This window comes from Pogona vitticeps, chromosome 8, assembly GCF_051106095.1.
Source record: "Pogona vitticeps strain Pit_001003342236 chromosome 8, PviZW2.1, whole genome shotgun sequence".
Taxonomy (NCBI): Eukaryota; Metazoa; Chordata; class Lepidosauria; order Squamata; family Agamidae; genus Pogona; species Pogona vitticeps.
The window spans coordinates 3089438-3211348 of NC_135790.1; the positions used below are offsets into that span (position 1 = coordinate 3089438).

Here is a 121911-nt window from a genome sequence, read left to right on the forward strand (position 1 = left end):
GTGTTATTTGGAAGTTGAGTCCTGGCAACTGGACTTCTTTCTTACTAGGTTTAAACGTTCTGCTCCTCATCCAAGCAGCTTCTTCCGTCTGAGGAGAGTTGGTAGGAGACCCCGTGATATAACCTCCACCTTGGCTTCACTTCCCTCGGGTCTGAATAGATGGACAAAGGACTGGGATAATGAGTGAAAATCCCACCTCTGCAATTCTTCTCCACCCACTGCCATGGGTCCTTAATGGTCGTTAACAGTGGTCTTTCTGGTTTGTGTGGTCTGGATCATTCTGGGGATCGAGAATCTGTCCAGCACCTGCACCCCCAAACTAGCAATATTCAATGCTAACAAATCAAACATCTGTTTTATTTTAATTTATTTTTTGCCTTTCTACAACATTCTAAATCTGGAGTCTGAGGCTGCTTCCTCACTCTGCCAAACAATAGGGCTAAGCTGAGAATTTCTCCCAATTCTCTGCTTCCAAAACAGGATGCCTAAAAGCATGGCTCTTCTGTGTGTGCGCATGCGCACGTGCATGCATGTATTTGCATGTGTGTGTATGTGTGTGTGTGTGTGTGAGAGAGAGAGAGAGAGGGAGAGAAGGAGAGGAAAATAGTTTTTCCAGCTGCATTCATTATCTACAGGGAAATGTTATCGTAGATGTGTGTTGCGCAGATGAAAGGTCTTGATGTCATCCAGTAGCTTTGTGGAACAACGAATACTGGAAATACCACAAAGATTAAACTACAGTATGTGAGTTTTTGATATTCCTTCTAGGTGGAAAGGGGAGAGTGAATATCTGGGAACAACCTTTTAAAGTGGTGAAATTCGGTGGTAGAAACGGATTAGTGTGGATTCGTAAGCCATCTACAAATTTGCTATATTTCTCTTCCCTTTTCTGGTTAGTGAATCAAAACGACAAGTGGCTGTGTGGTTTTGGCTGCCTAGGATCAAAACAGGGTGCATTAGACTAGGCTGCTATGAATAGTCAAGGTCTTAATATTTATCATAATCTAATGTTGGTTATACAAGGCTATCTGTGATGAAAGTTTGTCAGTTTTGTGCTAGATTTCTGTCTCGTAACCATTCTATCTCTCTTGGCTGTTGAATTCTTTATTTTTAAAGTTGTACTTATTCAACTATTTAAAATGAATCAAACAAACATCACACTAAAATTGGTAAACAAATTTAACACCAAAAACACAGTCAGAGCAGTAAGGCACAACAATCAATTTTTTAATAAGTCTCTCAGAAAGCCAAGCACTCCAGTAAAGCCGGCCTGAAGAGAAAGGTCTTTGCTTTTTGGAAAGACAGCAAAGATGGGGCCAGTCCGGCCTCCAGTGGGAGGGAGTTCCACAGTCTGGGGGCAACAGCTGAGGAGGCCCTCTCCTGTGTCCCCATCAGAAGCGCTTGTGAAGGTGGCGATACCAACAGATCATCTCTTGATGATCTCAACATCTGAGCTGGCTCGTAATGGGAGATGCGGTCCTTGAGATAGCTTGGATCCAGGCCGTTTAGGGCTCTTTAGGTTAAAACCAACATTTTGAATTGTGCCTGGAAATGAATTGACAGCCATTGGAGCTGTTGTAACAGGGGATTTATATGTTCCCTGTAGCAAAGGGGGCATGATTAATATAATTATAATGAGCTAATTTAGGATGTTTTCCCCCTGGATGTTCAATTTTCTGAAACTGGTGATGGCTTATGGATACCTCACATTTCAATAACACATTTAATCTACAGTCCATTAAAGCTCCTGCTATAATACCATTTCCTACCCTTCAGGGGTGCCGCATCATTCTTAAATTTTTCCACGAATAGACTAAACTAGTCATCCCTTTAAACTTGATTCCATGTTTCCTACATCATAAAATATTTCTGGATGAGGCACATATTCTGTTTATTGTACACTTCTTTGCCTTTGCGCATGTTCTTGCTTATTCAAAGGCTGACTTCCGGGGTCATCATGTATTTACCTCACCCAATTGCTGCCTCTTATCAAGTTCTCGAGTACTCAATAAACTATTTCATTGTTAACGTTCAAACTTAGTTCCACGGAACTTTATTTGTACTCAGATGTTGACTACGAGTATTATTAAATTCCCCTGAGGTGACCTTACAGGAAATGGAATCTCTTTCCATGTTTACTATCACGGTTTTCTATCAACAACTTTATCCTTTACAAAAACAAGACAGGGTCGCAGTTCCGGTCGACTCCAGCTGGATTCTGCGCCACTTTTCATCAGAATCCGCAACCAAGTTTGGAAACCACATTTTGGGGCAACTTCCCAAAAAGCACTGTTTTGGGACGCATAGCCCAGCCTTGCGAAAAGGCCTGGAACAGTGTGGGCAGAAGCCTGGGCAGGATTTCCTCCTGGCAAAAGTGGATGGGTGACGTCCTCAACTAACGGCGTCCCATCTTTTTCCGGATGACAAGACCCCTTGACTTTCCTGGATGAGCAACCCATGCAGTGATTTTTCTTTTACATTTTTGCATAAAATTGCTGTTCAGATCCGAAATGGGAGTTGAAATGAATCAGGTTTCCTGGTACCACCTAGGTGACTGCAAGGGAGAACTGCCTCATAAAAGCACAAATCTGTGTGGAGAACAATTAATTGGGAAGGTTCTTTTACTGACCATCCTAAGTGCCCTGCAAAATATTGTACCTGCTAAAAAATCACAGATATAAATCATCCCATGTTTGCTTTTCCCTCTGTTGTATCACCCGTATGCTAAGTTGCAGATTTAGCTTTAATCTGAATTCTGTTTGCAGGAGGAAAGAAGTATAAAGTGTGATACAAAGGACTGAGCACACATATATATTGTGCAATCTTCTTCTCTGCAGAAAAATATCCTTAACTAAGGCTCATAAATGTTTGCTAAAACATGTTTGCTGGGGAGTTGGAGCACATATAGGCATGTAGTCTGTGTTCGTCTCTTACTATGTAGCAGTGTTCTGAAGCAGCTTCTAGAGCAAAGTGTGTTGGTAGAAAGAAGGATATTGTTGGCTTTATTTAATGAGAGAAGCAAAGCATATAAGCTTCTTCCTTTGTAAAAAGCAGAGGTTGGGAATGTTATGGGTTAGGGTTGGTGGGGTACAGCCTTCGGAGCAAGCGTTGTGACATCACAGACATGGGCAGAGTTTCAACAATTAAAGACTTCCTCCTTCTGTCCCATGGTATGTCTGACTTGTGAGTCAATCGTTTCATTGCGTGCAAGCCATGAAAGCTGCAGGACAGAAGGAGGAAATCTTTGATTACTGAAAATTGCCTTGTCAGTGTCATCACCATCCTTTTGATAGCTCGAAAATGTTGAGTCCAACTGAAATAGAATTTACGAGGGGAAGGAATTAAAAGTTGAAGAAGGATATGACTGCCTGAAACTCCATGCAGAGGCATGCCCATTAAAAGAAAAACATGCACTGCAAATGTTTTATTGCACTTGTTATGACATAATCATGGGATTCAAATGTATTTTGCTGCCTGGGCCTGTTCTGAAGGCACATGAGACAACCATTGCTACTGAAGCAAAGTTCTCTAATTCTTCAATCTGGGGGCCTCCAGATCTTTTGAACGACAACTCCCAAATGCCTAGTCAACCTGTTGACTAGGGAGGATGGGAGATGTAGGCCACCGTATCTAGAATCCTGCAGGTAAGGGAACCTCCGATGCTGTTCTGTGCCTTGATAAGAAACTGGCCTCTAGATCCACAGGCAAACCATGTTCCAACAGGAATGAAAAACAGAATTTATTAAATTAATGGGTATTTAGAAGCTATAGGCAGGCACATTGTGTCCATGTGAAATGACCTGCATTCATTGCAGTGCATTAAGGTATGAGGAGCCTGCCCTGCACCTCCATTCAGATACAGTATTGAACTTTTAGGCAACTGCAGAGGGGGATGAAGGTTGAGTGATCTTACTGCGTGCTTGTACAGATCGATGCCATTAAAAAAACAACAACAACCAGATATCGCCAAGTACTTTGTTCTAGGAAACTTCCTGATAACAGAGAGCAATTCCAGTGTATGAAACCTGATCTGTTTTTAAACAATAAGTTTAATGTTTACGTGTCATGCTGTGATGTCTTCACCAGTTTGTAAACGGCTTCAAATATACCATACAGGAAAGAGGAATACAAAAATAGAGAAATAAATAATAAGACCAAGCCCTCTCATTTGTCTTTATTCATCTGTTACTTCATAGCAAGTAATCAGTTATTTTTTCTAATGGGACATACCCTTCCCATTGACTTACATGTCTAATAGCGTGTTGTACTTGCATGAGAGCCCACGGCTTGCTGGTATACAGCCCGAGGAGCTAGAATGGATGGATAATTGTCCCGGTTCGTCTCAGTATTGAGAGGAATGAGAGCAAACGTCTTCCTTCCTCCCACCCTCCCCATTTCTTTAGTCTCCGTGCAAATGATTTTCATCATCTGTCTGGTGAAACGCTGTCAAACGAGGGGCTAAAGAATTTGATAAGAAAAGAATCCAGGATGCACAAAGGGACAGAGAAGAGTGTGAAAGCAAGGGTGGAACATCTCGACAGCCAAACAAGGCCAGGACTAGTTATCCTGCCCCCACGGATTCTGCATTTTCTGGGCTTTTATTGGGCTGGTTTGTCACATCGCTTTATTCCTGCTTGAACTTAAGCATCCGCTTCTTCTTTTCCTCCATAAATAGGGGATCAGAGGGAAATGGTCTTTGACTATGAAGGACAAAAAGGACCCTGTAGATCATCAAGTCCAAACCCTGCCAAAGAGGCCCAATGAGGAATCACACTCCCAGCCTTGCACCCAGAGACCTAAACCACCAAGCTATCCAGCAGTGACTTGCATCAGAACGCTAATATGTGACATATTCTTGGCTCCATCAGAATTATATTCCCCAAAGTCACTTTTCCAGGCGTCTACTGGGAAGCTTAGCTGTATATATATATTACCGTGTTCTGGGTGAAACAGCGCCTCCTCCCACAGTCAAGGAGGCCTGCCAAACCTGTGGGTCTCCGGCATGCTTCTTTGTTGCCACTTCCTCGCATTCATTCAATGCGACCTGTGCAAAGTTTCCCACACTTTGTTCCACACATCCTTGGGGGTGCGGTTGGGGAGGGACCTCCGAGGGAACCAGACTCTGTAGAAACAGTACTGGGTGTGTGTGTGTGTTTTTGCACATGGCCCACATGGAGAGCTGCAGGTTTGTGTTCATGTGCTGACTGCATCATCACCATAGTCGATCAGCCTCGAAGCAACTTTTCACTGAGATTCCAAATAAAGCATTTGTAATCATCATCATAATGTGTCGTCAAGTGAATTCTGGGATTTCAGGGTAAAAAAAAATTCAGGGTTTTTCAGGCAGAGAATAATCAGAAGTATTTTACCATTCCCTTCCACTAGGGGCGCCCTGGGACTGTGCAGCTTGCCCAAGGCTACCCAGGCTGGCTCTTCGCCCAGGAGGCACAGTGAGAGAATCAAACTCTTGACCTCTGGCTCTGCAGGCAGATCTCTAAACCACTGAGCTCTCTAGCCATCTCTGGAAATAAAAATGTGATTATTTAGATTACTTAAATCCTACTTTTCTACCACTGCAGGGCCCTCAGGTGGCTTATAAAATGGTTAAAAACAAATTAAAGCTGAATACTACTGTGTGTTTTAGTATTATGGCCACTGTGGACTTAAAACAATTTAAAGACCACAGAAGAAGGGAGGAATATACATCTACCACCATCAAAAGCTGTTTCCTCCATCACCCCTTGAGTTGATTTTAAATAAATAAGGTTAATATAAAGAAAGAAATATAAATAAATAGATAGATAAAGGTAATACCAAGGAACTTAAAGTAAGGTTTATATAAACTTAAATAATAATAAATAAAATTACTACTAAACAAAATAATGGGTTAGACATTGCTAAATAAAACAAGGTATTCTGTAATAATGTTTGGTATGATAAAGTCAATGCAATGCATAGTAAATAAAGTCACTCTTAAATAACACTAAATAAAATGAACATAAACAGTATTTTAAAAACTTAATACTATATTAAAAAAATAAAACCAGTGCAGAAGTTTATAAAATAAATAAATTTAAAATAAAATACATAGTTTTGCAATTCTTGTCATGTCCTGACTTTATCATTACACCATACTGTACATCCCCCCCCCTAAACTTTATCTTTTCTACTAAAATCGTCCCCCGCCGCCGTTCTCTTTACGGGAAAAGTTTCTTGCCAGGAAGCAGCGAGGGAGACCCTGAGCTCCGAGAAGGGTAGCCAAGAAGACACGCAAAGAGGGCCCCAGGGTCGTGGGAATCCCCCAGCAGGGTTGACACCGAGGGCCGAGCCCCGCTCCTTCCGCGGCCCCTTGCCTTGCCTCTCTGCCCCCCCTCCCCCCATTGCACGCGAGCCCATGGCCTGGGGGGTGGAGAGTCTCCCTCCCGGCCCCGACGCGCTCGCTGCCCCGCGTCTCGCCCTGGTCGTCCGAACGCGGCCCGGCGTGACTCCCGGCGCCGCCCCGCCTCCCACTCCGCCTCCCGGCCGGCCGGTGGCTTCTTAAACCGGGGCTGGGAAGGCGCCTGGCATCAGGGAGCGAGCCAAGCGGACCGAGAGGCAGGGATCCCGGGCATCATCCGCAGCTGGCAGCAGGAGGCTGAGACCGGCCGGCCGACCGACCCCAAGGTAGGCGGGCGGGCATGGGAGGCAACGGGTCCTCCAGGGACGCATTCTGCACGCGCAGATCTGGAGACCCGTGCTGGTGCTGAGCGCCGGAGGGAGGGAGGGAGGAAGGAAAGAGCCGGGCTTGCTTTTTCTGACACGCGTTTTTTTGGGGGGAAAGACTACATCACCCAGTATCCCCCAGCCAGCACCTGTGAAACGCGTTACGTCGGGGGAGGCGTGTGAATGCTCGGGATCGCGGGCCGGAGGGAGGGCGCTCCCTTGGTCGGCTTATTCCGGGGCTTGAATCGCTGGCCCCCTAGCAGGTGCGGGGCCGGAGCCCTCCGGGATGCTCCAGGAGATGAGAGGATGATGAGGGCAGCAGGGGTTGTTTCTAACTCACCAACAGAATCAGAATTCCTTTCCATCCCTAGCTGGAAATTGTGTGGCCAGGGAGGGCCGTGGCTCTCAGGTCTGTCCAGAGCTGATCTTGGGGGGCGGGGGGGGGGATCCGGTCTGCCAAGAAGGTGCGCCCCCCCCGGGTCCCGATGACGTCATTGTTTGACGTCCTCTCTTGTCCAGAGGGCAAGGGGAGAAAAGGGCATTTGACCCTAAGAGAGAGAGAGAGAGAGAAACTGAATGTTTTTTTCACAGAGCTTGGGAGAGGTACTATCACGGACTGCAGTTTTCAAAGGTGATGCTGGTGGGGGGATTCTGGTAGCTGTAGTCCATGCTGGCCAAGGATTCTGGGACTTGTAACACCCCCCCAGGACTCTTGTTCTCCCTCTCCCCATGCTTCTCCAAGAGAGAGAGAGAGAGAGAATATGTGGTGGAGCGTCTCAAGCACTGGTTCCCAATCTTGGGTCCCCAGACATCTTTGGATGACAACTCCCATAAATCCTGGCCAGCACAGCTGGTGGCAAAGGCTTCTGGGAGTTTTAGTCCAAGAACATCTGGGGACCCAAGGTTGGGAACCATTGCATTCGAGTATTGGCCTAAGACCAGGTCCACCTAATCCCCCCCCCTTCGTAGAGTTTGTTGAGTGACCTTGAGCCTGCTGTGCTCACTCAACATTATCTACCCTGAAGGGTTTTCGTGATGATAAAAATTGAGGGATGGATCAAAGGACCTCACTGGGGAAATGTTGTTGATGTCCCCTCAAATCACTTCCAACTTATGGCGACCCTCTGAATTAGTGACTCGAAAAAGACTTATCATCACCTGCCCTGCTCAGGTCTTACGAACTCCTGGCTGTATTTTCCTTTATGGAGTAGATCCACCTCATGTTTGGTCTTCCTCTTTTCCTGTGGTCTTCAGCTTCTCCTAGCCTTACAGTCTTTCCCAAGGAGACCTGTCTTCTCACGAGGTGCCCAAAGTAGGATCACCTTGGTTTAGCAATTTTGGGCTTCTAGAGGAAGTTCTGGAGACCTGGTGGGATGGAAAAGGTGGGTGAGGCTAAGAGAAAGGACCGGCCCAAGGTAACTCAGTAAGGAGGGCAACCTGGCATTCCCGAAACCTTGCGAAGACCTTGCGTTGATGTTACTTGTCTTCTGGCCACAAGCTATGGTGTCATAGAGCAAGGCTAAGACAGTCCCAGCGTCTGATTTCTCTCTTGCTTATCCAGGCTGAACCAAAAAGCTTGGTGATGCCCGATTTGCCGCACCGTTCTCTGCTTTATCAGGATTGCCTTATCTCACCAACAGTAACAATTTCAGGATTGTATCCTGCTGTAGAGGGATACCGTTAGGGTTCTCCTTGTTTTGTATTGAAAAGAATACTCCTTGTTTTGTATTGAAAAGAATACTCAGTAATATTAAATGCAGATTCAACTCAAGGGGTAAGAAATCCAGAGTCAGCGCTTTGGAGTGACATGAAATAATGCACTCCTCCTGTTTTTAGACACAGTGCTCAAGTGTTGAAAGAGGTCTGTTTGTGACAGCACAGACTTTTTCTTATCTATGCCTCCACGCATCTTGCATTTACCGTGTTTTGTTTTGTAAACACAGCCTTGTGACAGAGTGATTGCTGAGGCACCTCCCTTTGAGAAAATCCAAAAGGAGAAGGAGTGGATCGGAGGAAAGGGCCCATTCCCTTAAGTGAGTCTTTGGATCTTTCGTTTCTTTCCAGGGAGAATTCCAGAGATAACCGTTGCCCTAGCAAAGCCAGTTTGTACAAAGGGAGCATTCGTGGAAGGATGTTCCTGCAGCAGCGAGCAAGACCACTGCTCGTGCCTCAGAACGACCGCTCTCGGTTGTGCACCATCGCCAGGATGGTCTAGGTTCGGTGGATGTTAGGCTAAAAACCACCTGCATTTCTTGTTTCTCATTCAGTTTCAAAACTGCCTTGGCATATTATACATGGAGTGCAAGAACTGGGGAGGGAGAACTATAATAATAGTGCTCATGTGCCGTCAAGCTGATTCTGACTTATGACAACCTCTTTTCAGGGTTTTCTAGGTAGAAAATACTCAGAAGTGCTTTCCCCTTCCCTTCCTCTAGGGGGAGCCCTGGGACGGTGCAGCTTGCCCAAGGCTACCCAGGCTGGCTCTTCTCCCGGGAGGCACAAGTAGGAAACAGAACTCCAAACCTCTGGTGAAGCCTGAACCACTGAGCTATCCAGCCGGCCCAATAAAACTGGAACCCACGATTATCTAATTAAGCTAAATGCTGGAGATTCAGGGTAGACAAAAGGAAGCAGTCCTTCACAGGGCACATAGTTACTTGCAGAAGATGAGCTGACTTGACAGCCACCCGCTTGAAAACCTTTAAAATGGGATCATGCAATTTCATGAAGGATGAGGCCCCCGTGTTTTGGGCAGCAGCATCAAGGAGCAGCATGACTCCCAAAGGATCCCTGTTGGGGAACTTGAATGTAGGCAAAGAGGGTTTTTTTTTTTTGCCCCAGTGTGCCCTCCTTGTGGGCATCTATCTCTTGGGGAACGGGTTGGCTCCATATCGAACAGAATGTGGCACTGGGTAAGCTCTTGATGTGGTCTGACCGGCAGGCCTGGCTCTGCCATTAGGCATGGTGAAACGGCTCCCTTGGGCAGCAAATTCTCTGAGGTGGCAGTAGAGTTCTACTTTCAGGGACCCTGGAAATTGTAGACTTTTTACTCAAGGAAAATTCAGTTGACCGTCTGGGTGTGACTCAGGCAGCAGAAGGTCTTGGACTCGCTGAGCCAGCCAGACTTCCCTGCTGTTCGTATTTAAAGTCTGCAGGTTTGTCAATGATCAGTTAAAAAACCCCACATCCACTAGGTTTCCAAATTCCCCAGACGATGCTAAGAATGGACTGCCTTAGGCCGACCCCTTGAGGAATACTCGGTTCCTTCTCTCGGTCACTGTATCTGCAGACACGGTCTTCTCCACATGGCTACCTTTGGGTTTTTCTAAATTAGCAATATGATACTGAATACTTGGCATGCATAAGAGGACATAATACAGAAAGAAAACAGCTTCCTATTTAAAAGTGGTTTACTGTTCCCTTCTTTTTTGGGGGGGTGCCCTGAGATTCTGCATCTCGACCAAGGCTACACAGTTTTCTTCTCAGTGGAGAATCGAACTCTCAAACTCTGGCTCTGTAGCCAGATACCTAAGCCACCGAGCTGACTTTGGCCTGCGTCCATCACCAATAGCCGTCTGGCTATAATTCATGACATTGATATCCTGGCTATCTTTGACCCTGCCAGGAGCCAGCCACGATCCACTGCTAAGCTTCAAGTCCAAAGGAGCATTTGAATCTAGATCTTCTTGAGCCTTAGTCCGGCTCTAAGCACCGCACACACACCTTGCGGCCTCTTGACATGTTGTTTTTGCTGTAGCGTCCTCTCAGTAGGAAGTGTCTTTTCTGATCGGCTCTCTGCCTGTACCACACCGTCGTTTGGACAGTGTGTGTAAGAACGGATCGGCACGGGTGACCCAGACATGGAGCTAACTGGCTGTTGGGCTGAAATGGGTCCCCTTTGAATCTCCAGGGGCGTCTTATTGGCTTCTGGCAACGTCTAGGGCTCTTTCCCATCTTTTTACTTGACTTGCGACATGGCTTGCCAGACTAGGCTTCTAGCCATATAAACACTGTTGCATTTCTCACACATCTTTGGCCATCTGGCTCCAGTTAGATAGCTTATCGCTATTGAACATCCTTGGTTTTGGCTGTTGAACACAGGGAAAACAGCCGAGGGCTTCAGCACACAGCTGGCAACCGCAAGGCGCAGGCACCCTGGAGGGCTATTGAAAATGGCCCAGGCACGCCGGACAGAGGGCAGGAGCTGTGCTTCGGTCAGTACAATGGTTGAGATTCGTTCATGCCAACAAAGCACTCACGAGCCCACCAGGAGATTTGCAAAATTTTGAGATGAAGTTCAAGATCACACAGCAGCAGCGATGCGGGGAGAAAGAGAAACCCCAGCTTTAGAAGAGCTGAATACTATCCAGCAGTTTGTGTACTATTGATCCGTTTCCTTCATGGATTTCTGGCCTCTTTTCCAGGCTTACGACGCCCATCCCAACCATGCCTAATTCTATCCTTTCTTTCCCTTAGCAATATTTACTACGTGCATCAACAGACTAGCAAGCAAGGGAGCCGTGGCAGCAGAGAGAATCTCCGTTAAGCGTTTGTGTACATCACAAATTAGCCTCCTGCAGCCTGGAATAAGTCGCTTTGTTGGCTCTTCCTCAAAGTTAGAAGAGGGGGACTCTGTGCGCTTCCTGGTGGAGGGTATTCCAGAAGAGAAACCCCTGGTCCTGCTCTCTTACAAAGTCCTTGGAGTTCCTTTTTAAAAAATTCTGAAGAGCTTGGCTTCCTTTTCTAGGATGCCATTCCCCAGGCTATATAAAAGCAAACAGTCTCTCTGACTGGAGACAGTCCGTTTTGCCCTCGGGAGGTTTGAAGGCCTTCTGTGCTCACAAGGATTTTTTTTTCATGCTTTCTAAAACCTGTTTGCATAGTTCACACTAGGAACAAAAGAAGAACCTGCCCGTCTGTTTGTCTTGCTACCGGAAACGAACACCTTTCAATGCTAGGAAAGCTTCCATCTCCCTAGAGGTTCATTTTAGACGGGTCTGTTTAGCTTCAAAATCCTGCACCAGTGTCTGTCAACCTGATGATGCACTAAAACCTCAATATTATCCCCAACCACAGCTTGGGGGTGGAACCAGAGGCATTACTAGACGTTTCAGCAACCAGGTTAAGGTTTAGGTCTGCAGAGGCTGGGAGTTTGATTCCCCCACTGGTGCCTCCTGGGAGAAGAGCCAGCCTGGGTGGCCTTGGGCCAGCTGCACCGTCCCAAGGTTGCCCCTAGAGGAAGGGAAGGGTAATGCACTTCTGTGTATTCTCAGAATACTTTGGGCTCTGCTGTTTCTGCTCCGGGGCGTTGTGTAAAACTGAAAGGGAGGAAGGGAGAGGGCACCAGAAGGTTCCTGTCAAGAACATTTCCTTCTGACCTTGGGCAGGCTTAGCCTGTGTTGCCTTAGACAGAAGGAGGCTTTTGCCTAAGACAGCAAATGTTGGTTGTTGTGAAGAGGTGCCAAATGGCTAAGCTTTACTTGCACAGCCCATGGGTCAAAGAGGGTTAGGCCTTCCACTAGGGCGTTTCAGGTTCAGACCCTGCTTTTGCTTGATGCCCAGTCCCCTTCCCTCTTTTTCAGCCTAATCGAGGGATGGGGAAGGAAAGTAGAAAGGTCGGTGGCAAATTGAACCTCAGCCAGCGATGCTGATTAGAAAATATACCAAAGGGTATTATTATTATTTTTGGGAATCTTCTGGGACGTGATGGAGGGCCTGAAATAGTTAACTTGGTCTTGTTTTCTCTTCTCCCCCCCCCTCCTAATCCAAATTTTCTCCTCTTACTCCTCTTCTGTTTTGTCTCCCTGTCAAGTGACTCACCCCTCTGCTATTCTCCTTCCCCGCTGGCCATTAAAGTGCTGTCATGGGGTGAAAGATCAAAAAGGGTAAAAGATTAATCGTCTCTTCAGTGGTGATCTGCTGAGAACCCCTGGCAGAGATTAGGCTGGCAAAGCTGCGTTTTATCTGACATTTTGGTTTGCAGACTCTTGGTTCAGAAGTGGGATCTGGAAACATGAAACCCTGGCAGGTTTCAAGTCCTCCATTTATAAGATTGCATTGTCACTTAAACTGCAACTTTCTGCACCATCTTTCTATTACCTTTGGCCCATTAGATGTTTTGGCCTCCATATCCCATCGGTCACAGCTAGCACAGCCAGGGATAGGGAACTGTGGATGTTGCAATCCGAAACCTCTGGAGAGCCAAAGTTCCACATCCCTCCTGTGAACTCTGACTGCAGCAGGTCTTACTTCTGAAGAAACACCTATGGGAGTCATGTTCATTTTTGCTGTTGATAAAAGACTTCCTTTTTTTATTTCAGTGTGTGAACGGCTGGCATGCAATGAGATAAAGTCATGTGCTCTCCTGACACTGAGGAAAGGAAGTCTCTAATCGACACTGACTTCTGAACTGCTGGAAATCAGTTGTTGAAAACTACGCTGTAGGAGTTAGGTGTGCAGACATAAGTAGCAGAATTCTGGCTAGGAAAAATAACCTAGCTTCACCACTCCTGCGGTAAATGTTGAGGCCATAACAAGAGTGAGGAAGAATGCAGTCCATTGTCACTGATGGTGTTGTTTCACTTAGATGAGTTTTTAAAACCCAGGGGGGAGGGGAAATAACTATTTTAGTGACTTTTGAGAAATGTGAAAGCACAGAGTTTTAAAAATATCTGGGTTCATTTTACTACTTCGGCAATGAGAAGCTCTTTCCATGGTCTAGGAGTCGGGGCGAAGGAAATAATTGCCTCAAGATGGCAGGCCAGCCAAAACCTACGGGGCAGGCGGGGGCCTCGCTCTTGGCCCTAAGGCTAGGGGAGGCTTTTACTCGCCTGTGGGGAAGTGAGTCAAGGAGGTTAAAAAAGCCCGAGTGGCCAAGGCAAGAGAGCCGAAGACCACAAACCCCATTCCCAGGCCAAGTAACCTACTTTCAACAGCCAGCCGGCGGGAGGGACCTGCAGTGGAGACAGCCAGCCTGGGGCGATGCGACCAGACAGGGTTAAACTACTTGAACAGATGAGTCCGATTGGCTTTAAATCCACCAGTAAACATTGCCCGGCTGCAGCTGCTGCTCTGAATTCGGCTCACGGAGGGGCAGATCCGTCGCCATCTGCTGCGCTTAATGCTGCTTTTGCCGGAGCCAGTAAAGCCTCTTGGAGAAGCCGGTCCGTTCTTGGCCCCTGCCTTGGCAGGCGTGATCTCCTGCTCCAGCCGGAGGCCTGAGGATGTTGTGTTAGATATTCAAGGCTCTGTCTTTTTCCTCTACTTTCTTTTGCTTTTAGGTGCCTGATTGCTTGAAGACTTCAACATGAGACTCGAGAATTTTTTCTTTCTCCTCTTGCTCTCAGGAGCAATCACGACCCTTCAGAGTTCGGTAAGAGTCCGCCACATCAGGGTGGGTGTTGGGGGGGGGGCTTGTGTTTGATGGTGGCTCTTCTTTCCAGCTGTTGGCACATCAGACGGAAGCTCCTGCTGGCCTCCTGGGTCTGTTTTTTTCTTCCATTACTTATTTACTTGCAGCTTTTATTGCCCCGTTCTTCAGGCAAAAGGAATGAAGCCGTCACTGCCGAAGAATCGGGTAGAGACGCCACATTTATGGTCTGCAGGCCTCAACACAAAAGGGGGAAAGAGGGAAGAAAAGATAGAGGGGCAGAAAAGCAAACTCAGCTCTTTGAATGTTCGTTACAAAGTTCAGCAGGTCACGGAGCACTGGCGTGCCTCAGAGGCTGCTGTTTTGTCGGCTTCTGAGGGCACCAGGAATGGACATGAGCTGTTGTTCCCACCCACCCCCCAACAAAGTTCAGCTTGCAGTAACTAACTGCAAACAGTGAGTTGCTTGTAATTAATTATTTCCTCCAGCAATGAATGTACAGTGGAGGGTCCAAGTAGCTGCATAGTCTCTGTTCTTGGCAAGTTTTTCTTCCATGGACAAAATGTCTTCCATGCCTTGGGGATTAAACTTGCAGATAAATGCTGTGTTTGCTTTCTAGTGGGGCCCGCTGCAAAGGAATGGTGATGAGGAAAAGCATGTGCTAGGATGAACATGATGTGTTCTCATGGCTGAAGGTGCAAAATGCAGGACAGGCATATTGAATTGCTTGACGATTGCACCTTCACTGGGGAAAAAACATCAGCCCTTTTGCCGGGTAACTCTTATAGGAGTACACCTTTGGGGTGTGAATCCTGAACGGCCTCTTAAGGTCAACACGGGTTAGAGCCTCTGGCTCTGAAGCCACCCTGAACCTCTTCGCAACTCGTGGATTTGGTGTCGAGCAGCAACATCTGCAAGGGAGCTCAGCTCGTGCACTTTTAAGCGCGAGTAGAAATCTAGAGCTTGGAAAAGCCACTTTTTGGGACTACAAGTCCCAGAATCCCCCACCCCTCATGGTCACTAGTCGGGTAGGCTGGATGGTGGTGTATAGAAATCTCTGTGCAATCGGGGTCCCTTGTTTTATCAGGAGTGGTCTGTTTATCTGCCCATCACCTTCATGGATCTGCAGTGGTTTCTCATTCATGAAAACACATACGTACTTATAAATATGTTTGTTTGCTGCCTGTCTGTTTGTATGCTGTATCAACAGATCTCAGAGTGGGGTACCGATAAAGGCAATCACTTTGAAACGCTTTCAACAAAACCAGGAAGTGGACAGAAGGAAAACGAAGTCGTGCTTTAACTAGATGCACTATAAACACCTTTGATTTGTCGTCTTCTCTCTTTTTAAAAGAGAAGTGAAATAATAAGCATTAAATAACTAAGAGGTCATTTGAGAACCCCAAAGTCCCTGATACTTTGCGTTGAGCTCAGTTATTCATAAGTAACTTCACTGTCAGCAGCAATTTGTAAAAACAAGGTTTTCTTTGCCCCCCGCAGAACCCTACTGCTCGCTTTAAACGAGGAACACGTGGAATAATACGACCCAGGAAAGGTAAGGAATTGAGGGTAACATCCTAACCGGTCGTGGTGGCCCAGGACTTGCTGAGCTGATACTAGCTAGCTGAAGCTGTGTTGAATCCCTAAGGGATCTTGAAATTTACTTAGGATTCATCTCACCTTGACTTAGCTGCCTTGGGTCCTCTTAAGGAGAAAAGCGGGACAAAAATATTTTAAATAAATAAATTAGCCCTTTGCTGTGTAATAGCTGTGTCCCTGGGCTGGAGGAAGTTCAGATCATCTTTTGTAACTCGGCTACTTTCCTGATTCTATTTATTTGTATGCTTTTTTCCCAATCACACACCAGTTAAACCAACCTGTGTCCAGATACTACATATTAGCAAACACAGAAACCTATTACTGTACCTAATTTGCTGGACGGAACCCTACAAATTTTGGAAATAAGGAAACATGGGGATTTTTTTTTACTGGGGGAAGACTTGGAAAGGGGGAATCATAGGAAAAGTGGAGGTCAAGGGTGGTTGCTCTGATAACAGTACAGTTCCCATCTCATGTTCAAAAGAATCAGATGATTTGAACGTCTTGAGAAGCAATTGGAAGAAAAAACGGGTGCCCCTATGACCTCCAGGTAACTGTCAGTGGAACAATAGTGGTAGGGACTAAGTCCTCCCCCCCCCCCCCGATGGGTGATTGGTGATCAGGAACAAAGGAAAATGTGGTACTTGTGTGAGTGTGTTATGTACTGCCAAGTTGTACCCAATCTATAGCAAACTGGCTGAATAGCTCAGTGATTTAGATCTCTGACTGTGGACCCAGAGGTTGAGCGTTTGATTCCCCCTTTGTGGCTCCTGGGAGAAGAGCCAGCCTGGGTAGCCTTGGGCAAGCTGCACATAGTCCCAGGGCACCCCAGAAGAAGTACTTATTCTCTACCTAGAAAAGCCTGGAAAAGGTCACCCTACGTTGGAACTGACTTGATGGCACACAATTATTATGAATAAAGTTTTGAAGGCATGGGAGATATTAGAGGAGTGGTTCTATCAGTGCCCACCCCCTGGTGAGTGTCTATGCCTGAACAAAGATTTGAACCCAGGTCTCCTGAGTCTTTATCCAACTAAACTACACTGGTACTTAAGAGGGTGAGGAATGGTGCTGTGGGATCTGTCTTCAGAGGAGGGTTTCCCATCTCTTGATTACAGTCGTGTGCAAAGACCAGATAACCCAACAGATCTACCAGCAAAGGGAGATTTGGCTGCGGCAGGCGAACAGACGCATTGAATACTGTCGTTGCGAGAGCCCCGGTGTCTTTTGCCATGCAGTGCCTGTTCAAGGTGGGTCCCGGTTAGGCGTTGGGCGCATTGCGAATGAGGAAACGGGGGCGGATGGGACCAGAACTTTCATGGCTACCTTCAATGAATTCCAGAAGGTTCCCGGGACTCTGGTTCATGGCAGAAGTGGTTTAGTTGTGGTGGTACACGCAACATAACCTTTGCTCTGGAACCGTGGTTCCCAATCTTGGGTCCCCAGATGTTCTTGGACTAAAACGCCCAGAAGCCTCCATCACTCGCTGTGCTGGCCATGATTTCTGGGCAGAGGATGGGCAGCCCAAGGCTCTGGACCTCCACGAATCTCTCGACCTGATTTCAAAAGTCCTGTTGCTCTTCTGTTTCTCCTATGAGGAGCTCAAGGTGGAGAGACATTGAGGCCATTGAGAGCGAGACTCTGGTTCATGTCTTCGTGATCGTCCCTCTAAGTTTGGGGCACGTAGATCTGCTAAGAGATGCCGAACCAAGAGGAACGCAGGCAGGGGGCCAGCCCTACTGTTTGACTGAGCAAGGCAACTGCCTCAATGGCTGAAGGACAGCCGTGTGAGCTCTCTGTGAATTCCTCGTGTCTCCTCTGCCCTCAGCCATTCATTTTGCTGGAAGGCAACAAAGCGTATGTGCAGCCCACGTTGCTGGTCTGGAAAAACCCCCTAACCCTAACCTGTTGCCTTGATACGCAGGTAGAGGATGCTGTCCGCTCTGCCACCAGTCTCTCTTTGCCCACCAGTCCAGTTGGCATGGCATGGGAGTGGAGGGTTCCATGCGGGCACCAAAATGTCTTGAATACAGGCTCACAGTTTTGCCCACTCTGAAGTCCAGCCGGTCTAATTCTCTAAGTGGAGAATTCTCCTTGCTCCTGTCACCCGAGATCCTTCCACTGGGGAGATCCAGACCTAAACCAAGAACCCTCCACAGAAGAGATGCCCTCGAACCTCAGAAACTTAGGACCATGTCATGAGGGTTAAAGGCAGGAAATAGAGTGTCACGAAAGGAGACAAACGAAGATGGTCTTTTACTTTCCATAACAGGCTGCCTGAGGCCGCAGTGTCTCAACCGGGGCCGATGCCAACAAGCCTTATACTCGCCCAGCCTCTTCATCTGCTTGTGCCCACCAGGCTTCTCCGGGAAACACTGTGAAATTGGTGAGTAGGAAGAGCACAAAAGTGTTGGCAACGGACGAACACTAGATGCATAAAAATCCTCTCAGTGCGTGCACCTCAGTGGCAGAAGTCCCAGCAGGAATGGGGTTGTCTCCCACAGTGTTTTCACTGAGGTGGCAGCTAAAAACACCTGAGGCAGATGGCATTGTGAAGCAGGAAAACGTGTGGGGTAGGATTGTCCTGTAACGGTTCCGTTCAAATTCCAGGCAGCCTCCAACAGCCTTATCTTCTTGATCCTGTTGCAGAGCTGCAGTGGTGCACAGCTGCCCCGTGGACTAAGTGCCACCTCCAAGGGCAGATCGTGGCAGTAACCCATTCAGGGAATAATTTTTTTTGGTAGAATGTTCAAACAAAAAAGGGCTTGTAGGAACCAGAAAAGGGGTAACATTTAACTGAGTTTCAGGAGCCGTAGACTCCTCTGACCTAGTTGGGTCCACTGGTGGGTCCCATGTTTGGCTCAAGGGTCTCTTGACTCTTGCCCGTTCCCTTCACCGGGGTGTCTGTCTTCCTCAGCAACCCGGGCTCTTTTCACCAGGGAGGCCAATTGCTGGTCGCTCTTCGATCCAGCCCTGGGGCTCTGTCGGTATCGCAAGCAAGATACCTCTTAGAGCAAAGGCCGGTCTGCCCAATGTGAGGGCCGGGAGGTGAGAGTCCCCTCCCTGGAGGTCCTCCTTTACCCCGACCTGACAGACCAGCCCCCTCCCTCTCATGCTGGCTCTGGCCTTTTTCGCTGGCTTTTCTCTGCCAGGATCCGATCTGGGTGGCTTTCGGTTCCCTGGGTTCAGCCTCTGCCTCTGTTTTTGGCAAGGTGGCTCCTATCTCCCTGTGATGCTGGGGGTAAGCCCTCTCTTCCTCTGCAGCGCCACCTCCATGGGCAGGGCTTCAGTTTGGGGCCGTCCGTCTTGAGAGGGGGGCCCTCTCCTCCCTTCCCAGGTCTGCCCCTCCCCAACCCCTCTGGTGTGAGTTGGGTAGGTGCTTCGGCCCCCTGGGCTGGTGCCCTATCGCCCGCCGACCGGGGTGCTCACCCCACCATCCTCTTTACAGTGATGATCCCTTTTAAAATTTTTGTTGACTCTGCTCACGGACAGGACAAGGGAAGAAGTCGGGGTAGAGACCTATGATGCTTTGCTTCTTTTTTTCATTCAGACACCAAAGCGTCTTGTTACCAGGATGCAGGAGAGACGTACAGAGGGACGTGGAGCGTTACGGAGAGCGGAGCGGAGTGCTTAAACTGGAACAGCAGTGCCTTGATCAATAAGCAGCACAACGCACACCGGCCGGGCGCCATGAGGCTGGGACTGGGCAACCACAACTACTGCCGGTGAGGATTTGGACCTCGTAGAGGCTCAGTCGGTTGGGTCCAACCCCATGGTGTGTCGCCACATCCAGATGCTTTCGATCACGCTGCCTGCCGTGTCAAGCTAGGCCGGCCCCCTCCCTCTTCTGCTTCCAAGTCATAAGGGAGGGTCTCCGGAATGCCACATTTATTGGATTTAGAGATTTTTTAAAAGATATTTTTAAATTCTTTTTAGTTGTGATTTTAATATTGATAAATCTTTTCTTTGCTTTAGTATAGTTTTTTTTTAAATTAAAAAAATCTGTGATTATTGCATAGTTTTAATTGTAAGCTGACCTCGGTTCTCTATGGAGAGAAAGGTGGCCTATAAATCGCACACACACAACACACAAACACACGCACAGAGAGAAAAATAAAATACTTTCTTGTATTTGACTTCTACACGGGCTGGTGACATTTATAAACTGCCGCCGCTGGGAAAGTGTTCCTGTCCTTTCAAGCAAAGGCAAGGCTGCTTACGGTCTAAAGAGAGACGACACAGAAGAAAAGGGTGAATGAGGAAGGAAAAAGAAAAAGAAGAATTTCTCCAAGCTCAGGTTCTTGATCTCACAAGATTTGGCCGCCTAGTAGAAGAAAGCTGGAGGGCCGATGTGGAAGAAGGGAAGCCCGGCCCTGCTTTTCAACCTTCAGATCAATTGTTGACATTCTTAAGGATACTTTATTCAAACATGCCTATGAATTGTTTTACAAACGAGCGCATTTGTTTTGGCTTTGCTGGGGCTGCAGAGTTTGTTTTGATTTCCTGTTAACAAGGAAAGCTTAACCACCACCTTGGCCATGTTTCTGTTCTCTTTAGAAATCCAGACATGGATTCCAAACCGTGGTGCTACGTTTACCAAAAGGGAAAGTATACTTGGGAGTACTGCAGCATTCCTGCTTGTTCCAACAGTAAGTTCAAGGCCCACGATGGCACTGGGGGGGGAAAAACGGGTCAGGGGATGGCGCAGACTAGAAGCTTGTTCCTCGTTGCGGTGGCTTTCACTTCCAAATGCAACTCAGCTCTTGCTTCTGTTCCTGTTATTTTCTGTTATGGTCGGTCCCTCTTTCCCCCTGGAAATGCTCTTTGAGAGGACCAAGAATCATGGAGGAGAAAAAGAAAAGGCAAAAGAGGGATTGAAACTGGTAGACAAACACATCCAAAATTATGTGCAGGGGCACTAGCGTGTGGAAGGGGGAACTTTATTGCTTGGAGGAGAATAAACTTTAACACCCATGCGCTTTTACTCCAAGGATGTGGCAGGAGCGAAACTCCTCCTTTAGGGGCTCGCAAGAATTTTTCTCCAAAGCAGCCAGGGCTGAGCGCAGATGGCTGGCCCTAGACAAATGCGGCCTCTGGCAGGATGCCGCCTTTCTCTATAGTATGATCTGTGGTTTGTTCCTGGGAATTGGGGCTGTGCAAGAACTTCCTGCCAGACATCCAGATGTATCTGCAACATCCTTTCTTGTTCATTCTTTTCATTCTCCCCTCTTTCTCTTCTTTTCTTGCTAAAATTTGTAAGGAATGGGGCAGTTGGCATTGGGAGGGGTGGTCAGAAGAGAGGAGAGGGAGACGTTGGACTCCATGACATGGCTCGGATCTAAATCTCTCATGTGCGCATGCGCAGGCGCACAAAAGACCCAGAGAGAGCTGTGCCTCCTGCTGGACTCTGGCCTGGACCCTTCTTTTTTTAAAAAAGGGCATTACACTAACTCGTGTTGAATCTACTCCTCTGCTTCCCCTATATATGCTTTAATTATCTCTCCAGGGACATCAGTACCCATGGGGCTCCACAGGAGGAGCATGGGATAGCTAGCTCTGGATCTCTTGATAGTTCTCTGGGTGATTGACTGTAGATCAACAAAGCTCTCTTACTCCTGTTTGTCTTCCTACACAGACAGCAAGACTGTGATCCTGTGCACACACTTCCTTGCATGATCCATGGGCACATTGTGTGTTTTGGTACCTTAGGGTTGCCAAGCTGGAAACTGGATCTTTCTGTTTAAGAGTGCTAGTGCAAATGAATGTTTCATGAAAATGTGTGTAGCCATCATTCTGATTGTCTCTCCGTCTCTCTGTCTATCCATCCGTCCATCCATCTCTCTCAGTCTGTGTCCCTCACCTGGCCAGCTCTGTGCAACTCTCCAATGACCACTTTTAAGCGTTTTGTGTCAGTATCTTGTCTGTAGTCTCTTGGCTTGTGCCTAACAGTAAATATATATATATATATGTAGCTTACTTCATCCTAGTTCTTTCCTCCTGCTCTCGGCTCTGATTGGAAGGCCTCGCATTTTAAACTAAAGGACGTAGGACTCTTAAACCTACAATTTGCTTTCTCTTTCTCCGCATGGTTTAGTAAACAAATGCAATGCAGGTTTCTGCGCTAAAGGGGCTTACAATATAAACCCCAGAGGAGGAGGGGAAACGGGGGGGGGGAGCGGTAGGGATAAAGATTGGATCATAAGAGGTGAAGAATTTAGTTTGGGGCTTGTTCAGCACCTCCTCCCGGTGATCGGAATGAACAGCCCACGGACGTGACACGGGAGCAGCTCTTTCTGGATTAAACATGCCCCCCTTTCCCCCCCCCCCACCTTGCCACAGAGCAACACACCTGTTATTCCGGAAGGGGTGCCGACTACCGAGGGAGTGAGAGCCGCACGAGGTCCGGGACCACTTGCCTGAGATGGGATTCCCACCTGATTTCTGGCAAAGTCTACACTGCCGTGAGGACGGATGCTCAGCAGCTGGGCCTGGGGAGTCACAACCACTGCCGGTGAGCAGAGTGCTTGGTTTCTCTTCCGAAGACCCTTTTTTCCCCCCATTTAAAACAACAACTTGTTTGTACAATCACAGAAGTAACCTCTCCTAGAGGTTGCTTGCCTTCCCTGGGACAGCTCCGGAAGCGATGCAGACGGATCCAGACCTAACCAGACAGCACACCCACTATGGCTGGGAGATCAGATGGGACACGTTACCTTTTTGAACGTCTCCTGAGACAGACGTTTGGTCCACCTGGACCGGAATGGCTCTCCATCGCCATGGTTCTCTGCCTTTGCCCCTCCTGTGTTTTGAGTTTCACGTCCCATAAACGCCAGACAAGCCTGGCCAGGGGACATGGATTCGAGGAGCTGCGAGTTCAGAAACATGGAGGGTCCGGAGTGGAGAGAGTGTGTGGAGGGCCTTCAAATGGGAGTCTTTCCCAGTCGGTCGGAGAAAAAGACCACCACGTTTGCTATGATGAGCTAAAATTCAGATGTCTCTTGGAAACAAAGCCAGAGCTTTGAAATAGGGGAGAAATTTGAATAAGGATTGCAGAAGCATCCACAGTGAACCCAGGGTGAGATTTTTGCATAACAAAACATCCGTTGCTGGCGAATATGAGAAGAAACTGCAGGAAGACAGGGTTTTTTGGAGGCTCCTAGAACCCATGCAGTTGTTTTCAGTGTGATGTACTATGTTTTAGCTCAGCCTGGACTTGCTGGGGGATCATGGGGGCTGTAGTTCAACACATCTCAAGCGTGCCAGGGTTTAGGGAAGGCTATTTTAAAGGTAAAGGTAAAGGTTCCCCTTGACAATTTAGTCCAGTCATGTCCGACTCTGGGGTGCGGTGCTCATCCCTGTTTCCAAGCCGTAGAGCCAGCGTTTGTCCGCAGACAATCCTCTGTGGTCACGTGGCCAGCGTGACTATATACGGAACACCATTTACCTTCCCACTGAGGTGGTACCTATTTATCTACTTGCATTTTTGCGTTTTGCATGCTTTCGAACTGCTAGGTTGGCGGGAGCTGGGATGAGCGATGGGGGCTCCCTCCGTCATGTGGATTCGATCTTACGACTGCAGGTCTTCGGACCTTGCAGCACAGAGGCTTCTGTGGTTTAACCCGCAGTGCCACCACATCCCTCTGAAGGCTATTTTAGACATAGACAAACAGTATGGTATTCTGCAGTGCAGCCTCTGGTCATTTATCCCAGGCCACTCTGGAGTTTCACAGCCTCTGGAGAACTTGAGTACTTCCCCGATGTGAGAAGTTCAGCTTCTGAAATAATCCTCTCCTCCTCGTGTCCTGCAGAAATCCTGACAACGACACCCGGCCGTGGTGCCACGTCCTCAAAGCTGGCCAGCCAAAATGGGAATACTGCGACGTCCCAACCTGTTGTAAGTCACACCTCCTGGGTCCTCCTGCCTGGGGCCACAAATACTTAATGGTGACTGCCCAGTCCCTTCTGGCCGTGGCTCCCCAGTAGAGCGTCTGCCTCGTGTGCAGAAGGCCCAGGGTTCAATCCCTGGTTTATCCCTGTAGGGCTCAGAGAGAACCCTGTCTGAAGCCCTAGGAAGCCAGGGCTGCCAGCCCGAGATGGGAGTATTAGGCTAGATGGTCCAACGGCCTGATTTAGCGGAAAGCAGGTTTGTAGGTTGCTTCACACTGGCCACCGGGAAGCCTTGAGGGGGTTCATGGACAGGCCTGCCTTATGAACCTCGAGAACTCCTCTATGCAAACCCAACATCCTGCCCCATCCAGAAGAATCCTGGGGACCCCAAAGTGGGGAAGGGGCTCTGAGGAATCCTTTACAGAGGCAGCAGGATTTGTCTTTGATTGCTTGCATTTTCCCTCAGTCTTGAGGATTGAAGCAGGCGGGGGGAGAGGTGGAAGGAGGACGGTGGCGAGGGAGAAAGTCTGGGTCCTTGGAGAGCATCGTGGCTCAGGGTCCCTGCCCCTTAGAGCTGCTGCGAGTGTCACTGATTACAGCCAGGGCCCTATGCTTTATTTCTCTCTTTTCTCCTCTCCTCTCCCACACGACCCGCTGCCAGCCACCTGTGGGCTGAGGAAGCACAGGGTGGCCCATTTCCGGATCAAAGGAGGCCTTTATTCGTATATCCAGTCCCACCCTTGGCAGGCCGCCATATTCGCCAAATACCCTCGTTCAGAAGGCTTCGTCTGCGGTGGGATCCTGATCGGTTCCTGCTGGGTCCTCTCTGCTGCTCATTGTTTCGAAGACAGGTAAGACGCCAGCCCTTCATTTGTCTGCTGGATTTCCTGCCTCCCGGGGATGTCCTTTGGAAATGGAGGCTCTTTTTGGCTAGATGGGACCCCGTTTATGCAGTGAGCAATTGTATAGATATTGTTTTCTTTCCAAGTAAATGAGAGGTAGGCGCCCCATCCCCTAGCTTGGACAGGAACAGTCGGGCAGGGTGGGTGAAGTCTGGAATCAGAACATGGAAGAGTTACTTTTTAAGGACATAATTCATTGAACTCCCTGCCTGCATGGCTTGTGCTGGACTTACTCTGAAGCCTTGTTTATACCTGGGCTTTTTAAAAAAAAAAAATTATTAAACAAACCTCCGACCTAAACAACATAAAACCAACACCACAATAAAATGCAATTGCGTAATACACCAGTGCCACCCTCACCCTCAGGGCTAGCATTAATAATATTTTAGATTTCATTCAGTCCATTTTCTCTCCAAAACTTCATTGTTTCTTCCCTCGATGTATAGCCCTTCCCTCTCCGAAATATATCTTCCAAGAATACACTCCGTATTTTCTTAAAATCATTATTTTTTGAATAGTGGATGGTGGACTCAGGAGAGTGAATGCGACCCCCTGCCTCCCTGGACGTTGCCTTGTGGTTGTTTCAGTCCAGAGGCTTCTTTTTTAAAAAAGAAAAAAAAAGTTGCACTCAAAAAAGGGAAAGGTCACCCCACATTTTCTCTTCCGCAGGCCTCGTCCCAGTCGCCTCAAAGTGGTGCTGGGCAGGACTTCCCGGGTGACTCGGGAGGAGACCGAGCAGCTGTTCCAGGTGGAGAAATACACCTTGCATAAAAACTTTGACGGGAAAACCTTTGACAACGACATTGGTAGGTCTTCTCCTCCCCGCTTGTGGCCTTGGGTGAGCCACTTCTAGGTGGCCCCCTCCGTCCTCACAGCTCTCTGATTTCCCTTTTGTGTCCCCCCCCCAATTTTTTTCCAGCTCTCCTAAAGCTGAAGTCTGTGTCGGACGAGTGCGCAGTAGAAACGGACTCGGTTCGTCCCGCCTGCCTCCCGGATCCGGGGCTGGAGATGCCGGACTGGACAGAATGTCAAGTGTCCGGCTATGGCAAGCATGAGGAGTGTAAGCAAGCTCCTCTCTCTCTCACCCCAGCTTTGGCCTGAGTTTATTAAGATATTTAGAGCCACAAGGGCCTCAAATCAGTGATGAGTATCTGGGAAAGAGATCGTCTCTTTTTAAAATTAGAATTTACCCACATCCAGACATTCCTTCATATTTAGGATAAAGAAACCCCCAAAGGAATTAAAAATAACAGCTGTGAGAGAATCAGATCTGTCTGGGAGGCTTTGCTCTTAAGTGTGGCCACGTCCTTCTTCCTAAGAGGCTCCTTTTCTTTAACAGGTATACGGCATGCAGGGACCTCGTCGTCCTTTCTATGCCGGAAACAGTTTTAGCATTTTACCTGTTGAATTTGGTTTGTGCAAAGTGGAGGGTGGGTGGGTGAGGTGAAAGAATTTTGTTTCAGTTTAAGAATTCATCAACATCCAGAAATGTCTTCACGGGTGGGTTGGAAAACAACTTGGGCTCCGTAAAATCGGAGAAAATTGCCCCTCGGCCATGTCTTTAGAGTTAGCACCACGAGTAGGGAAGCAATCCAGAAAAGAACAAAAGATTAAGAACAAGTATCAATTACTGTTGATCGCACCTCAGCTTTCAGGATACGGATCCTTCCATAATACAGCTTATAAGGAACATCAACAAGCATCTGTAGACTATAGGTTTTTAAAAAATATATTTATGTATATATCTAAAAATAGGTAATTTGTGTCATTCACGCAGGGAAGGTGTTGATCAGTATGTGTGTTTGTGTGACTCCACTTGATGTGCTGAGAAGCATCTGCCATCTTCACCAGACAAATACACACACAGATACACCTTTATAACATGTTTTGAAAAATAAAAGAGCCAACAGGACCACCAAAATACATTGTGGCCAGACCTGCATGATATAGGAGACAGTCTCTCAGCTACCCTGGACTCCTGCCTTTGGCTGCCAGGTATCCTGGTGCTAAGAGGGGTTTTTTTGCTGCCTGCTAAGCCCTGGAATCTCCAGGCAAAGCTCAGTTCTGTGGTTTAAGCAGGAAAACTTGGGGGGGGGTGTTCATGTGTGTGTGAGAGAGAACATCCTGGGTGTGACAGTGTCTTCCTCAGATGGATGCCCCCTTCTCCTTGCCTTCTAGCAGGCCTGATCTGGTTGCTGCAGGGCAGGGGGGGGTGCTCAATTTTGGGAACGGCTTTTGTTGGTGCTGAGGCCGAGGTGAGTCCGAGTGGAAATGGCCTGCAGTTGGAGAAGTGTCCTTGGGCGATGCTCACTTGCTACACAAACATCTTTTTTTCCTCCTGAGTTTCAAGCAGGAAGAAAGGTCTGTAAGCTGGATTCCTCTCCGATTACTAACTGATCCAGATGACTGGGCTGTGTTTACCGAAAAGCATCTGGCTTTCATTAAAGCAAGCCAGAGCCTCAAAGCGCCCCCTCCCACTCCCATCTCTGGGCCATAGTTCTCAAAACAAAACAAAGATATTCTGATGAGTGGACAGCTCAGGAGACTAGTTCTCATTGAGGTGGCCATCTGGGCTACATCACTGCAGAGGGCAGGGATGGCATGATGGAATACCTATCTGTTTTTACAAAGTGTTCTGTACTCAGAAATTGTAGCTGTTTCCCGACCTCTAGCTTTCTGTGGGCAAGAGCATACTTTTTCCCCCATAGGCTTTACCCTTCTACTTTCAAATCTTTATAATCTTGAGGACTAGGGACATGCTCTTTAAAAGGAGAAAATGGAAGAAGAAGAAAAAGCCACAGCTGAGGTTCTCAACTTCAGGTGTCCACCTGCCTACCCATCTCTCATCACCCACTTTCCTGTTCTATTCACAGTTTCTCCATTTTATTCTGAACGTCTGAAGGAAGGACAAGTGAGGCTGTATCCAGAGAGTCAGTGCACACCGGCCCGGCTTGCAAACAGGACTGTCACCAAGAACATGTTGTGCGCAGGGGACACCAGGCAGATTGATGATGCCTGCAAGGTAAACTCGGTTCTTGAGATGTCACGGAATTCCTTTTTCAGATCAGAGGCAAAGCTTAGCATCTTGCTGTCGATGACGGCTGGTCAGCTGCCTTTTGGGAGCTCAGAAACCAGGCGTAACGATAAGATGCTTCCCTGTTGCAAATTTCCAGGATCTGGTATTTGCAGATACACTGCCTTGGCATTTGGGGGTTCCATTAAGCTCTTAGTTGCTGTCGTTTTTTAGTTATTGATAATTTCAAGATTTTGCCTAACTCTTTCACCACACAGTGCAAGCTCTCCAGCTGCTTTAGGTCAGAATTAAAGCTTTGCCTCCAAATGTTTTTAAAAATTAATCTTGAATTTCTCAACCAGAGCAGTTCCTGCACATACACCTTCGTGTTGTTCCCTTTCTGTCAACAGTTTATCTGTTGCGGGGGGAAGGTTTTTGCTGCTCCTCCCACCTGTTTTAGGCTCTGTGTGTGTGCACGCAAGAGAGGGAGAGAGAGGGAGTGTGTGTTTACTTGTGTACATGCTTTTTTTCAAAACTAGCTTCTTGGGCTCCAGCGCAGGAGGCCTTCAAGAGAAACTTACGCAACCCTCTGCCAGATCTGCTTTGACTTGGATTCCTGCATCGAACAGGGGGTTGGACTGGATGGCCTTAGAGGACCCTTCCAATTCAATTCATCTATGATTCTGGGAGGTCCAATGCAGTAAACTAAGATTTCCAATCTATTGACTGGGTTTGTGATAAAGCATTTAAGTTTCAAAGGGGCCGAGCAGCATCTAGTTTGGATCAGCATTGCAGTGAAGCGTTGATACCCCCGGAGGTCCCATCCAAACCACACTCCATTTCACAGTGAAGTTTTGTTGGTTTTGACAATGCCTTTTAACCTATTTTGGTGCCAAAATATCTAGGTCTCATCTTGCTCAGAACATGAAGCCCTGGATCCCGGTGGGATATGCATGAGAGCCACTCCTCTTATCCTTTGCTTTTCGTTCCTTCGCTGCTGCAGGGCGATTCCGGAGGGCCTCTGGTCTGCCTGAAAGACGGCCACATGACTCTCGTCGGGATCATCAGCTGGGGGGTGGGCTGCGGAAAAAAGGACACCCCGGGCGTTTACACAAAGGTGGTTCACTACTTGGAATGGATCCAGGAGAACATGGCTTCATAAGGCACCCGCCGGATGCTTCCTCCTCGTTCTTCACTCCAGGGTCTCCTTGCATCAGGGAGACACCGTTGGTGCGGACGTGAGAAGCTGACCCCAGGGATGTAGGCTGGCATTCCAGAAGCGATGCACTTGGCAAAGTGCCTTGCTTTGGACTACAGTTCCCATATTCTCTCCCTTTCGCCATGGTGGCCCCTGGGAGACATAGTGTAAAAAAAGATGCTTTCCTAAGCTCTGTACATTTCTCTCCTCTCTTGAAGCAATTGAGTTGTCTTGAGTTGCGGTTCATGCAGGACCCGTCCTCTGTCATGGAGCCCGTGCATCCGAAACTCCTCTTGGGAAGGAGGAGGGATGTGCTCTCTAGCCAGGGAGTCCCACTGAACTGAACAGAGCTGATTTCTGAGTAAACCAACACAGGCTTGCATTGTCAGCGAATTCCCCCAAAGCACTGAAAGTTGGACATCTGTGCATTAAATTTTATTTTAAAAGTGGGTCCGTTAGAGGGTGCACAGAGATGTGGGGCAGTCAAGTTTCATGGGGGTGAACGGCAATTGTTTGGAATTGCTCCTGCTAAATCCCTTCTATTGCTATAAAGCAGTGGTTCCCAACTTTGGGTCCCTGGATATTCTTGGACTACAACTCCCAGAAATCATGGCCAGCATGGCGAGGGATGAAGGCTTCTGGGAGTTTTTGTCCAGGAACATCTGGGGACCCAAGGCTGGGGACCATTGCTGTAAAGGCTTTTGAAATGTGGGGGAAGAGAGACAGTAAAGGGGGAATTCTCTCACTCTGTCTCTTACCTTTTCATGTGCCTGGTGCACAGTAATAAATGGCAGATCCAGCTTTTTTTGGGAGGGGAGGGGAGCATTTGCTGGTTTTGGGTTTCTTGAAACGTAACGGAGCTCCTCCCTCTTTGGACCATGCATGTACAAAGCAAGGAGGGGGTAAAAAAGAAAGAGACCCTTTGGGACAAAAAGTGGCTTCCTTGGCCGGGAAAGTGATTCTGATTTTGTTTTAAAGTAGTAACCAAACTCCAGCCCCAGAAACACACTTCGGCCAAGCTGCCGTTTAAGATTCGCTCCTACCAGCCAGCTGTTTTGTTACTTTCATCTTTCTTCGTAAAACATTTTAAGAATATTATTTTTCTACTGTGTGGGCATTTGACATTATTTCTTGAAGACAAAAAGCATGCTCCGATTTCCTGACGTACGTTTGAATTACGGAGACGTCTTTTGTCGATGCTGCTCGGAAAAGCAAGGATGTAACTTTGTATTGAGTGTATTAAACGAGACACATGGACCGGACCTTCTCTTCGAATCCATGGGTGTGTTTTGCATTTTCGACGGTGAGGAATTTGCTAACCGACAAAAAAGGGGCCAGCGATTCTGGAGGAGGGCTTGGATTCAAATTTAAGGGCACAGTGGCTGCAGCGTGGCCGTGTCTTTGTTATACCTGAAACAGACAAACAAGGCTAGGTCTCTGGAACAAAACGACAGCCAAATCAAAAGGGAAACACATAGAAAAGCCTCCTGCAACCGTTGTAGACCAAAGCACGGTGGATTGTAGTTTTTTGGGGTTTTTTTTTTTTGGAGTAAGCCCTTCCTTCCTCTCCTCCCAGCGTTGACCCTGCATCTTCCTGCCCCCAATCTAAAGGAGCTCTCCTGAATTACATGGGTGGAACTATAGCTCCCATGCTCCTTAGTCAGCTAGGGAGTGTGGAGCATTTGAACCCAAACCTATCTAGAGGATGCCTCGTTGGAGGAGGCTGCCCAAAGCTGAAAGTGGGGTCAGGAAGGGCCCAAACTTTTCAGGGGCTGAGAATGGAGGGCCTCTCCTGCCTCCAAGGGGGCCCGTCTGCTTGTGTCTGTTTTCAGCTTCAGACTAGGATTTTATTTAAAGCTGATGACGAGAAGCCCCAGACTATTGGGTGTGCTGGCGAGAGCATTGAGATGTGTAATCCATGAACATCTGGAAACACACCCGCCCATCCCAGTTTTGCGGCCACAGATCTATAGTCAGGCTAAGCTGGAGGCTTCTCGGGGGGGGGGGGGAGCGTGGAGAGAACGCTGCTGCTCTTCTCTTTGACAGCCACCTCGAGATGTACATCTGCAGGTTGCAAGTTCAAGTCCCGGGCGGGGTCTGACAAACGCCAACTCTCGGAAGGCCAGGATCAAAAGTAGGGTCACAAAGTCAACCAGGAAGAAGTGAGTTGCAGCACGCCATGAAATCCGTCGAGGGCTAGCGGTTGTTGGTAGGAGAGTGCCAGATCAGCCTGCTAAGAGGGATTAAGTGGGGAAGAAACATCAGATTCCAGGCCAGCGAGTAAAACGGAGATACAAATGGACAGCATCCAGGACCAAAGCACTCGTATTGGTTTTCAAGAGGGAAAAAACACTTCCATCAAGTGCTTTGGCACAGACTGGCTGACGGCAGGATTAAAGCCAGTGGGGAATGGTGGCTAAGGCATTCGCTTAGAACTGGGGAGACCAAGGTTCAAATCTCCACTCAGGCACGAACTCATAGGGTAACCTTTAGCTAGTTGCACTGTTGGCACTCACCTACCTCAGAGGGTTGTTGTGAGATCAGGTGGGAAGTGGGGAACACGTGTGTGCACACAGCTTAATGACTCCTTAGATCAAAGGTACAATTAAAATGGAATACATGCATACATGCATGCATAGTGACAGCTTGCAGACAACTGAGCCAGTTGCCTGTTTTACTCTATGAACCATGCCGTCAAATCTATATGTATTTGCTTCTGACTTACCAGCTATTACGGATTCCCACACATCTCTCCACTCTGGCTGAAGTGAACAAAGATGTTGTCCAGAACACATTATCAACATCCCTGTTATACAGATTAGGAAATACTGAGGCAGAGAGACAGGCAATTAACAGATGACCAATCAAGATGGAGATATTTTTTTCCTTGCAATTTTACTCATTCCAATCAAAAATTCTTGGAAATCTACTGCAAATCGTCCTGAGATTCACCAGCGAATCTTGATCTACTTTCTGTGGGATCCTGTGGCTCTCCAGATGAATGGGCCAGAGGACCTGGCGGGATAGAAGAGCACACCAGAGCCCAGGCAGATGCAATTAAAAAGAATAAGAAATAAATTAAAAAAAACTAGGAAGGTGTAAGCCCCTTCAGGTGTTCTGGCCCAGTATACCTGTTCATTTCATGCCAACCCCGTGCAAGCGAAGGGCCTCCTGGTTCATGCAATGCGAGCCCCGTCTGTCGGTTTCCTCTCTTTCATAAAACAGAGATAAGCAACTTGTCACTTTTCGGATGTGCTGGACTACAGGTCCCATCACCTCTCATTCTCTGCTGATGAGGAATGCTGGGTGTTGTAGTCCAACAAGATCCCCTTTTACAAATGGGGCCAAACGTTGCTGCCTGTCAGATGATGGCTTCCCACCTGAGAGGCACCTTTGGCTTGTAGAAAGGATAACTTGCTTCTCCCCCGTTCCTTTCCTACTGGAGGTCAACACCAGGGGGCGCTGTTCACCCAGGTTGGTCCTTTTAGAAGCTCATCACAGCTTTGTGGCAAGAATAGCTCTGTGTATGTGTGTATTTTCTGTGACGTCAAATCAGAACTGACTTATAGTGACCCTAAGAGGGCTTTCAAGGAAAGTGAGATATTTAAGGAGTGGTTTTACCAGTTCCATGCCCCCCCCAATATGGCCAAGTGAGGATTCGAACCCTGTTCTCCAGAGTCATAGTCCATCATGGTTGTTTTGGGTTTCCCGGGTTCAGAAGATGCCGGCCACAGAGACTGGCGGAACGTCAGGAAGAACAACCTGCAGAACACAGTCAAAGAGCCCGAAAAACCCACAACAACCATCAGATCCCGGCCGTGAAAGCCTTTGAGACTCTTAGTCAATCACTTTATCAGCTACACCACAATGAAAATCCAAAAGTAGCATTAAGGAGGGGGGGGATCACTATTTCTTAGGTTGCAACCCCACCTACTGAGCATAAGCAGCAGGTACACCTTTGCATCCTCTAGAAACAGCAGATTTTCTTGTGGGCCAGAGTCTCTGTTTTCCTTGACATGCCCGTGTGCATTTCTAGGGCTCTGGCACGAGATGATGCATGTTCAATTGCACTGTCAAAATGGCTTTCGCCAATAAATAATAGACCGGGATTATCAGGGACTGTCTTCTCCTGCAGGAGTGAAAGGGTGAAATGAAAGCCTGTGGATGAGCTACCCCACTTCTGGGTCCCCCCTCCCCAATCTCAAAAGAATGCACTGACAGCTTTTTCCATCATAACTCTTATGGCCAAGGATAGAAGTGTTTTTTATTGAGATCCTCAGACACAGACAGAATTCTCTCCCCTTGCGCTGAACAGATTCTGTCCAGGCCACGCGGCGGCTGCACTGGGGTTGAACCGACTGCTCGAGAGAGTGCCGTTCTATTCAACGGAACAGTATTCTGAGGCTCAAAGTCAGGCAGCATCAAGTGGGTCACGGGCAACCTGTGGCCCTCCAGAGGCTGACAGACGACAACCCCTACCGTCTCACCCATGGCCATGGTGGCGGGAGGCTGGCAGGAGTTGATTGTTCTAGCAACATTTCGAGGGCTGCCCGCTGCCCAGCTGTGCTCTGAAACAAAGCACTCATTAACGGTAACTCCTAGACATTCTTTATGCTCTCTAAGGAATAGGGTTAGCTTTGCAAGTCAATTTGGGTGGACGGATATAAACCTTATGCTTCAGGAAAGTGTTATGCATGCACCTTTGCTGTCCTGAGAATCACATCAATTTTTCCCTCATGGAGACAAGCCCAGAGAGAATCTTTGACAGATTTCTAGGGAAAACCCAGTATGATTAGCACCAACTGGCCAGTAACCATGCTGTCTCCAGTGTACTTCCTTTTCCCTCCTCAGAGTAGCATTTAAACTGTCTGTGACTTTTCTTGGTTTATAACAATGGGAAGCACTATTGCTTATACACAAGATATATTAACTTTAAAAGTCAAGCAGTTTGCCTAGAGCACACAAAAAGAGACCCAAAACAGAGGAAATCGAGGTGTAGTTTTGTTTTCACTTTTAGAACGCACAAGTTAGTTTACCACAAGGCAAGTTGTAAAGAGGGGCAACTTGGTGTGACTGCCATTAAGAATGGTTACGTCTAAACATGCTTTACTGAAAAATAAGTCCACTGCATTCAAAAGCAAACCTTGGAAGCGACTTTTGGGGACTCCATCGGGAAGCTGTAGTCTCAAAAATAGGCGACATTTCCAAGCTGTGTAAAGGGCTGTGTAAAAAGGGCTGACCCCAAAGGAGTACAACATTCCTGAATTCTCTTGCTACTGACAACGACCCATATCCTCAGAGTTGGGGAAATTCCGTCTGCTTAAAAACTTGACTAGCAGCAGTAGGTGTGGCTCAGTGTCCTTTTCTACATCCTAGGGACCGGAAACAGATACACATCTTCCAAACAAAGGGTGGCACAGCAGCTGATTTCCACCCACTATAGTTCTGCAAAAGCAAAACAATTTGCACCACCATTTTAAAAAGCTGCCAAATCACCATGTGTGGGCTATTTGCACACCGTTACACATCCAGTGGTGCTTCTCCAACGCAGGAGACTCTTTTCCATGTTCCCATGCTCTCTGGCTTCATTTCAAAGAAAGGCAATCATGCCAACAAAGCCAACTTAGATCTACTACGTTTCAATAAGGAAATCAAACCAAACCCTCAGCATGGCAACTGGTACAAGTTCAGATCAGAACATACATAAACACACACACACACAGAGCAACAATCTACTTGTATAGAAGCAACAGGACATAAGAGAGGATATTCAGGAGTGCATGCAGGAGAAAGAAGCTGCAGCCTAACAGTTAAAGCTGCCCTGCCTTTAAGAGCCCAGCATCCTGCCCCACCCCTTTCTTTAGCCAGACCTCACTTCTTACAAATATTAAATACATATTCTGTATGAAGCCTGCCTGGCAAAGAAATCTAAGTAGGTAGCAGCTGTTCAGAGATGACATGATAATGGACTGGCTTGCCAGAGGCCTCTGCACTCATATCTTTTGTCCCACTTTCCTCTCTCGGTTAAACAGGATTTGCAGGCTTTTTGAAAGCATTATCCCAAACCTGCTGAACCTGTTTATCGGAGGCAACAGCTGACATGTACTTATTCCCAATATACAGAAGTGCCTCACTCATACTTTCAGTTCTTCAAGAAAACTATAATCTCTGCTCACCCTCTGCCCTGATTCAAAAATAAGCTAGCTCTTAGCAAGGCCGTATGGGGTGGAGAGGTCTCTTGTTGTCGGTCAACACATCAGGGGTGTTCCAAGATGACATGTAATCCGGACCGCTGCCCTTGACATCTCCTCCTTCTGCCCTCAACCTCTAAAACGTGGATGCTCCAGCAAAGACGCAAGGAAATGCCAGCCGCACAAGAGAGACGTGCGCAGCCTTTGCATGTACTGGAGACTTTGTGAAGTAGAGACTCAGCTGGCAAGCCTGGACGGAGGTCACTCTTTCTCCCACCTGGTCTTGAAGCCCACCCGAGAACTTCCGATGGTAGCAAAGGCGGGTGTGCCACTGTCGCCCAGCTCAGGAAAAATACCTGCCCCAATCAAACTCATAGCAAGGAGCAGTCCAGAGAAAGATGGGAGAAGAGATGGAGCAGGAAGTGAGGGTGCACTCAAGTCTTCTCTCCGGGATAGGCGCTCCTAGGTCCGGACTTGGAACTTCCCGGCCTTGGTCATGTACTTGATCCCCTTGAACGGTTTGTATTTCTCGCCGTACATGTCGAGGCGGTTCACCTTCAAACCTAGGAGGGCGAAAAAGTTGAGAGGCAGGAATGGAGGTCAGCATCTCTGGGAAATGGAGGGGATGATGACTGGCCTACGAGATGCTCATCCAGAGAAAGCACGGCTAGGTCGGTATCCCTATGAAACAGTTCAGCCAGGGTAGTTGAAAGAGAAGGTATGGAAGGGTACGGCTTTCCCCAAACCAACCAAAAAACCCCATTAGCACAGTTGTTATTTTTCAAAGTAATGTTGTTGCCCCCTCGCTCCCTATCATGCGTTCTTTCTAATCTCTTGAACAAAATAATGATGGGGTGGTGGTGAAATTCAACATTAATCCCAATTTGAGTAAATCCATGCTCCAGTAGAGCAGGGCCACTGAATCAGTGGAACTCCCTACATTGCACCGATTCAATGTGCCTGCTCTAGTTCCAACTTACTAACCGGCTTGCTGCCACCGAAATCCATGGTCTTTTTTTTCCTTTGTGATTCGTGAGCCCTATACATCTCAATGGGTCCACTCTAACTAACATGAGGTTTCAACTCTGTATCGGGTCTTCCCGATACATCCCAGCCTGCCAACATCTGCTTTGCCTCCCCCTAATTGGACGGAGACAGGCTTTGTTAAGTGAAAAGATTATAGCAACTGAAGGTTATACCCACGAACCAGAAATGGCCAGCTGCTGGATTTTGAACTGCAGGTTGATGGTGGGGTTCTCGTCGGGCTTGGAAGCTCCGGCCTGGAGGCTCATCGTCCCCTTCAAACTCGGTAGCTTTTGCGGGTTGATCTTTCCAACGTCCCACGTCAGCAGCTTTGCAGGAAAGGATGGGGTTGGGGGAAGAAAAGAGGGGGGAGAGCAACATGAGTATTGGAGCTGTGCAGGTAATTAAGCCCACAATGCCCATGCACTAAAAGGCTGCCAACCTGGAGGCAGGGGGCCAAAGCCCACAAAGGAAAGCTAACCGGACCGCTTTGGCCTGCTCAGAGTAAGCTGTAATGATTGCACTGTGAAGACCGAGAGGGAAAGGGGCTCAGAGGCTGGTAGTTACGGTTTAAATTTAGATGTCACAAGCTCAGGAATGGTGGGGCCTCTGGTGTGTTGTGCATAACACAACACACCAGCGTTGTGCACAATCTCATATTGTGGCTTCTCTAAAATATGGTCCTTCCTGCCTCAAAAAGAAAAATAAACCAAGAACGGAGTCTGGGTTCTTCCTCTCTAGTCCTTTTCCTCGCTCCCCTCTTACCTTGGTGACAGGGTCAAAGGTGTGCGTCCCCTGAGACGGCGTGAGGGTCATGTTCAGGACACCCTTCGGCATCTGGCTGGTAACCATCACCCCCTCCACAGTCTTCCCCATGGTCTGTTTGGGCCCAATGGTGATCTCAAAACGGCCCAGCGAGCTGTCCCGGAAACTGATGTTGTGTTTCACGTAGACAGGGATGGCCACCAAGCTGGAACAGAGGAGACATCTCTGTACCCCTACTCCCCTGTCGCTGCTTTGCGTGCCAGCGCTAAACACAGCGACCCACGGAAAAAATTGAAACCAGAAACAAAAACAGAAACCAAAAACCAGGGGCAGAGGAACTTGAGACCAAATTGCCAACATGCGCTGGATTATGGAGAAAGCCAGAGAGTTCCAGAAAAACATCTACTTCTACTGCATTGACCATGCAAAAGCCTTTGACTGTGTGGACCACAGCAAACTATGGCAAGTCCTTAAAGAAATGGGAGTGCCTGACCACCTTATATGCCTCCTGAGAAATCTATATGCGGGACAGGAAGCAACAGTTAGAACCGGATATGGAACAACTGATTGGTTCAAAACTGGGAAAAGAGTACGACAAGGCTGTATATTGTCCCCCTGCTTATTCAACTTATATGCAGAATACATCATGCGAAAGGGTGGACTGGAGGAATCCCAAGACGGAATTAAGATTGCCAGAAGAACTATCAACAACCTCCGATATGTAGATGATACAACTCTGGTGGCAGAAAGTGAGGAGGAATTAAAGAACCTCTTAATGAGGGTGAAAGAGGAGAGTGCCAAAATGGTCTGATGCTCAACTTAAAAAAAAAAACAAAACTAAGATCGTGGCCACTGGTCCCATCACCTCCTGGCAAACAGAAGGGGAAGATATGGAGGCAGTGACAGATTTTACATTCTTGGGCTCCATGATCACTGCAGATGGTGACAGCAGCCATGAAATTAAAAGACGCCTGCTTCTTGGAAGGAAAGTGATGACAAACCTTGACAGCATCTGAAAAAGCAGAGACATCACCTTGCCGACAAAGTATCTCCTCCCCTTCCTCAGGCTGAAGAAATACCCAAGGGAGAAATGACGGGGCAGATTATTTAAGGGTTCGTATAGCTGGAACAGTTCATTGTTGCTTCCTTGAGTTGCAAAAGGAACCGGGACTCTAACTCTTATGTATGGAGCAGTAGACCCCTTTGGAGCCCCCCTCCCCACAGAAGATCCTGGGGGGGGGGGCGTACAGGAAAAGATCCAGGACACCAACAGATTCAGCCACAGCTCCTGATCCCAAGCCTTACTTCTGAGCACTGACGTGATACGAGAGCAAGCGGAAGTTCCCATCGGGAGGAATGAAGGAGAGAATCCGCTCCGACTCCCAGCGCTTGAAGCGGACGCAGGGGTGGAAGCTGACGTCATCCAGCAACCTGGGGTTCTGAAACAAGCAAGGGACAGAAGTGGAGATTTCTTGGCCCACAGCACCTCTTCTGCCCCCACCCGGTGGAATGTTTGTTCTGCTGCCCTGCAGTCTCCTGCATTGGTTCAGGCATCTGGCTGCGGAGCCAGAGGCTGGGAATTCGATTCCCCACTGAGCCTCCTGGGAGAAGAGCCAGCCTGGGTGGCCTTGGGCCAGCTGCACAGTCCCAGGGTGCCCCCTAGAGGAAGGGAAGGGTCTGTTTAAATGTTTAACACTTTACTGCAGCATCTCAACATTCATCAAGAGAGGAAGGGCCACCTTCTGCCAGATCAGGATTGCTGGGCAGCCGAGGTGCTGCTCAAGGTCTCCCTCAATCTGAGGCTAGGCCAGCAGCAAACAGGGAAAAAAATCCTCCTTGGTGGAGGCACCCTACATCTTGCAAGCTGGCAAAGTGGGCTCCATGGGGCTCTCCTGGACCCACAGGGCAGCTCACCATGGGGATGAAGACTGTTCCGGTTTTGGAAAAAAGCACACACTTCCAGCCTAAATGTGGGCAGGGGGGAGGGGATGTAAGGAAATTGTTAACGCCAGGATAGCACCAGGTGACTCGTACAAATTTGCCTAGGGGGTAAACGATGCTGTATATACCTGCTGAATTTTCCTGCATTGTCTTTATGTTGCATGTATTTTTAAAAAACATATTAATTGTGATGCATCCTTTTAGCATATAACAAAAAAGCGCAAAAATACATTTTCTTGCTAAAATGCCCCCAAACTCTTATTTTTCCTGTCGAGACAGACGGACAGAACCTTCTCTCTGGAAATGCCTAATTCTTCCACATTACTCTGAAACTTTTTATATGAAAGGGTTGCAGAGACATTTTCTTTAATAAACAACAACAACACACAAGCAAGCAAGAGATTTTCTTCCTCTCTAACTTTACCATAAAGGAGAGAGTAAGATCCGGCATCCCCGTCAGTTTCACACAGGCATCAATCACTCCTTGGATTTCGGCCGTGATTGTAGAACCTGGCGACACAGCAAATAAATCCCAGGTGGGATCACAAAAAAATAACAACATGCATTCTATTATTTGTTGTTGCTCACTGCTTTAAAATTGATAAGCTGCTTTGCTTGTTTCATTTCCAAGGTAATAGATAAACACAGGAACTAACTAAATGGGATGAGGTGAGCAAAGAAAAAAAGAGAGGGGCTCTTAAATAGGGCAAAGAACTGCTAGTAAACTTTGTGGTGTGTGTGAATTACCGGATTTTTTGCACCATAAGGCACACTTTTTCCCCACAAAGCAGGGGGGTGGAAAGTCTGTGCGTCTTATGGAGCGAAGAAAACAGATTATATTTTCCTGTTTTCTTCTCCTAAAAAATTGGTGCGTCTTATGGAAAGGTGCGTCTTATGGAGCGAAAAATACGGTAATATCTTGTGGTTTCCGTCTCAATTATCCCAGCGTATTGCCACTTAGAGGAGATGACACCGAAATACATGTCTCACCTCCCCATCCCGTACCTGATTTCTCGATGATGGCGTCTATTTCCTCGATCACATCAAAATAGGCCTCGTTGTTGGTGTACTTCACGCCTGTCCGGCGCCAGGGAACCACCGAGAGCTGCCCTGTAGGGAGCTGTTCACCCACATTAGTGCTTCCTGAAACGAGGAAGAGGGCCGGGAGCACAATGCCAACCAGACCGGTTTCGCAAAGCAAGGCACCCACTCCACCGCCAGGCCGTGCGAGAGCCCTCTGGATCTGCACGGAACGGAAGAGCTTCACACCAGGAAAGCATTTGGCCTTTCACGTCTTGCTCTCAGTTCCCTGGGTGGAAGTTGTATGCATATAGGAATGAGCAAATCGCCTTCTCTCACACAGCCGGAAGATTAACCACATTAGCTTAAGACAGTGGTTCCGCAACTTTTTTTTGACTTATGGCTCCCTCGGCTTGGCGGTCACAGGCCACTGCTCCTCAGTACGACACGTTGGGTGAGGAGAGCCACAGCCAGTGGCCACAAAATGCACCACCAACAAAGGCCTATGAGGGATGAGAGGATTCTGCAGCACCCCAAGATGCTGAGGTGCACAGTTTGGGAACCCCTAATGTAAGATCTCTAGTCACTCACCCAAAAGAACACGAGAACACATGGAAGCCTTTGAGGTGTTCTGATCTCTTCACAGGTTAAGCTGTCACAAAACATCCTATGTAGGTTTGCTCAGGAGTAAACACCCTTTAGTTCAGTGGGATACCCTCTCAAATTAAGTGTGTGTAAGGCTGAAGGTGAGCCAAACTGGCATCATCACCCCGCTTACAGAATGGACTTGGGTTTTTTGGGGGGGGGGTTGTCTGTGGATGTGCTGGTTGATAAATCCTGGGTGTTGCGATAAAAATGTAAGTTTTCCAAGCTCTCATTTTTATCATCATAAAAATATATGGCAAGAACTGAAGAAGTCAGGCCTCGAACACATGTTTGAGTCCAGGATGAATCCCAGATCTGAAAAATGACAAAGGTCATTGCAAAACTCTTCTGCCTTTCTGTCTGTCTGTCCTTCTCTCTCCGTCTCACACCACACCTTTTCTGACCTTCTGACACCAAGATTACTCTGAACAACTGTGATCTTCTCTGAATATAGAAGCTAAGTAGGGTCGGGCGACTGGCTCTCCAACTGGGAAACGTCCAGGGCCCACCAGAGAACTTCACATAGGCCATGGGAGAAATCATGGCTGGAAGCCTGGAGAGCTGCTGCCAGAGAGAGCCAGTGAAACTGGGTTAGACGGACGACAAGCCAGACCCCAGTATGAAGCCAGTTTCTACATTCCTACCTGTGATGGTATTGACGACTGTCCGGAGGATGGTAGGTGGCTTGATCAGCTCCTTCAGAATGTTAGATTCAGTGGCCAGCGGGAAGCCATTGTCCAGCATTTCCTCGAGTACCTCGTAGACAACCACCACGTTGTCCTTGATGACAACTTCTGAACAGACCCCAAAATAATCCTGCGGGGAGGGAAATAAGATTAACGAGACCCCTGCAAAAGGAGCTGAAGCAGACGGAGGAAGGGGACGTTGCCCCAGTCGCCCTGAAAACACGGAAAAACAAAACACAAGGAGTGAATTTGCTATGGAGTCACTGTGTGCCAGTTTGTGTTTCTGGACTACAACTCCCATAATTCCCCAGGCCGCTGGAAAAAAACAGCACACCTCTGCCATGGAGCCAGGTGAAGGAGCTGGTTCAGAGGGAAGAATAGACATATGGCAAAAGGCAGTGGCAGGCGGCCAGTCCTGGACCGTCTCCTCATTTTACAATTATCAGGAAGCCCCAATGGCATCTGAAGGAGAAACCCAGCACCTCTATAATAAAACTCTAATGCAGCTCCACTATCAGGTTACAAACTCCAAGGCTTCTTATGTGTCAGCAGGGCTGGAGTTGGAAATTTCTAGGCTGGAGGAATCTGGTTACGATGTTAGGAGAGGAGGTGGGGAAAGGCTTATAAATCATGGCACAAAAAATTCTAATATTTCAAGCAATGTCCAGAATCCTGCTGGCATTCACATGAGGTTTTAATAACCTGTTATAGCTAATTAGCAAGGCATTGGTCAAGTTGCGCTCCTAGTCATGCATCGGCTTGCACAGCCAAGAAGCACCCTGTCAATTAGTCACAATTAGCTGCAGTAACTTTCTATGAACACTAAAAGGATCCCAAACAAAGCTTCAAGAAGATGGTCACAATGGAATTAAGCCTTAATATTGTTTCAGAAACAAAAGCATCTGGTGTCCACAAGTCTGCTCAACGCCAATGAAGCCGTCAGCCAAAACGACGGACAAAAGCCATCACTCTGTGCAAGGAAGGCTCCTCGTGTGTATTCACGATGCACCAGTTCTATGATGCCCAAATCTTTGGGGGCACCAGCCAGCTTCACTGGGGCATCAGGTGAAGCGGGCTGCATTCTGCTGAAGTTTATGACAAATAAAACCGGTTAGCCTTGATGCTGCCAGAAGGCTCCGTGTTCTTATTCTACCCAGAAAATAAAGATGTTAGTGGTTCTCCTGCTGCCCACTTTGTTCCCACAACAAGCTTCTAAGGTAGGTCAGGCTCAAAAACGGTGGTGGTGGGGACTGAAGCTGAGGTCATCCAAGCTGTTTTGTGGCTGACGTGGGGCTAGAAGCCATATTGACCAAGTTCCCATGCAAAACCTTACAGCTGCAATAAGAGAATACTTGTGGTTTAAATAATGAAAGTATTTCTGCATTCCCATGGCCAAAGGAAAAGGCATTTGTAGAGAACATAACTCTGGACAGCAGCTGATGCGAGAGATGTCTCTGAATCCCACAGCTGGCGTTCTTTCTTAAAATAAACAGCAGGCTCATAGAAGCTCCAGGAAGACAAGGCGGATTAATCCTATAATCCAGGAGTGGCATGTAACGCTCCTTCCTTGTTATCCTGCTCAAAAACTCATCCTCCCCAAAGCTGTGACTGCCACATTCAGAGGATGAGGGTGTGTTTTTTTTCCAGAGGGGAACTGAGCTCCCCCTTGCCCTAGGTTATCCATCTGCCCTGTCAACTGCAGCTCGGTTAAAAAAAAGAGAGAGGAAGAGGCAGAATAGCAACCACAACCTTCAAAGACATACTTAGCATCACATGAAGCCTGACCCTTAACCATAAAGGGATTTTTCAGTCCCATGATTAGCTGAGCCCTTTGAAGCCCATCAGAGGCCGGCATTGTCTCCCTCGCCGGGATGGCCAAAGCTGGCTTACAGCCCCAGAAAGAAACTTCTGCTGCCGTTCATTCTGCGTGCCAAGTAGGGATGGCTTCTGGACTGGGGTGGTGGGGGGCACAGCATCCTGAAATTCCAGGGGGAGGGCCCCCTGCCCTAGTCATAAGCAGCCTCTGGGGAGCAAATACAATCATACATGCAATGAGTGAACATTTGGCTGCCTTTTCCGGGCGGCCAAGCTTAGCTAGCTAAAATGGCCGCCTCCTTGCTGCATGCCATCGAACCCTGTTGCCCATGTCTGCTCCTGTTACGACGGCTCCACTGGCTAGCGATTCACTTCTGGGAGCAATGCAAAGCGCTGATACTTACTTGCCTGTAAAATCCGAACCATTTTTGGATTCAGGCTACCTAAAAGACCAAGTTCTGCCATAAAAACCTGCCTGGGCTTTGAGAAATGGAGGAGCAGCCCTTCGCTCAGGCCTGCCACCCTTGGGAGGGGGGGCTCGCCTGATGAGGGCATGAGAGAAGGCCTTCTTGGTGGTGGCTCCCAGCCTTTGGAATTCATCTCTCAGGGAAACTAAACTGGCCACCTGCTAAGGAGAGGGAATTTAAATGGTTGCTCTCATTTCTTTTACACTGTAATGCAAATGATCATTATTATTTTCAGAGAGACATTTTGGAAGTATTCACAATTTAGCCGCATCTTATTATAACTGATCTAATTATATCCCAGTACTTAAAACACAATGTTTTGGGTGGATCTTATTTTTCAAGATCTACTGTTGGTTTACACATGCGTAAGGGAAACAGCTTAAGTCTTGAGAGCACATTGCTGCTCATTGAGAAAAGTGCAGGTTGTGTTCCTGGATGTGCCCCCCCAACCCTGGTCAGTTGTTCAAATACCTAGTTAATCACGGAAGATACTTGGGTGAAGTTCAGAAGAGTAACTTTTGGGGAGGAGAAATCCCATCATCCCCGTCAGCCAACGGGGGCCATTCTGGGTGGGAGATTCTCAGAGCTATTCCAAAAAAAATGGTCTCACTTTTTCTAAGACCAGTAGCTGAGTTCAGAAGGTTGAATCAAAGAGGAAAAGCACACATAACTACACTGAACAACTTGGAAAAAAGGTGAAAGATGACTTGACCGCCAAGGAAATGCTTATGGGCTTCCCTGGAGCATCAGAAGGATTTGGGAACAAAGTGCTGGGTTAGACCAGGCTGTGGTTCCCCTCATGTTGTTATGACCCAGAGTTTAATATGAAAAGAGACTATCAAACCAAAATAACAGGGAGTGCAAACAGACCATGAGTTGTGGCAACTTCACATTGATCTTGCTGCCAGTGGGTCACAACGGCTGCTTCTCCCAAGCAGGAGAACAGGGGAAACGGGAGGAACTCTGCATGCTGCGGTAGATGCTAACTAACTGATAAAAGCTCAATGCCAGAGTGGAGAAACTGGCTGAATGCCCTTGAGGTAAAATAGGAAGGGTGCTCTAATCAATAACATCAGGATGGAACTGAGCAGACACGGGTGGGGTGCACCGCCCAAGGATACAGCTCTTGCTTTGCAAGCAGAAAAATAAATAAATCACAAAATCATTTCCCAGGACCTCCCATTAATAGCTCTCAGGAAAGAAAATCCTTGCCTGCAATCCGGGAGAAATGACCACATACATTGTATGGGAGTTGGCTCCACGGAACTATCATGTGATTCCGTATATGGCACCTTGTTACAGATGTACAGATCATGAAGAGGTTTTATTGGGATACAGACAAACCAAAGCTTGGGAAAAGTTACAATTTTCGGAATGTTAAGGGAGCGATAGTCCAAACAATTTCCATCAGCTCTAACAGGAACCAAATGTACAGTACTTTGTAACGGGTTGTGCAAAGTGAAACCGTAGAACCACACGTGACCCTCCCAGCATTCTGCCACTTTCCCCTTTTTTTGGGGTGGGGTGGGGAGAGTGAATTGCAGTTCCTGGACGTTTCCAGAAATAGCGACTCACTTTTCAAACAAGGCCCAAGGCTTCCTGTGTGATCTGGCATGACGAAGTGCCCACATTTTAGAACTGGCATTGCACTTTCAACCATCGCGGATGTCATGTTTTTGCTTTTCTGACAGTTTGTGGGGGCCCTGGAGGATCTCAAGGGGCAGAAACCTGACTCCTGGATCCGGCAGGGTTGCCCACTCTGGATCTGTAACACGTAATCCTCTCATTTTCTCTCCCTCTGAAATCGTCAGCAGACAGCGGGGACCGGAGGGTCCGAAACCGCCACAGCGCTTGGCCTACCTGAAAAGTGTCCACAACCCGGTGAAGAAATTCAATGACGAAAAGCGGGGGCACTTCCGTCTGGATCACCGCCACGAAGAAGATCTTGTGTCGGTAAACGCTTAGGAGATAGTGGTGAGGGGTGGGGATCACAGGGGGCACGTTTTCCGCCTCCGAAGCCCGCTCCTGAGCCTCAAAGAAATAGTCGCAAACCGAGCGGCTGACCACGCTTTTCCAGTGTTTCTCCAAGAAGATGTCTCCGGAGGAGTTTATGAGGAAGAGGCTGTGAATCATGGCTGGTCCCGGGAGAGGTCAAATGCTGAAGGTGCTTTGCCCAACGGATGAGCTGCTCCAGTCTAAAAATAACCATAGATAGTACACATAGATACATATACATATATTTATATGAAAATTGCAGAAAGGATCTGCCCTCTTATTGTACTCCAGATCACACTGTCCCTACAGCTGAGTCAGGAAACGTTACTTTTTTGGACTTTATTTCCCAGAATACCCCTGGTAGCATGGGACCTGCAGTTGAGAAAAGTGATTTCTCTCATCTCTGCTCAATGCCTCCCAAACCCCACCTAGACCTTTCGACTGCAATGACCACTCTATCCATTCGCATTTTAGGTCCCACATCTTTCGAATCCAATCCCCTCACCTCCCCGCCCCATCCCTGAGGCAACAATCATGGGCCATTCCATCTTCTTCTACCTTCAGCCTTCCCCTTAACAAGTGCAATTCCTTCTGTGGCCTTCACAGACTTCGTCCTGTCAGCCAAGCCTGTCTTATGCTATAAGGACTTCAGTGAAACTGGAAGCTGTTTAACACTTGCAGTGAGGATCACAGAGAAAGTGTGTGACTTGCAGGTGCAATGAGTAGGTGAAGAACTGTTAACCTGAGTAGATAACAGCTAGAATCACATCTGAGGAGAAAAACAGACATCGGCCATTGCAGAAGAGGTTGTCGATTTTCTCCAGATATTTGCTCTTATTAATATTCCTGCATCAAGTCACGTACAGTGGTGTCTCGCTTGATGAGGATCATTTGTTCCGTTGAAATCGCTGTTAAGCGAAATCCTCGTCAAGCAAAACGAAAAAGCCCATTGAAATGCATTGAAACCGGTTCAATGCGTTCCAATGGGTTAAATACCTCAGTGTCCAGCGAAGATCCTCCATAGGGGCAGCCATTTTCAGTGCCTGTAAAGTGAGGAATCCGTCCTAAAACACATTGGGGAGCCATTTTGCACATCGGGTGGCCATTTTAGATCCGCCGATCAGCTGATTAAAAATCGTCGTCTAGTGAAAAATTGGTTCCCGAAGCAGGGAACCGATCATCATCAAGCGAAATTTCCCTATCTAAACATTGTTTTGCAATCGCAAAAGTGATCACAAAAACTTCATCGTAAAGTGGATTCATTGTTTAACAAGGTAATCGTTAAGCGAGGCACCACTGTACTTAGGAAAAAGCAAACTTCCATTCCAGTGAGATAGCCATGTTGGGTTGCTGCTGCAAAAACAAGTCTGTGGTTTTTAACTGGCATGAGCTTTCATGTGCATGGTTTACTTCTTCAGGTGCCCAGAGCACTATATTCTAGCCACAGGCTTATATGCACACTGGATCTAGCTATAGGGTTAGGAAAGAATGAAATGAGATTCAGAAAATGCCAAGTGTGTCAGTTACCCAAGTCAATTACAGTGATCTTTACCGCCAAGGGTAATTGACTTGAATACCTGACTTTGCTTCAAAGTCTGTGACCAGTACTCCTGCCTCTCCTCCTATTCCAGCGAAGATGTATGGGCACTTGAAAGAAAGAGGCGGAGAAGGTGATGGTTGTTGTTGTTGTTTAGTCGTTAAGTCTTCATGACCCTATGGACCAGAGCATGCCAGGCCCTCCTGTCTTCCACTGCCTCCTGGAGCTGCATCTAATTCATGTTGGTTGCTTTGGTGACCCTGTCTAACCATCTCATCCTTCTCTTCTCATGAGATGGCCAAAGTATTGGAGCCTCAGCTTCAGGATCTGTCCTTCCAGTGAGCACTTGGGGTTGATTTCCTTCACAATGGATAGGTTTGTTCTCCTTGCAGTCTGGGGGGTTCAGCTCTAAACCCCACTCTTCATTAGTATGTACCCACTGGCAGCTCATCCACAAGTGAACAGAGGTCAGGTTGCTCACCCAAGCTATAAAGATACCCTAACCCTTCCTGTGGCTACCAACCACCACGTGGCTCAGGAGTTCAACAGCAGGGACTAGTGACTCCAGCCCCCTTCTCGGCTCTATATAGGAAGAACTGCCAGCCCCATCTGGTCATGTCATCCTCAATGTATCCATAGGGGGTCTTTTCGGTCCGAGTTTCATTTCCTCTGTGTTGCTACCTCCATGTCTCCGGAATCCAGAGCATGAATCTCCCCTTGTCATTTTAAAGAATGACCAGGGCAGGAAATCCTCCATGTTGCTAGAACCACTGCTCAAACCGGATCCTGCCACGATGACCTCAGCTCTCCATCACATCGGTCTTCCCATCCTGGAGAGTCATTCTCCATCCATATTTACACCTGGAGCCCCCTTTCATGCCATCATCTCCAGTTCTCTCACCCAGAGCCCTAGGAAGCAATGCATTTTTCCCCCTACAATCCCCCCATACTATCCTTGCATGTCCCTATTACAACCTCATTCACCCCAAAGATTCCCACCAGGTTTCAAACACGGATCCGAGTCTCTGGTTGTTCACACCATGCAACTCCACACGTTGTCGTCTTAATCCAAAGGGTGCCCATTGTTGGCAACCTCGCTCACCCCGGCCATTGCTGATGTTTGAACCCCCCCCTCGCAAACCCACAAACCCACTCCAGGACCCTCATCCACAAGAATACATTTGCCTACACAACACCCCTCAAGGAAAAACCTCCTTATTATATTTATTATGATTTAACAGGGTTAGGGTGTCCTTTTGGCCGTTTCAAAGATTTTAGTCTCCCAGACCCCCACCCCCACCCCCGTTATTCCCCTCCCACCCTAGAATCTGGGGGTCCCCGCCAAGGACCCTCATCGAGCTCAAGGGGCTGGGCTGCCCCACAGCTTGCCTCCCCCCCTTGCCCCCCCAATTCCAGCCACCTGCTCAGGACCCCCCCCCCCGCCGCCCAGCTTCCAGCCTCCGACTCCGCACAGTCCCCCCCCCGCCCCCATTCTCACCTCCTGGGTTTTTCAGCCCCTCCGCCTTCCCCGATGATCCCTTCCCGAGATGAAGTCCGAGGCTGAAGTGGGGCGGAGAGGGGAGGGAAAGGGGCAGAGAGAAGAGGATGCCACTTAGACCCGCCCACTGAACCCTCGCTCTCCCCGCTGATTGGCGGGCGGCGGAGCTACCGCTTGTCCATCTATCCCCCGCCGCTCCGAAGGATAAGCCTGGTGGGGGGGCCCGCGGGGCGGGGCTTAAGCATCCCCGGCTTCCAACGGCTCGCAGCCGGGCAGGAAGGCGGGCCGGAGCGCGAGGACGTCGCTGAGTGGCAGCCTCCGCCTCCAACGACCATCGAGCAGAGGCGAAAGCGGAACGGTGGTTGGTCGAGGGACAGGTTTCCCCCCCCCTTCCCTCTCTTTTAACATGGCTCTCTCTAGGGAAGGGGGGGAGGAGGAGGGACTCGCGGTCGCCCCGGCAACGGGATTATCCCCCGCCGTCGAAAAGCCGCTCGCTCCCTTCGCCGCCCACGGGCGCCGCCGGGCGCGTGACGGTCAGCTGCCGCTTCGCCTCAGGGCGGCCCGGCGGCCCCTCAGGCGGCTCAGTCGCCTCGTTCGCCCCCTCATGAAGCCCCATGGCTCGCCTGACAGGAGCGAAACCTGATCAGGTTTCACGTGGACAGTTAATAAAAACGTTGTCAGGGCAGAAACAACGAGTTCCTCCTGGGTTTCTAACGCTACCGTTACAGTAACGCCACGTTACAGCACCACAATTAGAACAAAAGGGGAACGTTTCGGACCTGGAAGCCCCCCCCCCGGTTCCCCAAATGTGTCAAGACGACCTGGAGTGGCCAGTGTGTCTTATTTGAGGCCCAAGAACTTTCTACCTGCAAGTTTTTTGAATGTCTATTTTGAGGGCTTTCCAGTCCTCATGTACTGTAATTTAACGAGGGAAAAAAACCCCACACATAAGGAGGGAGATTAAGGACTTTGAAGTAGCCCATCCATAGCTGGTACTTGGAGGGCATCGCCAGCGGGCACAATAGCTGCCTGGCCCCACTGGCTTCCCCACCTTTCCAGACTGGAGTTTTCTACTTGCAAGGGCCCTTTCGATTGCTCCTGTGCCCCTGAATAGCTCAGAAATTTGCAGAATCCCTTTAAGCACATCCTCCCAACTAATAGTTGCAGTATCTATTCTGCCAAATCCCATCTTGGTCTGATTATTCAAACCTTCTATAAAAAGAGCTACGTCATAATTGGAGTTAGCAAGGCCTTTGATTGCCTTCAAAGACATTGTTCCATTCACATCTGGAAACTTTTTCCTGCCTACATAAGGCTTTAGGAAGCTTCCCTGTAGCCTGTGTCTCCATATTATTATTATTATTATTTATTTGATTTATACCCTGCCTATCTGGACCGATGGACCACTCTAGGCGGCTTGCAATAATGTTAGGATCATGAGGAGGAATAGGATTTTAGAGACCATGGGCCCTGGGATTTGAATATCCACATAATCTTGGTGGGTAGAGAGTGTTCAGACTGTTGGGTGAATACGGAAGAGATATAGTGTCACCTGGGCCAGAAATCCAGGAATGCCCACAAGGAGGGTGAAGGAATGTTTATTTATTTTATATAAAATATTTTAATCCCACCTTTCTCCTTAAAAAGGACCCAAGGTGCCGTACATTATAAAAAGACAGCGTTTAAAGCTAAAAACAAGACATGTCTAAATACTAAAAAGGATTAGACAGACACCATGGTAAAAGATGGTAATAAAACCAGCAACAAATGTATATTCAAAAGCAACAATCCTTTAAAAAATCCCACTCAGCCACCCCCCCCCCCAAGAGAAAGCTATCAAAAGAGAAAGGTCTTGGCCTGCTTGTGGAAGGACCGCAAAGATGAGGCCAGTCTGGCCTCCAGTGGGAGGGAGTTCCAGAGTCTGGGAAGAATCACAGAGAAGGCACTCTCTTGTGCCCTCATCAAACACATCTGTGAAGGTGGTGAGGGTTGAGAAAAGCCTCTCCTCGTGATCTTTAAACTTGGGTGGGCTCATAAAGAAAGAGATGTGGTCCTTGAGATAGCTTGGATCCAAGCAGTTTAGGACCAGGGATGTTGGCAAGCCTTTGGGTCCGAGTCTTTGGTACCAAGTCCTGAATCCCAAGTCCCAAATCTGGATCCCTGGAGCCTCAAATAGAGCACCTTGCCTTAATCCAGCTGGGATGTAACTAAGGCCTGTGTCACCATGAGCAGAACAAACCTCTCCAGGAACAGGTGCAGCCAGTGTGCTAGTTTAAATGGTGCAAAATCACTCTTGGCCACTACTGAAATCTGGGCATCCAGGGTCATAGGTGAATCCAGGCACACCCCAAAGTTGTGTACCTGCTGTTTTTAGAGGCAGTGCAACCCCATCCAGCATAGGCTGTATCTCCTCCTATTCCTGCCTTTTGACTGACCAGGAGCCCCTCTGTCTTGCTGGGAGGATCAGAGGGGAAAATTTAGCTGCCTCCTCCCTTGCATGGCATCATGCACCAAAACGAGTGCAAACACTCCCATCTTGTGGTAGAGGTAAGGCTGAGCATGATCCATAGGTTTTCTTCCAGTTATGCAGTTCTAAGAAAGGAGAAAGCTTCCTTTGAGGGCAACCGACACAGATGGAGTGGGGGAGAAAAGCCTGCCTCTCCTCTTTGTCATCCACTGGGTGGAAACCTCGAGGAAGGAGTTTGTTGGGGTTCATTTGTTAAAATTCTTAACGGGAAAAGGGGAAGAAGAGGTTGTGGGGGATTCTCCTCCAATCAATTTTTGCTACCCTGCATGTTGTACGTTTGTTATTTTCATGTTTTGGGTTATGGTTTTGATTGTTGTCCAGAGTGACCATGGGTCAGATGGGTGCTCTAGAAGTTTTAAATAAATAAAAAAATACATAAATAAAATTGGCTGTCTCCTTGGAAGAGGGTGCCCATTGCACCTCCCCGTGATGGCTAGTTCTGCTGGACTGCCTACAACTGGGCTGCTCCCTCACCTCCTCTCTTCTGCAGAGAAGCCACAGATGGATGGAAAGCACGGCTCCCGTCCTACATGCTGGTCTCAGGACAAGGGAAGCTGGATTAATTTTACGGTCGGGCCGTACCTAGAGCTCAGTGGATTTGAGAACACAAGGAGTAAAGGCCCTCTTCTGGAAATGAACCACCCTTTGTGGAGGGACATGCCAGGGCAGAGTCTTTGCGGGTGGAGAGTTGGAGAACTTTGTCCATTCCAAAGTGTCGTGTGACCGCTGGTAACGGGGATCAGCAACAATTGGGATCTACCTATGAATCCACTTGCATGGGGATCCAGTTTTTAGAGTGTCTCCATTAAAAATGTACATCTTAAGGGAAAGCGTGCATCAAAACACCTTTGTGGGCGAGGGCCTGAGGAGACTCACAGCAGAGGGAAAACGCTAGCCACAATGTACACACCTTAAGGAAAGTGCCCACAAAAATGAAAAACGGGGAAGGGACAGTGCACTGGAATGTCTCCTGATGCCTCCTGCTCAGAGCGCATCACAGTGGCTTCGAGTCAACCCTCGCCTGTGCGATTTCTTTCTTACCAAAGGAGCCAGGAAAATGGACTGGCTGGAGTCGGGGGCATTGCTCTTCTCGGCTGGAGGCCAGAGCCCCGGATGGAGCAAGGAAAGCCGAAGCCAAAAGGGATTCGAACCAAACGGGAGACCCTGGAAGAAGAGCAGAGAGGGCTTGCCGATGGCAAGCGGGAGGTCCAGAGCAGAGCTGGACGTTCCCTTGCCATGCGACTGGGGGGGGGGAGCCCCATCGCCTTCCACTCCCTTCTCTGCAGGCTCCTGCACCCACCAGACCGGCTGCTTTGTGGACCTGCAAGCCAGTCTTAAGGGAAGCTAACCACCAGATTTCTGTCTCATTTATTATCTTTTGAGCAAGGTTCTATTAATCCACACCCACACCCCCTGCTGTATCTGAAGCTCAGATGTGGACCGTTGCTTATGTCGAGAGCCTTCTTTGCTGGCCACCGTTTTCTCCCTTCCACCCACCCAGGGTCAGGGCACCTCTTTGCAACAAACAACACACCCAACCTCACATCAGCACCTTGAGGACTAGTCACTTTTGTTGCACTGGCAGCATTTGCTGGCTGGATAGCTCGGTGGGAAAGGCAGAGGTCAGGAGTTCGATTCCCCACCTCTTGGGCTTCCTGGCTGAAGAGCCAGCCTGGGTGGCCCTGGGCCAGCTGCACACAGTCCCAAGGTTGCCCCTAGAGGAAAGGAAGGGTAATGCACTTCTGATTCTACCTGGAAACCCCTGGAAAGGATCACCATAAGTTGGAATCGACTTGATGGTGTGTGCACATGCAAACACACTGACACACACAATGTATGTATGAACCGGAACGGAACTAGATCCACCACAACTGCAGATATAAATCTCTGTTTATATGAACTTTGTTCCCTAGTGGGGTTATTGCTTTTTTAAAAAGCATAATTCATTTACATATAATACTAGATAGAAATACCATCCACAGTTCAACAGTTTTCTTTTCTTTTTCTTTTTAAAAAAAGATTGTATGGTCCTGATTGTGACGTCCTGCTGCTTTCCTGCAGAAAGGAGCCCAAAAGTGGCAGGCGGTTCAAGTGCTGAAGTGCAGTGCAGCTGCCGTTCACAAGTCCGTGGCACACCTCCTCGTCCCAAGCGAGATGCTTCTCAGGTGGCCGGTGCAGGAGGGCAGCTACAGCTTGGCGTTCTGGTGGAAGGCTGGAATGTGAGCGGCGGCGTAGGCGGGCTGGCTGTGCCATGGCAAAAGGGGATACAGCCCGTGGTGTAGCGTGCTGTCGTAAGAGGTGGGATAATAATAATAATAATAATAATAATAATAATAATAATAATAATAATAATAATAATAATAATAATAATAATAATAATTTATTGTCATTGTAAGTATATACACATACAACGAAATTCTGCCGTGGGCAGAGGTCCGAGGGCTGCACAGAAGCCGTTAACAACGGGGTCGGGAAGGCCGGGATAATGAAGAGACTATGGAGAGCCTCATTCTCAGCTTTTCAGGTGCAAAAGAAAACACTGCCAGTCATTTAAATGGAACATTTTTGGTGTCTGATTGACCGTTGGTGGATGGTAAGGAACAAGCATCCTTGAATGACTATTTAAGAAAGAAGTGCTGAAATGTTTTGAGCCAAAGCAGCTCTCTTACAATGTTTTGGGTTGGGAAACAAGGTCCGTCTGTTGCATCTTTAATGGTAGGGGTGGGGGTGAGGACAGTGAATTAACGACTGGCTTCCCATGCCTATAAATCAGCCAACTTGTACCAGCCAGAACGGGTGGGTTAAGATGCCTGGATGAAAGCGACGGTTGTTGTTGTTTAGTCATTTAGTCATGTCCGACTCTTCATGACCCCATGGACCAGAACACGCCAGGCCTTCTTGTCTTTCACTGCCTCCCGGAACTGGGTCAAATTCATGTTGATCTCTTCGATGATACCGCCCAGCCATCTCGTCTTCTGTCGTCCCCTTCTCCTCTTGCCCTCACTCTTTCCCAACATCAAGGTCTTTTCCAGGGAGTCTTCTCTTCTCATGTGATGGCCAAAGTTATTGCAGCCTCAGCTTCAGGATCTGTCCTTCCAGGGAGCACTTAGGGTTGATTTCCTTCAGAACGGATAGTTTTGTTCTCCTTGCAGTCCAGGGGACATTTTTTGCCCCCGTCTTTAAGAGTAATAAAAAAGGGATAGAACACAATGATATAGGTGTCTCTCTTTTTCAATTTAGTTCTGAATGTATGAGAACTTTAATCAGAATCAATTTAATTCTGAATGGGGAGCTGCTCTTTGCACCCTGCCATGAAACTCATTCCCCACCACCGAGCAGATCAGCTGTTATTCCTTAACATCCATTTAAACAGTCAGATCCACTCCGTGGCTTTAGCAGGACATTGCCTTTTGCTGAATATTTATGCAATAACTTCTTAGCAATACAAACCAGAGGTGCTGATTATTCACACAGCGGTTAGCTCCTGAAATTAAAAGCAAGCGGAAACCCTGTCAGGAAAACAAAACCCAGCAGCTCTCTTTCCTGGGATTTGAAGCAGTGGGATGGGTGGGTGGCGGGAAGAACAGCCAGTGTTAACCTGTGGCAGCAAAGACGTCTAAGAGACTTGTGGCACCTTAAAGCTGAACACATTTGATACTGCACAAGCTTGAGATCCTGAGAAGCTTATGCCAAACAGATCTTGCCTTTGAGCTCTTACAGGGCCCTTTGTTGCCTTTGGCTGAGTGTGAGATTTGGTTTTTGTTATAATCAGTGGGAAAAGAAAGAAAGAAAGAAAGAAAGAAAGAAAGAAAGAAAGAAAGAAAGAAAGAAAGAAAGAAAGAAAGAAAGAAAGAAAGAGAAAAGCGCTTTGTATGTGCTTCGGTGATAATTTTATTATAAATCACCTTTAGTTTTTTGTAACTGCAGAACTCCTTGGAGGAAAGCGCTGGAAATTTTGATTTAATTACTCAAGATCCCAAAGGACATGATCCAGCCCTGCAGTTGTACAGTGTTTCCTTGAGGCTGAAATGCTATGCATGCCTATTTCGGAGAAAGCTCAATTAAACAGGTGCATGTCTGCTGCATGTTTTACTCGAGAGTAAATGCCCCTAGGAATGGACAGCAGCACCTATAAGACTCAATCAAAGCTGATGCACACTTACTCACGAACAAGCCCAGTAGGAGCTGAATGGAGAATGAGTCCGGACTAGAACCGCCTATGTACAGGCTTAGGAGGAAGTCGAAACGGGAGGCGTATTAACTTGCTCGCGAGTCGGGCTCCCGCGACGAACGGAATGGGATTCTTACTCCCGAGTAAACAAATTAGGTTCGGGACGAGGCACCTCCACTCCCTAGTTTGGGAATAAGCCCTATGGAAGGACAGCCACTGACTCCCAATTTTTTTTTAAAAAAGTGTGCAAGATTGAAACACCAGCAACGTCGGCCAGGAACGCTTTCCCGCGATTCCGCCCCACGGAAAGCATCCTATGGGGGGCTTCCTCCGGAGTAAAAGAGAGAGAGAAAAAAACCCCAATGGGACCCAATCCCCTTCCCTAGCGTAGAAAATGGCACCAGAGTAAAATTCCTCCCCCCCCACCGAACCAGCGGGGATTTGGCGAGTCCACTCGGATGGCCAATCAATCCCACGGATCCCAAAGGGGTCTACTCTAGACTGCAACTTCCTTTGGCCTCCTCCGCCCCCGAGAGGAGAGACACCCCCCCCCCCCACACACACACACACGTGGATCGCGCAGAGGAACTTACCGAGCCGTTGGCTCACTCGCTCACTCACTCACCCAACCCCGCGGGCCGCCTCTATAGGGCTGAAGCTTGCTCGCGAGGAAGCCCGCCAGAGGCGAGGTGCACCGCCCGGCTTTCTCAGCGTCCGCGTCTCCTTCCCTCCTTCCTTCCCGCGGGGCGCGGGGGGGGGGGAAGAGCGAGAGCGAGAGCGAGAGAAGAGAAAGGACGCGCCGCGCGTGCGCGCGCCCTCCCCACCCTCACGACATTGCCCCCCCCTTGTTGCCTCCCTCCCCGCCATCCATCCATCCATCCATCCGCGCACGCGCGGGCAGACAGAGCCCGGCTGTTCCCTCCCCGGCGGCGGCCCTCCCTCCGCCGCCTGGTCTCGGCCTCTCCGTCGCTCAGAGGCTGTTCCCACACCCCTCCCCCCTCCTCCTCCTCCGACAGGCGGCGGCTCCTCCCTCCCTCCCTCCCCAGCGCGGGCTGTTCCGCTGCCAGGCGCCTCTCCGCCCTCCGGAGCGCTGGGGACCCAAGATGGCCGCCGTGTCAGTTTGGGTCTTCGCCGCCGTCCGGCCTCTGCCTCCCGGGCTCCGCCTCGCGTAGGCCCCGGTAAGTGCCGCCGTCCCCCGCCGCCGCCGCCTCCCTTTCCCCGCGCCCCGGCCCGGCGGGAAAGCCTCCGCGGGGGCCCCCCGGGCCGGCTCCGAACCCACCGACGGGGGCGGAAAAAAAATATATAAAGGCCCCTGCGCGGGCTTCTCTCTCGCGTCAGGCCCCGCGGCCTGGTCGGGTCCGGCCCGTGAGGCGCTCGCCCGCTCCGGCTACGCCAGGCCCCAGGCCCGGCCGGGCCCTCGCCGCGGCAGGTGCAGGCCGCCCGCCCGCCTGGCCCACCGACCCCGCGGGCCTCAGCCCGGAGGGCCGCGCCGCCCGGGCCCAGGCCGCCTCCGTCTCCTCCTCGGGGCCTCTCGGCGAAGCCTCGGGCTAGGCCTCCTCACGGTCGCTTCGGGAACCCCGGCCCAGCCGAGCCGCCGCCACCACCTCAGGCTACGGGGGGGAGGGCGGAGCGGAGGCGCTTTCGGGCCGCCTGCCTGCCTGCCTGCCTGGCTCGCCCGCCTTCGGCCCTCAAAGGGCAGCCGAGGCGAGCCACGGAGGGAAGGGGCGGCGGCGGCTTGGGCTCGGGCGGCCCGCCTGCCTGCCTGCCTTCGGACCCGAGTGGTTGTCTTGCTGCCGCCTCGCCTTACATAACCCGGGACTCTCTCCCTCTCTCTCTGCTCGCCTTCGCTGGTCCGACCCACTTCGGACAGGCATCTCCGGCGGGGCCCTTGCCTGACTTTTGCAAACCTCCCCTTTCCCCCTTTGCTTGCCAGGCCGCTTACCCTTTCTTATTTTTTTATTTTGAGAACTGGGTCCAGAAACTATGAAGTCAGCCTTGAACATCCCCTTACAAGCAGAGCAGGGGCTTCCAACTTTTCCTCGGGTCCCATTAAGATCTTCCTGCTGACATGTTTTGGTTGTCAGGGCTATCCCAGGAAGGCTTGAAATGTGTCCCTCCCGTATAACTGAAATGTTTTGGTTTTTTAAAAAGTTCTTCAGGTCCTCGGCTTTCACCTTTCCAAGCTATATTCGTTATAGAACTATTGAGGGGGGGGTGTAGATTGGTCCCCATCTGTTTTCTTGTTATAACTGTCTTCACCTCTTTTTTCTCAAGTAGAGAGAATGGGAGACGTTGCTTTTTCTCTGGTTTCCTCTGCTTGTTTTAAGACGAGTTTGCCCTAGTTTTGCAAATGGCTCGCAGCCTGATGGATGGGTTCCTGCTGCCACAAGTTCATTGTTGTTGAAAAATGGACCAGACACAGTGCCGTTTTTGAGCACCACTTCTGTAATTGCTTTTGGTTTCAGTTGTGGCCAAATATTCTTGGATATATTGCATGCTTCTAAGTTTCTGGCTGGCTACTGTGGGAACTACACTGCGCTAAATAGACCTTTTCTCTGATCTTGGTCCAGGGCTTTTTTAAATGTTCTGTTACATAAAATCTACTACAAAAATCACTTGTGGAGATTGTTAAGTGATATAACTTGTGTTTTCATTTTTCCTGTAGGACTACAGTTCTGTTTGCTTGTGGATTCGTTTGAAACGTAAAGACTTGGAGTGAGATGTGCTGAATTCTTCTCACCTGTGTGCTACACTTGTTCAGCAGCTGTTTGAGGGATTTATTGGAAAACATGAATCAGCCAATAGCAGGAAATGTCCTTTTTTAGAACTAAAAGTGCTAAATATTGATGTCTGAAAAACAAACAGCAACTTGGGGCAGAAAACGTGTATGCTATGGTTAGCTGGTCCCCTTTCTCCGATCATCTGTTTTTCCATTGTGTGGAACTCCTTCAGCATAGGGATAAGGGATAACGACTCTATGGATATACAGAATTTTTCACCATGGTAAAACTCGCTAACCCGCTGTACACTGAGTGGATTTTGGAGGCAATAAAAAAGGTCAAGAAGCAAAAACAGCGCCCTTCAGAAGAGAGGATATGCAATGCCGTGTCTTCGTCCCATGGTTTGGACCGCAAAACTGTTCTGGAACAGTTGGAACTGAGTGTCAAAGATGGAACCATTCTAAAAGTTTCCAATAAAGGACTTAATTCCTATAAGGATCCTGATAACCCTGGGCGAATAGCACTTCCCAAGCCACGAAACCATGGCAAGTTGGATGGCAAACCGAACGTGGACTGGAATAAACTGATTAAACGGGCAATTGAGGGCTTGGCAGAGTCCAGTGGCTCATCGTTGAAGAACATTGAACGTTTCTTGAAAGGGCAGAAGGATGTCTCAGCTGTGTTTGCGAGCAGCGCTCCTTCTGTCTTCCACCAGCAATTGCGGTTGGCTGTCAAGCGTGCTGTTGGCCATGGACGACTTCTTAAAGATGGGCCTCTGTACCAACTCAACACTAAAGCAGCCACAAATGCAGATGGGAAAGAGAGTTACGAGTCTCTTTCTTGTCTTCCTCCGGTATCGCTACTTCCACATGAAAAAGATAAGGTAAGAATCACATGCTCACCAAATCGTGCTCTTGGTTGTTGAAGATCCAGTGCTTGAGATTATGTCTCCGTGGTGCCATTTGTAGAAGAGCTGGTGTTGTGTGGTGACTTAAAGTCGAGCTGTCAGTAGGGAAGTTCATGTTTCAGCTCACCTGTAAATTCTAGATGGTTTTAGGCAAGATCTGTTTGTCTCCGCTTTCCATCTGGAATATTTTATGTTTTGTTTAATCTCTCACATATATGTTTTGCCCTTCCTCAAGTGAGCCTTCTTACATTACCTTCGGGACAACCTTGTGAGATGGCTCAGACTGAGGAAGTGGGACTAGCCTAAGTCCAACTAGTCAGCTACATAGACAGGTGGGGATTTGAACCCAGGTTCCTCATTCAGCATTCTAACTCCCACACTATACCAACTGTTATACCTGTAGCAATACTTTTCTATTCTTTAGGGCTGTTGTAAGGATGACTGAGAGTGCCTACAAATGTTTACCACCCACAAGGTGGTCATAATACTGCTAAGCAGTACAGTACTATTAAAAGTGCATTGTGCATGTTCAGGGTATGTGGATTGTGGTTTCTGATCATTGGTTGTTTGTACCCTGTTTGAAGAGAAAGCTTCATGACTTGAAGAAATTTTCTTTTTAATATGAATGTTCTGTGCTCTCAGAAAAAAACAGAAACGAGGTGAGGATTTTGAGGAGTCTGTATTTTAAAATAAGATTAGTAACTGTGATATGTTAACAAAATGAAGTGGAGCCATCTAGATAGTAAGTCTGTGAAACCTGCAGGACGTTGGTAACTTGTTTCTGCTAATTCTTCTGCTTAAGACTTTTTAGTCACTATCAAGCTGTCTTGATCTGAATGGGCTTTCATCTGAGATTTCCACATCTAGCTTGTAGAGTAAGGCTTGTCTCTGTTTACTTTTGCTAGGTCACTCTGTGCCTCAGTCTGTTCTGGTGGTTCTAGAGGTTTTCTGGAATAAGGGAAGGTAGATTTGTCCAGCCTGTTGGATAAAACTGAATTTGTATTGTCTTTTCTGTCAGCACTGGCAAACAGGAAACTTGAAGAGGTGTTTTAATTTCCTTGCCTTTTTGTTATTTTATTTTGCTTTGCAAGTTGAGGATTTCTGATGGGAGAGGAAGCACTCACAAGAAAGTGAAGGCAGATAGTGTACTATTCTTTCATACTTCCCTTTCCTATTTTAAATTGTGGCTGTAATAAGTGCAGAGCATGTATTAGTGTTCTTTCATTCAGTCTTGAAACACTACAGCTTCCTTGGAATAGGCACAGGAGAATACTGAGAGTGTGATATGATAGCTACTGCAGGGAGTTTTACGTGTTGGTATTTACTGAAGTCCTTAGATACTTAAGAAACCATAAATGTAATTCCTATAGACTTTGTAAGGCAAAGACTGGATGGACAGCGAAATTTCCAGTGGAGAGAGTTAGAATCCATGCTAAGCTGCTAGCTTGTTAGATGACAAGTAGTTGGCTCTTGGCCTGAGCTCACCTTCTATTGAGCAAGAATAACATTTGGCTGTTCATTTGGCAATGATGTGCACATTAGGAGCCATGGATATAACTTAAATATAGAAGGCTTAGTAAATAGGGTGAGAAACAGCTGGGGCTTGTGTGAATCCCTTATAAAGTTATAAACATAGGATACTGTCATTGTGTTAAGGCAGCTGGAAGAGCAAATAGTATTAAAAGCAGCCCCTCTTATCAGTTGCTTGAAACTCTCCTTCCTTTTGACTCCTTTTGAAAATCAGTGTCGGATGAGAACAGTAAAGATGTCAGGAAGCAAAAAGCTTTTTGATTTCTGTGGAGTGCCTTATGTTGGTTTTAAATGCATTTTCACCCAGTTTTTTTCCCCAAACGAAAATTACTGTCTGCTTACTTTCCAAAGTATTTTAACAATCCTTTCTTCTGAAAGGCTTGCCATAATTTGACTGTTTTCAGTGTTCTGTTTTCCTTCGTCTTGATATATAATATGTTTGGCATATAAGAATAGCTGTATGGGTTCAGACCGAAGTCTCATCTAGTTCAGCATTCTGTTCTCATGCTAGCCTGCTAAATGCCCACAACTAGGATATGAGTACAAGAGATTGATGGTAGAGGACAGAAGGAGGTAACCTTGAACACTTCATATTTTTAGCTGACCATTGACTTAATTGCTAATGGGAGCTGAGGTCTGGCATCAAGAGGGCACCTGTTGTGGAACAAGACATTAGCATCTGAGATGGAGGAGGTGGGAGAGGGAGCACTCATAAGAAAGAGAAGGTAGACAGGGAATTTCCTCAAGGGTTAATCTTCCAGCAGTCTTATTTTTGATTGTCAGTGTTCTGCCTTGTGCACCCCTTTATATATTGATATTTCTTTTGTGCCTTCGTTTGTTTCTGTAGTGGCTTATTTTGAAGTTGCTAATTATGTGTGTTTGGCTTAATGTTTTCTGATAAACAAGGGGCTTGAGGGTTGAGAAAAGATGGCATATATGCAATGGTTCTGATTGGAGGGACCACTATTAAAGGTTTAAAATGAGCTGATTGGCCTGATTTTTAGGAAGGTGTCCAGCCACTGGTTGGAACTTTGTTCTGTTTGGAAAGGGAAAGATTCCACTGGAGTCCTGAAACACCCCCCCCCCCCTTCCTTGGATCATTGCTGAATACTCAAGCGGAATGAGATGGCAAGGCTTCCACTTGGACATGAATCCTTGGCTGTATTGCAACATACCTAGCAGATCTGTGTTTTGGCTAATGCAGGAGTGAAATGTCAGAGGAAGGGAAGAAGTATTATGAGGATTTCGCTGGCACCTTTCCCATACCTTGCAGTCCACTCCCAGATGATACATGGCTGCAGTAGAAAGCCATCTTACACTATAATAACATTCATCTTAAAATAAAGTAACATCCAGTAACTTTGTTCTGAGCTCACATGCTGAGAATTCGGTTTGAAGTGCATGCTGTCCTTCACATAACAGAATAACCAGATAATATGTGTTGTGTGTTCCAGTTATGGTGCAACAAGGGGATACTTTAAAAAAATGAAACAAAACAAAAAATGATTCTATTGGGTAACTGCAAGCATATAGCTAAGTCTTCGCATGTCATTTAGCCCAGCTTTATGCCTGAATCAGCCTTGTGAGTGCACCCACAAAATGTTTGCAGGGCTGATAAAAGTCTTAAATCTGCATCCTTGGGTAACATGGAAATCAAGGAGGCTAGTAAGTAGCTCAGGAACAGAGCAGTTCCTGTCAGCCAGCTCACTCATCTGCATATCATTCATAGTTTGTCTGTGGTAGGGATGTCGAATTTGTGGCACTCCAGATACTTACTATCGGCCAAGGTTGTTAGGGCTTATGAGTTGGAATCAAATGACATCTGAAAGAAACGCCAGAGATGTCTATGCCTTGGCCTGTGGCTTTCACGTGAGTTGCTAAATGCATTGCTCTAAATAGGTGCTATGTTCTAAATTTTCAGGCAACAGAGAATGATAGATTTATGTGAACTGTACTGTACTTCTGAAACAGTTTTTTCATGGTTTCTGCTAGTTGTTTCTCAGCTTTAATAGTGCAACGTCAGGCTTAGAGTTTAGGTAAAATTATTTTGAAATCAAGCTTATATTGGGGAAAGAAGTATGCTTTTCAGGGCACCAAGTCCTCTCCTCAGAAGAGAGCTTTCTTAAAGTTTAAGCCATCAGTGATTGATGGGCTGAACATCTCACTCCCACTGGTAATTCTCACACTGTTTGTTCTGAACTGTAGCTTTCTGTGACTGGTTTTGCAGGTATCTCAGGTAAATTACCTCAGAGAATGATTGTGCTGATACACTGCAACACACTTAACATCCCAACTGAGCAATTTAAAATTACTTTCCTAGTCCTTTTGAGACAAGGACCAAACAGTTACCGTATTTTTCGCACCATAAGACGCACTTTTTTCCCACAAAACAGGGGGGTAGAAAGTCTGTGCGTCTTATGGAGCGATGAAAACAGATTATATTTTCCTGTTTTCTTCTCCTAAAAAATTGGTGCGTCTTATGGAAAGGTGCGTCTTATGGAGTGAAAAATACGGTAAATATGGCTTCCCATAAGTACAATAGTGAGAAAAACATGTCAGTGATTCCATGACTTTCTGCTTATCTCTGCAATGTTGATAGACATTTCAAACATCAAATGGCATTTTAGGTGGCTTCCTTGTGTTGTTGAGCTTTTCCTGATGTCTTTACACTTATTTTGCCTCATTGCTGTGAACGCTTGAGCCATTCCTTTTCTTCTTAATCTGGCTGTGTTATCCATGATTTATTTAAAGGAAATTATGCTTTTTAAATAACTTGTATTTGAATTGAATTGAATTGAATTGCAAGGAACCAATTTTGCATAACTGTAGGTACATCTCTTATGTACAGTAATAGGAACATACTGTAATTTTTAGGAATTTGAAATTACAGGGTGAGGCTGAATGAGGGTGTGGCTTGTGCCAAATGGTATAGGTTAATGTAAAAAGCTTGCAGGCTATTGGTCCAAAACTGTATTTTGGGTGGGGATTTTTGTAGTTAACAACTCAGAGTTCTGTTTTTTTCTAAGCAAGATCTCACAGACATAATCTCATCTGCTATTTAAAAAAGTTATACATTGTTGAATCATTTAAAATATAACTTACTTTTTTTGATAGATACTGGATTTCTCTTGGATTCCTTGGAGGAAATTATTTTGTTGATTATTTTTTTCCAACCAAATACTTTTGACTACATTTTCATTATCCTCACCCATGTTGGCTGGGGCTGTTGGGCTTTGTAGTCCACAGTGTGTAGAACACTCCAGTTTTGGAAGGCTGCTGTGAAGATATGATGCTTTGGAAATTTCTGTAAATCTAGCTCCTTTTTCTCATAGTAAAGGATTTTCTTGGCATTCAAAGCTTTAAAACAAGTGTACAGTCTAGACAGATTGCAGACGGTTCTTATTATTCTGGCTAGCAGTTCTGTTCAGTGTATGCAGCTTTATTTATTATGCCAGTGCATAAATTTTTGCCCCACTGTGCCAGCTGCTGTGTCCAACTCATGTGATTTGTGGCCCAAAGAAATTAACTGCCTTGAAACAATAGTTAAACATAATTACTACATTTGAGTTCTTGTATCTTAGCTTGTTAATGTGAGATATGAATTACTTTTCACATCCTTTTCTAAAGAGTTGGCCAACAACAATGAGTTCCTCCATTAGCCACAGTTTGCCTTTTTCTCCTGAACTATTATCTATTTGTTGTTTATTTGATTAAACCAGTTTAGGCAAAGTATGCAGTCGAGTCTAGTCAGTGGAAGAGTTTGTGCTTGGTGTACCATCTTTTGTGAAGGGGGTTCCTAAAAGCTGAAATGCTTTTTTATCTTAGTCGCTCTCAGGTTCCTGTAGTACAGCTACCCCGCAGAACTTTTTGTGATGTTGTTGTTGTTTAGTCATTTACTTGTGTCCGACTCTTTGTGACCCCATGGACTAGAGCACGCCAGGCCCTCCTGTCTTCCGCTGCCTCCCGGAGTTTGGTCAGATTAGCTGCATACCCTGTGTAAACAATTTTTTTATTAGCTTGACTTCTGATTTCATTAAAAGTTGCTTGAATGTGACTGTTGTGTCACAGACAGAGAGGAGCTCTCCAGAGCCTGAAAATGCATTGCATATGAAGCCCAGCACTTGAGGTGCTGTTGTGGTCATACTCAGAGGATAATTGTCTGTTAAAATTGGCTCCTCTCTCTCTGCAGTGTTATGGCACATGTAGTGCACTAGAGTACTTGTATAAAGTACCAAGCTTACAACTCCTTTCAAGCCATTTCAAACACACCTGTCAGCAGTTATTTGAGCTGAGACATGCTCCTCTCAGGCTTCCAAGATGTCTCTGGACAATTGCAGATCAGGCGTCAAAGGGTTTGCAGTGTTGGTGGTCATGTTATATCACTTAAGGTACCACTAGCTGCTTGTTCTGTTTCACATCCTTTTTACCAGTCTTCTGCCCTCTTCTTGTTCTTATGACAAAGGACCTGGCTGTTTGCAGGCAGCACATTTGTAATCATTTATTTCCTTTCTTTTGGAAACTTGGCCATTCTGCCCCGTGGAACCTGAAGTTAAAAGACTGGAGCAGGGGTGGCAGTGGCAGAAAGAATACAAAGATAGGATTTTTTTTTACTGTTTGCCTTTGTATAACATGCTCATCTCTGCCTGTTCTGCCTGCTGTGCCTGTGGGAAGGTGAGAAGGGTAACATTATCAAGGACTCTATGCATGATCCTGATAACCTTGTTGGGGGGAGTGATCTAGATGAAATGTTGGGAGCAAAGACAGAGGAATCAACAGTCTAGTTTTACTTTGTGAGAGCAAGGAATGATAGAGCAAACCTAGTGTATGCCAGGTAACAGCCGAGTCGATTTTTTTATACAAGGGAAGTTCATTGGCTAGCAGAAGGGAAATATTAAAGCTTATTCATACACAAGAGTTAGCATAGTAGTGTTCATTTAAGAGCTTTAGGACTACAGGGTATTTACTTATTGATCTTGGCTACATTGCTGTTTCATTATTTATTTATTTATTTATTTATTTATTTATTTTATTTTATTTTATTTATTTTATTTAATTTAATTTATACCCCGCCCCTCTAGACCATGTCTACTCGTGGGCGGCTTACAACATAAAATAAATCAATATAATAAATGTTTGGTTGTTGATAAGATAACACAACTTGATAAGAGGTTTTTAAATATAACTTTCTCTTGATCTTCAAATCTTTTACTTGAAAGCAGTAGTTTAAATGTTTAGAGAGCTGTTTTAATTCCTCTCAAACAGTGGTGTTCTTTGACAATATTTTTGTGGATGTTACCAGGTATCTGACACAAAAATGTAGCCTTGATTTTAAGAAATAGAGATAACTATAGATGGAAAATTAATAAAACTAGATAAGAAGTTTGGTAAATGTTGTGTTTCTGACATGGTCTCTAGCAGATTAGCAAAGCAAAAGCAAAGCGTGCTGCTTATATGCCACCCCATAGCGCTTCAAGCACTCTCTGGGCAGTTTACAATTTAATTATGCAGGCTACACATTGCCCCCCTCAGCGAGCTGGGTACTCATTTTACCGACCTGGGAAGGATAGAAGGCTGAGTCAACCTTGAGCCGGCTACCTGGGATTTGAACCCCAGGTCGTGAGCACAGTTTTAGCTGCAGTACAGCGGTTTAACCACTGCACCACGAGGAGAATGTTGGCTTCAGTAATAAGAGAGTAGATTGATTTACTTATAAACGAAGGGAGTTTAAACTACTAAGCTAACAGAGTTTCCAGCTTTTTGATTCCTGTATGTCCAAAACAAGTGTGTCCACAAATTGGTTCCTATGATGACTAAAATACAGTGGTGCTTTGCAAGACTATGTTAATTTGTTCCGCAAAAATCACTGTTTTGCGAAAACATTGTCTTGCGAAATGCGGTTCTCCATTGGAATGCATTGAAATCCATTTAATGCGTTCCAGTGGGGAAAATAGTCGTCATCTTGTGAAAATCGCCCGTAGGGAAAACTGTTTTGCAAAGTGTGGACCAGCTGTCAAAATCGCTATCTTGCGAAAATCAGTCCCTTAAAAAAACGTTTTGCTGTCAAAATTGTCGTCTTGCAAAAAAAAAAAAGGTCCCGGAAAAAAACCTCATCTTGCGAAGCACGGACCAAAACATCATCCAGTGGAAATCGCCCATAGGGAAAACTGTTTTTTGAAGCGCTATAGCGAATAAACTGTTTTGCGAGGTAATTGTCTAGCGAGGCACCACTGTATTTCTGTTCATAATGATGTAGATCTGAGGAGTTTGATCCAAAACTTCAGGTCACAAATCTCTATGCCTTGTTGCCCTTCCAAATTTATATTTTAAATAAGATGGGTGCTGTTGTCAAAACAAAGTGTGCTGCTTTATTTTCTGTACACATTTGGAGACTATAAGCAGAATTTGCTTAATCTTTGCATGCCTGAAATGTCCCAGGACTGAGGCCAGCCATTAACTGAGCACTGCTAAGAGTCTCTCTCTTTCTCATATATATGACAATCTGGCCTTGCTTTAAAAAAAACAACAACCACCAAACATTTTATTTGTAATGTGCACAGTAATAAACGCAATATGTAGCTAATCTCATTTGTCATGCTTGATCTCAGATATCAGGTAGTTATCACTTCCAGTGAGGTGTGACAAGGGGCATTAAACAGCTACTGCTGAGTGGAGGCTGAGAAGGAAGGAGCCCTTGTTTGCTTAGCACTCTCTAGGGGTTTTGGTATTCAATGGCCAGGGATGATACTCCGCTACTGTCTGTGCCATTGCTTGCTGTTCCTCAACAGAACCCTTGCACATGGAGCTGGGCAAACAGCTTCTGCTTCAGCCCCCTCCAGCAGCAGACCGCCCCCAGGAAAGTTGCAAGGTTCTCCTTCCACTTAGGCACTGTTTAATGGGAATTGCTTACTGCTTTTAACATAGGAAAGTGGGCTTTAAGTCAGTGCCTTTCACCAGGAATTTCAAGCAGTTATGTATGTTTAAGTATCTCTATGTAACGAGTTCATTTTAAACTAGACTGTCCTTATGGAATATCTAAAATAGCTGCTGTTTAAAATAGTTTTAAAGAAAAAAAATCAGATTTTAAAAAATTTACTGATTTTCCCCCCCTACTTCAAAAAAAAAATTGGATTTTTGACGATTTAAATTAAAAAAACATTTTCAAAGTTTAAACTGAGATTTAAATCAATTTGATTTTTAATAAAACCATTGATTTTTATCCACCCTGGCATAAAGTCACATAAAACAACATAGTTTAGGCAGTTTCTGTTCGTGTGTTGTGTTCATACAACAGCAGGAGTTCCTTTTGCTCAAAGGAGCATAATTAATACTACATAGGAAAGGGAGGAAACAAACAAGTTATTCATATCTGTGTTTATAATGCTGGAGATTGCTTCTTGGATACTGATTGTTTGATAGGAGAGGTATTCTTAAACACCAAGCAAACTTTCCTTATGCTAAGGTTTTAATCCTTTGTACTTGTACTGGAGTGACTCCTACTGACTTGTTTCTCAGCAGACATGTATAGGATTGTACTGAGAAACTGTCTTGTGCCATCCCAGCTAAGGTAAGACAAACCGATTGGCCAAAATCCTGTTGTGCAACTACATGCGCACCAACTGGTGCCAATGCAGACGTGTGATCCCTGAAGCACTTCTGCCAATGCCTTGTCCAATGAGTTGTCCTGAGAACATATGACCGGTTGCATAAATGGGTTTACATCATGCTGGCATGAACAAGATTTTGCCCATTGTTTCTTTGGCGTTTAGGTTCAGAGAAAGCAGATCAAAGGGAGTGGAAAGAAGAAGCAAGTGGAAATGATACAGTTGTCTAGTTCAGCCTTGCACTGAGCCACAAGATTATACGTCTCAATTGTTGAAATAATGTGTGTGTTTGTTTTTAAATTAGTAATATTAAGTGTTTCTAAAAATCTAACTTTGTATATATTTTTGCACCGTTGTATGTATTTTTGAAAATTGAGGGTAAAAGGCAGAAAACTTCAAATGTATTTTTCTGTGTTGAATGACAAAACAGATGGTACCATGGAGGTCAACACTAGTTTGTGTCTGAAAGAAAGGGAGCCCTGTTTCCCCACTGGTGGGTTTCTGTTGGAGGCAGCAGAATCTGGGTGGTGGGTTGCCTAGGTGCTCTGCTGGTGAATGGGTAGCATCATGCTGGGTTTGATTGGAGGAAACTGTGGTTATGGGTCACCTGACTGGTGAAGGTGCATGCTAGCAAGACTCCAGAGGCAGTTTTGTTTCTTTTGCTGCTTTTCTTACCTTTGCTTAAAGGCAGTGTAAATGTAGAAGCAGCTGCACTTGCTTCTGGATCTTTCGTTCTACATCGGAATTGAAGGGATCACACTGTGATCTCTCTCTGTCTCTCTCTCTCTCAGTCTCTGTCTGGAGGGTTCCAGATTGTGGTGCTGGAAAATCATTCTTCCTAGTAGGTGTCTCATTAGTCTTCTTTAGGGTTCACTTCCCCCCAAAAAAGTTTTAATATTTACATGAAACCTTTGTTGGGACACAGTCTCAGGAATACAGTGCCATTGAGTGAAAATGCCAGAATTCACCATTTCTTTACATTGTCTCTAGAGAGGGGTCTTACATTTCTATCTCTGCTTTATGATGTATTGGATAAGAATGTGTAAATGTAAATCCAGATAAGGATATGATTGATGGTATTGAGGACTCATTGGATCATTTGAGTTGTAAAGTTCCTGTTTATGTACCTGATCATTCATGGTCTCCTTAGAAGAATGAGCTTCATAGTTTAAAGTATTGTTGGATGCCCACGTTGTTCTGATGAAGATTGCTTTACAGCAACTTTAGCTGACTTTGCAGTTATCCTTGCTGGATGATAGATGTGTGTCTTGCAGTCTAGATCATAGTAGTGGGACTGCCTTTGAAAATGATTTGGAAAACTTTGTTGGTGCAAATGATTGCTGGGACAGCAGAACTAACTGCCCATTTGCTTCCATATCCAATTTGGTAGTTTGGTTTTGCCCCTTGAATCTTTGAAATAGTGTTCTGATTATGTCAATGAATGTTTTTCCCAATATGTCATTAAGATTTGTGAGCAAGACTCCTGTTCACATTCTTTTTTTTTATGGGCTTTCTTGGCCTCCATGGGAATCAGGGACTTTATAGTTACAGCCCCAATGTTGTGGAGAAACTTTCTGCAAGAAATGAAGTACTGTACATATGAGCCATTTTTTACCCTTGCTTGCCAACCAGTCAGTGTCTGCTTGTTTCAAATAATTTGGCAGTTGATTTAGTCAATGCTTGATCTCAGTTTCTGCACGTGCTCTGATGTTGGGAAAGAAACTGCTAGCACTCAACCTATGTTATATATCACTCCTGGAGGGGAAGCCCCTGAAAGAAATAAAATGAGGCTTTGAGGCTTATGAAGAGGTTTTCCATTAACCTCATTGGCAGTGCTGATTTTTAAAAAGTAACCATTTCCCCCTTATGCATAATAGATGCCTGAAATATGCTCTGAAAGATGACATTTAGACTTACTGATGTTACATAAAAACAACAGAGACTTTACAACCCTGCCTCATCTTCAGCTGGCATGTTCAATGGTGACATAACAAATAGTCTCCTGAGCCTTTGTTGGTATAAGTAAGGCTGCTTTTCCTGTAACACAAACTCTTTTATAAACAAACCCCAGAGCCAGCAGCTACCTTGTGGAAAAGTAGTCATGTTTATGGAATGGTGTGTTTTGGGTGGAACGGGAATGAAAATGATTTGTGGTAGCCAGTGAGGGTAATGGGATAAGAGTAGACATCAGCCCTGTTAGTATGGCCTATCCCAGCTGGAGCAGGATTAAGGGAGATGCTATATCCCAGCTCGTTTATCTGACAGGAGAGTCATGCTCTGAACAGATGGCCACCATCTGTGCCTCACTCTGGAAACCCCAGGGCCAGAAAATTAGTCTGAATTTGCTTCACTGGATTTGTGAACAGGTGAAAATGGTTCCTAGTAACATAGCAAATTGTGTAAATGGTATCCATTTGAAGGTTTCCATAATAGTGGCAAGAAACAAAGCAACAGGAAGGGCAGCATGGCCCGGGTGGAATTTTAAACAAAGGAGATGGCAGCATATTAACATATATATGTTTGTGTCTGTGCTGTGCGAAGGCATGAGAGGTGGCGACAGTGAAGGTATATTTGGGAGGAAAGTGCACCTCAGAAAAGTATTGAGAGGAGGGGCTGAATTCTGGGTGTTAGAAAAGGAATTGCGTTGAGATTGCTGAAATCTAGTGCTAATGTACATGTTTTTGAGGAGGTCTGTTTGCACTCTCGTTAGTGCTGGTTATTAATAATTTTGTACAAGCAAGCAAGGTAGGGAATGGTTTGTAAACTAAAGGAATGATTCTCTGAAGCCATTACTCAGTTGGAAATAATAATAAAAAAAGATCAGGTATGAGCGGAGAAGCAGGCTTGAATAACTTTTTGTGGATTGATAATTCTTCTGGATTGATTCACTATGTTCTGCAAATAGAAACTAATTTGTGAAAGAACAATAGGTATGTCTTCTCTGCAGCACACAGTGATAAAGTTGCTCCTTTTCATTGTCAGTAATTGATCAGTGATGTGTTGATAGTAAAAAAAAAGTTTGTCTTGGTTCAAAACAAAAATTGTAAATGTAACCTTTTGGCTTCTTAAAAATGTTTATTCTAAAACACATCCACTTTACTGTTCCACTTTAAATGCTTGAAAGCAGCTGTAAAAAAAACCTGACAATAACGTCAGAACCATAGGAAATTGACGAGTTGAATGCCAAATGTACTGCATATAAAAGAAGGGGGGGAATGTTCTATGAAACCAATCAAATAGTGTGGCTAAATTTAGCATTGAGGCACAAATGCTGGCTGGTCCTGTCCTTGTCTTCTGCTGTTACCTCAGAATAGTCTTCTGTCAAACTTTCTGGTTCTATGAAGCACAGCTCCATTCTGTCAAGTTCATGAACCAGAACATGACAGCTCATATGTTGAAGAATTTGTTTGGTTGTGTGGTACATTTTCCCCTGAGTTATTGATTTACATGTGCTTTATGAGTGTTTAACTAAACAAAAGTGTTTTGGGTGGTAACCATCTTGTTTGCTTCAGCAAAAACAAAAATGAAACTCCGTATTTCCTTACACGTTACATAATAAAGTTACAGTGTCTTCTGCCTCATGAGTGCAATTGGCTCAAGGGAGAAGGCTCAAGTCATTCTGGTGCAGTATCAGGCTAAAGAAATCAGCAGACCCTTCCTGTGTGTCTTGACCATGTGGATTTGTTTAGCAGCATCCAATTATTTTAGTAATTGCTGTCATCCATGCACCCTGTGGGGAGATTTGCTTTTTTTTATTTGTATATAAAATATATTAAGAAACATTCAGATTGCAATTATTTGTACTTGTTTCTTGGGGCACTGATTTGTAGATTTGACTTATTCCTATAACAGCACATTTATGTAACAATGCAATTTAAAAATTAGCAGGCTGTTTTACTAGCATAGCAACCTGTAATTCACCTTCAGAGTTTGCTGTTCATTCTTTGCATATTAACAGCCGAAGTCCTATGGTGGGTGTTTCAGTCTGGGCCCCTTCTTGACTTCTGCACTTCTGCTGCTTGTATGGACCATGTTGATAAATAATAGAGGTGGATTTATTTCTTGCAAATGGTGTCTTGTGGAATCCTTTTAGGAGTGGGTGTTGATAGTTTGCTTTTTTGGCTCCTTTCAAAAGAAGGCTAATGCCAAGGGAGATTGAAGTTAAATTTGAGAGCTCATCTGTTTTGAGGTATTTAGTGTGCTGGTTATTGTAGCTTTCGCTCTTGCTTTGCTGGGACAAGATGTACCATTTGGAATTCCTGGCTTGCTCTTTATGAAGACCTTCCCATTGTTCACCCATTGGACTCTGTTTACTTTTAATTCTATTCCTGGAAGTCGAGGGGGGGCTGGGATTATGACCAACAGGATAGGTCATAGTTATGATAGAATTATAGGTCAAGTGATTGGAGTGCGGGGGCATTGGAGAGTGAATAGATTATCTGGAAGAGTTGGAGATTTCTAACTGAAAACCATATATAGGAAAACAAGAAATGTGGCTTCCTGGCAACCCACAATTAATTAGGTAAACCCTGTTGTACTTACACAATTGTAAATAGTAAGAATCTGAGGAATTAAGGTATATCCCACAGAATGAATCTTCCAGTCTATGAAAGTTACATGGCAACCCAGTAAATTTTACGGGGAATGGTGGTAGTTCTCTGAGGTCTCAAGCAACCATCTTTTAAGGGGTTAACTGGAAATGTCAGTAACTAAACCTGGCCTCCTGTATGTGAAAAAACAGGTGCTTAGCCACAAAGTTACAGCTCTTCTCTGTATTGTAGTATTGTTGCTATTTTGGATGTTTTCACATTTCTCTTTCATCAGTTTTCCTTCCTTGCTTAGAAGCCTAATTTTTCTTTCCTTGTCATTGCCAAAGGGAAACTTGAATCTCAGTTACTGTCAACCGTAACATTGTTTTGGAAATGTTTTTTTTTTTATGTGATAGAACATGTTCAGTGAACCAATAATGAATGCGGTTTATAGCAATAAGCAGTGTTTTCCTCTTTTACTGTGACCCATGAAAAGCCAATAAATGTTAATAGCATTAGTTTGTGTTACAGCCAGAGTAAATTCTGGAAACTTGTTGTCAGATCAACCCAGTGGTTCCAAGGAATATTTTATCCCTTGGTGGATGCATCCCGTGAGCAATGATTATGAGAGGGGCGTGTGTGTTTGTGTTACAGACAGTCCTTGGAATAGTGTTATGGAAGTTTAACAGATATTAAGTGGATACCCTCTGGCATATAGTTGTGAGAAGTTTAGTGCTATTAAAAAGCCTGTGGCGGTGGGCTGTTTGGCAGTGTTGTGAGGTTGGGAAGCCTGTATTGGTCTTGACAGAATAATTGCCAATCTTCTAAGTCAATATTCTGTTTTTGGCAAGTTGTGAGTTGTGTCACCGACTCCAAGTCATGATGGCCAAATTAGGAATAAGCACCGAAAGCCTAAACCAATTTCTCATCTCTCTCGTAAAACAAGAACTCGCTTGCCTGCACCTAAGCCATTTTCTTTTGAACTAAGATGCAGACATGGGGCCTTTTAGACGCCTTCTTTTACTATAAATACGGTAGCAAAGGATTTCCCAGAGATCTGCCCTTATAAGCATTTGAGGTGCTGTGCCCAAATCTTTTGCTCTTCACTTTGGAATTCTTTGCTTAGCCATATATGAGTCGGTGAGCAGAAATGCAGCTGATAGCCCCTTTGCCCTTCTTCTGGCCTGTTTTTAAAGAAATGGTTGTCCATTAAGATTTTAAAATGTTCAACATTTAGAGGACGAGTGGATTTGGGATGATGGAGGCAGTGTTTGTCCAAAATTTTCAGTTAAGCTAGGGTACTTGAAGACTGCCAGTGTACAGGGTTGCCACACTTACAGCTTTCCATCACACTCATTTGCCATTTTCTCAAGAACTGGTCTTTATGAGATTGAAAGCAAATTTTTGCACTTTTGAGAACAGCGGATGAAGAACTAAAGCCAGGAGCTACTTTGCTAAAATTACCGTGGCATAATTTTAAAGTGCTCTCTTTGTATTTGAGGAACCGAGCAGGAAGACCTACTCAGGGAAATGATGTGTGGCCTGCTGCTAAGAACATTATGTACTTCACTCCGTGTATCCATTTGCAGTTTTATTTGTGTCTGAGCTAGTGTTGCAAAACCCCTGATGTGTCAGTGTCTTGATAGAATAAATCCAGGAGTATTTATTTGTCTTATCCGTGTACCCACACCCCATCAAGGCCTTTTGTCCGCCTGCCCAATTAATGATTTTATCTTCCCACCAGTGACAGTGTAGCTAGTTTTGTATGAAGCATGCCTCCAAACTTAGATTTGTTTATTATTAGTTGTAGCTCTCTTTTCTTTGGAAAATAAATGATAGGTTCAGTAAAGAAGGACCCAAGTAGTCATGAGAAATTGGAATGAATTTGTATGGGTCACACGATCAGTGGTGCTACCCATGTATTCAGCACTTCAAGCACTTGTTTGTTGTAACTAATGGGCAAATGGATTTCAAGGACATTGGTTAACATTGATTTGAACATTATTTTTAATGGAGAAATGCCTTGCTTAGTGAGTTGGGTTTCAGAGGATTCTCCCCACTCTTTACATAGAAGCCAGCTTTCCAGCTGTTGTTTAATGCTACGAAGGTGGCATACCTAATGAGCAATCTGATTTTGAAGCCCTGTTGCTCTTGCCCAGTGTTAAAAGCATAGTTGGGAGGAGAAAAGTGGCAGCATGTAAGGCAGTGTAGAGCAAATGTTTTAGTTGCCTGAAAGATGGGTCATTGTTGGCCCTGGTGGTAAGCAGTACATGCAGAGGAGACACATTACAGTATGACGCCTGTATCCATGAAATATTGGTTCCATGATCTACCATGATGCCTGAAACCGTAGATACAAGGGAACCCTATATACAGCATACAAGGGGGCAGGGTAAAGGCCACAAGGGGGTGAGACAAATGCCACAAGCCCCCCCCCCTTTATGTAATATACAACCACATGAGCAAAAATCTCAGTTCTTAAATGAGGAGAAAGAGCATCCAGGCTTTCTTCAAAGGACAACTTCTGTACATGCTACAGAAACCATATCTGATCCAGTCAGTCTGTACTAATCACTCCCATGCTTTAAATTTAGACAAATATTTTATATTTTTATCTTACATTAGCATCAATGGTGCTGAGTATCTTCCGGTTTGTAGTAAGTTTCGTAGATTGTGCTGTCCCTGGTAGAATGTTAGTCCTGTAGATGTGTCTGTCCAGTGTAGAGCAGAGAAGTTTGTGCAACTACAGAAGTGGTTCAGTAGAGCTACATTGAGAATGCAAATATGGGGGGAAAGGCATCTTTGCCACCAGTTCCGTTATGTCTGTTGGTGCAAGACTACCAACAAGAAAAAAAAAAAACAACAGTCTGACCTCAGCTGCATATAGATGCCTGTTATTCAAACACGTTCTTCCTCTGATAGTGGAAGTTATGTAACCTTCAAGACTATTGGTTCTTGATAGCATTTTTCTCCATGGATTTGTCTCATCCTCTTTTAAAGCTTTCAGAGTTGGTATCCATCTCCTGCGGTTGCAAGAACTGACAAGACAAGCTCTTTTGGAAGTCCTTAATTCTTCCAGTCACTAAAATTGTAGTGACTGGATAGCTGCTAACAACAACAGCTCTGTCCTTTCCCCTTACTTTTTTTCAAAGCGAAAAGAGCCCCAGATGTTGTAATAGACAAATTGATCCAGTCCCTTGGGTTTTCTGTTTTTTAGCTGCCCTTTCCTGCCCCTTGTCCAGGTTCCAATATTCTTTTTGATGTGCGGTGGCCGCAGCTGCATGTAAATGCCTGTTTTGAGCTCAATACTTTCTTCTGCATTGTCATGCTGGACTCTTGTTTCTGCCTTTTCCCTTCATTCTCCTTCTGTGTCTTGTTGTTCTTGTTCAGAAGGCTGGGTGCAGTATATGTGCCTTGTTTTTGTTTGATGGGTCCAAACTATCAATAATAGCTCTCTCTCGACCACCGGAGCAGCATCTGAGGCAAAGCAGATGTCCCACTTCATCCTCATGTCAGAGCTTTAGGTTTTTCCTACTAAAGTATTGAGTAGTTTTCTTGAAGCTGTCATGACAAGGTGTTAAATTTGAACATTTCAAGGGGGTACTTCCGGTGACCAGTTTTTAGAGGCACTATTTTAAGATGAAGAGGGGAAAAAAAAACAGTGAAGGAATCTTGTTAGTGATTTGTTAGGATTTGAAAGTGTTAGCCTTATAGAAGCTGATTGTATTCAAGTTGGAACTGAAAGACAAATGTTTGAAGCTTGAGGTTGTGCAGTAATTTATTTATCAACTGTTGGAGCTAAGCAGAATTCTGACTCATACTCTTTAAATGATGATTGAAATGTGTTCTTACAGGGGGACTGCATAAGCTTGTTCTTCCGAAGCTATAGGCTTGATGTAGGAATTGAGTGGAATTTAATGTATCCTGCAGCAGGAGATAACAAGCTTCTGTTCTTAAAGTTTTTGCATGTTAATAGGGTTTTGCAGTGTTCAAGAGTAGAATTGGTCAAGGAGTCCATCTATTGTCAAAGCTATTCACGATTTATGGTACTTTGAATCTTGTTAAGAGACATTAGTTCTAAAGATCACCGGGTGGTGATATTTATGAATTTGAGACTTGGGCAGTTTATGAAATCTGCCTTGGAATGTTTTGGTTGTAATTTCTTTGCTTTCCCCCTTTTTCCAAATACATTTCAACTTAAGCCTTCATTCCCTCATTTCTTAGATCTTGGTATATAGGAAACTTATTAACGGTATCTATTCCTTCACTAGAGTGAAAAATAGCTTTCCTAGTCTCTTGCCACCTTGCCTGCAAAGTAATCCATCACAGGGACAGCACTCTTGCGGGAAGTTTCACAATGACTTTAAGTGTAAGTTTGACACAAAAGTAATCTTGTCATTTTTTGGGGGGAAATAAAATAGTCCTTCCAAAGCACTTGTAGCTTCATTGGGTTATTTGTCTTCATCTTTAAGTATCTTATTGATATGGAGCTTAGAGTTGTGTATCTACCTCTTTCCTTAGCTCTTTTATTTCTGATGCCTGAAGAATTTTTCAGTGAATGGCTATCGTATTTTCAAGCCAATGGTGTTGTATCTGAGTAAGTTACTTATCTGGCCATGCAGAGGCTCAATGTGATGAAGTGGGTAGAGTTGTTTGGCCAACTTACCTTGGCTTCTTGATCTGATTTGCTAACCTATTTCCTAAACAACTATTCTTATTCACCAAATAACAAGTTTTTGGCCATATTATGTTTATATTTTCCAGTTGAAAACTGTGAGTACAGTGAGGCTGCTACTGAGAGATCGCCAGGGTAACTGCCAGATGCAATGATCTTTTGCTAAAGCAGGTGTCATATTGTGGAAAATGTGGTCAGCAAGGTTGATGTCTGCTATACTCTGCTCTCAGTATATTAGGTTTAAATTTAGTCTCCATTCCTGACTGGAGTAGACCAGTTGGCTAAAATCCAGCAGTTAGTCACAACTAGAGCAGTCCTGTTGAATCAGTGCAGATTTGATGGGTGACCTCTTTTATAAGTTCCATTGATTTAGTGGGCCTCCTCTCATTTTGACTTATCAGTGATTTCAGCCATTGAATCAGTTGTTGAATGGTAAATCAATACAGTACTTCCTCAAATCTCATTGACTCTACTTTAGTTGAATATAGCAGTTGGATTTAGGCCTTGATCTTTAATGCATGTTTAGCTTTTGTATACATGATTTGCCTCCATTTTGGTCTCACAACAACCTTGCACAGTGTATTAAGCTGTAATGACCTAAAGTGATTCAGAATTCTCAGAGCTGAGTGAAGATTTGAACTGGTGTTGCTAGATTCTTGTCCAGCTCTCTCTTGCCATTGTAACATGCTGGTTTTCTGGAACTTGAATAGATCCAGATGAAGCCAATCTAGATTGAAATCTTGGTTTAGCCAGGATTTAGCCAGCCTTGGTTTAGCCAGGAGGACAAGGCACCAGTGGTCCACTGGTCCAGATAGGCGGAGTATAAATCAAATAAATAAATAGAAATAAATAAATAAATTGATTTGTAGCCTCTCAGAGTTGTTGTGTGATTATATGGCCTTTCTGGACTTCATAAAGGAAGAGTGGCATAAAGGAAGAGTGGGATACAAGCATAAGGATGAGGCAAAAGAACCAATATGTACCTTCTTCACAGGAGGTGGCTTTAAAACTGCTGTTCCGCCTCTAGGACTTGTTTTCTCATTAAAAAAATGTTATCAGCCTCAAGATAACTCACTGTTTTTGTTTTTAAAGGGAGGGCATTCTGCTTTCCTTTCTTGTTGCTTGCCTTAAGCCCTTGAGAAAGGAGAAGGCTAGAAACCCAGTGATTGGAATACGTTGCCACAATGTGGACCTTTCTTTCTCAAACAGGATTTGGTATTCTAGTCTCTGCCGGTCGACCCGGGACCACAAGATGGAGTAAAATGAGCCCTTCTGTCTGCAAAACAGAACTGCTGCCCGAGAAATCCTGTGTGTGTGTGTGTGTGTGTGTGTGTGTGTGTGTGTGTGTGTGTGTGTGCGTGCTAAAGCCTTCTTTTCCATAGATTGTTCTCAGCTCTGCGTTTCTCTGTGGGAGCAGTTTAGTCTTTGAATCTGTCAAGCAAGTTGGCTTCCCAGACGTCTTTTGTGTAGTAACAGCATGTGCTGAGAAACTGGCAGCTTTTAAAACACAGTCAGTCTTTCTCTCTTGACTCTTCCCTTCCCCTCCTCTTGTTCTCGCCCCTCCCCCCTCTTTTTCCTCCAGCTCTGGTGACATTACAGAGATAGATGTGCTTGCGAGGAGGAAAACAGCACCGAGAGTTGAATGTCTGCCAAAACTCTGCAGTTGGAAATTGAGCTGCCCCTTCCCCCCCTCCCGACTCTTGTTTTCCCAAGTCCTCAATTGTGTATATTTAACTCCCCCCCCCAACCCCACTTTCCCTGTATCTCTTTGCTGAGTACCCACAACTAGCAAGGGGAGCTTCCTTCCCATACTGATTCAAACGATTTCTGGGCCCAGGCTTCCACGCCTATTCAGTGTAATTACATGTATCCTTATCACATCCTAGTAACATTCAATATGCTTTCTTTCTAACTGCACTGGCATTGATTGAACTTGTAAAGCTGTTCGTTTATTGTTCAGTGACTCCCTTAGGGATGATCGCTAAAGGAAAACTTCAAACTGTGAAAAGCAGGGTGTTTTTTTTTTGTCTTTGTTTTTACCCTGTGTGGCATACATTTTACATTCCTTTATTGGTGATTCCTTCAGACTCGCTGGGTTATGTTAATAGTTTACTTGTAACCCAGGCATGACAACAGCCAGGTAAAGTGGTGTAAGCAGTTGAGACACGAGGCTGTTAGGCACAAGGAGACTTCATTTTTCTGTTTACAAAGTCGGAGGGGCTGTTGTTGTTCTAGAGAGAGGTGCAAGGGATTATTAGCGCAGCCTGTTCTCCAGAGGTTTTGCATGGCAACTGTCTCTCAGCCCCAGTCATTATGGGCAGCGGTTGAGGATGATTAAATTGCCATCTGAAACATCTGGAGAGCACCAGGTCGACGAGAGATGGATTGGATAAATGGTGGAGTTCAATCAGGCTTGAAAACAAGTGCAGGCACCATACCATCCTTTGTAAAGTGGCATAATGACGGTCCCTCATGTCTGACTGAGACAAGAGGCAGGCTAGCAGACCAAACTGACAGGAAGATAAAAATGAAATTTAAAAAGAAAGGGTGTGAGGTTGAAAAGGGCCAGAACACGGTTCTTCAGTGTCTCTTAAGGCTCAGAGGAAAGGGATGGTAGAAGTAAATGTTTTAACAAACGAGCCTGGCCCCTACTGACATGAGACATTAAAATATTAGTAAGGCCTGGGCTGCACAAACACATGTCCTACACCAGTTGGTATTGGGCTGCTTCTGAACCCGTCAGTAAATATAGAAACTGGGTCCTGTGCTATATATCCCGATACAGCTCATAGAATAAATGGCTTCTCTGTTCCAGAAGCTGCTGCTGGTGTGCAGTTGAAAGTGAGCACAGATAGCCAGTTGCTGACCTACGGTTAGACACTCACCCCATGTCCTTGGGCTTTCTTTGTTCTTGCCTGGATGTCTGAGATGTGCTATCACTTCTTATCTACCAAGTGTCTTTTGTGTAGTGGGACTGCACACTCCTGGGCCATGAGGCGGCTATGTGGTCAGCACTGGATGGGTCAGAAACAGAACGTGAGAGGAGGCACCATGCAACTTGGGAACCAACGCCTCACCACACTGAACATTTTTCGTTCCAGAAGCTAAGCAGGCTGGACCTGGTTGTTAACAGGATGGAGTAACCATCAGGAATACCAGCTGCTCTGCTGGGGAAGGGAGCTGTAGCTCCTGGGGGGGGGGACACACCACCTGCCTTGAGGGCAGCAAGTTGCAGTTTTAGTCTCCTGCATCTCTAGGTTGGCTAGATCCGAGACAGCCACCAACAGCTATGGTTGACAATACTGGGCTAGACAGACCAACCTGACTCAATAGGATACAGTCTCCTATGTTCCCTAAATTGGAAGGACATCCTTTTCTTCAGAAAATAAGTGATTTTGTTGTTGATACCTGAGCCCTCTGGAGCAGACATCCTGCTTTCCTGTTGGAAAGCCCTCTGCAGAGTTACGAAATGGTATGTGTCTTCCCTGCGCTTGTCTTTTCACCTTCCCTGTCAGCCCTCTTGAACTAGGAAAGGGGTAGAACGTCCCCACCAAGCTGCAGAGGACAAGATGATGTCCTCATGGGAAGATGTGGACGCTGGTTAGTTCATGTCTAGCCCCCTTCTTCTGCTTAACACGTTGACCACACCCCAGAAGAGCATTTCCAAGCAAATCTCTGCTCCTGGAGCTCTAAATTTGTATGTAGTAAAAACACTGCAGTGATGAAAAAGAGTGCCATGTGTTTATATGATATCATCTGTTTTTGTTTTGCTTTCATTCCTATTCATTCCATAATAGTAGTATTGCCTTTTTCACTGCCACATCATAGAAAGCTTCCGGTCCTTTTCAAAAGAAAGGGGGGTGGGTTAAAATATTTTTAAAAAATAAAAACATAACAAATTTGGTCTGAAGATTGGGGGTGTTTCTGCACTCATGAGACTCTGGGTTGCACCTCCCATGTGTAGACACAGCCAGTTGTTTCTGTGTCTTGATTGTTGTGCCCCCTTCCATCACTTTACACTTCTGCTGACTGTATTTTGCTGATTGTTTTGCTGCCCGTTCCTCCAATTTGGAAAATCTTGAATTTTTTCAGTCTGCTTGGGATTTTGCAAAACTTTACCATCCCCTTGTTTACCATTGACAATTAAATCATTGATGTATGTTAAATTCATCTGTTATAAATTGTTGTTGATAGACATGGTATTCACTTATTTGCACAAAAGAATAAAATACACGGGGAAAGCCAGACCTGGCTCTTTAAGTGGAAGCAGTATTTCAGGGATTCAGACTCCTTGTGGGATCCTACTGTTTCAGTCATTTCACAGCTATTTTAAGTGACTGCAGTGGATCAGTGACATTTGAAGAAATGTATTCCTACATCCTAATTTACTGAACAGAATTGTTGAGAAAGTAAAATATCAGCTCAAGCATTTGATCTGGAAAGGAGGTATAAATATGATCAATGCTCACATTTATTTACTTGTATACTGTATAGGCTGTAAGCACTGAGTCGGCTGTTATTATTGATAATTTCTACTCACTGTAGTGTTCGAGGCTTGCATTGCCCACAAATAAACAAATGACAGAATTGATGTCATTTGTATCCCACTTTTCCTCCAAATAGCTCTGGTTGGAATTAATGAAGTGGTGCTTTATTGCCACAGCAGTCCTTTGCAGGAAGCTGGACTGCCAGAATAACTTTCCTAAGGCCTCATCTGATGGGCTTGGATGATGGTGTAGGGATTGACCCTTTTACTAGCTGGCTTTTGTCAGCAACCACTCCAGGCAGAAACCTTGGCTTTTCAAATAAAGCAGAGCCCTCCTCTGTCTAGGAACCTGAATCTTAGTTGTTTCAGTGCAGGCATGCTGCACTTTGCACGGGGAAACTCTCATTGCTTCGCCACATCTGTCCCAAGGTTGCTGTTGCCACAGTGTCTTGGAGCTACTTTTGTACAAGCCAACCATATGTGCATTTATAATAAGGAGTTCTGAATTTCAGAGTTAAAGATTGGGTCTGGTATATCTTAAACTTTTTTGATATTGAGTTATATCACCCTACTATGTTGTGTTCATAGGCCAGGAGATTTTGCAGAATGTTAATTAATTTAAAAAAAAACCCAACATTGTTTCTCTTTTCTTCTCTGCCTCATTGCAGCCAGTTGCTGAACCGATCCCAATCTGCAGTTTCTGTCTTGGTACAAAAGAACAGAACCGAGAAAAGAAACCCGAGGAGCTCATCTCTTGTGCTGACTGCGGCAATAGTGGTAGGTGCCTGTCTGCGTTTCAAGCGACGTGATCTGTGGTGTTGGTGACAACATAGCTGCCTCTCTGTTGAGAGCCAACCCGTGCCTGGCCTTTTTTACTTCCTCAGGTTGTGTACAAATAAAGCATTTCTCAAGGACAGTAAGGATGACTCCTTTCTCCAGCATAATCACAACACTGGCAGTGATCTTGATCTCACATTGGTAGTTGACAGCTAGATAACAGCATAATGTTGCAAGGAGGGGCAAGGGAAAAAGAGTTCTTACTACATTGAGAAAATTCAGTTCCTTTGCTAATTTCTTCCATTGGAAAAAGTACAAGAGTCATCAATTGCCATTCAAGGAAGAATGCCAGTAGGGCAGATCGTCCTGTACTGAACTACATTTAAATGCCTGTATTTAAAATACCTACCCATCACTTTCTTGGAATATTGGTTCTCTTCCACACTCATTCCTTTGTGTATATCAATTTTCTTTTAAGCTTGATGACAAGACCGGTTAATTTTTAAAAAAAGAAAAGATGTTAGCCCCCCCCTTTTTTTTGAAGAGAATTGGCTGAACACATTAACAAAAAAATTAAAATAAATAGTACCTAGAGTGACTGTCCTCTTTTTCATCTGGTCAGTTAATTTTATTCTTCTAGAGTTTTTTAAAAGTTCTGGAATTTCTATAGGTTTTTGAGGACAGGTCACCTTGTACTTCTTTGCACCCCTCCTACCTTAAAAGGATTACAGGTGTGGGTAATTGTATGTGTATTCATCCATTCGCAAGCTTAGTTTAAGAAAACCACTCTGCATTCACATTTAAAACTATGGAAATCTCTCTCTCTCTCTCTCTCTCTCTGTGTATTTGTGTATATGTGTGTGTACACACACATACACACACACATAGATATATGCAACAAGACAGCTGATCAAAGCAGTAGTGTGGCACTGATAAGATATACGTGAGTTCTCAAAGCTATAGTACTCACATTAGTTGCACCAGTCAGTATACTTATGTTTTGCTGTGTTTATTGTGGTGCTGAATCCTCTCAATGCTATAGTACTGCTGTGAGCAGCTGTCTTGTTGCAGGCAGTGCTTCTCCGCATACTGGATATGGGAGAGAAAGTGAACATCAGTAGATACTTGAATCAAAACATTTGTTTGAATGTGACAATTTTTTTTAAAGTTGGGTTAGAATCAAGAATTTTGGAGATATTCAAGTGGATATCTGCTGAAATGCTGTTATGCTGCTCTGTGTGAGCAGTAGGCAGAACTGTGGCAAGGTAGAAATGCCGTTCATAAAGTGGCTCCACATGCTTGCCATGCAACAGTTGTGGCTGGAACCACACTATTGATTGTACAGTGAGATTAATAAATTAATTAATTGTGCAGTGCTGGTTTCCTAGATGTAATGCCTGGCACACTTCTGCTTCAGTCATAACTTTACATTACACCAGAATGAACAGGATTTCAGCTGTTGTCTTAGAGTACATGCCTTGTAAAAGTAGTTTGTAAAAGTTTCACAGCCTTTGGATTCATTGTGGGACAACTACATTTTGGTGTTTTCTCCAGTGTCAACAATTATGCTGGGGTTAACAGTTTCTCATTATTCTACAAATTGAGCATTTGAGCAGGAGACCCGCTTCCTCCCTGAACCAGATCATCATGTGATTTAATCTTAGAGTGCTGGGCATGTGTCGAACTGCCCAAAGAGCTGGAACCTTCCCCGCCAGATGTTATCTCCCTTAGAACTAGTAGCCCCTGCCCTTCCTGAGCACAGGCTGCTCCTGCTGTCTTTTACTTGAATTGTTCTCCATCCCTTGGCACAGGTCATCCATCCTGCCTGAAGTTCTCGCCAGAGTTAACCGTGCGGGTGAAGGCCTTACGATGGCAGTGCATTGAGTGCAAAACCTGCAGTTCCTGTCGAGATCAAGGCAAGAATGCGGTGAGTGTGCAGACGGGGCGTTTCCCTTTTGGATGATGGGTAGTTAATTTCCTAACCACTTGTATCCCAAGGTGCAAACTGAGGTGAAGCTGGGAATAATGATAGGGAAGGGAAGGTTCCTATGAAAGGTGCTTACCTGAAAAGGGAAAGATGACCACAGTCATGGGTACCCTGGCAGGAGACCAGGACATGGTGGATGCTTTAAAAAAAAGTGCTAGGAAACTCCAGCTCAAGTAAAGTGAAGTGGTAAGAGCTCCAGGAGATGTTTTCTGCAGAGAGCTTTTGCATCACTTGTGTTGGCTCGCTCCTTGCTTTTGGAGGGAGTACTGAATGTCAAGGGTCATCATAGTATTTGTGATCACCTTTAAAATTCAGACTTTGCTCTCCCATATGACCCTGCCTCCTCTTTTATAGTATCAGCTGAAGGGATGCTCTGTGTCTCTCCACTTTCTGATCTCTGTCTTCTGAGGTTAGATGGGTTAGGTGTACATGACAGCTCTTTTGGCGCTCTTATATGATGGCTTCAGTTCCCCTTCCCAGCAGCTTTGCAGCAGTCTATAAATTTCTGCTAGCTTTGCAGCAGTCTGTAAATCTTTCCTGTTCCAGAAAGGAGTTAGTGTACAGGTTGGTTCTCAATATGTAACTTTTCTCTGGTTGCTATTTTTATTTATTTATTGCTGTATGCTGTTTGAGGCATGCTGTTATTTTGGATGTATCATGAAAAGACTAGATGTACTGGAAAATATAATGATGCTATGAAAGTGTGCAGGAAAAGGAAAGACCTAACAAGAAACCAAACTTTAGTTTGCAAGACTTCAGTTGGTCTCTAAATGACAGGATCTTTCAGAATTCATTTAGTCGTAGAGCTGCCATAAATTAGAAACATATTGGTGGCACATAATAAACAGCATGCTACTTGGAACATTTGAAGTAGAAAATGTTTTAAATTTGGGTATAAATTTTTTAAAATACAATTAGCAAATGTTCCTTGAATGGCCAGTTCAGTACTCTGTTCCACTAATGGTGATACATGTTTTTTTTTTTGGGGGGGGGAGAAAGAACTAATTTTTCAGACAGCTGTTTCAGCAGCAGAGAATAACAATATGATTAATGAAGTAACCAGCCATAAAATCAGTGAAGCAAACAGTTCTAATTGGCACTGGCAGGAAGGGCAGTTCTGGCATTTTCAACTGTCATAAGCCAATCTCATGGCAAAGGGTTTTTTGTGGGTGTGTGGGTGTGTCACTTAAGCTGACCACTGTCTCTCCTGATTCTGGAAGATCTTTGGTGGAAGATGGCTCCACAATCTCACTTTACAAAGAAGGGTGTCCATTTGGCCACAGAAATCTAGATTTACAGTCCCAGTTACTTGCAATTAGTTGTTAATCTGTGTGAGAGCAGATAGCCTTGGAGGGGTGGGGGTGGGGGCGCATGTCAAGGTTCAGCAAATATCTGTGCTGGCTATAGGGGTAGTGGTGAAGGACAGACCTTTTCCTGATCTATGTATTTCCTGCCAGTTTCCTTTGACCTTTTAGAGGCAAGAGAACAGTTCAAAGCTTTGTCTGGGCAGTGGAAATGGGAAGGGGATCTGTCAGTCTTGATGTCTCGCTGTCATAAGTATTGCCAGCATGTGGTCACGCCTTTTAAATACCGAGCAGTTGTTGGTTTATATGGGTGGAGTGTCAGCAATTTAGGTCATCTGTTTACATTAAAATAACTTTATTATTTAATAGTTTAATTGAAAAAAGAAAGGAGATTGCATTGAGATGTGTCAATGTTTTGAAGTTCTATTAAACATATGTGGGACTCATTTTTCCCTGTTACAAGTGCATGTAGATAATTCTATTATCTTTGGTCCTGTGCTGCTCCTATCTTTAGTGAAGTGGTGCTGGGGCATTTATTTGGAGGGCTGTGTACTTCCCATAGAATTAGAGAATAATTAGACAGATTATTTGTTTGAGTTTATATGAGAAGATTATTAACTAAAATCCTTTGCACTTTGCAGGATAATATGCTATTTTGTGACTCATGCGATCGGGGCTTTCACATGGAGTGTTGTGACCCCCCTCTGACCAGGATGCCGAAAGGTAAGAAGAGATTGATTGGCACACAGAGGGGTGGAAAAACTAGACAACTGTAGCTTACCGTATTTTGCACCTTCCCAATTACAGGGGACGCCTTTTAACAGGCAGAGTAAAATGGTAATGTAATTCTGGTTGAAAATTCTGAAGCACTTCACAGCTTGCATACGTGGACACCCACACAGCAAAAGAGACTGTCTTTTGAGATATAGCAGCTAAGAGTATGAGCTGAGAGAAGACAAGGCCTCGGGCTGAATCTTGCTGTAGCTGTCTATTGATATTATGATGAGTCTGTTTGCCTTACAGGCATGTGGATATGTCAGATATGTCGGCCTCGTAAAAAAGGAAGAAAACTTCTACATAAAAAGGCAGCACAGATTAAGCGGCGTTACGCCAACCCAATAGGACGCCCCAAAAACCGGTTAAAGAACCAAAATGCAACGTAAGTAATTCTGTAGTTTGGTTGTGGTAACTCCAGGTCACGGAGCTTGTACTGCTTTGTCCTTGTGGGAGTGTGTTTGTTGTTACAACAGTGACCTAGGACACATTTTGCAAAACGCTCTACCCAAGTGGAATGGGTTTTCTTTTAAAGCATATACAACGCCACTCCCCCCACCACTAATTTTGATTGTTGGGTTCCTTTAATGCTTGGACTCCAAAGAATTCAGCATTTGTTTTGGCTCTGGCCTTTTATCAGTTTTTTTTTAAAATAACAGTTTAGAGGGTGGTATTTAGTATAGACCATCCTGAGAAAACTGGCTTCTTCTAATCAGGTATTCTGCAGCTAAAAGGAGGGAGATGCTAACACCTTAAGTGTCTTCATGTAGTTTGGATTCCCTCTTTATCAGGTGTCGGCAGCAAGCTTCCCTCATGAAAAGGCATCTGAGGTTTTGCCGTACCAGTGCTGAGGCCATTCTTAAAGGTGCACAGCTGCAAACCATGCTAATTGCTTTCACACTAGACTGACAGAAGAGTGCTCTAGATAATGTGGAGCTGTCATTAGAGCCGAGACAGAAAACCTGGTGCCTTCCAGACATCTTGGAGTAGGATCCCTGCCACTTCTTACTGGTCACTAGTGCTTGTTGGGGCAAATAGGAGGTGTAGAAAAGAACATCTGGGAGGGGCACCAGCTTGTCTGCACCTGTATTAGGTGCCTGGGAAATGTGGTTTTGTTGTACCTCCAGAGAACGGCACAAAGGTGCGTTATGATTTGTGCTGCAACCATGAAATCTAGTCAATGCTTGAATAGTTGGTTTCTCTAGTTGAGGACCTGTGTTCAGTGCAAGGTTGCTTTTGAATGGATAGATGTTTGTCAGTTTCATCCAGGAGAGTGGGGGGGGGGGAGGGAGGACAGATGGATGGAATGGGAAAGATTGTGTGCTGCAGAGTCTTGCTTGTCAGAGAACCCAGAGCCACTGATACTGGTGTGCTTTGCGAACCCTCTTGCTTTGTGCAAAGTCTTTCTGATGATTTTTCCTGACAGCCTCTGTGTTTCTTCCTTGTTTTTTTTTTTTAGATCAAAAGCCCCCTTCAGCAAAGTTCAGACAGGACCCGGCCGAGGTCGTAAGCGCAAGACTCCCCTATCCAACCAGTTAACTTGCTCGTCAGAAGGGGGTTATCTGGAGCAAGTAGATGGCCTGGAATTCTGCAGAGATGCCAGCACCACCCTGAAATTCAACAAGAAAACCAAAGGGCTCATTGATGGCCTTACCAAATTCTTCACCCCGTCCCCTGATGGGCGTAAAGCTCGAGGAGAAGTGGTGGACTATTCTCAGCAATATAGGATCAGGAGAAAGGACAATAGGAAATCAAGCACTTCAGACTGGCCTACAGGTAAGCTAGTGGTAAATGGTATTAGCTGTACTGCCTGAAATTCATATAAACCACAGATTCAGAAGAATCCTCAGAACTTCTTAAGTAATCAGTTGGTTTTTCTTTTGAGACACTGTGTGTGTGTTTTGTGCTGTCACGTTGCAACCAACTTATAGTGACCCCAGTAGGTCTTTCAAGGTGAGTGAGATATTTAAGGAGTGGTTTTACCAGTTCTGCTCCCCTGTGAGTTTCCATGGCTGAGTGGGGATTCGAACCCTGTTCTCCGGAGTCTTAAGTCCATCACTCCATCCACTACACCACACTGGAAAAACCCAGTGGAGCACTGGGACAACTGCAAATACCTTGGCTTCTCTTGCAGTTTATTGCCTCAGCCAGCAGTCCCCTTAGAAGTAGTTTTCTGAACTCTGTTGGAATAATTGAGTTTCCAGACAGAGGTGTGTGTTTTTTTGTCAGAAGCCCCAAGGTGTTGCAAGGGGGTCTTGATAAAGGGTCGTGAGTAGAGTTAGCAGCAAATGTATCCCTCTCAGTTTGAAATGTTTCCACTCCAGGGAAGTGGCTGCCTTCCTGCCAAAGCCAAGAAGTATATTTTGGCATGGACAGATTGCAAGGAAAATCCAAAGCATCAAAAGTTATTTTTTCTGGACCAAATTCTAAAATGTATCATTGGCCAGACTGGCAGAGGGAATCTGAGACTTAATGTTTCGAGACTATAAAATCATTGATGCTATTTCGAAAGAGTAGTGAGGTCTACATGTTGGGGTATAGTTTACTTACATGTTGGTTAGCATGTTTAAATAATTTTTGTGCAACTATAACAGGGTAGAATGTACCTGGTGTTTTAAAGTAGTGGTCCACCAATACACTGCTCCTGAATTTTTACTGCAGTAATGCTCAGATTTTCCTTTGTTTATGTGGCTGTTAATTTGTATGGATCTGTAACCAGCTTACATGCTTTGCATGTTGACAATTCATCAAGAAGTTCTGTCATTCTGTTTTTATTTTTAGACAATCAGGACGGCTGGGATGGAAAACAGGAAAACGAGGAATGGCTTCTTGGAAGCCCAGATGTCATGGCTGAGAAAGACATGGAGTTGTTCAGAGACATTCAAGAGCAAGCGCTGCAGGTAAATTCAGTGGCTCTACATGCTGACTTTATGGTTAGTTGGTTTTGTTGCAGAAAAGTCATAAAGGGCATACTGTTGTCACGATGGGAAGGAGGAAGGCAGGGAGCTTGCACAGGATGTTCTGGGCCATCAGCCATCTGACAGAGAAAATAACAGAATAGTCGTGCTGGATATGAGAGAGAGAGAGACAGAGAGAGGCAGGCTGCTGTAAGGAGAGTTTAGAGGATGTGGCTCTATCGGATTGAGCAAGCGGACGGGTGGATAGAAAGAAAGGAGAGAGAGCTTTCTGAGAATTCCTGCAATTCAAGGGTGGGCTCCAGCTGGACTGGGATTCCTGTTGGTTGTAGCTAGCCGGACCAGTGGCGAGGGATCATCATAGCCAAGAGTTCCAGCAACTTCTGGGGGGGGGGGGGAGATGCACATGTTGCTCACTCCTGCTCTATTTAATGTATTAGTCAGAGAGCTGCAGGCTAAAACAAAACAAAACAAAAACCCCTGAAACATTTTCAGACATTTGATACAAATGGTTTGGTGTCTGCAGCGAGATGGAAAAACTGTGGAATGCTTGCTGAGGGATTGCAGAGTGTCTGCGCATCTCTTGCAAGCACTAAGAAATGTTAAGTCTTGCCATTTGGTGTTGGCACAACATCTAGTTGGTTTCCTTGGCAGGGATGGGGTTAAACTTGGTTGAGTTGCTGACGCAGTAGGTATCCAGGTGGAGCAAAGGGCGGCACCTGGCCCAATGGGAATGCACCAAGCAAAGGTGCAAGAGTGGCTGCACAGGTGAGCGAGCACTTGGAGAGAGAGAGAGCGCATCAGGAAGAAGAGAATGGTTGGGGACAGTGTGTGGCCGGTGTAGGAATCGGTTGTTGGTTTTGATGGGACTGCGGACCGTTGTGATGTGCAAGCAGTTGTACTGGACCTGGGATTCCACCCTTATCTCCGGCATTCATCTGGAGGAGAGTTTAGTCTCTGGGGAAGCACAAACGCCTAAGGTGTTGCCGCAGGTGAAGTCTGCATTCTACCTCCTTCCTTGAAGGACCTCAGTGTCAGCCCTGAATGAGCTGAGCGATTGCAGCTTGGCTGTCTTTGGCTGGGACTGAGAATTCCGTTCTGGTTGCTGTGCGTTGTTGATTTTCAGATATCGGGTGTCTTCTGTTCTTTTATGCAGTGGATTCTCAGTAAACGGCTTCGTTGCATAATTTTTTTTTCAGTAGCAGGCAAGACAAAAGTGTTTGCAGCATTGGTTTATTAAGCAAAGTGAGGAGGAGACCATTTCTAGCATCTAACTTGATTTCTAATTTTCTGGTTGTATTTTTTATCTTCCTCTTTTGACAGAGGCTGCTTCAGGTCTAAAGCACGGATAAATTGGTTTCACCCATCCTCCTCCTTAAGAAAACACAGGCAATCAATCTCCTGGGTCTCCCCACCACCACCACCACACACACACATTTATTTTTCGAAATGTTGTCGGAATTAGTAAACTGTGGCCAATGGTGATGCTTAGAATATTCAAAGTCGATATTGCACATAATACTAAGTGATGACTGAGGGGTTTTGTTTTTGTTTTGCGTATGACACTGCAGAAAGACGCAGCAGGTGTGCCGACTGAAGTGTGAAAGCAGGAGGAGAGGCTTGCATGCGTGGCCTTAACCTTGTTGCTGCTTTGACATGATTGAAAAGTGAAGGTGGCTAGAGACCCTTAGGAGAAAAATAGCTTTCCCTCTGTTTGTATATGAAGACTGCCTTGCAGAGTTAGAGCAACAGTCTGCCCGCTGTAACATATTTTCCCAAGTTATGTGTAGGGCCTACAAATGAGCAGTAACTTTGAAGACTTGTGGCTCTGAAAGAGCCGAGAAACCAGCAGTGGAAGATGCAGGGCTAGGTCCTCCCCAGGAGCTGTCTTGGTGAAACTTGGGGAACCCTTCTGAATAGGGTTAGCATTTCCTTCTTCAGAGTTTGCTTCTATTTTGTTAAAAAAATTAATTGGAGTGTTAAGTCTACATTAATGCATGTGTTGCTCCCCCCTCCCCTATGGCCCATTGTAATGATTTAGCTTTGCTTTTACATCCAAACTGCAAATGGTCTCTTGCTATTTGGGGCATAATGATCAGCAACGGCTGGTACCTAAAAGGAGGAACTCACATGTAGGAGAAGAGGGCAGGAGAGATTGTGTGAGCTTGAGACTTGTTCTTGCAGTGCCAGGTGATTGTTTATTTAGTTATTATTTATTAGTTTCATTTATATGCTGCATTTCTCCCAACAAGGGACCCAGAGCGGCTCACAACATGAAAATTCACACAATTTAAAAAACACAGTAACTTAAATATTAAAAGATAAAATAAACAATATATGACTTAAAATACAATTAAAAGATGAAAACATAAAAAGATTAACATTTCTGCTGAAATGGGGTTCAAGGATTCAGTGGTAATTGTTAAAAGCCTTGGGTGTTATGTTATTCTTAGGATCATGTTGTTTGTATGTGGGTGGGAAACTAGGAGCCCTTGCTTCACCTTCCATCCTCTGAATCTGGGAAAGTGCACCTGTAGCTGCTTGTAAAGCAAAAGAAAGATGCCTGAAATGGCTTTAGGCAGGATTTTTTTTTTTTTTTTTGCCCTGGCTAAGCTGAACTAATTGTTCCCTACTGCGGGACCATTTGCATTGGCTTCCTCGTGCTAAAGAAATGTATGCATGTGCAACAGGAGGGTAGGGAGACTCTCCGTCTTCCTGTATTAGCTAAAAAGTCTTTAGCACTTGATTCGAAGTGGACATCTGCAAACTTCCTGGGATTAAGACTGTTTCTGGCACTGAATACAGCACTGGAATATCAATGGGAATGCACACTGCAGAACTGTAGTTATGTTACTGTGTAGATGTATCAGTAGTAATAACAAGAAAAGGTGATTTTGTTTGTTTGTAAGCAACTTTAATATTTCTAATAATAATTGTATACCGTCACGTCAATTCTGATTTATGGTGACCTTTTCCAGGGGTTTCCAGGTACTGTACAGAATACACAGAAGTGCTTGACCATTCCCTTCCTTTAGGGGGAGCCCTGGGACTGTGCAGCCTGCCCAAGGCTACCTAGGCTGGCTGTACTTGCAGGAGGCAAATCAGACTCCCTCCTAACCTCTGGCTGTGCAGCCAGATTCCTAAACCCATGAGCTATCCAGCCAGCTTTTGAGATTTCTAGTGGTTATGAGCAATTTATCAGCATATTTAATAGTATTAATAAGAAAAGGTAAGATGCGGTCGCTAGGAAAAGCTGGAGTGTGTTTAGAAAGTACTCTATGTACATGGCATGAACAGAAAGAAAAAGTTATGGAAGATTAATCAGCATTTCCCCTCTCTTTCCACTCCTCTGGCTTTCTTTGTGCAGGCAGTTGGCTTGCCTATTGCTAACTTTTAAAAGTGTGTGTAAGAAAAATTGTCAAGATTTCAAGAAGGGAACTGTCTATTTCCTCTTGAATGTTTACATGTAAAAACAAGAGAGGAGGCCAGTGTTATGCGGATTGCTCCCCCCCCCCCCCCGAAAGATTGATAATACACAAGGTACTTGAGGAATGTATGGCCACAATTCTGGCAAAACCACTTTTGTCTTGTAATAAGAAAGAGAGAAAGATTTCCCTTTATAGCCAAATATGACTTTCCTAGCCATCTGTATATCTGGAGCAAGTGGCCACGGGGCTCTGGAGCGCTCTTTTTTTGATGCAAGTCTTGTTCAGTATGAAAAATTGTATATGTGCAAAATGCAAAGAGCTAATATTTCTTCTTTTGTCTAATGTTTTACATCTGTGCAAATCGCTTATGGCTCTGCTCCCCCCCACATGTGTAAACATACTGTATATTAAAAAACAAGCCTTGATGACTTGATCCTCTTATAAGCTATTCATGCCTTCAGAATTGCATTCAGTAAACTGTGGCAGCTCTTAGTTGAGTAGAGCAATCTATTATACAGATAGCTGGCATACACTTGTGTATCTCGTTTGCTTTTCCAGGATCCATTGGTCCTTAGGTCTACAAAGCCTCTATAAAATCCTTGAAGAATGTAATTAAAGTTGGCACCTAAAAATGATCACTTGTTGCAAGTAAATCATGTTAAGACTGATTAGAGCAACATTTGCTTAGCACATTTTGGTTTTATATTGTTCTTGTTTCTTAGTGGATCGGAGTGGAAAAGTGGCAAGAAAAGGCTGCAATAATTGTCATTTGTTGCTTTGTTGGACTCCTGAACCTTGAGTAGCATTTTGTTCACTAACACTGACAGACGTTTCTTTCCTTTGCAGAAAGTAGGGGTGACAGGAGCCCCAGATCCACAGGTTCGCTGTCCATCGGTCATTGAGTTTGGGAAATATGAAATCCAGACCTGGTATTCCTCTCCATACCCACAAGAGTATTCCAGGTACAAGTTGCACTTTTCATTACGCACTCTGTGTTGCACAGCTGAATGGTTCACAAATACAGAAGATACGCTGTAGCTGTACTTTCATCCTAACAAGCTTGTATTTTAAATACATATTGTCCCTTGAAATTAAGACTGTGTGTGCTCTGTGCAGAACAAATGTGTAATGAGGATAAAATTATTCAGACTAAGTCAATAATATGTATTGGCTTGGTTTATGTAGGTCTCTTTCAAGGTTGAAGCTTTCAAAAAAAATCTGAATATTTTTAGCAAGGGCTATGAAAAGGGAGGATGTAGATAGCGTAAAGTTGAGTGTGCACATGGTTTTAAATGCCCTCCTGGTCTTCCTAAGCCTACCATCTACTGTTGCTTTTTTTCTTTGAATCTACCAAAGACTATCCACATAGGTAGAACGTTTGCAACTGTGAAAATTGTGAATTTCTTGAAAAACAATAAATGGAAGCACAAGCATTTCAGCCTATCCAAATCTAGTTGACTCCTCTTGCTTATCATATTATCTTGACGTATGATGTAGGCATAGGTCTCCTCTGTGTTTGACCAGTGAAATGTGATATTTAGTGAATCTTGAAAACGTATTCAGAACAGAGCTGAATCCTGCTCAGTGCAGTTGACATGCTGTAACAGTGTTCTGCTTTGTCTAGACAATTTACTCATTTAAAACATTTTTATCCTGCAAAAATGTTTCCTGCAGTGGTGTTTATATATAGTTAAGAAAAACAAGATTGTCTGTACCCACCACTTGCAGAGGAAGAAGCCATTGCATAAGGGGAAACGGGTAGGTGCAAAAGAGGCACACGTCTTTCTGCCAGGCTGGTGCAATGACCTGAGTTCCCATCTTTTCCTCTACTGCTGTCTCATGGAATGCCTACCATTCACTTAATAAAACAGGAAATGATCAGGAATGTAGAATTGTCTTGGCTATATCTACATCGAAGCAAGAATAACAATATTATGCAACTGCATGTTGAGAAACTAAGAGTAAAAGAGGTTGAAAATAAATGTAAGATTGAACTCTTTCCAGCTTCATATCTAAGAATGGGCAGTCTTGCATATCCTATAGTGATCCCCAGGAGTCTTCCATTTAGGCCTCTTGCCTCTGCAATAGAACATACCCCAATGCATGTCTGAATCTTCTTCTGGGACTTCTAAATTTCTGTCCTATTTCATCAATACCCAGCTTTTAATTCAGTTAAATTATCTTCTTGGTTTTTGGATTTGCCATAGTAGAGAGAATGGCAGTGATGGTTTTGTGGAGAAGGTGCTGCATATTTTGTGTCTGAGGAAATTTAAACCTTGCATGTTTTGCAGGCTGCCTAAGCTGTACATTTGTGAATTCTGTCTCAAGTATATGAAAAGCAGAACTATCCTCCAGCAACACACGAAGAAATGTGGTTGGTTTCATCCCCCAGCCAATGAAATTTACAGGAAGAACAACGTTTCTGTCTTTGAGGTAGGTTTCCCAAAATTATTAGGTACTGCTTTTTATATGTCTGCCCCAGTTTAGTTAAAAAAAAAAAATCTGAACCTTAAACTCTCTGCAGCACTCTGTGTTTTAACAAATAGGAGTGGTCTTGAGGTGATGTGATGGGAATGTGTTCAGGTCATATACACCGTCTTTGGAATCGTGTCTTTAGTGGGATGGAGTGAGGCAGGAAGTGCCCCTGGGGAAGGCAGTGGAATGGAGAAAAAAGTGGGTGAAAAAGGGTTCAGCACACATGTAGAATCCTCTTTCACTCACACTGACATTCACACTCTGTTCCAAGTTGTCTTCTTCCAAACTGGGTTTCCAAAGTCTGGCATAAAGGTGGGCAACCTTGGGACCTTCTTGGGACTTACTCTGCCCTTTGCAAGCAGTTGGGGCACTTTTCTCCCCACTGACTGAAGGAACACTAAGGAATCATAAAGAGAAAGAGGAGCTGTTCTATTTCTTGCTGCTTCTCGTCTGTCACACCCATAATTCGGACTGGGGATTCCCTCTGAATCATGGTGGTGGAAGTCCATGAAATACAGACGTCCTGTCCCTGGTGAATGGTAGAAGATTGACTTTTCCTGGTCCATTCATTGGGTGTTGGCAAGCAAGGTGCCCATTTCCCCAAAGCAAAGAATCTCCTCTCTGTGTGTTTGAATTCTCAAGCTGACAGGCTGTGGGATGGATTCAGGTACATCCTGTTTGGCTCGTTTGGAGGGCTTCTTGTGGGTGTCTGCTAGCAGCCTCCTCAGGATGATGGGATTTAACCTGTTCTCTTGTTTCTTGAAGGTGGATGGCAACGTCAGTACCATTTATTGCCAGAACTTGTGTTTATTGGCAAAACTCTTCCTGGACCATAAGACACTGTATTATGACGTGGAGCCTTTTCTCTTCTACGTTCTGACCCAAAATGACGTGAAGGGCTGCCACCTTGTTGGCTACTTCTCCAAGGTCAGTGTGTGCAGATCAGACCAACGTCTGGATTTCAGCTGTAGATACTGTATCATGTTGGTATACCTTGATGACACAAGGCAGTGGGCAGTCCTGTGATGTCTTATTTTCTGAGATAAACCCAGGGCCAGGTATACTTTCTTCTTGAAAAATACAGTGAAATTCTTCACTGTGCTAATCCATATATTCTGTGAAAGAAAGGTGGATTGTGTGAACTATAGAAATTATCCCCACCAAGTGGGTTTGCAGGTGTTTTCTTATTTTTCATAACTGTGATTTTCACTACCTTGCAAATGCTAGGTGTGAACCTAAGTTTAACTGCTACATCTCTAAGTTTAACCCTTGCTATTCGCCATTCTTGTATTTTAGTACACACTAAGCTAGATCTAGTTGTTTGTCCCAACTAGTGTTAAGTTCCATTGAACTAGTGGCATTTTCTAAATGTTGACTTTCCAGTTCTCATTAAGCACTGAGTCTATTCCAGTTGGTATTAATAATTGGATTTAAGCCATTAGCTATATAGAATATACTGTACATGAAGTATAGTAATGTAGCATAAAGGCTGGAAATGTGGTTTTTTAAACAAGCACTTTTGATAAGCAGAATTCTGCTTATCAGAATCTGATTGGCATCGAGTTGGAAGTTAGACAGTAAATGTAGCTACAGTTAAGCCAGCTCTAAGTGGCTCTAAAACTCTTGCCTCATAAAATGGCACTTGGCTTAGCAGTGGTTTGAAGCAACGGGTGCTATTTTTCCATGCATCTTTAAAATCCTGCATAGGCATAATTCAGGGAAGTGAAGCAGTTAATGAAGCAGCTTTCTCTTTATCCGGTTGCACTGAATCTATCCTCCAAGGAGCATGGATTCCAAGAGGGTAGAGGGTTTTAAATGACTTCCTAGTCCCTGGGGGAGGGGGGGAAGGTGAAGAGTCGAGCAAGTTGGAGAAGCAAACATTAATTGTTACCTTCACTGAGCTTGTTTCTCAAATCAGATGCTGATCTCATTTCAAAGCTTTTGTTTGCACTTTGGAAGAGAGACTGTTGTGGCTGAATGCTGCTTCAGTATTTCTCATTGAAAGCCCCATCTTTACATTCGCCCCCGTACTAAAGCCCAGAAGCTGTTTAGCTTGGAGAACAAACTTGAGAGAAGCAATCTGTGCAGCCATAATTTGTGTGCCTGCCATCATGTCTCCACAAGTCCACAATCAGATGGGGCTTTTATGTTGTTCTAAGTGTCCTCGGCTCTGTGCGCAAACAGTAACGAGTTGGGTGACAACGAGACTCTTACATTTCTACCCTGAACTCTTTGCTTTGATTACAAAATAACATCTTGGCAGTGGTCCACATGCTTGATTTGGAAAAAAAAACACCGTTTCATTCTTGGCCTCCTTAGTTTAAAAGAACCTGGGAAAGGTAGGTGGGAAAACCTCCCACAATGAAGACCCTGGGGATTCAGGGTTAATGATGATAGATTGTACTGGGCTAAAGGCAGGGCTGGAAAAGTTCCCTTGTTGGGTGCCCAGAATGGGCATTTTGGCTGTGTGGGATTCTGGGAGCTGTAGTCCAACAGAAACTTTCCCATGTTCTAGAACAGTCGCTGAATTTGGTAGAAATCAGTTTCATATGGCTAGGGAGTCTGTTCACCCTTCCTCTCCCTGCTGTTGTATTAATTGCAGTGGCTTGACACTTTTCTGCAGGCTTTTGTTAGAGAATCCTTGAGGCAGATGCTTATGATTTTCTCTAGTGGACTTTTAATTGTGTCTTTTACTTCTCTATCTCACTATTCTTCCTTCATTGTAAAAAAATATATCTCTGTTCTCTCTCCCCCGGTACTGCCACCCTTTTGCAGGAGAAGCACTGCCAGCAGAAGTACAATGTCTCCTGCATAATGATTCTTCCCCAGTATCAGCGCAAAGGCTATGGCAGGTTCCTCATTGACTTCAGTAAGCAACTTTTCATTTCCCTCATTTTCTTTAGCTCTGTATCACAGTTTGTGAAATCATAAAAAACTCCAGGAGTAGGAGATGGGCATGAATTAAAAAACGATTCACCAAATTAATTTTTAAAAAATCGCTAATTCGTCAGTTCATATTTATATGAATCAATGCTGCTGATGAATACGAATCAACGAAATTTTAGTGAGTTTTGATTCATTGCTTTTTTTGGCTATAAAATGGCCCCCAAGGCCCCCGGAGACACCATGTTTGCAGGGAGGCTTCCTCTGACTCTCCTCTACAACCCCTCCAACTATGCTGAAGTTTGGGCATCAGTTTCCTCAAGCCAGTTGCTAAAGGGAACTTTGCTTATGGGAGGGGGGGAACGACCCACTTTGTCGGTGTATAACTTGGGGTGTCTGAAACCCAAAGTCTTCGCCCAACTTGCAGGGCTTGTAGAGGAGGGTCAGGGGAAGCTTCCCTTTGAATTTGGTGTCTCTAGGTGCTCGGGAGGCTGCTTTATATGGTTTTAAAGTCAAAAGAACATGGATGATCTGGATTATCTACATTTTGTAGATCCTGGAAGGACTCTTGTTTCCCCTTGTTTATTTCTTCAAAGCATATGTCCTTGCACTTTTCCTACAGAGGCAACCACCCATCTCCTTTTCAGCATCGGAGATAGCTAAGGCTGGGATAAATTATCCTCCCCTTTCTCCCAACTCCACAAAGAAGTGTCTCTGTTCTTATTTTTATTGATTTGTAAAAAAAATGTTTCTTCCTAGCTTTTTTTTTTTTTCTCACATAGCCCAAGGAGGTTAGCTGTTAAATTTTTAAAAAGTTACGAAGGCACGGATCATTTACCAGTAATGTTCCAGGTGTTTTTGGAATTCAGTTTCATCTTTAGTCTCAACATTAGCTCAAGTTTTTACCAGATTCTATATAATAGTGCTGTGATTGTCATTTCATTTTCAGCCCTGTTGGGTGAGGCTCCGCCTCTCGCACACATGACTTTGCCCCCCCCCCGTGTGTGTGTGTGCACAACTCTGCTCCCCCCCCCCATCCTGTATGCAGGTTTCCCTCATGACTGGGACCAAAGGGTTTGAATATGATCATTGCATGGAGGAGGAAGAAAGCTGCATGAAGGGAGGTGGAGCATGACTTAGAGGAATTCTTGGTAACTGTAGATCATGCCATGACCAAATAGTGGGTCCTAATATGGCAGTTGAAGGCCACTGTTGTAAACCCAGGCTGTGGACCTCTTCTGTTCTTCTCCTCTTCTGTCGGAGGAAATGCATTTGATCACAAAAGCTCACATCAATATATATTGTAGTTAGTCTTTAAGTTGTCACCTTTTTTGGTTCCCTAATTGTTATTTTGTTCTGTTTTGGGCCTGATCCTGCCCTTCCAGCAGCTGTTAAACTGCATCTCCCTTCTGCATACCCAGTTGGTGGGTGAGGAGTAATGGAAATCTTAGTCCATCCATCAGAGCAGAGCCGTTTCTTGGACAGCAGCCCCCCCAGCTCCCCCCCAATCCTCCAACTAGCACGACCAGTGAGCTACTGGGAATTGTAAACAACCCCCTCCCCAGTGTTTTCCAAACTCTCATTTGGAAGGGCACAGAGTTCCTGCCGTGATTTAAACATAATTGCAAAAGGAAGATTGGAGCAAAAAGATTTCTCATGAACATTGCAATTGATTCTGGTTGAATAATATTAGGATACAACTGGATCAGAAGGAATTGCACAGTTCATATCGTACTAAAGAAATGGGTCTCTTTCTTAGAAGCAGAATAAAACTGATGGGGTTGCTGTATGACTGGTAATGTTCAACTCGCATTATAAATGTTTGTCTGAAAAACAGCGCCATTGAGGGACCAGCATCCACCTTGCTTAATACAGGAGGCTTAAGAGCACAAGCGGTTAGCTTGGTTTTGAAACAGGCTGTGCTCCATCCCTCCAGAAGACAGTCCCCTGGGATTACAGAGATTTGCTCTTCGGTGGTTTAGAAAGCAGCCGCCTCTATCGCTCAGTGATATTAGTGCATCAGAGAAGATTCAAGTGCTAACAGATATATTTATCCAGGTAGCCTAACTACCCTGGATAAAAAGGAAACCTTTACTTCAAAAGTAAGTGTCTGCATTTGAGATTCAGACCAATGTTATGTTGACTTGAGCCTGGCGTATATACCCATGGGTTCTCTGCCTGTGCAGACACGAGCTGTTGTTGATTCTTAGTCTTTTCAGTGCACCATCATGGAACCCAAATGCCCAGTCCAGCCAGATAGGTTTTAGCTGAACCTGCTCACAATTTCCTAGTATAAGAGAATGGTATGTCTCCCCTGTTAGATTTGCAGCACTAAATTGTATGCTTGCCCCAGGCTCCAAGCTGTCCTTGTGTCTTAAATAGTTCTTGGAAATGCTGCATTTCCCTTCTTAGTGCTGAGGGAGAATTAATGTGCATCTTCCCTTTGCAGTGGCTTCCTAGAGATGCATTAGGACAGTCTGAAGTGATTGGGGATTTTCTGCTGTTCTGATAGTTCTGGCACAAACCTGCTACCTCTTTCCTCAGGGTGCATGGCTCACTCCAAGAGGGGGCTCAGTAGTGAGTGAATGGAGCCCTAAGGAACAATAGGGAGGTGCCTGCATGCTCAGGGGAACTCCAGGGTTTGCAGAAGTTTTTTTTTAAAGAGACAAACATCGATAGACGAGAACATAAATCCCAGAGCATGCCGCTGAGCGTTGAGCATGCTCAGTGACTGTGATACCAAAGGGGTAGGTGACGCGTGCCAGGAAACCGCGTTGTATGAAATGGAGGATTCTGGAAGAAACAGTCTGTCTGGAACACAGAACAAACATATATCACATAGGGGGGGTGTTTTGCTGAAAGTCTTGTTGGTAGACTAGAATAAGAAAAACCTTGCCACCTAGTGGCCTCGTCGCTGAAAGTCAGATGGAGTGTTTCCTCGAAGAGCCTTTCCTTCCACTTCTGTAGGCATTTGCTTTTCTGGATGGTGTCTGGAATTGTTGCTGCCTGAAAGAATTACTTGCCCTCTTTGGAAATTGAACTTCTAACTGAATAGATAGCTGGACTTATAATAGACAGTTGAATTCTGAATTTGCTATCTCTCAGAGGCCATAATTGTGTTGGCGATTTACGCTTGCATAAGGGAAATTTGTGTATGCTGTAGTGGCAAAATGCCATGTATAAACAAGGTGCTGGTTGTGTTCAGGTGTATATCCATCGCCTTGCTAATGAGTAGCAATTAGCAGCTTTGGTTTCCCCTGAAGCAAATGTGCCTTGCCAATAGGGCTCTGGCCAAAATGGCCTTTAGCAAAGGTTAGAATTATATAGATCTTCTGCCGTGGGGCTATGTGAGGTTTTGGGAAACGAGCAGATGCTAAGGAGATCCGCAGAAGTAACCTCTAGGCTATGCATGTAGGGGTGTAGCAATGGTTTCCTGTTATAGAGCCAATTATAAACAGATTTCCCCGACTTTGGCTGGAAACAACAAAATATTCAGGTAGTGTTTTGGAGGAAGCAAACACAGCTGTCTTAAGAAGCCCAGCCCCCAGTGCTTTCTTCTTTTCCCCCAGGTTATCTCCTATCAAAACGTGAAGGCCAAGCGGGATCCCCAGAAAAGCCGTTATCAGATTTGGGTCGCCTCTCTTACATGGCTTATTGGAAAAGTGTAATCTTGGAGTGCCTTTATCACCAAAACGACAAGCAGATCAGCATCAAGAAGCTAAGCAAGCTAACGGGCATCTGCCCTCAGGACATCACTTCAACCCTGCATCACCTGAGGATGCTTGATTTCCGTAATGATCAGTGAGTATCATCGTCCAGTTGTTTCTCTGGCAGGACTGGGGCGGTGGTGGAAGTACAGAAAGAGCAAAGGTGGCAAATCAAGGGGGGGGGGGGTTGTGGCCGGTACAGATTCTGCCGCTGAATGGCAAAGTACAGGCACAGAATTTCTGGAAATCCAAGCACTTCAGTTGGAAAAAAAAGGGGGGGCGGATACGTGTCCATGCCTTGCTGTTCTAGAGCAATGTTTGAAAGTTTGTCAGTAGTGTCTGCTGGAATCTTAACTGACAAGGGGAGCCAGATTCAGATGTGTTTGCTATAATTTAAAGTGTCCCCTTCATGTATACAGAATACATATCTTATCTAGGAGAATCACAAGTAGCCTCAATATACTGGAATAAAATCACAAGAAAAATGATATCGAATGGGTGGGGATTCATCCAGCTGGAAATCTGGCTCTAATCGGATGTTAAGGGGTTTGTTACCTGTTTCCTTCCTTTGCAGGATTTCCAGTGGACTTTGTATAGGGGCTTTAAAACCTTGTCTAGCTCCTCTCTGCCAGTCTCTTATATACAGAAGGAGAAGAGATTATACAGAATAATGCCATTTACATCATTCAGTTAAGAGGAATGATGCAAATCTGGCCAAATGTCATAGTTTGCATACATTTCCCTGCTCTTTTTGTAAGAGAATGTAGACTGAGTTCCTGCAGAATTGCAGCATTTCTGCAGGCACACCACCCTCGCTGTGTGGAATAAGGGTCCTCCTGTCGCTTGCATCTTGGCCGTATATAACCAGCTTTTGCTGGGATGGGAAATTGGGGGGGGGCAATGAGAATGCCGTGGCTAGGCACGGAAAAGAGACAAAACATGTTGTGCAGCTTTTAAAGTCTGTTGCAGAGAAGAGGTGGCAAGTCACATGCAATCGGATTGCTTCCTTGTGCTGACTAGCAGACCAAATCCAGCCTGTTGGGTGGAAGAGCATAAAGCTCCACAGAAACAAACTGGAGTCTGCCATCTGCTGCTTGAGACACCATTCCATATTCTTGCCATTAACAGTGCTCATTAAGGCTGAGCAACCCAAACATGCAGATTCTGCACTCAGGCTTTTACACTTCTGCAGTCTGCATATATTGCCCCAAATTGAGCAGACTTGTGCAGTTCCCTGTTGCGTGGCATGATGTTAGCACTGCTAAATGAGCTTTGCCACCTAGGCCACTAGAGGTCTGGACTTGATGACCCACAGGGTCCCTTCCAGCTCTGTGGTTCTAAAATTACAAGCTAATGCAAGATTTCTTCCTTTATTAGCCCTTTGGCTTCTAAGACTTAAGCAGCCAGAACTCACACTTTTTATCTTGCCTAGCCATAATACTGTAGCTAGAGAGCTCATGCTTCCTCCTACCACCACAGTTTTCAGATTTTAGGCAGTTGAGCATTTACAACACCCACAGATCCCTGCGCATAGTATTGTAGTAATCTTTTAATTGGGTTTGATTTCTGCACAGCCCTTCGCAAAATCTTAGAGTGATGGCACTGGTGTCTCTGTGTAGATTATACAGTAAAAGCTTTGTTCCTTTTCGTCTGTGCTCCTGGGACGTGGTGCTACTCAAGCTTTGGGGCTTATTTGGCATCCATTTCAGGGCTTGTGGTTTTTTGACGGTGTGTGTATGTGTGTTGGTTGTTTAGTAGTCTTAGCTTCAATAATTGAACTGAAGTAGATCCTTCCAAACCCTTGCCAGCTTTTGTTACGTGATACTTACAGATGACCCAAGAAGCCAGAGAGGCTGGTGGGTATCTAGCTGATCACCCTTTTTTAAATTCTCCTTTCCTCTGTCCATTCTGTTTTTATATGACAGATCTGTGCCATCTATTGATAAGGGTTGTTGTTTGTAAGTTGCTTTTAATGCTTTTATCTTTATTTTTTGTTTTGTATTATATTTGTTGTAACAGCCCAGAGTAATGCCCCGGCACTAATGGGAGCGGGATACAAATCAAATGAACGAACGAACGAACGAACGAATGAATGGTCTTTTTATGCCTTTGAGTGTTCTTAATAAGAATTGTAGGTATATACAGTATTTGACCCATTCCTTTTTTTAGAGCAGACAGTGTTGAAACTGCCTGTGTAACAACAGTTCAGGTGCAACTTGGCCATTCTTTGTTTGAGTGAAGCCCTTTTGTATGGCCTCTTCAGGATGGCCTGGGATCATCTTGCCTTGAAACAAGAGTCTGATCCTTTTCAGAATATTAGTAGCAGAACCCTACATTTGGGTCCCTCTTGGGAAGAGAGACAGGGGAATGATTCAGTACTGGGAATGGCTTTTTAGCCAGAGCCCCGAAATACAGTATAGGTTCCTTAGAGAGAGCCTTGCCTATTTATGCTTTCCAGAGAATCAGCAAAGCTGGAAGGGACCCTAAGGCCAGAGACCATAACCACTCAGCTATCCAGCAGTTTTGTTGCACGTAGTGTCAGTTGTAGGTTCATTTTAGGGAAGCCCAGGCTGTATGGCCTTGGACAAGATCCACAGTCCCAGGAAACCCCTGGAAGAAGGGAACAGGAAACCACTTCTGAGTATTCGCTGGGTATTTTCAAAGGCCAGCTGAAAACCTGGCTATTTAGGCAAGCCTTCCCTCCAGCCACCTCTTGATTTATTTTGTTTTCTCATCTTGAGTCCTTGTCTATTGATCTATATTTTAAATGGTTTGTTTTAGATGTTGTTAGCCCCCCCCCCCCGAGTAGTCAGTTGACTAAATGGGTGGGGTACAAATTCAATTAATAAATAAATAATAAATAAAATATTCTCTACCTGGAAAAGGTCACCATAAGTCAGAATGGTCTTGACAGCACATTATTATGGTTGTTGTTTTTATTGTTTATTCATTTATTTTTAGTATTTTATGTGTTTCCAATCTTAAAAAAAAACTTCAATAAAGCTTAGCGTGGAAAATTATAGAGCGTAATTGGCAATTAGATCTTATCCCTCTTCCCAAATAATAAAACAATAAAATCATTAAGATGCATTAAAAAGAGTTAATTAAAAATCAAGATTAGGTGATAACATTTATAGTCAAATGACTGAAGATCATTTGGAAGTGTAGATAGTGAAAAAGATAGCTGGATTTGCTGTAGAACGTGAATGGGAATTGAATTCTCAACTTCTTTGCAAATTACAGAGCTGCAAAACCGTTAAGATCCATTCAAAACCGTTTATTAAAACACAAGGCCAACTGATAACATTTACAATCAGGGAAATGCCTTGAGTGGACAGGTAGATGATTAATTGATGATGGAAGCACCCAACAGATAGGTGCCCTCTAATTTCACTGGGGGGACCATTCCACCGTGTAGACACCACACAACAGAGAAAGCCTTCTGCACCATTGTCAAAGAAGCTGTACCAGGTAGAGTCAGCAGTGCCTCTATTCTGAACATGACATCTATGGCAGCCAGCGTGGGAGAGACCAGTCTCCCAGAAAGCCTGCACCTTATAAGCCTGATGAAAGCCCCCATGGGGAGAAGGATCAGGCTGAGACACAGAATATGGGCCAGAGCTCACGAGAGGGAGCCATGGGATTTGGGAGTTGGCTTTTAAGTGGGACGAACTGTACGTACCCTGTCAGTAACAGTTCTCTAGGGCTGCTTCTATCAGTCCGTTGGCAGCCTCTTCTCTGTGTCACCCTGCATTCATATGTTTGTTAGCTCTATGTATTGCCAGTTGACTGATGGTGTTTTCTTTACAGATTTGTGATCGTTCGGCGGGAGAAGCTTATTCAAGAGCACATGGCAAAACTGAAACAGAACCTCCGACCCGTCGTCGTGGATCCAGAATGTCTGCGCTGGACTCCTGTCATCGTCTCAAACTCTGTGGTTTCGGAAGATGAGGAAGAAGAACACGAAGAAGGGGAAGGGGAAGAGCAGCAGCCAAAGGAGAGAGAGATAGAGGTCAGTGTGCAAGGGTTCCTTTTTGAAACAGCTTAGAATAACATGCCCACGTTTTCCTTGCACAGCGGAAGGTGGAAGGGCAGTTTAAAAGGGCAGATGGTTAAAAGCCAGCTGCACTTGCTCAAAAATATTATTGGAGTCCTCTCCCTCTTCTCAGTCTGCCTCCCTTTGTGCTATCCTAGGAAGCTTTTTAGTTCAAGAAAATAGCAAACAAATAGGAAATGTTCTTATACATAGTTAGACCGTTGGTCTAGCCCAGTGTGATCGTAGTATCTTTTCACAGTTAGGCAGAGTTCTTTCTTCTGAGATCCTTTAGCTGGAGATGGCTGTAGTTGAATCTGTGATGTACCACAGATGGCCACATTTCACGAATGAGACGAGGAAAGAGCAGGTTGGTCCAGGTTTGGTCACACGCTCCCTTTATGGACCTTTTTCCTCAGTTGAGTCTTCTCAGAGATGCTGGTAGGTTTCCTGGAGCCAAGTACTCTTGTCAACAACTGGCTCCATTTAGGAGATACCAGCAACGTATTAGGAGAGGACGGGACAGGCAGGGAGTACAGAAGGATGGAAAAGAAGGCAGAGGTCAGAGGTGCCCTAAGGGAGAGAGTTGTAGGTTGAAGGCCAGAGAAAGATGGCTGAAGGAAAAATGGGGAGAAAGGGGGAAGAGAAGAAAATCGATAGCTATAGATGTGAGGGGGGTTGATATTCACACATGGATGTGGGGAATGTTCCCGATCTCTGTCCGCAAGCTTCTAAAAGTTTAAACAGGTTTTCGATGTCTGTAGAAATTCTTGGTCTCAAAGGAGGTCTCAAAGATACAATCAGTAGGATTTTTGTTCCTTGCAGGTGATAAAATCTGTATCCTGGGAAAGAAAAGAAAGAGAGTCCTGCTTCCCCCTGGAGAGTGAAAAAAAGTCCGACGTCCTCGCCCCCACCAACTCCGTGCGGCCAAACAAGCAAAGTCTTCCCCTGGCTGGTCTTCCTGCCAACAGCCAGACACCGCGGCGGGGCCGGTGGAGTCGCAAGAACAAAAAGCTGCGGGAGCCCTTTGCCGAGAAGGAGTCCAGACTGGTTCTAGAGGAGAAGGCGGCCATGGCCCGGGGTGGCCGGTGTGGGGAATGCCAGGAGAAAGCGGCCGCGGCAGCTGCGGCAGCTGCGGCCGCTGCCGCCTCTCGGGGCAGATTTGGGGAGAGTGAAGAGAAGAGCAGTTGCTCCCAGGGGCAATGTGGCAAGTGCGAGGAGAAGTCCACCGCGCCCCGGGGGCACTTTGGGAAAGTCGAGGAGAAACCAGCCATGTCCCAAGGGCCGTATGGCAAAGGGGAAAAGCCCGCGACTACCCAGCGGCGATACAGCGAAGACCTAGAGGTCTGGAGGGGGCCCTTGAAGACCCTCGAGCCCCTGAAAAGCAGAATCTCCGAGGAATGCAGCAGGCTAGCCCGTCGACACAGCGAGGGGGACCGGACCCTGCTGAGGCACTTCAGTGAGAGCAGTGAGGAGGAGGAGGAAGAGGAGGAGGAGGAGGAGCAGCCCGTCAGCCCTTGCTCCAACTCCCCGCCGATTCTCACAAAGCCCACCCTGAAACGCAAGGTGCGTGCTCCCCTCCCAGTCTGTCTTGCAGTGATGGCTTTGCCACGTGGCGTTGGAAGTCTTGGCTGGGGAAACCTCTCACTTGCACTTAAGGCCGCAGGTTTCTCCTTAGGTCCTTTGGAAAGCCTTTGAGTGATCTTGAGGGGTTTTGTGCGGCCAAACAAGCACACACACACACAAAAACTGAACTCATTAATCATCGCAAGAGAGGCAGATCTGTCATTCTGTGCTCAGTGCTTTCCTGCTTTGCATCTCTCCCCCTTCCAGGTTTTGCCAGTCAGGACACAGGGATCCATGGGACATAAAAGCTTCAGCCTCAGTTGCTGCAGATTTGATCAGCACCCTCTGGGCATCTTGATATTTCCATGGGCTTTGCCCATATGCATCTTAAAAGTTGGAGGGGAGATGGAGTAAGAAGGGCTAAAAACATTTCACAAATGAAAACAGAGATTCTCAGAAAGAAATTATTCCACCTTGTTTTCCCCCCTCAAATTCTAAAGAGGACTTCCAGCATGTGTTTAGAACTGGTGGTGATTCTATTTCCATGTTGTGAAGTACCCATTCTATACTGGTTCCTCTGGGTGTCAAGAAGAAATGGACTAGATCCAGACTAAGTCATTTTCACTGCAGTCCAACAGATTGCATTGGGGCATGATTGACTGACTCTGGGTCCCACACAAAATCTATACAGCCAACCTGTTGAGATAGGACTTGAGGTTAGGCGTTGCCTCTTGGCTTCTGCAGGAGATCTGTGTCGTTGTCGTTTTAATTTGCAGGAGAAGTTGGAGGCCATTTATTTTGGAATTTGACTTGGCTGAAATATCATAGCAGATGGGGTGGGGAATGCCATCGCTCTCTCCTTCCATAGTGCCTTTTGCCTGCCCTTTTACATGCGTGGAACTGCAGTGGTCTCTTTGGGCCTGTCGTGTGAATTGTAAGTGGAGCCCCAAAAAGGATGCTGCAGGGATCCACCTCGGGGCCGCTTCCTGTTTCTCTTTTGTGCTTTTGGAGTTAATTGCTTTCTCCAGAAAGATTAAAAGTTTCCCTTTCCTCCAGAAAGCTAAGAGATCAGACAGCGGGTGTGCTGATAGGGTCCCCATGGCCCTGGCCAACGGAGCCCAGCGCCTATCCTTGCTCTATGTAACAATGCTCTGTTGTTGTTTTATCTGTCCCGTGCAGAAGCCCAATCCCCGGAAGAGGCGGGTCCGTAAGCGCAAATACCACAACAGCAGCGTGGTGACGGAGACGATCTCTGAGACCACGGAGGTCCTGGATGAACCTTTCGAGGACTCCGACTCGGAGCGGCCCATGCCTCAGCTGGAACCCACCTTCGAGATGGAAGATGAGGAGGATGAGGAGGAAAGCGAGCTGTTCTCGAGAGGTTATCTTCACCGTCTTCCACCCCAGGACTCTCTCCGGCACAGGCCCTCCTCAAAGAGAGGATCTCAGACCGGAGAGGAGTCGGACGAGGCCACTGGTATGTCTCTCAAAGGGTGCTGTTTTTCTCTGAGCCCTGCGACTCACGGCTCATCTATTGCATACTTTAATTAGGTAGCACTATTGCTCAGTTCTTTAGCGGCAGGCTGTTAAATGGCACACGCTCAGCTCCACGAGGCAGGAATTTTCCCTGTGCCAACAAGAATGGTGCAGGGAGGTTGGTGCTCGGCTATAGTTCCTCAGCCTTTCCCAAAGTGCTTTACTGCCCCTTCTTTGATTTAGACAATTAAGTGGCATTTGACCTCTTAAAAACAGTGGTTGGAAACGTCTGACACCCTTTTCAATACACCTGTCAAGCTGAGTCGTTTCGTAGTGACCTCTTAGTCAGCTGTTCTGTTTTATTAACTAAGCCAGCCCCCTGCGTTCCCAAGTGCTGTAAAATAGTTGGCTATAATGTTCAGTTACTTAAAAAAATAATTACACAACATTAGAAGCAGCCACCTGGGAGCAGCTTGTGAGAGGAACTCATGTGAATTGAATCGAGGGGGTATCGGAGCATGGAAGAAACTGGCTTGCCAAACGTGGAAGGTTGATTAGAAAGGCAGCTTCCCTCCCCCTGAGCAATACAAGCCCCCGTGAAATGCTTCGTTTTGCTTTCAGTCCCCTGCTCACAGCAATAGCTAGATGGCAACACCTGCCTTCCTGGCAGGGTTGTTATGAAAGCTACGAGCTCGATAGGATGTCCTTGGAATCTATGAGATGTGCCGTGTTGTTGGTGGTCATTCTTTTTACCATGCGTGCCGCATGTTTTACATTTCAGGCCTGAGAAGGCATCTGTTTGTCCTCGAGAGGACAAACCTGGCCTTTTGCTCAGAGTGTCCATCTTTGTGGGCTCACTTGCTTTTGCCCAGGATCACCGCCCACACCGGCTGATTGCACTGCAGGTGTTGAACCCTTGTGCTATAGGATGGCTGGGAAGCTGGTGGAAAACTCAGTGGAATAGACATTTGTCTGCAGAACCAGATGTTGGGAGTTCAATGCTCCACTAGAGCACAGTCCCAGGGCAGCCCCAGAAGTAGAAATGGAGAGCAGGTTCTGTGTGTTCTCTACCTAGGAAAACCCTGGAAAGGGTGGCCATCTGCCAAAATTAACTTCATGGCATGCAGTTATTATTATTTTACAAAACTGAAAAAGATGCAAAGTTCAGTTCTGAATATTCCTTGTGGTTTGTGATTTGTTTTGAGATGCCAAAAGCTTCCAGAATGTGAGTGTCATGATAACAGATAAGGGTCTAGATTTAAATAGGTGAACTGGAACTTTTGTGGGAACAGTATTAGACTGTGATTCTATTGGCGGGGTGGCTTTTTTAAAGGAGGGGCTAATCCAGCTGTATTACCGGAATGAAATAAGAAAATAAAAATATAATGTGGTTGACTTTTAGCAATCAGTGGCAAGTTATCAAATGGCATGGCCTTGTATTTCCTTCATTGTTTTAAAGAATAAACTCTGTTGAGTATTTGTAATTGTTGCTCCAATCCTAAATTGTTGTGAATGGGTAGGTGATTGCCTAGCTGCAGCTTCTTCACTGACAAGTCCTAGGAGAGACTACCAATCACTGGTCCAGGATATTAATTTCTCTTTTCCCACCCCCACCCCCCTTCCCTCTTCTTCAGGTTCTCCTACCTTGAAACCAGTCTCTGTACTGAGAAAATGTGAAGCAAAAGATTCTCCCCTCCCACCGGACACCTCCACCCCAATGAAGAAGAAGAAAGGCTGGCCCAAGGGCAAAAGCCGCAAGCCCATCCACTGGAGGAAAAGGCCCGGGCGCAAGCCAGCTTTCAATCCGAAGAGAGGGAGAGTTCTCGCTCCTGCTGCAGAAGAGGCAGCAGATCCTGTGGAAGTAGCTTCAAAACCGGGTTGGAAACCCAAAGTGCAGGAGAAGGAGGAACCTGTTGAGCCAAAGGAAGACCTTCTGCTGGTTCCAGAAGAGAGGAAGGAAGACGACGAGTCCCCAGAGGGAGGGGACTTGGGAGAAGAGGAGGAGGAGGAAGAGGCACCGGCCAGTGAAACGAGAGCGGCTTCTCCCATCGAGAGCAGCAACAGCCCGGCAGCCGAAGGGAAGGAACCTGAACTGGAGGAAGAAGGAGAGAAGCCGCCACAGGTGCTTGAAGAGCAGAGGCCGTCTGAAGAAGATCAGCAGGAGGTGGAAGAACCTGAGCGCGACCAGGAGGAGGAGGAAGAGGAAGCGGCAGCAGTCGTGAACGAGAACGACGACCATGATGCAGACGACGAGGAAGACGACGGCCACGTGGAATCTGCCAAGAAGGACGAGCTGGAAGAACAGGCGGCGAAAGAGGAACTGAAGGAAGAACCTGAAGTCCAGGAGCCTTTTTTAGAAACAAGCACACAGGACAGTAGAGAAGACGACGTGAAAAGCAAGAGCGAGGGGGAGGCGGATTCTGAGGAAGAGCAGGCCTCTCACGAGACATCCGTGGGGTCGGACCCTGTTCCTGGCTCTGAAGATGACCAGGAGGAAGAGCAGCACCCCAAGGAAGGTCTGATTGAACTCAAGGAAGAAGAGCCAATCCCTCACAGCGAACTGGATCTCGAAACCGTCCAGGCCGTGCAGTCTTTGACGCAGGAGGAAGAGAACAACGAGCACGACGTGGCTTACCAGGACTGCGAGGAGACCCTGGCGGCCTGTCAGAACCTGCAGAGCTACACCCAGGCGGAAGAAGACCCGCAGATGTCCATGGTCGAAGACTGCCAGGCGTCGGAACACAACAGCCCCATGTCCTCGGTCCAGTCTCACCCCAGCCAGTCCGTGCGCTCCGTCAGCAGCCCCAGCGTGCCTGGCGCTCTGGAGAGCGGCTACACCCAGATCAGCCCGGAGCAAGGCTCCCTTTCCGCCCCTTCTATGCAGAACATGGAGACCAGCCCCATGATGGATGTGCCTTCCGTATCCGACCATTCTCAGCAAGTGGTGGACAGCGGTTTCAGTGACCTCGGCAGCATCGAGAGCACGACGGAGAACTACGAGAACCCGAGCAGCTACGACTCCACCATGGGGGGCAGCATCTGTGGAAACAATTCCTCGCAGAGCAGTTGCTCCTACGGACCCTTGTCCTCCTCCGGCAGCCTCACCCAGAACAGCTGCGTGGTCACGCAGCAAATCGCCAGCATGGGCAGCAGCTGCAGCATGATGCCCCAGGGCGGCGTCCAGCCCCCCACAAACTGCAATATCAAGTCCCCCCAGAGCTGCGTGGTGGAAAGGCCTCCGAGCAACCAGCAGCCGGCAGCCCCACCGCCCCAGCCCCAGCCGCCCCAGCCCCCACCTCCAGCACAGCAGCAGCAGCAGCAGCAACAACAACAGCAGCAGCAACAACAACAGCAACAGCAGCAACAACAACAGCAGCAACAGCAACAGCCGCCACCGCCACCCCCGCAGCCCTCCTTATCGCAGTGTAGCATGAACAACAGCTTCACTCCAGCTCCAATGATCATGGAAATCCCTGAAACCGGCAGCTCCAGCAACATCAGCATCTACGAGAGGATTCCCGGGGATTTTGGTGCGGGCGGCTACTCCCAGCCCTCGGCCACCTTCAGCTTAGCCAAGTTGCAGCAGCTGACCAACACCATTATGGACCCTCATGCCATGCCTTACAGCCATTCTCCTGCTGTGACTTCCTATGCAACCAGCGTGTCTTTGTCCAACACCGGCCTGGCTCAGTTGGCCCCATCTCACCCCTTGGCCGGGACGCCCCAAGCACAAGCGACCATGACGCCCCCGCCCAACCTGGCCTCCACCACCATGAACCTCACCTCACCCCTCCTCCAGTGTAACATGTCTACCACCAACATCGGCATCCCTCACACCCAGAGGCTCCAGGGCCAGATGCCCGTCAAGGGGCACATTTCCATCCGTTCCAAGTCGGCCCCCTTGCCCTCGGCCGCTGCCCACCAGCAGCAGCTCTACGGCCGCAGCCCTCCGGCCGTCGCCATGCAGGCCAGCCCCCGGGCGCTGGCCGTTCAGCGTGGCATGAACATGGGGGTGAACCTGATGCCCACGGCCCCGTACAATGTCAACTCCATGAATATGAACACCCTGAACGCCATGAACAGCTACCGGATGACCCAGCCCATGATGAACAGCAGTTACCATAGCAACCCGGCCTACATGAACCAGACAGCCCAGTATCCTATGCAGATGCAGATGGGGATGATGGGGAGCCAGGCCTATCCCCAGCAGCCTATGCAGCCAAACCCTCATGGGAACATGATGTACAGTGGGCCTTCCCATCACAGCTATATGAACCCTGCTGGGGTGCCCAAGCAATCTCTCAACGGACCCTACATGAGAAGATGAGCAAGATCCACTTGCAGTCTTAAAACACACACAGACACACAGAGAAAAAAAAACTAACTGAAATATCTCTATAAATAAAGGAACCTTTTATACTGACAAAACCAGAGACGATGGACCTTTTTCCAGTTAAATATTGCTGTAGATCTTAGATGGGTTTTTTTGTTCCTTTTTTGGTTTTATTTTATTTTATTTTTTTAGGGGGCCTGGTCTTTGTTCTTTTCATGTTTTTTTTTTTTTGGCGCTTGTTTTGGGTCTTCATTTTCCTTCACAATCCTGAAACACTTCACAGTTCAAACCCATTTTTAAAAAGGGGTTTGGGGTCTTTGGGGTTTCTTTTTTGGGGGGGTTTGATATCTCCTCCCTCCCTCCACCCCCCCAGGGGACTGAAAACCTGCACACAAACAAAAAAAAACCACCTTTCCATAGCTTAGCGTAGAACCTTGCTTTGCTGACCACCTGGGCAGAGTGCGTGTAAAACAGCCGTCTGCTGCTCCTGTCATTTCCAGACCCTGTACTTTTTCCTCTTTCTTTGGCCTTTGTGCACACACAGTTCCTGAGATGGCCCGATCTCTACAGGTTCTCTCCGTTTCCTACTTCAGAAGCTCTGATGGGGTGACCGAGAATGGAATATGGAGCCCTTAGCAAACCTCACCGGTCCTCTTTCGCCATTCCCCAGCAGTAGGAACTCTGGACGATGGGTTCTCTTCCCCGCCCCCCCTTCTTTCTCTGTCCCCATGAACTGAAACAGAGCTTAAATGTAAATCTAGAAGAGTGAGCCCACGCTACGTACTTCGGGCCGATGCTGTCGGTCTGGAGCTAGCAGTACCAACTCTGAAGGAAGCATCATGTGCAGCCTTAAAGGTGTAGGTGAGAGAGTAGCAAAGCCCGTTGAGCAGGGGCAACGTGGCCGTGTTTAGAGGCAGAGATCCCAAAGGCTCTGAGCAGTGCTCTCTTTCTCACAAGGATACCCACAAAAGCCGGGACTTGCTTGTCCTCGGCTGTCGAGAGCTTTACAAGTTCTCTATTTTTTGCCAGCCTGTTGCTAAGCATGTAGGGAGAAAAGGCTTGGTGCGCGCCGCCTCCCCTCTCCACCCCGGTGAGTAGCCTCCCTGTGCTCTAGCCTCTTGCAAGGTTCCTTTGCCAGGCCATTGGCTCACCTGTGGGTTTGGAGGGGGCAAAGGTGTTGAACATCAGGGAGGGAGTCTGGGCCGGGCAAGCCCGTGCGGCATCGTCCGTCCTGTTCAAAGGCTAAAAAGATGTCGGGTCTGTGGGTACAACTATCAGCTGAACTTCAAGGAGGGGGAAAATGTAGCTTATCCTTCTAATGTAAAGTTCTCTCTGTATATTCCTGTAGAGCTACAGATGCACTTAGATTGACTTAGATGTGTAAAGAATCTTCTTTTTTTTTCCTTCAAAGAAACCTGAAATGCAGTTGTGAAAGGGGGGAGGCGGGGCTCAGCTGCACTAAAAATGGACTTCCTCTGTACTATTGAGTATAAAAAGGCAGAATCCCGAGGGCTTCCAGCCCACATTTTCTCTTAGTTCTTGAGCATGTGTACACGGCTTAGCAGGACCCACGTCCCTGTAGATATCTTTGAATCCAGGCTCACCTCATCTGTGTCGCGAGGCGACTCCGGCGACCACCTCCTACCCATCCATATCAGCCGCGTTGGCTTTGCGTCCCGGTTGCAGGTGGGTCAGGCGTGGGTTTGTCAGGGGTGTCGAAAGCAAAGCTGATGGCACAAGGGCCGTGAAATTATTATTATTGTTATTATTATTATTATTTTGTCTGCTGTTACCTTTTTCGGTTTTGGGATTTTTGTATGGTTTTTTAAAATCAATTGGGCAGCTCCCGTTTTTCCACAAACCTTTGTGACTGTAGAACTATTGTAGAGAACCAATGTTCTTTTCTATATTATAAAAAAAATATCCGACACAGTAATATTGGTACCTGTCATTTTTTTCCCACTTCTGTTTAAGAAAAAATAATAATAATGTATTTTTAGCAAAATAAACTTGGGTAATCTTCTAAAAGAAATTTAAAAAAAACTCACTGTTAGTGACTTTGATGCCTTTTAAAAAAAAGAGCTTTTTCATTTCATTCCATCTTTAAAATTTTTTATCTTTGTTGTAGAATATTAAAGACTATTTTAAGAAAGATGAAAATTCTCTTTAAAGAGATCTCTAGAGTGAGTGACTAGAGCTCCAGGATGCCTCTAAAGCCGCATGTACAAAATGAAGCTGCGTCTATTCCTGTCTGTTTATATTTGCTTTTCCTGTTTTGTAACTTCTTTGTACTTTGTTCTTGGTGACTTGTAAGCTTAAAAAAAAAGAGGGGGGGAAGGGGTGCCTGGATGATTAAAAAAACAAACAAAAAAAATACCCCTTTGTAATTCTCCATGTCATGCGCTCCTGGGCCGGCCGGCCCCCCCTTCTTCTCCTTGTATGTAATATCACTTTCTCCCTCCCCCCTTTCTAGCAAGTACTTTCAAAAGAACTCTGTACATTTTAACATAAAAAAAAATAAATTATGTTGAGCCATTTTGGATGTCTGGTTTTGCACATGGAATTTTTCTTCCCCTTTGATGTTAAGAGGCTTTGAACATGACAAGTGTCCATGGAGCTGTTCTTTTTTTTAATAAAATGGGTTGATCTCCATGCAGAATGGACACATGCTTTGTGGATGAGGGGGGATGCTAATTAACTCTAGAAATAATATGGACAACCCCCCCCCACCCTTCTTGCTTGGTGCCAGCCGCTCTGATGGACAGAACAGACTTTTCTCCCCCTAGTCCTAGTTAGTGGTGGCAATAATAACTCTTAAATTTGGACAGGCAGATATTCCATGATTATGGGTAATGATGGGATTCTTTTGGAAGGGTGCTTTTAAAACACCTTTATCCTAAAATTGCAAAATTAACCTAGGGGTTCAAATAGCTCCTGCCTACCCTGGTCCCGTAACTGTTCTGATACAACCCTTAAGTGTCAGAGGAAGAAAAACTACAGGAATGGACCTTAAGTTAAAATGCACAGAAGCTCAACCAAGAGACGCTTTGAGATGTTTCTTTGAACACACTCCCCTTAGAACATGCCTATGTTGTTCTCTCCCCTTATCCAGTGCAGTGGACTCTGTGTGGCTGGATTTAATTTGCCAGGATTAGAAAGCATGCGAGGGCCAGTGTGGGGCAGTAAATAGAGTTGGGCCAGGACTTGGGAGACGTGGATTCAAATCCCATCTTCTCTGTGGAAACTGTTGGGAGTGGCTGTGGTAAAACCACTACTTGAACATCTGGCACAACAAAAGTGTATGAGGTGGTAGGTCGGCCCGAACTTTTTGCTGGTGAAAAGGGAAGGTGTGAGAATCTCGTTAACCGATGGACAAGTTTCATTCCAAAGGTTAGTGAAATCGTTCTCTTATCCAAAGGCCTGCCGATGAGCAGGTTGTATAAATGTCCTTTGAAAAGTGGAGCCCAGCTGATTTTATCAGTCTTGCATGCAGCTGTCTCAAAAGGCATGGATAAAAGTGCTGGGAAGGAGGAGGGATGGTGGCGAATGAGATTTCTTTGAGAACATAAACCAACCAATTAGAAAGAGTAAACTCTTTTGCTGTGCTTCATTGTGTCCTCCTCCAAGATTCTGGGCTTTGTTCCTAAAGCAGGGTTGTGAACTTTGCAACTCACATCTGAAGCAGTTGTTGATGGGTGTCTATGCCTAATAATGATGCCATTTCAAGTTATTCCATAGGTACCCAGCCTTCAGCACTGGGAAAAGCTAAATTCTGCAACTGACCCCTTTTTGCATTTCCCTCATTTCCTACTTTGCATGATTCATCTCCATGAGACCAGACCGGAGAGGGTGGCAATGAAACTCAACTAACTTGAAAGGTCCAAGAGTTTTCCCAGGAAAGCAAGCCATCCTTCACAGAAGATGCACTCCGTTTTTGTCCTGAAATAGAAGCTAGATTTTGAGGCAGGATGCATTTTGCAATGGGTGGGCCATCTCTACTTGTAGCATCACCCCTACCCTGCTGTATTCGGACCACCAGTTTCGCCCCACAAGCGAGGCCTCATCAGGGTTTGCCCAGCTGGCACTGTCAAGGAGGGAGACCCTGCATGACCATCAGTTTGCCTCCCACAAGCAGTGACCCCATAGATAACACAAACAGTCCCCAATTTAGTCCTACCTTTTTGGAGGCTCTTGGTCCTTACACACCTTTATTTATCATTCTGACCAGCCAGATCTCTCCATCATCTATGAGAGCCAGGAGAGGAAACATGCTTTCCAGTTTTACTTGGGGTGCCCTTGCCCATATTCCTTCATGGAGCCAGGCAGTCGTTGCCCGACCTCTTGGGAGAACCAGGACAAGGGCTTCCTCCATGTTCAGGAAAGCCAGCAGGATGCTGCCCAAAGCCCAGGTGCTAGCAAGCAACTGCTGCCTGGGAACACCTGACACGAATCGCAGGCTGATGGGGATGGAGGGTGGAGCCCAGATGGGAGAGCCAGGCCTCAGAGCAGAAGCTTGCAGGGGAAGAGGGCTGGAGCCTCGCTGGCCTGAGGCTCCTTGTGGATTTGCCCCCCTGGCCTTGGGTCTGTCCGCTCTGCAGGAACCGAGGGACCCGACACTGGAAGCAAGATGCCCAGCCTTTTATCTTTGGGTTCTCTTTGTGTCCGAGGGGTTGGGTCTGTTACAAGCCGGGGGGTATTTTGTCGGTTACTTCCAGAGAAAGCGTCGGCCCAAGGAGAAGCCGGTAGGTTAAAGCATCAGCCCATGTGGCAACCCCCCCCATCCCCACCCCGCTTTGCAGTCAAGTAAAACAGGGCTCTTGTAGGAACCGCTGCGTTGTTTGGAGGGGAGGCATGCCAGCAGATGTTCCAGAGTGGGAGGATCAGCTGATCGGGCCCTGTCCTTGCCAAGGGGGGGTGGGGGTGGAAGCATCTGTGTCCCCAGTCCTCATACCTTTCCATGTCTCTCAGCAAGAGCTGAAAAAGCCCCTGGCTTGCTAATATGTCCTAAGGACTGGCTATGCCAGTGAGTAAGATGGGAGTTGTAGTCCGAGAACAAGGAAGGGGTGTATTTCACTTGGCACAATATCCCTTTGGATGGCAGCTATCGGGGCTCCCAATGGGCTAGTTTGTACAGGCCGAGTGTCCCACGGAGCCCCAGACCCTCCCCATCATTCCTCTTTTCACCTAAAGGGCTGTACTTGGTCCTCACCTGAGCCATGACATCCTTCCCATGACCTTGAGCCTCAGACCCTTGCACTTTCCTTCTCTGCAGCGGGCTTACCTCGCTGGGTCATTGTGTGGATAAACTGGCTGGGGGGGGAAGGTATGCATGCTACTTTTTCTGGAATAAAGATGGCAGGTCAAAGTGGGAATCATGCAAATGTTGCAGGCAGCATCCTCCACAGCATCTGAGGCAACAAGGGAGCCCCAGGCAGGATGAATGTGGGGTGCACAGCTCTGCCCTTTAACAGAAGGGTGCACGGCCAAGGGGCCGGGGAGGAGGAGCAGCAGGAGCGAGAGATGGTTCCCCCTCCTCATCTGCCAGGAGCTGCCTTTGGGGGCAGAAACCTCCACCTAGGAACCCAAAGAGGAAGAGACGTGTACTGCGCAGCTACACTTCAGACCCTAGGTGGAAGCAGTGTTTCAGCAATGGCAAGACAACCCAGGGATCACTCTAGCATTTTCCAGCCTGCGCTCTCTTTCTCTTCTCTTTTTAAACCCACATTGGTGCCCAATAGGATCTCTGAGATCCATTCAAAGGGCTGCTGTTAATCTTCCAAAGCCCTAAATGGTGTTATCTGGGGATGCCCAGCAGGCCACTTAAAGCACCTGCTCGTCTCCCTTTTGCAAGGTGTCTCTGTGGGTCTCTGGCCTCGGGGAGCAGGTTGCCCGGTGGGTGCAGCCAAGGCATCACCCCCGGGATTTAGGAACACACACACTCTCTCTCTCTCTCCCCTACGTCATCTGGCCTCCGATGTTCACGCGGCTTTGGAGAGAATTCTTATTTATTGTGTTCTCATTTAATTGGTTTCTCTTTAATCTGCATGTGGCCTAAATCCTAATTGCTTTGCCCCACCCAGAGTTGGGCCCACGGAATCAGCTGCAGAATTGCTAAGGCAGTGTTTGTGTAAATCCCTTTGATTCAGCAGGTTTACTCTAATTGGGGCTGCCCCCATCGGATCGCGAGCCTCTGTGTGTTCATTTTTGTTTTCATTCTTGCAATTCTTGTATTTCTCTTGAGATTTCAGGACTGAAACGAAGGTGGCGGTGGCGGTTGGCATGACCATCATTATCATGGCCATTGTCATTATCGTCATGCTGGCTCACCCAGTGGTTTAGGCATTTGGCTGCAGAGCAAGAGGTTGGGAGTTCGAATTCCCCGCCGTGCCTCCTTGACAAGGGCTGGATTCCATGATTTCATAGAGTCCCTTCCAACTCTGCAGTTCTAAGATTAAAGATCATTGTTGTTGTGGATAATCTTCTTGTTTCTCTGAACTGCTGATGCAAGAGGGCAGACCAAAGGGTGAAGCCTAAAAATCAAGAGTCGATTTCTAAAAATCTGCAGGTGAGATGACCTGTTTGCAAAACCACTGTTTTTTTTTTGGGGGGGAGGTTAGGAAGCAAATTAGCAACTACTAGCAATTGGTTGAAACTGAGCAAAAAAGGTTTTTGGAATTACTCTGCTTGCTGATGTTTGTCTGGGAAGAAGGATGGCCTGATCTGGCAGCCATCCTCTTTTGATTTCATGCTTTCATGTTTGGTATTTTGTAATGTTTGTAACTTTCTGTACTTTCGAGGTTGCTTGGTGATGGAACTCCAGCTTCTGTAAAGTACGTTTTTCCTTGTTGCTCATCCAGAAGTATAATATCTAGCCTCTTAAAATTAACTGTTTTACCTGGGATAGCTTACTTGTGTTGTGATTTTATTTCCTTAAGGAGGAGGATGGAATTTATAATGTGGAGGACAAGATGTGAGTGATCTGTAAGACTTAGCCAACTGCTGGAAAATAGTCCTGGCCCATGGTTAGGCCTGCACGTACCGTCTGTTGATTCTAGCTTTGGGCATCCAGCTATCATACGATGAATTGTTTCTATGGACTCATTGTAGGCTTCCCATATATCACTTAGACCTTGCTTCATAATTATTTTCTGATTGTATCTAGTGCAAATAACTTGATCTTGGATTGTGCATACAACCCCCCCTTCGTTTCAGCCAGAAGATGGCCTAATTAGTTGCTTACTGACATTATCATCCACAATGTAATTGGGATGCTGTCTATCTAATAGTTTCTCAAGCCATGCTTGTCTGCAGTGTGAGTCTTTCATTAACACAGTTTGGTTCTAATACCGTTAGTCCTTTATCATCTCGTACTGTCATCTCATGCTCCATGGCAAATAAAGATACTCCATACACACCTTTGGGTGATGGCCCTGGTAATTTTGACAGAAGGAGTCAAATTTGTCTTATTTAAATTATCAAGATCATGGTACTTCCAGTCGACAAATCCAGATACATATTATAATATTGGGATTGCCCAGGTACTGATTTTGCCCTTTCTGGCAGGAATTCTCCAGCACAAGGGCCTTCCCTAGAAATTGGATGAGAAACAAGAGTGCTTTAATGCTTTAGACCCTCATGTTCTGCCTTTATATACATGTAAATACACAAACGATGTGGTGGCACTGCAGGTTAAACCGCAGAAGTCTCTCTGCTGCAAGGTCAGAAGACCTGCAGTCATAAGATCGAATCCACGCGACAGAGTGAGCTCCCGTCGCTTGTCCCAGCTCCCGCCAACCTAGCAGTTCGAAAGCAGGCAAAATGCGAGTAGATAAATAGGTACCACCACGGTGGGAAGGTAACGGCGTTCCATGTCTAGTCGTGTTGGCCATGTGACCATGGAAGATTGTCTTGGGACAAATGCTAGCTTTATGGGTTGGAAACGGAGATGAGCACCGCCCCCTAGAGTTGGACACGATTGGACAAAATTGTCAAGGGGAACCTTTACCTTTACCTAAATACATCTCAGATGGGGCAGGCAAAATATATCTGTGCACCACACGTGGACTGTTTTGCAGCCTCTGGTCCTCCAGTGGTTGAAATATTTGGAGAGCCACTAGGAGAAGTCCTTGCAAGTCTTTGGGAGTAACAGATTTAGCAACGGCAACTCAAGCCCACAAATACCCTCACCCACCCACCAGAGCATTTCCACCAAATTCCATGGTGTGAGCCACTTCTGGGTGCCAGGGGCCACCCACAGGCCTCCAAAAAGCTGTTCACCTCACCAGATATCACAGAAATGCTGCCAGTGACCACTACCTACCTATATTGGCTGGAATTCTCGGGGAGTTGTAGGCTGGTGAAATAAAATAATTTTATTCCCATTTCTGGCCATTCAGAAATAAGGATCAACAGCTGGGGTAGTATCTACATGTCTGTTCCTGAATTTTCCCCCCTGAAGTTATAAAGTGGTGGCTGAAGCTAGCTTGACTTCTACATATATGGCATATGGTGCAGCAAAAGTTAACCAGCATACTGCAATCCACCTCAAATTACCAGTTCAATCTGAACGATACCCTGGCATGTCACAGGGAGGATCACCTCCCCTGTGGAGAGGCATAAAGGACAACCAACCAAGTTACATCCTGAAAAACCTGCCCAGACGCGCAGGAGATGCATACTTAACAAATGCCAGGGAGAATTCACCCCTTGGCATGTTCAGCTAGGGAGCTGATTCCCTGACACTGTTGACAAAGCCTTGACTTGCCAGCTTTGTGGCTTGAACTTTCTTGGGAGATTCACTGCCTTCTGTTACATTCTTGAAGAAGAGGGAGGGGGGAAAGCCTAAAACCTTTCC

General features: G+C 45.9%; 3 protein-coding genes across 5 annotated transcripts; 2 read left to right on the forward strand and 1 right to left on the reverse strand.

Annotated features, from left to right (window-relative positions):
• The first annotated feature begins 6543 nt into the window (after nt 1-6543).
• Nucleotides 6544-29932, forward strand: PLAT (plasminogen activator, tissue type). 2 transcript variants are annotated; one of them, XM_020780242.3, is made up of 14 exons: nt 6544-6663; nt 13983-14074; nt 15572-15626; nt 16789-16920; nt 17943-18056; nt 19221-19395; nt 20228-20319; nt 22010-22181; nt 23479-23564; nt 24219-24408; nt 25129-25265; nt 25379-25519; nt 27333-27481; nt 28476-29932. In XM_020780242.3, exons 2-14 carry the CDS (start codon nt 14009-14011, stop codon nt 28632-28634), a joined length of 1668 nt encoding a protein of 555 aa, XP_020635901.3. In that variant the 5' UTR covers nt 6544-6663; nt 13983-14008; the 3' UTR covers nt 28635-29932. The 2 variants fall into 2 exon arrangements, with proteins under 2 accessions (XP_020635901.3, XP_072835029.2); XM_072978928.2 differs by lacking the exon at nt 6544-6663 and having other exon boundaries at nt 13607-14074.
• Nucleotides 29933-33658: 3726 nt separating this feature from the next.
• AP3M2 (adaptor related protein complex 3 subunit mu 2) lies at nt 33659-55666 on the reverse strand. Of its 2 annotated transcripts, none has more exons than XM_072978930.2 (9): nt 55545-55666; nt 45084-45418; nt 40900-41071; nt 39596-39733; nt 39015-39100; nt 37955-38088; nt 36650-36854; nt 36069-36213; nt 33659-35424 (listed from the first exon to the last, which is right to left on the reverse strand). In XM_072978930.2, the coding sequence occupies exons 2-9, from the start codon at nt 45354-45356 to the stop codon at nt 35324-35326; spliced, it is 1254 nt and encodes a 417-aa protein (XP_072835031.1). In that variant the 5' UTR covers nt 45357-45418; nt 55545-55666; the 3' UTR covers nt 33659-35323. The 2 variants fall into 2 exon arrangements, with proteins under 2 accessions (XP_072835031.1, XP_072835030.1); XM_072978929.2 differs by lacking the exon at nt 55545-55666 and adding an exon at nt 48254-48465.
• A 368-nt stretch (nt 55667-56034) lies between these two features.
• Nucleotides 56035-115599, forward strand: KAT6A (lysine acetyltransferase 6A). The gene is made up of 17 exons (XM_072978927.2): nt 56035-56129; nt 57617-58554; nt 82068-82176; nt 83988-84103; nt 86109-86190; nt 86491-86626; nt 87701-88017; nt 89023-89141; nt 93431-93546; nt 94876-95017; nt 95825-95986; nt 97835-97928; nt 101512-101743; nt 105460-105661; nt 106508-107248; nt 108428-108725; nt 110359-115599. Exons 2-17 carry the CDS (start codon nt 57952-57954, stop codon nt 113049-113051), a joined length of 6162 nt encoding a protein of 2053 aa, XP_072835028.2. The 5' UTR covers nt 56035-56129; nt 57617-57951; the 3' UTR covers nt 113052-115599.
• The last annotated feature ends 6312 nt before the right edge of the window (nt 115600-121911 follow it).

What these genes read in the sequence shown, in the direction of transcription:
- PLAT (XM_020780242.3), top strand. Translation starts at nt 14,009, where the DNA reads ATGAGACTCGAGAATTTTTTCTTTCTCCTCTTGCTCTCAGGAGCAATC. An exon ending in TCACGACCCTTCAGAGTTCG is followed by an intron (nt 14,075 to 15,571) that starts GTAAGAGTCCGC and finishes TGCCCCCCGCAG; the next exon opens with AACCCTACTGCTCGCTTTAA. An exon ending in GCTCATTGTTTCGAAGACAG is followed by an intron (nt 24,409 to 25,128) that starts GTAAGACGCCAG and finishes TCTCTTCCGCAG; the next exon opens with GCCTCGTCCCAGTCGCCTCA.
- AP3M2 (XM_072978930.2), bottom strand. Translation starts at nt 45,356, where the DNA reads ATGATTCACAGCCTCTTCCTCATAAACTCCTCCGGAGACATCTTCTTG. An exon ending in CGCCATCATCGAGAAATCAG is followed by an intron (nt 39,101 to 39,595) that starts GTACGGGATGGG and finishes CTGTGTCGCCAG; the next exon opens with GTTCTACAATCACGGCCGAA. An exon ending in ATCTTACTCTCTCCTTTATG is followed by an intron (nt 38,089 to 39,014) that starts GTAAAGTTAGAG and finishes TGCTTGTTTCAG; the next exon opens with AACCCCAGGTTGCTGGATGA.
- KAT6A (XM_072978927.2), top strand. Translation starts at nt 57,952, where the DNA reads ATGGTAAAACTCGCTAACCCGCTGTACACTGAGTGGATTTTGGAGGCA. An exon ending in ACAACGTTTCTGTCTTTGAG is followed by an intron (nt 95,018 to 95,824) that starts GTAGGTTTCCCA and finishes TGTTTCTTGAAG; the next exon opens with GTGGATGGCAACGTCAGTAC. An exon ending in AGCCCACCCTGAAACGCAAG is followed by an intron (nt 107,249 to 108,427) that starts GTGCGTGCTCCC and finishes TGTCCCGTGCAG; the next exon opens with AAGCCCAATCCCCGGAAGAG.